The sequence below is a fragment of the Anser cygnoides genome, chromosome 23 (genome assembly GCF_040182565.1).
Source record: "Anser cygnoides isolate HZ-2024a breed goose chromosome 23, Taihu_goose_T2T_genome, whole genome shotgun sequence".
NCBI lineage: Eukaryota > Metazoa > Chordata > Aves > Anseriformes > Anatidae > Anser > Anser cygnoides.
This window is the reverse complement of record NC_089895.1, coordinates 5,986,161-6,114,389: the sequence shown is the minus strand read 5'-3', so window position 1 is coordinate 6,114,389 and position 128,229 is coordinate 5,986,161. Positions and strand designations below refer to the sequence as shown.

The 128,229-nt window shown below is 48.4% G+C and overlaps 5 protein-coding genes across 12 annotated transcripts; 4 read left to right on the top strand and 1 right to left on the bottom strand.

The window, feature by feature from the left end:
• Window positions 1–7,613: 7,613 nt before the first annotated feature.
• LOC106044648 (Golgi integral membrane protein 4-like) lies at window positions 7,614–39,937 on the top strand. Of its 3 annotated transcripts, none has more exons than XM_013194804.3 (14): window positions 7,614–8,158; window positions 14,704–14,778; window positions 15,292–15,341; window positions 15,985–16,038; window positions 20,489–20,639; window positions 24,068–24,150; window positions 27,254–27,418; window positions 27,544–27,822; window positions 28,519–28,676; window positions 31,004–31,212; window positions 32,102–32,166; window positions 32,717–32,881; window positions 34,720–34,804; window positions 36,355–39,937. In XM_013194804.3, exons 1-14 carry the CDS (start codon window positions 7,972–7,974, stop codon window positions 36,369–36,371), a joined length of 1,743 nt encoding a protein of 580 aa, XP_013050258.3. In that variant the 5' UTR covers window positions 7,614–7,971; the 3' UTR covers window positions 36,372–39,937. The 3 variants fall into 3 exon arrangements, with proteins under 3 accessions (XP_013050258.3, XP_013050257.3, XP_013050259.3); XM_013194803.3 differs by having other exon boundaries at window positions 7,617–8,158; window positions 34,720–34,791; XM_013194805.3 differs by lacking the exon at window positions 7,614–8,158 and adding an exon at window positions 8,951–9,210 and having other exon boundaries at window positions 34,720–34,791.
• A 3,068-nt stretch (window positions 39,938–43,005) lies between these two features.
• FNDC10 (fibronectin type III domain containing 10) lies at window positions 43,006–45,271 on the top strand. The gene has a single exon (XM_048067552.2). It carries the CDS (start codon window positions 43,165–43,167, stop codon window positions 44,245–44,247), a length of 1,083 nt encoding a protein of 360 aa, XP_047923509.2. The 5' UTR covers window positions 43,006–43,164; the 3' UTR covers window positions 44,248–45,271.
• A 5,050-nt stretch (window positions 45,272–50,321) lies between these two features.
• SSU72 (SSU72 homolog, RNA polymerase II CTD phosphatase) lies at window positions 50,322–77,346 on the top strand. Its single transcript, XM_048067551.2, has 5 exons — window positions 50,322–50,482; window positions 57,054–57,197; window positions 73,178–73,317; window positions 75,082–75,200; window positions 76,244–77,346. The coding sequence occupies exons 1-5, from the start codon at window positions 50,403–50,405 to the stop codon at window positions 76,343–76,345; spliced, it is 585 nt and encodes a 194-aa protein (XP_047923508.1). The 5' UTR covers window positions 50,322–50,402; the 3' UTR covers window positions 76,346–77,346.
• A 5,426-nt stretch (window positions 77,347–82,772) lies between these two features.
• On the top strand, window positions 82,773–91,961 carry TMEM240 (transmembrane protein 240). 3 transcript variants are annotated; one of them, XM_066982242.1, is made up of 4 exons: window positions 82,773–83,005; window positions 83,207–83,348; window positions 89,538–89,746; window positions 90,885–91,961. In XM_066982242.1, exons 2-4 carry the CDS (start codon window positions 83,257–83,259, stop codon window positions 91,031–91,033), a joined length of 450 nt encoding a protein of 149 aa, XP_066838343.1. In that variant the 5' UTR covers window positions 82,773–83,005; window positions 83,207–83,256; the 3' UTR covers window positions 91,034–91,961. The 3 variants fall into 3 exon arrangements, with proteins under 3 accessions (XP_066838343.1, XP_066838342.1, XP_066838341.1); XM_066982241.1 differs by having other exon boundaries at window positions 82,782–83,005; window positions 83,242–83,348; XM_066982240.1 differs by lacking the exon at window positions 82,773–83,005 and having other exon boundaries at window positions 83,149–83,348.
• Window positions 91,962–100,914: 8,953 nt separating this feature from the next.
• ATAD3A (ATPase family AAA domain containing 3A) lies at window positions 100,915–127,988 on the bottom strand. Of its 4 annotated transcripts, XR_007164687.2 has the most exons (17): window positions 127,693–127,987; window positions 127,518–127,594; window positions 126,773–126,874; window positions 125,184–125,243; window positions 124,751–124,820; window positions 123,524–123,689; window positions 122,732–122,801; window positions 118,482–118,637; window positions 118,217–118,273; window positions 117,184–117,309; window positions 114,704–114,828; window positions 112,480–112,531; window positions 111,636–111,706; window positions 109,452–109,619; window positions 108,649–108,757; window positions 101,651–101,784; window positions 101,214–101,349 (listed from the first exon to the last, which is right to left on the bottom strand). XR_007164687.2 is itself a non-coding variant. In XM_048067525.2 (16 exons), the coding sequence occupies exons 1-16, from the start codon at window positions 127,907–127,909 to the stop codon at window positions 101,170–101,172; spliced, it is 1,806 nt and encodes a 601-aa protein (XP_047923482.2). In that variant the 5' UTR covers window positions 127,910–127,984; the 3' UTR covers window positions 100,915–101,169. The 4 variants fall into 4 exon arrangements, 3 of the variants coding, with proteins under 3 accessions (XP_047923482.2, XP_047923484.2, XP_047923483.2); XM_048067525.2 differs by lacking the exon at window positions 101,651–101,784 and having other exon boundaries at window positions 100,915–101,349; window positions 127,693–127,984; XM_048067527.2 differs by lacking the exons at window positions 101,214–101,349; window positions 101,651–101,784 and adding an exon at window positions 102,712–102,989 and having other exon boundaries at window positions 127,693–127,986.
• Window positions 127,989–128,229: the final 241 nt, after the last annotated feature.

The window sequence follows — 128,229 nt, the reverse complement described above, 5'->3', positions numbered from 1 at the left end:
GAATTCTGCAGAGAATAAAAAGAGGGGAAGAACATGAAAACAGAGCGGCAGTGACTCTGCCAGAGCTGCTGGGTCAGCCACCCAGAACAATCCCATCTCAGCAAAGCACGTCCTCACTGCTCCCCGTGTCCAAGCAGCAATGTGGTCTTGGCAACTTGCGAGTTAACAGAGGGGGCATTGCTTGGCCGGTTAAAGGAGCAGCCAAATGGGCTTGCTGGTACCTGGGGACCAGTTTCACACTTCCCTAAAAGAGGTGTTATATACAGAGAAGAACTAAGAGTAGTTCTGCTGCTCAGGTGACAAACTGGGGACTTCTCCCTGTGTGAGGGGTCGGTATCAGCCCCTGTGGTGCCCTCAGTGCAAAATTCCTCTGACTACACTCTTCTGGGGAGGGCACAGGCTGGGTGGCCTCCCTCTTTTCGTGGAAACAGCCGTAGTTTGTCCCAACAGTGCTCCAGCCTCTGGCTAGCAAGCAACCACCTGCCTGCCAGCTGTGCTGCAGTGATGCCATCTGGAGAAGGATGCTCTGAAGCTGGTCCTACAGAAGTTGTGTGCACCAGTGCTGCCTTCTTGGCAGCTTCTAGACGGAGGCAGTCCAGAGCCCCTGGCAGCTGTGGACGCTGTGGTGCTGCAAGTTCCTGTGGCTGGGTGCTGGATGCTCACTCTGAGCAGCGGCTGGTTCCTCACTCGTCAGGACTGATGCTTTATCTGCAAGTGCTACCTGCGTGTGCCAGCAGTTCAGTTCTGCTGCTTAAAGCCCATCTGAGGTTCCCTCTCCCTACAGTGGCTGCTGTAGACATATCTAAGTCAAACTCCCTCCAGTGCTGAGCACCACTGAAAAATAAGGAATACTGGACCTATCTGTTTCATCCGGTCTTCTGGCCTTTGCTGTGTCCCAGGAGCACCAGGTGGAAGACTGGCGGAGGTCTGCGATGGCTCTGTGCCCGCAGCCCAAGGTGGAGTGGAAGGGTCCAACAAGGAAACTCTTAATGAATTGCCAAACGGTGAGTTCTTCCCCTGCCTTCCATCCCACCCACGTCAGCAGATGCACACCTACAGACGAGAGGGAGGGCTGGGTGATAAAAACAGGCAAATGGTCATTCAGTTGCTTCCTCTACTTCTACCCTTAGCATTAGAGGATTTCAAAATCAGCAACGTTTTCTCAGCCTTTCCTCTTTAACACAGTTAATTTGTCATGCTGGCTGAATATGGCATATGGAATTCTGTAAGGGAAGTCTGTCCGTGCTGCTATAATTAGCTAGCAGTGGTAACAGCAGGCAGCTTTGCCTCTTTATTATCTTAAGATTCTCAGTGCTCTATTATGGCATGAATTTCTACCACATCAGAATGCTAATGCTTGGGAAAGCCTGGGAGTGAAGCTTCTTGCAGCATTAATGTAGCCTTCGATATCCCAAAGTGATCCCGAGTGTGACTGCAGTGAAGTCAGTGGGATTACACCAGTGATGTATCCAGTCCTTGCTTTGTTTTCCCAGCCACAGAGCAGAGGAGGAAACTAAACCTCCTTTTCTTTTCTTTTTTTTTTCCTGCTGCTGCAATTACTTAAGCAACTTATTCATGTACCTGAGGTCAAGTTCCGTGTGGCTGTAAATGAACGTTTGGCATTGAACCTCCCTGCTCCAAGGGGAACGAGGTCCTTCTGCCTCTCTGGCTGTACTTAGTATGCTGTGTACACAATCTCTGTATGAAATAATTCTCTTGCTGCAAATGTTGCCAAATCCTTTCTTAAAACTGTGTCCATTTTTAAAAGTAAACACAGGCAAAGCAACAACGCCTTTCCAGTCTTTAACGAAGGCTTGGAGCCCATTGCAAGTCCAGGTTTAGAGATCTTTGCAAGCGCTGGCTTTGCTCATGCAGCAGCTGGAAACCCAGGCCATGAAATCCTCGTGCTGCTGCAGACACTGGGAGACTTGTCAGAGGGGTCACTACTGCTTGAGCAGGTAAATAAGCAAGGAGCAAGGAAATAGGGGAGTAACTGGAAGGGTTTCAAAGAGAAAAAAGCCTGAGTATCAGGATCATTGTCCAGTGCTGTGTTCCTCAGGGTGCTGGACAGTGCACTGTCAAAGTAACCATTAACAGTCCCGCCTTGTCTGGACAAGAGGGGCTTGAATTCGTTTGCCCCAAAGGGGCTTTTCCATTTTGTAAATCACATAAACAGAGCCTGCAGAGTCACTTTCCATGAGGTTTGTTACTTAGTGTTACATAAGAAAAGGAGTTTATGTGACTGTAATTGCTCCTTGAGGTTGAGTTTGCAGGCAGTGCTGGCTAGAACATGCATTTTCGTGCAAGAGCTGAGTGCCTGCATGCCAAATTGGCTGTTTGTGTGTACAGCCACAGGATCTATGAGAGTAACAGGCACTTCTGCAGATTTTATCTCCAAATATGGCCTCTGGTATTAGTGCAGGGAGGCAAATGGGCAATAATGCTTTGAGACTTGTGGGCTGGTCAGACAAGTAGAGCTGGAAATACAGGCAGGTAACAATTTCTCATGTTTAGAGGTCTTTCCGTAACTAGTTTAGTGTCAACTTGATTGTTGGCCATGGAGAGACTTTTTGACAGCTTAATACAGAACAGGAGCTGATTTCCATTTCTATCGCTCCATGTCTTGGTTGTTCTCCCTGTTGAATTCTTGCTATCAAACATCCATCCCGTGCCAGCTGGGGGCGCACACCTGGAAGGAGGCTGCTGAAGACACCTTAGAAGGATTCCCAGCTAGCCACAGTGGAGCAGTTGATGAGATCCTCTTCTCACTGCTCTGCGACGTGGACTTCAGACTCAACAAGGTATTTTCCTGCCAAAAACACTTGGACCAAGTTCCCATTATCTATCTGCAGGACAAGTGGGGCACAATAACGTTTGCAAAAGCAAATACCCGTGTTACACCACCAGCTGGGCCCCAAAGGCATGAAGCTGCAGAGCTTTGGGCCAGCCCCGGCAGCCCTGGAGGGTTTAGCAGTACAATGTGTCTTTGTCCCGTGGGGAAAGGAGGGCTGATTGATGGTAGAGCCCGGTGAGGGAGGCGGAGGCGAGGTGAGCACCACCTACAGAAACAAACAAAACCCCCTTTGCCAGCTTGCTATTGTTTTCTGGCAAACAGCATTTCTATTACCTTTGGGCGTCGGAATGTTCCCTGGCTCTAATAACGATGCTGTCAGCACCTTGGTAAGGCAAGAAAGACTTGGTGCAAAAGCACTTCTTGTGCACTGCAGACACTGAAAACAAAGCAGCGACAGTCACAGGGCTCTAACTGTACTATGATGCACTTTCTAGAGAGGATATGCTCTTTGCCCCTTCTTGTTTCATCCCTGTGAAACCAATCCTCATGGGTTTTGCTTAAAAAGGAACCCAAATGCCAGGTTCAGCGAAGCTTCCTCTCACTCAAGGCAAGGTGCCCTCTTTGCAGGAACCAGTCCGAACTGTGAAAGAGGATGTCGAGTTAAGGGGTGCTTTCTTTTTCCAAAGGAATTAAGATGCAACAGTTCATGTTGTGGATCTTTATTTTCACTGTAAGCACTTGGAATATAGATTTTTTGAAAGAATAATGACTTCCTCCAATAATCCTTTGATGCTGGGAGCTGATGTTTTAAAGAAAGTAGCAAGCAACATGCCAAAATATGCAGACACCAACCATTTCCTGCTAGGGTTTCGATGGGTGCTTCTTGGTAGAAAAAAATGAAGACAACAGCTGGAGAGCCGTGGTCTTACTGGAGGACCAGGAACGCTGCTGTACACTAAACCGGGGTTGAGGTGTGATTGTTCAGGGCCTCAAGGAGCTTATCTGCCCTGTGCTTTGATTGCCCTCTGCTTAAAATACGTGCTGTGGTCTAGAGGTTGCCAGCAGTCTTTACAGGTGGGTGGTAGCTTTCTGCTTGTGTCGCCTGCTGCCTGCATTGATGCTGCTTCTGGTAGTTCATGGATGTGAGCCTGGAGTTCCTGGAGCTCCACTTTCTGTGCAGTACTCTTCTAGACGATGAATTTGACCTCAAATCTCAAAAAGTCAGGTTTATGTTCCCCTCGTTCACTTTCCCTGTATTATGGCCGTGCCCACACCTGGCTCAGCTCTTGTACCAGGGTCTGGCAGGGCTGTGAGAGCTTCGGGGTTTCCTCAGATCTCATACTCTTACTTTTAAGCTGGGATGTGGCTCGAGGTACACACGTAGATTGGGGGAGATAACCGAGATGGCAGGGCCAGCGTGCTTTTGAAGGCAAAAAATAATGCAAACAATGCATTCGGAGAAATGGCCCCATGGGTTCCCCAGGCACCTTCTGAGGGATCCTCATTAGAAGCTGTCACTGCTCGTTACAGGAAGGAAGGAGAGCTTCAGCTTTCCCACCCCCTAACGCTGGAGAGGCTGAGCTGAGAGCTGCCCCTGGGAGCGGTTTGATTTAGGGCACTTTTCTCTCTTGCAGGAAATGAATTGGGAATGTGTGTGTGTGTGCTCGGACAGGCACCTCGGAGAATCATGGGGTGGCTCGGGTTGGAAGGGACCTTAAAGATCCTCTAGTTCCAACCCCCTGCCACGGCAGGGCTGCACCTCCAGGAAATGCATGGCACGCAGACACTTCTAATGCTAGAAATTCATGCACGTACATACGCAGATGCACACGATTTGTTAAACCTTTGTGCCCATCATTTCTCATACACTGCTCAGCCCGTGCCTCCAACATTTGGGCACCGGATCCCTGCAGTGGGTCTCCCTGGATGTCACTGCAAGACCAGTAAAGGCTGCAGGTTGTGGTGTCCTGCTTAGTCATCTTCAAAGGACTGTGGCCGTTGCCAATTTGATCGGTGGGTTTGTAAATACCGTTGTGAAGCTGCAGCCCCTGAGCAATAAAGCCTCCCCCCCGTCTCCTCCTAGCACTAAGGTACATTTCTTCCAGGCGTCCTTTTTAGACACTTGGTTTCTTGACAGCATTTATATAACCTGGTTGAAAACACTCCCACAGCCGATTAAATGCCTGCTACTGCCTCCAAAGCTCTGATTAAAATGATGGAGCTTTCCAGGACTGTAATATTTGTGCAGATGGTTAATACTCATGGCTAGCTCTACACAGGAAAAAGTGGCGTTTTTTTAAAGTACCTACAGTCCCGATGGAAACCGCTTGTTTTGCTCCGATTATTATTTTAAAGCTATCATCAGATGCGATCACCCGTCAGATTAAAGAAGGCAAAAGGAGATGATCAGATAATCCCAGAGAAACAAGGGGGTTGGAGACGGATTTGAAGAGAGCTGTCACCTCCGGTCGGTTTGTTTACCAAAGCGCAGGGTGCTTCTCCTCTGTATCCCCGTGAAAACACCCATGTCTCGTGGCTGTGCACCTTTCGAGATGTGGGAAGTTGTAGCGATGTGCTCAAGGAAGGCAAAGGAAAAGGGCACGTTTCAGTAAAAGGGCACATTTAACAGAAAAACTGCAAAAGCGAATGGCAGGTAACTACCCAAACTAGGTTTGTAATCTCATCCCGATGTCGCCTTGTTCTCTGGGCTGTTTCTGGTGAGTGCCCTTACCTCCTTGGGCTCCTGCAGTTGTTTAGCTTCTCCTAAAAACGAGAGAACATCTCAGAAGAGCAGCTGAAGCCGAGGGCCCTGGTGCTGTTTGGATGCGGAAGAGCAGGACCGAAAGGGAGGAGGATTTTGTCCCTGCCTGCTGGGCCGTGGGGTCAGCTCGCAGCCTGTGGGGATTCCACTAGCAGGCCACGCAGCACAAACACTGGCAGAGCAGCAAACCCTTTTGCTCTCTGCTGGGGCTGCTCTGTTCCTCTGGCCCTGGATCTGGTACAGAAATGTGGAGCTAAATCCGTAAGTGAGTTTGTTACAGTGGTAGAGAAGTGCTGGATTGCAGCAACTTCGTCAACCGAAGCCCTCTCGGATCGCCGTTCCCTAAATCAGGATTTTAACCTTTTCCAGAGTCCTCTCTGTCAAAACCTCAGGAATCCCCAGTGTTTCTCAGGCAGGAACCAGCACATGAGGAAGTAATTAATGAGAGCAGGCAAAAAAAAAAAAAAAAAAAAAAGAATGTGCTGAATAGAAGCAAAACTGAGACTCAAATCCCTCTTTCCCCAGGCTGCCTCCCCAGTCCTCAAGACGCAGACAAAAGACATTCCAGCTCCTGACAAACAGCCTGGGGAGATGCTGAAGCATCCGACAACCCCCCCAGGACATTTGTGCCGAGAAGCAGTTGGCCGGCAAGGCTGTGGGGTGCACGGGGGCTGTGCGGCGTGGGAGGATGCCTCAAATCAGCAACGGGATCACCCCGGTCCCACCTCAAAGGGTCTGTGGCAGACACAGGCAGCATCATGGTAGGGGGATTCTGGGTCTCAGAAAGACCTGAGCGTTAAACCTCAGCAGTTTCACGTTCCACTGTTTCAGTGTGGAATAATCAGTTAATTCATTAAAAAAAAGGTGTGCTTTTTTCCTTCGGAAGCCGTGCCCGGAGCCAGGCCTGTTAGCCAGATCACCTGACTTCCCGTCGGCTGTCTCGCCCTTCTGCTGGCATACAACTCAAGAGACATACCAGATCTGATTAAAATGCTTAAAAATTAACTTTAAAAACTTAGTTACTTCGGATAAACCGTAACCTTAGAGGGTGCCGTGCCTCCATGTCCCCATCCGCGCGTCTCGGAGGCAGAGGGATGCCATCCTGCTCTTTCCCAGCAGCGCTGTAGAGCTCCTTTGATTAACGTTTGTAAAGCTGCGCCTGACTCTTGGAGGGGGAATTGCTGCTGAAGCATTAATTGTTATGAATTTTGCTTATTCTCCAGATGCCTGAAACACGGAGCTTGGCAGAACTCCAGAGGAAGCGTCCCTGCGAGCTCCGATAAGGGATGAGCCAACCTGGCAGCGGGGCTGCTGGCGTGGGCAAGGCTCACCCCACACCGGGGGCCTTCAGCGCTCGGACTGAGCTCAGCGCGGTGCCAAAAGCAAGCAGTGCGTGCGCGTCCCGGGTGCCGGGGCTGCTCCCTCCTGCTCCTGCCCAGCTGCGCACCTTCCCCTGCCCGGCTGGAGCAGGCTGGGCTCTGCCAGGAAAGAACAGCCCGTGTCAAGGCACGTCTTTAGGAAAGGCGACAGCTGCTCGGAGCACCTTGAAAACGCATCTTACACCCTTCTGCCGTCCTCAGGCCTTTGCAGGCTTGTGTTTTCCTGGGAAGAAAGCACTGCTCTTAAACCCCTTAGGGTTTGGAGGATGTCCTCCCTGATAGCCAAGGCAAACGTCCCTCAGCTGCCTCCTGGTAGCAACAGGTGCCCGCGGTGCAGAAAGGGGAGCGGAGAGCAACGGGGGGCAGCGGGTGGCTCAAGCTGCTTTGGGGTGGAGGTGCCGTGCTGGCTCCCCGTGCCCCTGGGGTGCTGAGGGAGACCCCCAGGACATTGGGGGGCTCCCCGGGCAGCCCCCCAGCCCCTCTGGCGGCCCCGGGGCTGCGGCTTCCCCTCGGCATCCGCCGGCAGGCGGGGAGGGAAGCGGAGGGAGGGAGCAGGAGCACTCCTCAGCCCACGGCTTATTTTTTCCGGTCGGTGCCGGAGAGGGGGAGGTGGGACGAGCCCAGCGCCACGGCTGCCCCCCCTCTCGTCCTCCTCCTCCTCCTCCTCCTGCAGCACATGGGAAGCAAAAACTTTCTCTCCTCCTCCGCAGGGTCCCCCCGGCAGCCCCCCGCCGCCTCCCGGGCCGGACCCCGCGGCGGTTCGCAGCTGAAGGATGCGGCTCTGCTCGGCCAGCGGCGGTCGCCTGCGCTCCTCTCCCCCGGGCGATGAGGAATAACCCGCTTCTGGAGCATCCTCTGCTGCTTTGAGGGCTGGGGAGGAGCGGACTGAGACTTGGATCGAACCTGGCAGAGGGTAACCGAAGGGATTTGCGGAGGAAAGGAGCTGTCTGCGGGGAAAAAAAATTAAAAAAAAAAAAAATCAGATGCTGTAGCAACACCAGGGAGGCAGCGCTGCATTGCTTTGCTTCAGCCCCATCATGGGCACGGGCATGTGCTCGAGGAGGCAGAAGGGGCTCCTGCAGACCGGGTTTTGCCTGCTGGCAGTGGTGTGCTTAGGCTCGGGAGTTTTCCTGTACCATCACTTGCAGCAGAAGGTGAGGAGTGCTGAAGCCCTGGCCCAGAAATACAAGCAGCAGCAGGAAGCGCTGTCTGCCCAGCTCCAAGGTGAGTGACTGGCTGCGTGCGCGCCTTCTGAGCTTCCTTTGCTTCCCCGCAGCCCAGTGACAGGCGGGGAGCGTTTGTGGAGTGAGGGTTGACTTCTAAAGGGCTCTAGGAAGATGTCCCCTGTTTCTTTCCCCCCCCCCTTGCTTTCTGGAGTTCCTCAGCCTGGAGTCTGAATTGCTGCACACAGCAGCAAGGGGACGGCGTGTGCTGGGGTGGGGAGTTGAGCTGTGTCCTGCCTAGCTCAGATCTCCCCGCAGCTCCCTTTGGCTAGTCCTGCATGGATCTAAATGTGAAGCAGTAAAAATACAAACAGGGCTTGCACAGGCTCGTGGGGCAGGCTCCGAGACCTGGCTGTGCTCCCTGGCCAGGACCAGAAAGTGAATAAATAGGCAGGGGGCCCTCTAGTAAAGTTTGTCGTCGTACTGTCTGTTACCTTTGTGAGAAAATAAACCCATCTTCTCAAGAGATCGGTCTGTGACTCCTGCCAGCTTGTTTGGGGCTGATTGGAAGCTCGGTGCTTAGAGCACCTTAAAAAATAAATAAAAATCAGGGGAGGCAATGAGTTGTCTTTTTGAGCCCCCTTACCCGCGCTGGGCTGTTGTGGTGGCAGGAGCGCTGGTTCCTCTGGCGAGAGCCGCTGGAAGGCACGCGTGGTGTGTGTGTGTGCCTCCCTCCCCTTTCTCCCCCCCTCGTTTGTCCTGCTTGCAGAGATGCCTGCCTGTGGGAGAATGACGTTTTAGCCCGTGGAGACATTCCAGCAGGGAAGGCTGAAGTCACGTTACGTTGTCCCACTGCTGAACTCTCTCTCCTTTGGCTGGTCTGGACGTCTGAGGCTTCCCTGTCTGCCCGAGCCGCAGTGCCAGCCCCTCTCGCTAGACTTGGGCTCCGTGGAGGGGTTTGCTGAGCTTCCTGCAGGGCAGCCGGGGGGAATTCGCTCTTTGGTAGCCCGTGGCTCCGTGTAGTGCTGGAGGATGGGTTATTCTGAGTGCCCACAGAACGAGTCTTACGTGGACAAGATGCTGTTTGCACGTGGCTGGTGCTGATGCCTCAAGGTCAGGAGGCCGATTTAATGCTTTTTCACAGAGCGAGCGGGATTAGATTATGGTGTTGAAATCCAGAGCTCTTCCTCGGGCTGAAATCAAGCGTGGGGTGTCTGTTATGGCCTCTGCTCACACGGACGGTGACGTTGGTTCTGTAGGCTGTATTGCTGGGGAGTTCTGCAGGTTTGTGGCTCAGGATGCGTCTTCTGGGTTAAACCTTTCCAGGTGGCTTTGTGTGCAGTGTTGTGATGCGAATTTAACTTGAGCTTCTTGTGCTCAGGGCTCTGCATTTCCAGCAGAATTGGGGAAGCAAAGCGATGTGCATGCTTGTCTCTCAAGGAAACATGCTTTAAAAAAGCAATGTTTTGAATTGATCCATCAAGTGCATGGGTTTACTGCTATTACCTTACGTTTTGTTTCCTTTTCTTCTCACTCTGTCATGAGGCATTTAAACACCCACAGCTCCTGACGTGCTGCACAGTCCCAGCCACTGCAGTCCCCACCTGCATCCTGTGTTTGAGACGCCGAGGTCAGCAGGGCAGAAGCTTGTCCCCGTCCCCTCCCGGCATCGCTTGGAGAGGGGCTGCTTCAAGGAACGAGCCGACAGCAACAGCCTCAGGGAACCCTGGTTCTGGGAGCAGCAGGCTCCTGCCAGCAGCTGAGACAGGCTCATAATATTTTTTTTTTCCACCCAAATATGTTTGAACAGCAGTGCTGTGGCCTGTTGCTGGGGTTTCTAACCCTCTGCCAGCCCTCCCATTCCTAAATACAGTCGTTGCCATGGATACCCTTTTTATTTTGAGAAGACACTTGTCCAACAGTTTTAAGAGGCGATGCTTCTTTTAGGATTTGGGAGAGGCAGGCCCTAAATAGGGGCCACCTCCGTGCAGCCGCAGCCTGCGCACCCGGCCTTGGCCCTGCACAGCTGGCGGTGCTGGGTGCTGAGCAGGGAGCTGGGTGCCAGCACCCCGGGGCTCTCCCTGGGGCTGGCTTGGAGTGAGACTTGAATTGCTGTTTGTCTGCGGCGTCCGATTCGTGATTCGTCTTTCCAGCCCTACAAAAGGAGGATGTGTTATGGGGTGGAATTCAGTGCTGTTTGTTTCCTACTCCTCTTAGGCTCGAGCACAAGATGAGGTTAATGCTGCTGGCTGCCTCCAAATAAAGCTGGAAAGGGCAGGGGTTGGGCCGGGAGCGAGTGAAAGGGAAATCGAGCGGAGGAGGGAGTGGAGAGGGATGTCCAGAGCTGCTGTGAAACAGCAATGCCTGTCCCACACACAGCCAGGGAGTGGACCTCGTCTTCTCTCTCAAAAAAAAGAGCAAAGCAGCTGCTGACCTTGCCGCAGGGTAAAACACGCGGCGTGATGAGAAGGGAGGTGCTGTCGGCGTGTGACCCGCTCAGCCTTCTGGAGCCTGCTGCTGGCAGGCACCCGCCGCACCGGGCAGCTTGCGGCCCCTCTTGTTGCGCTCCAGGCGGCACCGAGGAGGAACCTGCTGGGCTTCTCCGTCCCTGTGTCCCTCGTGCTCCTGCGGGGAGGGTCGGAGGTGTCTGAGACTGCGTGGAGCCTCCTTGCCAGATACTGGGCTCTGCTTTAAGGGCTGGGCTTTGGGGTCTCTGCTCTGCAGCAGGGCTGCTGCCCAAGTGCCTGGTGCTGCGGGTTGTTAGCTGTGATGTGGCTGGATGGGGGCTGGCAGGAGGGTTTCTCTGTAACAAGGAGAGCGGCTGAGAAGAAAGCTCTTTGTAGGTGATAGCTGAGCCTGTCTGCAAGGCTGGGATTGCTCTCTTCCCGTCATGGATCTCCTAAACTCTCCCTGGCAGATGTTTATCTCCGTATACAGCTGAGATAACAGTCCCTTCACGCAGTCACCCTGCTTTCTGAGGTCCTGTAAAATGAGAACATGTCTGTGGAAGGCCTGGCCTGCTCTCCCTTCCCAAAGGCAAGGCGCTGCAAGGGATTTCATTGTTCCAGCTCTGCATTTTTAGCTCATTTGGCAGCAGGTGACAGTGCTTTAGCGCTGAGTTCTGGCTGGATTCCAGCCTGGATTTAGACACTGACCACCCTTCACTCCCTCTTGTAGCTGCGAATTGTTAAAGACTTCCTGGCTTCCTGTCTGCTCGAGCTGGAAGTGCCATTTTGGCCTGCTGGGCTGGAGCTGGATCCCACCGCAGAGGTGAGCGGGGAGACTGCTCTGCTGCTGAGCTGTGCAAAGCTGAACCCAGCTTCTGCAGGCTCTGCAGACCCGGAGAAATGGCAGAGGAGAGAATTTCTTTTTTTTTTTTTTACTTGCTGGAGGTTACTTCAGCTTATCCTATTTATGTATTTTAAAAAATACGTATTAAAAAAGTCATCTGCTTTGTGGAGCTTGCATTGTGACTTCTGGCTACGGGTGTTATTGCAAGCCTGTCGCTGGAGGAGCTTTCCTGTGCTTTAGTCTTGCGTGTGCTGAGTGAGCTCAGTAGTGCCTGGCAGCTCGGGGTTACCTGAGCAGCTTTCTGCACAAAATAGCTGTTTACTGCCTGGTCCTGTGCGAGTGAGGCTCCCAGCGCGTCAGATATTTGTGCTGAGGTGCTCTGCTAGGTCAGACTGCAAGAAAGCGAGATGCTCTCCGCAAAAACACGAGCGCCCAGAGCTCACAAGGCTTTGGGGGTAGTGGCTGAGGTGTTTCAGCTGACTGTTTCGTTGAACAAGGCTTCTCGGCGTGTGTTGAGGAAGCACTCACAGTCTCTTATGTGCTTACCTGCTCGCGTAGCGAGCCGGGCAGGGAAAGCCCTGGGAAAAGCGTGCCTTAAAATAAAGCTGTCACTGAAGTAGATGCTTGGACAGCCGCAGCGAGGGGCTTGCTGCTTACCGCTGCGCTCAGCAAGGGAAGCGTCCTTCCAGACGAGGCACAAGTAAGTATTTCTGCAGCGATGGTTTGGAGAAGGCCTCGCTTCAGAGGAAAGCATCGAGGAAGCGGCCCGGCCCAGGGGAAGGATCCTCGCCGCTGGCATGTCTGTCTGTGCTAGGGAGGGAAGCTAGAAGGAAGGAGATAACGTGGCTGGAGGCTGGGAATTCCTGAGCAAGAGCACCACACTTCCTGCCCTGTGAGGGAGGCCAGAGGTGGAAGAGGGAATTGGGTGGCTCAGGGGAGATGATTCGGGTGTGAAAGCGTCCGGGGAACAGCTCCTCGCTCTGGGGCTGGACTGAGCTTGTCATGCCACGAGCCCAGGCTGGTAAAGCCTAAAAAATTGTCCTCGTACCTGCAGTGGCTAAAAGCGGCGTGCTCCAGGAGGAGCCAACTGTCGTGTACTGCCGAGCCTTGGTTTCAGGCCAGGACGAGTCACCGCCTGGAAGCTCTGAAGCTGCTCCACGGGGGACGATGGCATGCCGGGATATTTGGATTCAGTTCCCGTCTTGGAGCAGGACCCTCAGTGTGTAAACTGCCAGCCTACCTGGCAGGCTGGGGTAATGCTGCAGCGGGCTTGGGAAGCAGCTGAGCTGCCATCAGCAAGACCCCTAGGACTCAGCAGTTTATGTCTGGCTTGAAATACCGCCCCTTGTTCCCCTGATTTGCTCAGGCACTCAGTTGTTGCTGGAGATGACTGTAAATATGAGCAGACCTGCCGCTGGTAAACCGAAGCATTACAAAAATCCCAGGCTTGGGCCCAGCCAGTGTCACGAGTTTGGCTTGAAAATCGCAGAGGTAAATGAGCTGGAGGTTATTTTTCTGGGCAGAACAGGCCCTTCCAGCAGGGAACAAACCCCCAGCCACCGAGAGTCTCCTGTAAAGCCACCAGCACAGCGCAGACCACGCACAGCCCTCGCCGGGGCACTGAGGATGAGCGGGGGTCTCCTTGTACAGGTGCTGGGTAGGTGGTGGAGATGAGAACTGCGTGACCTCGTGTGGATTGCGGTGGTGAAACCACTCAGTGGTGGAATGAGAACTGCATCCTGGTGAAACCTGCCTGCGGGCTCCTCAAAGGTTTTGAAGGAAGTGGCGGCGGAGCACAGGCTGGGAGAGGTGTGTCCGCAGGGGGGATGTTGTGGAGTATTAGTTTCCAGCATGCTTTATTCGATGCCGTGTTGGATTTGTGCGCCCAGCTCTCCTGTCACTGCACCGGGCTCAGCCTCTGCTCGCTCCTTGCTCTGCCTGCAGGATTGCTCAAGGCTTGGCAGTTATTTAAAGTGCAGAAACACCAACTCGCTCTGACATCTGGGCTTCACTTCGCTTGCAGGGAGTCTGAAGGCTCAAAACCCACACGCGGTTATGAGACGTGACTGGCGCTGGGTTGTTTATCAGCGAAAGCCGTGAACTTCACCCCGTTGTTGCTCACCCGCCGAGGAGGCAGCTGAGGAGATGGGTGGCTGGAATCCCCTGCCTGGGGAGAAATGGGTGGGGTGGCAAAAAGGTGCTGCTCTTGGGCGGTTTGTGCTTTTCCTTCAGGGGCTACGAAGGTGCCAGGCGTGCCCGTGGTAAGGCAAGGCAGGACTGTCCCCATCAAAGTGAGGTTCTTGTACGGCCCGTCCTCAGCCTCGCAGTGCCTGGGTGGTGAGCAGTGTGATTTAGGCAAATGTCCTAGGCTGCCTCCTAGGGTGCCAGGATTACCTCTGAGCACTTCCTTGTGCTTCTTTGAGAGCAACATCTGTGCCACTGGTGGTCAACTCTAAAATATTAGACATACGGGTGCTTTGTGTCTCGTGTCTGCTCGCTCTGGGATGTCTGCTCTCAGGCAGCAGCCACCTGCTAGGGCAGGGCATGCGTGGCCTTCGCTGCTCCCACATGCCACGACAGGATCTTATTTTATACGTGATGATATCACCCCCTTGCTTCGTTTGTTCTGGGCACTGTTCAGCACCTGTGGTGTCACTTGCCCCCCAAAACCTTGCCCGCAGCGTGGTGCTGCGGTGGCACCGTGGGAGCCTCCGTGCGGAGGGGCTGGAGGAGCTGCCTGCTCGCAGCTGAGTGCCGGGACTCAGGGACAGCTCTTGGTTAGCGCTCGGGCGTCAGGGCGGATTAAAATCATCATCCATCAGGAGGTTTCTCTGGCGCTTCCATTTGTCATGTGGCTGCTGCACAAAGCAGCCTCGTCCCTCTCCCTTCTCGGCACCCCTGTGCAGAGCACAGATGCTCTTTTGTGTGTGGTAGGAGAGGGAGGTGCTGGCTCGCTCTTCCTTAGTGGCCTTGAGGGCCAGTTAATGGTTGGGATGGAGACGGGGGTGGAAGGGGGGAAAACATCTCTCCCACACGCTGCTGATGCAGAGCAGAAAGCCTGGAAGGCTCCAGCTGTCTTGAGCCTGGAGGTGGGCTTGGCCTGTAAATGTTCAGTTCAGCCACTGGCCGCCAAATGCAGCTCACAGCCCAGGCTCCAAAGCAAAACCTGAGTGCAGAGACTCGCAGGATGTCAGGATCTCAGATACGTGCGCGAGCTTCAGCACTGGTGGTTTGCTTGGCCTGGAATTTAGGTGAGAATGTCTGGGAGGAAATGTCAGGGTTTATCTCACGCTCTGCCTCTCTCTGCTTCCCCAGTTGTGTACGAGCACAGATCCCGGCTGGAGCGATCCTTGCAGAAGGAGCGAGGGGAGCACAAGAAGACCAAGGAAGGTAAGTCTCTCGCAGAGCAGTGGCCAAACAACGCTCCAGCAGCCCTGTGGGGAGATGCACACGTGGCACCCGGAGCGTTTTCTGCCTTCAGTGCAACATGTGGCTGTTTGTGAATGCTCCCCAGGTGAGGCTCGCAGCTGGTTTGTGTGGGGAGAATAGTTAGCTGGCTTCTCCGTTGCTCGTGGGCTGGGAGGTGGGTTCTGTTCTCTTATATTCCTGCAGATGTCTTCAGTCTAATCTGCAAGTGATAGCACCCATCCTGACGTGTTGGAGCACTTCAGAAGTGATAGCTATACCTGGCATTAGATCACTTTTCTTTAGAAATAGTAACTTTTAAGTGATCTGAAGATGCTGAGCTCCATAAGGAGTCTATAATATTGGCATCCCTACACTCCCCAGCACACAGACACTCCAGACTGCCCCATCCTTTAAAGCTGATGTACAAGAGTAAATACACACATGCAGGTCCTTGTAAATCCCAGGTCATTTAATTGTCTTCTCTTCTGTTTCTAGATTTTTTAGTGTATAAATTAGAAGCTCAGGAAGCTCTCAACAAGGAGAAGGTACGTACAGTTTATTCCTCAGAGTGTCTGTATTTTCCTGCATGTGTGTAAGGATGGTGAAGACCTTTGTGGTACCACCACAGCCATGAGGCCAGGGCTGCTGTCTGGGCCATGTGAAAGACAGTGAGAATGTATGGTCCAAAAGCAACTTTGGCTGACTCCATCTTGCAAGGCTGATCATGTGTGAAGATCTGCTTTATCTTAGGGATAGATCGTGTGTGAAGATCTGCTTTATCTTAAGGCTGTGTTGTGCCAGAGCTGTTCTTCTTACTCCCTCCTGTGCGATAGCACAGTGGAAGGGTTACAGCCCATCCCATTTGCTGGAGTCACAAGGCTAGTTTTATTCCTTTCTCAGAGCATCTGTTGGTGAGATGCTGGGGGAGAGGAACAGCTTTTTAGCTTGCTCATCTGTGGGTGAATGTCATCTTGTTACACGAAGAAACTCATGGATGAATATCTGAATATTCTTACGGCTGGGCAGCTTGCTTGCAATTTGTAACTTGCTGGTAATACTGCATACCTTACTGAGTATTTATCTTGCTGCTGATGCAGTGCCTGGGCGGGTGTTGATGTGTGTTTCACATGCCTTAGGCTTTTCTGGGACCTAATGGCACCATTAAATTTTTATTATTTTTTTTTCCAGCAAGACTCTATGAACAGATATGGGGCCCTCAGTTCCCAGCACAAGATCCTGAAGGTAAGGTTTTGGTCTGATTTCAGTACTCACCATTTGCTACACGTTAAGAGTGCTCCCTGGAAGGTAGCTCAGAGCTTTCACTTACCACAGGTGCCAGGGAGAGACCAAGGCCTTCCTGCAGCTAGTGCCAGCCCAGAGGGCTGTGGATCCATGGTTCTGTGGCACTGATCTGTGTTTCTTCCTGGCTATTCAGGTTTATGGGACTTTTCCTATTTATTCTGTTGGGCTTTGTATCAGATTACGGCCTCAGTGTATACCTCATTTCAATGGTAGTCTTTGTGCAGCTTATCACACAGGAGTTCTGTTGTTCAGCACGTTCTTTTGTGTTCCTTAGCATGAAAATGGGCTTCTTCACTGTGTCCTGCCCTGCTGGGCTAAGAGAATGTACTTTAAGGCCAGGTGGGGTGGCTGACAGTGGTTTTAAAGCTTATCACATGCTCTACCTGAACCACATCACAATGTGAAAGTTGGGTTTTGTTAGCACAATGCAGCTGTGGTCTGTTGGCGGTGATGATTTTCTTAATGTTGTCTTAAGCTGGAGCGTTTTCAGCCAAGCAGTGATTTAGTTCTGGGACGCAGGGAGTGGGCTGGGATCCAGCAGCCCCAGAGCTGGACGTCCAGCTGCCTGCCTTTGGAGTCAAGCTCTGGGAGGACGGAAGCGTGGCTCTCTTGGGCATTATCCAGCTCTGGGAACACTTTGCAGCATCGACTTTTCCTCCTCGTAGCAACTGCAGCCTGAGCAGCGTGCTCCGGTTTGCTTCTCTCTCAGGGACAGTGAGAGCACTTCATCCTGGCTCTCTTTCTCTCACTGCCTTTTATTGGGAGGAATTTTTCATCTATTTTGTAACTGCATTTACGGCTGCTGAAAGACAGCCAAGCCCTTGGGACTGAAGTGTGGTGGATTACAGCTTCCCCCTCCTGAAAATGCAGCATTCAGCTCTACTTGTAGCTAGCTATGGGGCTTAGAATAACGTTTGTTTCTGGAGCACAGGCAGAAAATGCTTCCCACTCGTACTAGCTTCTTGACAAGGAAGACTGCTGCCAGCAATATCATTACCGAGGAGGCAGAAGTGGGTGATTGCCGTGTAATGCTGAACAGAAACAACGAGCCCTGTTAAGCTGAAGGTCCCAAATGTGACCAAAGACTTCTGTGAATCCACACCAGCATTATCTGGCTTTGGTGTTTGCGGCCACTGGTGCTGTACCTGACAGCCTGGGTCGTGGCTTGACCCCACAGGACAGCTCTGTAGCCCACAGTTGTCTTTCTTTAGGTCTGTTTTCTTCTGCTCACTGCCCTCCTCTGTCAGCGTTTTGTTTCGCTGTGTGCAGTTGGAGACGAGGGGCTCTGCAGGGAACCGCTCCGCAGAGAAGGCATCGTTTGGTGCTGGTTGGGGTTCAGGCTGCTGGGGTGTGTGTGTCAGCGGGAAACTCAGCTCCCCGGCATGGGATCTGGGCTCTCCTCAGAGCTGTGAGGGTACTGGGACTGACCCTTGGTCACAGCCCCCGTGACGGTCTCTGCTGAGACTGCTGGTTTGCTGCCACTGCTGCTGTTCACCACGTGGGCTCTCCTGATGCAGCAGGTACCAAAGGAGAGCTTCCAGTTTTGCACTGCGTTTTTCTAGCTGCTTACAGAAGAAAGGGATCACGCTTGCTTGACTCCTGAGCCGTTCCGATCTGTAGCAAAGCTCTCTGTGTCTGATTAACATCTGCAACAGGCAGCCCAGTCTCAAGGGCTTGGCTTTGTCCAAAAATAGTGGCTGCAGCAGTTGCCTGTGTCTGGATTCCTGCTGGGGCCAGACTTCATCTCCTTATAACTCCTTTCATCTTCTTGAGTGAAGATTGAGTTTTTTTTTTTTAGCATCTTTCTGTAGAACGCCTCCTGGCACTCGCGGAACACGCAGGCAAGGAGGCCGGCAGCTTTAAACAAAAGCCTCGTTCACATGGGCTTCCTGAAACTGCGGGGACCTGGAAGCCTGCAGCGAGGTGTGCCCTTCCTTTGCTTGTGGGCGAAGCACCCAGCCACCGATCCCGGTTCGTACAATGCTGTCTACAGAGCTGCTTTCTGAATCGCAGCAGAAACGTGCGGTTTTACAGGACTCCTGCTTTGTTCTTTCCCCTCGTCCCTGCCTGTTTCCCCAGACGCACCGGTGAGATACGGCTGCGATGCGCCTTGGGCGCCGCGTGTTGCCTGAACAGCAGGGGAAGGTGGGACAGGAGGTTTTGCTGGCCTGAGCTCACGTGGCTGGGACGCGGGGTTCCTGATTTCTCCCACATTAGCTGACTTCTCCCAGTGCCGCAGCACTGGCGTGGTGGGCAGGGTCACAGCGGAACGTGACAGCAGTGTGCTCTCTGTATTCCCTCTGTTCGCGCATGATTTCCACACCACTCATGTGCAGTGTCCTGCAGTTTCTGCTTGGTTAAGCACAGCAGCATCTCTGAGGCAGGAGGGGAATGATGTGAGCCAGATGGGCAGCTCTGGCCGTGAGAGGTTCCTGGCTTCCTCGGGCTTTGCTGGCTCGGAGAATGCTCTGCTTCCAGTTCTCTTAAATAATAATTAAAAAAAAAAATGCATGTAGAATATTCTGGGTCTCCTGTCCTGCAACCACCACACAGCTCAGCGTCTTTAGGTCCCTCCTGAAGTTTTCATTCACCAGTCCCAGCCTCAGTAACGGGCTAGGGGTGAGGCTGCTCTGCGTGCTTCCTGAGCTGGGCTCAGGTGCTCCGGGTGACCTTGGCCAAGGCACTTCTCTGTTCAGCTTCCTGCTGCTGTCAGAGGATGAGAATTCCGCCCCCCCTTCTTCCTGACCGTGAGCAGTCTGGGGACACACAGCACCTGCCAGGCAGAATGTGGGCTGGAAATTAATTGACCTGAGCTGATGAGGACTGCAGATTCCTTGAATTGCTCAGGGTTTCTCGTTAAAAACCAATTCTCACGTGCTGATGATGTTGGTGGTTTCTCTGAGGTGTTGAGTATCCAAATGATTTGAGGGGTCTGGTTTCCCTGCGCTGCTTTTTGCCGGTGGCTCTGAGGGAGCTGTAAGTACCCGAGGTCTCTGAAAGCCAGAGCAGGAATCTTTTTTTATTCTCTTTATTTTCCTTTCTGCTTCTGTGATCTGATTAACCCAACATCCTTGTCTCGTCTTTGTTCTCTCTCTGGGACCTCTTCATACTGAAAGCTTTTTCTTCCGTTGCGTGTATTTTTGGAGCATAGTTATTCCTCTTCTTTTAGCTCGGGATAATTGCTCCGGGGGAGAATGCCTGGGACACAGATACTTTGTTTTACTGGGGATAAATGCCAGCATCGACAACATTTAGAAGTTTTTTTTTTTTTTTTTAAAAAAAAAAGGGAAAAGAAGACATTTGTTTTACAGGAAGGTTAATTGAAACTGCTGCCTGAGTCCTGAGGAGCTGCTGTGTGGAGGGGCCAGGGTTCACCTGGGAGCCAGTCCATCTGCATACCTAATTGGTGTTGACAAACTGAATGTGGAAGGGTCCCTGCGTTACCATGGGGACCAGAAAGGAGGTGAATTCTGGTTCAGTGGGTCTGAGCAAAGGGATGTCTCGGCGTGTTTTCTTCTCGGGCTCTGCGAGAAGGGAGGGGAGGAGATGGTGTGTTGCAGAGCTGCTACCTGATGAGTTCTGGCCTGCCTCAAATACGGTCTGGGGTCTTGTGGGTGTCCTGCTGGACACCTGGTGGTTGAGTCCCGTGGTGATATGGGGAGCGTGGGCCTCTGTGTCAGAGGACGTGGTGTCCGTGCAAAAGGTCTCCTGCTCTAGCAGCTTGGAGCAGTGGCTGGGAGAACTGCCAGGCTACTGAGGAGCAAACCAGGCAGGGATAACTGGAGTCTCCAGGCATCTGTGTGCTAAGTGAGCAGTAATACCTGGGCGCAGACAGGCTGTGGGGGGTTAGACCATAGCCCTGCTTCCAGGTGAGCTACTCCTGTAACGCAGCGTATGTGCTGATGCTACCTGCACCGTGGGAACACTTATCCTTGCAGGTAATGCCGTCCTTCAGCATCTCTGGGACTCGGGGAAGGACCCGGGATTTGTGCTGTGTATCACAGGCGTTTGGGTTGATAGCAGCTGAGATTATAGCCTGAGTTGCTCTCACTGAGCTGAGTGCTGGGGAGGAGTAGGAGTGTCCTTGGCTGTGTCCCAGAGCCTCCATCTCTCTTTCAGGCAGGCATGGACTTGCTCACACACTTCTCTTACACTTGAGTAGCTTCTAGGGAGATCTCCCATACTGCTTCACAATGCTTTGGCATTTTACATCACTCTCAAACCAAAGAATGTTTTTTTTAATCTGGAATTTTTAGTTGCCGTATTGGAGGAACCAAAGTCTCATCTGCTTCCCCAAGCAACTCATTAAACAGAGACACTTGAGTGGCACTTGACAGCAGTTAAATTACTCCTCCCCTCCTTAATTGTACTGACTTCTTTTTGTGTTCAGAACCAACATGAAGATGTCAAGAAGCAGCTGCTTGACCTGCAGCTGCAGCACAACAGCTTGAAACTGGAACATCGTAAGACACTGGAGACCCACAACCAGAAGTACGCCCAGCTGCAGCAGGAGAAGGATAATGAAGTCACAAACTTGCAGGGTAAGTGTGATGGAGAGCCAAGAAAACACCAGGTAGAGAAAGGGCCGTGAAGATCTGAGCTCAGGAGAAGACAGTGGCTGTTCTCCAGGCCTTCCAAAAGGTCTGGAGAACCATAGAAACACCTGTGTGTGACTTTTTTTTTTTTTATAACCCCATGGGAGACTGTGTTACCTTGGCTTTAACCAGTCTTCGAGTTCACTGGGGTTCAGAGACCCTGCACTGTTGTACTGCGTGGGCATCCCTGGCTTCTGTCAGCAGCAGCAGCACTTCTTGTGGTATTTTCCAAGCCTAATTTAATTTTGCTGACTGCTTTTTCTGCAGCTGCTGCTTAGCATGTTTGTGTGGATTTGCAGAGCCAGGTGAGATGAAAACTTTGTGCCAAGTGCTGACCGCATTCAGACTGTGAAACAGCCTGTGTCCCTGGAGGGGACACTCAAAATGGATGAGACACCCCAAAAGTAGGAGGTGTGAGGCTCCTGAAGGCAGAGGTACGTGCCTGTAGTTCCACTGTAGGCTGGGCAGAAACGAGAGGTTTATCCACCAGGTAATCCTGCCTTCCCCTGTCCTTTCTCTAGTGGGAAGGCGTAGCCAAGTTAGCAGAGAGATTTTTTGTGCAGAGAAATAGCATCGTGACATTTAGAGATCCCGTTTATTTCAGCATATATTTTTCACTTCTCTGTACGCTTCTTTTTTTTAAAAAAAAAGAAACCAATTTCTGTTCCTGAAACACTAGAATTCTGTAAATTCCAACACTTAAGCTTAGGAGAGAATTAAACATTTTGTAATTAATGGTGTAGGTCTATAAAATGCATTTAATATGCAAGTATTGCAGAGAACACCCAATCCATTTAATTCCTAAGGAGTTGTTTCTATTTAGTCTACTGCTTAATTAGATCATGTGTGTTTTTTTTTTAAGATTCACATCTGCTCATACTTAAATCAGGTCTGGGAGAGTGACAGATGCTGTCACTTTCTGTGGATGACCAGCAGAGCCCCAGTACCTGAAGGGCGCTCATGGGTTAAAAAGAGGAACTTGAGCACAAGCAAGCAAAACCTAAACATCTGATTCAATCTCACTTCTTGAAATATGCGGCCACCAATGGAGTAAGAAAATTAATTCTGCCACGGGAAAGAATAATGGTCAGAAAAGCAATCTGAAGAAGGAGGCTAGTCAGGAAGGTCAGCATAAGGCTGAGATGCATTAATATTCTCTGTACACCTTCCCAGGCTACCGCTCGCTCGGTCCCATCTCCTTTCTGTGCTTTAAGCTCAAAGCTGGCTACTAAATCTTCCTCTAAGAGAAAGTACTGGTAACCATGGCATACAAAAGAGCACGACAGTCTTCTGAGAAGTGGCAGAGAGCTAGCAGCATTGCTAATGCCTCATTTTCTTTCCTTATGTTCCATTAGTGCTTTCTATATATAATGTGTCCTCAGGAGAGGCGCTGGAAGATGTGCCTCCACCAGCAGGTACAGTGAAGGGGAGGCTTCTGAACAGTAGGCACCGCTCCGAGCTGTTGGAGCGGAACTGAGGGATTAGCGCTGGGTTCAGCTGTGAAAAGGAAATCCTTGTCCCAGGGGTGCTGGAGGAAAGCAGAAGCCCCCAGAAGTGTGAAGGAGCTGGGTTTGGTGGCTCCTTGTTGCTTTACAGTTTTGGGGCAGCTCTCAGGTTGGGGACGAAGCTGTCTGGATGTGTGTGGTGTGGGGACTGATGCCGCTGTCCCACACAACCCAACGGTTGTGGCGCTGCTGGGGTGGTCGCACCCTGTTCCTCAAAATCTCTCCTTCTGGAAGTGGTTTTGAATGCCAATTAACAGGCTATGAGTATATGTTCTAGCTGAGCCAGCTGAAGCTTCCTGATCTTGTTAACATGGGCCTTTTTAATCCTGTTTGCCTCTTTTCCCCCTCCTGCTGCGTTATGATCTATTTTCTCTTCTGCTTTGTAAGAATTGCAGTCTATTTATGCTGCGTTTCACACCCCAGCACAGTCTGTCCTCTGCTGTTCCCCCACTCTAATTCCGCGCTTTCCATTTTTCCCTCCTTGCACACTGGCACAGCCTGCTCTGAAGGCAGAAGGCTGGGTTTGATCACTGCTGAACTCATGTTACAGATAAAAGGGCCCAGTAGCTATAACTGAAACTTTTCTCCTGTTGATGCCATTGATTAAAACCCCCTGGTGATGTCACTTGGAGCAGAACTTCACACCTCTGCCATGCCGGTGGCAGAGGAGGGACCTGCCTTGGCACGAAGGTTTTGATTTCCAGGTTCTGAATGCGCTTTGAAGACCTAGATGTGACTGAGGTATTGGCTCAGAGAAACTCTGCTTCTTCTGGACATCTGCCCCCCACTTGAGATACCTCTGGTTCTCTTGAAGGGCTGCGGGGATGTCTTTGCTGTGCTCAGAGGTCTGAGCAGTAGCGGTCCTGGAGCCTTCTTTGCTCCTTCTGATGTTAAATCTTTTAACACAAGGGAAAAACACAGTATGCAACCTCAGTAGCACTGTCCTGTCCCAGGGGTGGATGTTACAGGAAGATATACCCCTGGAATTAGAAATATCTACCATCTTGAGCTGAAATCGTGCATGCGATTCAGCCTACAGCAGTGACTGTCCTGTTAGGGGAAAAAATCCCCTCCCTGTCACAGCAGATGCAGCAATTTCTGCTTGCAGAGAAATCCTGGTGCACGCAGTTAGTGATATTTTAAGAGAGCCTCAGGCTCCAAAATAAGGCTGGCATTTTTTGTGTCAGTCTTTCTTTTTATTTGGAGAACACATAGTTATCTACAAGGCACTGAAACGTAAGTTCGTGTCTTGTTGTTGAAGCACTAAGTGTGCAGAGAGCTTGAAAGGAGCCCGATCTGGGAGCTGCGAGGCACAAGCTTGCTACTTAATAGCATGGGAATAAACATCCCTGAGGACCAAGTTGTTCTATGCTTGCTTTTTGTTTGCTGTGTGTTTTTATTTGTACCGTCCTTTCAAGAAGCTGCTTCTCCGTGCAGCTGGGGGGAAGCTGTGTTGAATCTGTGGTGCGTTCAGGAGCCCTGCAGAGCTCTCCTTGTGTCTCTCAGCCCCCAGGTTCCAGAGGTGGGGGCACTGACTGCTGCTTCCCCTGCTCTCCAGCTGCAGTGAATAAGGGAAAATGAAGAAATAAATCAAATTATTTTGAAAGCGAGCACAGCAAGAGCCTGACCCTGCTAGCAATAGTTAGCAGAGTCCCTCTGCAGAGGAGCAAGTTCCTTGGGTGGGCAGGAGTGCTGGAAGGAACAGGAATTTGGGCCTGGTAGGTCTGTTTGGCTAGCTCCTGGCTAGTGCTTCACTATAGTTCCTGAACTTGGAGAGAGACGTGTGAGGTTTCAGAAGAATTAACGGTAAGGACAGACACTGCACTTGCAGAAATAGCTCTCTTAAGCGAATTTGTTCTTCTCTTGCAGATACAGTCTTTAAACTCAGAGAAGAGAGTAAGCTTCTTCGCAAGGCCCACCAGGAAGTTCACTCCCAGCTCCTTAATGCCCAGGTAATCCACAAGGGGATGGTTGGGGCCACGTGGGACAACCTTTCATTGGGGCCTGGGTGCACTATGAAACTCTCCCCTCCCTAAATAATAAGTCTGGCTAGTAACTGCATTCCTGCATGGTGAGTGGCCTAAAATAGCGCTGGTAGGAGCAATGTAGAGGCTTTCTGGACAAATTTTCCAGCCTGGAATCTGTCCCAATAGCTGGAAACACAGATGAACCACCGGGACTCGTGTAGCTTGAGTGAGTTTGAACCAGCTTATTCCGGCCTCTGGAACACCTCCTGTCAGTTACCTGCACCTCAAATGCTTCTGCCAGAAACGATGATGAATTGCCTCTGCATATACCTATAAAATTAATTGCAGAGTGAAACAGCGATGCAGAGGTGCCTTGCCTAGCTTGCTGGGAATACAGATAAGCGCTCAGCAACCTTGGAAGAAAGGTCCCCTTCTGTCTCCTTTTGAAGCATTACTGGGGGTAGACCTTGGAAAGATTCAGAAGGATCTTTGTAAACAAGATGTCACCGTTCAGTAATGAAGGTGTTGGAGGGAGGCTTTAAATCTGGAGGCCAGGTCAGAGATGCAAGCAGTGTTGGCTCAAGGCTAGAGAGACAGCAAAGCCTGAAGTCTTGTTGGTATGGCGTTGTGCTCGTGCTCTGCAGGTGGTGTAAGCCTCTCCAGCACACTGCAGTCCTGCCGTCACTGAGTGCTGCTCACCCAGCTCGAAGGGGGAGCTTCCAGGTGACCTGGAAGAGGGGAGAAAGTGTGCTGGGAGCAGGAGAAGGCAGGGATTTAAGGTCTCTACGGCTTCTTTGTGACTCTTGTACTGAGTCAACACGCAAGCAGCTTTGTGAGCGTGCTTTGTTAGAAGTCGCACTGCAGTCGGGATTAGCCTTGCTTGTTGATTAACGGCCTGCTGGTAAGTGCTCCCTTGGATTATAGGACAAGCTTGAAGCAAGGAGCTGGTTGGGGTTGGGTGCTGCTGACAGCTGATTCTTCTCCTGAACTGGAGGCTGCATTTCTACTAGAAGCACAGGGGTGGTGCCTCTTGATTTCTACAAGGTCGCTCTTGAGTCCTGGCCTGAGCTGCCCTGCAGAAACGCAGGGAGTAAGCGGCTCCAGAGCACTGCAGACTCTGCAGGTGGCTGCTTGTTCCAGTCAGGAAGCCCAGGTCACTGGCACCACAGGCAGCTGCCATTTGACAGCTTTTTGGCTTGCCTCAGTGTGGTTTGAGGGGGTCTCAAGTGGACTCTTGGTGTTTCTGACTTCCCTGCCTTCCAAACTGGGACCTGCCACTGAGCTGTTCTAATACATTCCTCCTCCGCGAGGCTACAGCAGGCTGGTGGGGTTCTCCGCATGGACGCCTGCAGTGTGCTTCCTGGAAAGCCGAGACCTTGGGTCTCCCACGGGGTCAGTCCAGCAAGCCCTTACCAGCAGCTGAAGCATCAGGTAATCACAAGCTTCTCTAGTGCTACTGGCAGGCCTCTATGGCAGTGCAGCTCTGTGCGGCTCTGCCCCAACTTCCAAAGTAGCTGCGAGCGTTACTGCTTGGCAGCTCGTTCCCAAGAAACGCTGAGAGCTGGTCAGCGTCCGGCAAGCAGGGCTCTGCCGCCGACAGCTCGGGCTGATGCCAGGGGATCAGAAGGTCCCGGGTCTGCCACGGTGTCAGCTCTGCTTTTGTCCTGCTGGGTCAATGCACGCTGGGCACAGCAGGTAGGGCCAACCCGAGTTGCTGTGCCACATTAAAGAAAGCGGTCAGTGGGTCAGCTGTACAAACTTGCACGTACTTTGAGCAGCATTTAGAGAAAGCTGGCCGGAGGTGGTTAACGCTGCTGAGCTGAGCACTTGCTCAGGAGTAACTTGCGTTCTAGATGCCGTGTTCGTTTTTCAGAGATGCCGATGTGTTCCCCAAGCCTTAGCCAGATGACTGAGCCCACAGTAGCTGTCACATCAGCTGCTCTGCAAGGTAAAACGAGGCACGGAAGAACAGAGCACTGTGTGCACAGCTTGCTGTGACAGGGTACCAGCAGCCTGCGGGCACCTGTGTGTGTGCTGGTCTCATGCTGCCTCCCCTCTGGGCAGCCCACCTGCACAGCCTCTCCACGGGCACAAGGTTTGCTTCCATCTGTCTCGTTCTGGCTGGAAGCAAATCCCTGCTAGGGCTACATCCCATGAACAGCTCTTGGCTTCCTTTTCCTTTCCTCATTCTTTTTTTATTTTAGCTTTGCTGAGTTGTTTTGTTGGCTTTTTTGTTTTGTTTTAATGTTTGTTTTAAGGTCAAATTTCAGGGGGAAGAACTGAAATCAACAAAGCCTGCTCAGGAATTAATTTCCTGCTAAACTTTCCTTGCTGCTTGGAAGCTTTCCTGCTCTGCCCAGTCCCCACTCTGGTCCATTTCCAGGTACCTTGGCAAGCACATGAAAAGCTCTCTCCCCTCACTTCCCTATAAATAATGGGGGTAGGAGTGGGGAGCTTTTCCTGGATAGCTTTTTCAAGCTCTCCTTTTCAGGGTTGGATCTGGAAGAAATAAGCTGCAGTAGAAAGAAAAGAGTTACATTTGTTTAACAGTCCGGGAGAATCGATTTTTCATTTGTCTTGCAAAGTAAATTGAATTGTCAGGTGGAATTATGCCAATTATTGTCAGCCCCTCTGAGATGAACACATCCATAGAGAAATGCCTCCACAGGAGAAAAAAGCTGAGCTGAATGTACTTGAGAGGCACAGGAGGAGAAGGAGCCACACCTACGAGAGCCAGGATTTTTGTGCACAAGCAGGGGTTATGTTAACAGCTCATGCAGTAAATAGCATTGCTCAGAGTATTGGTGTCGTGGGTCAGCGTTTCCAAGGTTAAAGCATGCAGTGAAATAAGATGCAAGACTGGCAAAGAGACAGTACAAAATATCTGTGAAATCTAGAGGGAAAGCCCAAGACTAGCTTGGCCTTGTGATTAATGGTTGTGGATTATCTCCAGCTGTATATATATGGCTTCTTTTTTGGGGGGTGTATCTGTGCTGTGCAACTGGCCACGGGAACGGCTGTTCTCAGCAAGGAGTTGTTCAACCCTGTTATCATGTGAGGTTTTTCTGTACCTCTCTTGTTCCCTCAGACCCAGATGGAAGAGTTCAGGCAGCTCAAAGAAGCTCTGCAGAAGATGCCAAGCTTCAAAGGAGGAGGAGGAGGAGGAGGAGGGAAGGGGCAGCAGCAGCTCCAGGTGCTGAAGGAGCAGCCCCTGGGGCCAGGCAGCAGCCAGCTGCAGCTCATGAGGCAGAAGGTGTGGTGCTCCTGAGTAGCTGGGAGGTTTTCCAGGGCTTCTGGGGGTTTTCAGTACTGGACTTTGAACTTGAGGGAATTAAGTCTGTTCCTCTGATGCTCACTCTTTTCCTTTCTTCCCTGCAGGCTTTTCCAGTCAATCTAGAGAATCGCCCAGCTGGGAGCCTGCTGGCATCGCAGGTCTCTGGGATGCGGAAGCAGGCAGATGGTCCTCTGCTGCCGGGCCAGAACCCCTACAGCAACAGTGGCCCCAGGTCTCAGGGGAACATGCTCGGTACCCACCCGGCCCCGCTGCAAGATGCCAATTTGCCACCGGAGGCTCTGCCAGCCTGGCCAGCAGGACACGGGGACAGCCATGTCATCCGATTCACCCGGACTGTGAACAGCCTGCCAAACGGGAACCCAGTAAGTTCTGCAGACCTGGTGCTTGTTGCGTCCCTGAGAGCATGCGCCATGCGCTCTGGGCACTAGGAGGAACTGCTGAATCTGTCTCACTCCAGAAGCCTGTATTTAAAAAAAATAAAAATTTTCTCATTTCTCTTGGAAAAGGAAGCCAGTTCACTAGGGACTGGCTTTGCCTTTTGCATTAACCTTGTTAATTTCCTGCAGTCTGCACTAAAATAAGAGATTCATGTCTTATTTCAGGATTGTGAACAGCAGTGAGAATACTTGGGAGCTGCTGTGCATATTGTGAGCTTGTTCTAGTGAGCACAGTGAGGAATAATAATTGCCAATATGACAATCATCAAAGTATAGTTAGATTACAAATGCAATTGCTATTATTATTGCAATATGTTTCTTTGTTTAAGAGTTCATGGTGTTCCTTTTTCTCTTGGCGATAAAGCTACCTGAGATGAGACACGCCTGGATCTCATAGGATCCAAATCACCTCCTCCTGGCTGCACGGAAGGAGAGTGAGCTCTCTTACTGCAGGCTGGCTGGACAGGACTGGAGACTTGTTCTGGAGCATTCTGAGTCTGTTGTTCCTTGACAAGAGATTTCTGGCCCATGAATATGCAAAATGCAAGGGAGGTCTGCAAGAATATGATAAGATTAGGAGCTTGTGGATATCCTGAGCACATCTGTGTGTCCTCTCTGCAGGATGTGAAGATGGTGATGCGCATTCACGTGAACAGCCACGAGGAAGGCCAGGCTCCTGCATTGTCACTGTCTGATCTGAAACAACCCTCTGCGGCAGAGAAGCCCAAGATGCCAGACAACCACCACTCAACAGGGAGCAAACAAGTGCAAATGCAAAGGTTGGTGATGCAAAGCTCCCCTCTACTCTCTGCCCTCAGGGTCAGAGGAACCAAATAGCCTAATCTCTAGTCTGGCTTCTTTTGTGTTTCTTGTGGTTTCTGCTTGGAAAAACAATTGAAGAAAGCATTATTTATTTATCCCTTTGTGATCTACTCCTTGTAACTGCATGCTGCTGCAGGCATCCATCTCAGCCCCAAAGCAGAAGATTGGTCATGCTGCAGGCACTGCTGCGTGAACGCAGTCTGTGTGGGTGGGTGCTGGGCTGGCAAAAGAGGAGCAAGGGTTGCAAGGATTCTGTGCTATTGGAGCACTCTCTGTAGGGTGCCTCTGTACTTGACCTGCTTTTTGAAGGGGTTGCACGGGAAGGAGGGAAAGGAGTTACTGCTGAGTGAGCTTGGGTCAGCGTGTGTTTCCCACTAGCTGGAGTGGAGGGTGGAAGCCATTCACCTTCAGCACCAGGGGTGGCTAAGGAATTCCTTCGCTTCCTCTAAATAAGAGTCATTAACTTGTGTTTTAGAGCCACAGTTTGCTCGTTTTGAGCTTGGAAAGAGCATTCACAGGAGGGTGTGATGGGTTCCTGCAGGTACCAGGGTGGGTGACTACTGCTGTGTGGTATTTGTATTGCTGTGGTACCTGGGAGTCTAGGCAAGGACCAGGGTCCAGTTGGGATCCTGTTGTACTGAATGCTGCACAAGAGGAACTGTTTTGTGTCTTAGCAGCGCTCACGGAAGACAAGTCTGCTTTGCAAAAGGAAGAAAATGTCTTTCTGAGGCTGTAATTCATCAAATTCTGGCCAGAATCCAAAAACTGACTCAGAAAATAGTGCTTCCTTATTTAACTTATTTATCATCTGTGTGTGTCCAGGTCATATCTGTGCAGTTTACTGGAGAGGAAAAAAAAATTAATTCCTGCTTTATTTGTGAAAGAGACTTTGGGATCTCATTCCAAACTATCCATCAGCTAGATTCCACTAATGCATTTTCTTTGCCCTGTTTGTTGTTCACTTAACCTGCAATCTTTTCAGGTCAGAGATTGTGCTCTGTGTGTTTCTTCAAAGGGTAGTGTTCTCCCCACGCTGCTTCAGTAGGCAACATCCTCTCCGAAACTCAAAATGCAAATATTGGCCTTGTTTTGGCAAATGACTTCCCAAGGACAGAAACCATGCTTTTCCTGTCCTGGATCTATCATCAAGAAATTATTGAGCAGCTGGAGGCTGTCGTTTACATTGGGTGGTGTTTGTGATACGAGTGCAAAACCCAGCTTTCTCTGGAGGTGCCAGTGCTAAGAACAACACTGAACCGCAGAAGAGGCCGTGCATCCCGTGCCAAGAACTGTTGCACAAGGTGGCTGAGACCGGCAGATTCCAGATGGGAATTGTTGGTCTTGATGGCCTGTCTGCATGGTGATGGCTTTGTAATGGGAAATCTGAGCTAAAGGCTGGGCTGTGGTTTTTCTTACTTGCAAGTTTGTGTGGTAGTAATATGCTGGCTTCAAAAAGCTGCTAAAGCTGGGGCCACTTAAGAGCCTGAGGCAGGGAGGAGCACTGCGTTGTGGTGGAATTGCAGCTAACCTCACCAAATAAAGAAGGAAAATACTTTTCCCATGTTCACCTTAAAAACAAACAAACAAAACAACAACAAAAAAAACCAACCCCACCAGCACCCAAACAATATGCCAACACTTCATTTCAATTATTTGTCACTGTTCTGTTTGTACAAGGGAGAGACACAAGCTGTTCGAGAGTTTTTGTAAAGAGACATTGATTAAAGCATCTATCCTAGCTACAAATCTTCATAAAGAGCTTGTAACTTTAAAAATTACCAGACAATGGAAATTAGCAACTCTGTATTGCAGCTATTCTGTTTATTTTGAAATATATATATTTTTTCCCTCATAGGTCAAAACTCTGCAGTTTTACTTTAGCAGCATTTTTCATTTTAAAGGAAGTTGGGACACAGAGGATTTCTGGTTTTGGTAGTTTTGAAGAAACTTAGATTTATGTATTTGGGTGTGTGTGAGGCATGAGGAAGCATCAGTTTAGAGTTGGAGTTTATTGCTATGTGGATATGTTACATTATCAGATAAACAAGATTAAGGCAGTTCTACAAATTGTGTTTGTAAAGCATAACTTAGGTGGCACGAGTTCTGTTTCATGTAGCTGCTGGTAACTAATGCAATTGCTTTTTTGGGGAAAAAAAAAAGTGGACAAACTTGTGCATGCATTGTAGGTTGGTTTTCTGCTTGGCATTATGAAATGGCATTTTGAAATGTCTCTTGCATGTGCTGAGTCAGGAGGTGTCTGTTTTGTTTCGTGCTGTTGCTGCAGCTGGAAGGACATAGTCAACAAAGTGAACGCCCAGATGGACGGTGCCCAAGTGCACGGTTACCCCGAGAGCCTTCACCTCGACCCCAGGCCTGGGCAAGAGACTCAGAAGGGCAGCTCACAGCCACCGGGTCAGAAGAGAGCAGCAGAGTATCAAACAGCTGACCGGGGAGGCGAGAAGGAGAAGACAGATAATGAAGAGCTAGAAATGGGTATGCTTTCCCTAATTCCATGCTGTACAACGTTATTTTGTAGCGGGGTCCCTCCAGACCACTGTTCTGACAGGACAATCTCAGACTCGTATAGGAGTTGGTTTAATCCTGTTAGTGGGTTTTCTAGTTTAGGGCAGAAAGGCCTCATTTCTCAGGTGAGATTTATCAGCAGGCATGAAACAGCAGAAAATGGCTGTTAACTGATGAGATCTTTGGGAAAATTGCAGTGGGTGGGCATGGGCCCACAGCACCTCCATGGGTCCAGTAAGAAAAAGAAAGTTGATGTGACTGCAGCTTACGTGTGTAAGAAGGAAGCTACAAATTCTTTATGGAAGCAAATAAAGAAGAAATCAAAAATGTATTACAGCTACCCAGTCAGGCAGTGGGGAGCTAAAACAGGCTTTTGGGTAGAAGTGTCCAGACTGAGAACGTTTGTGTGGAGATGCTCTGCTGTGCTCAAGGAATCGGGGTGAACGCTTGGTGAACAGATCGCATTCCTCCACACAGACCCTGCTGTCAGTTCTTGCATGTGTGGAAATAACCTTTGAGTTGGAAGTTAGTTAATTGCCTCTGTCAAAAAGACACTGATGAAGTGCAGATGTGACTGATGCCAGTCCCGCGTGTTGCCAGGCTGAGGCAGTGACCATCAGGTGGCTTTCCGTGCAACTGACTGACAGCAGGGAATGATGCCCTCTTGATGCAGGAGGGCAGGGAAGGTGGGAACTGGGGCTGCTCTAAGGATCCCCTTTGAAATGCTGGCTTGCATCCTATAGGCGTTATAAAGATGACCAGATCAGAGCTTTTGTGTTTTGTGAGCTCCCTTTTTGTGAGTAGGTTTGTTTGGTTTTAATCCAGAGGCTGCCCTAATAACTGTCTCCCTTCCTTGCAGATGCAGGAATGATTGAGAGGGAGAACTTGCATTCTCAGAAAGAGACTGTTGTCCAGGAGCCCATGGTAAGAAATGCGGCCGTGCTGTCATCAGGACACAGCCCTTCCTCTAAATAAGAATCCAGTAGCCTCATTTAAGTAGATGCTTTCCCAGAAGTCTATATAATGTATAACTCCAATTTCCTTTCTGGTTCTGGAGGGATTCAGATGGACAGTGAAAATTGAGGTTTTTTTGGTTTTAAAACCATCAGTGTGCTCGGTGAGATGTACCACTGGTGGGGTGCTATGAAGCCAGTGCTGCCTGTCAAGACAATCCTTCATCTCAGTTTTCCCGTTTTAAAAAACCAAACAAACAAAGATGAAAGATTAAGATAGAACTAGAGGTTGGGAAAAGGCAGGGGAATGCGGCTAAGAGTAATCAGTGGTCTGTTCTGGGGGGACGATACGCCTGTGCTCTTAATGGTGTAGTGCCAGTCCTTCTTCCTGAGATCTGGGTCCCTTCAGGGCAACGGTTTTGCTGAGCTTCTTGGCTTGCTGCTGATGGTGGGCTCGTGTTGGCCTCTGCCTCCCGAGTGGATATCTTCTCTGGTGCTCACACGAGGCTTTTCTTGTCCAGATGCCAGATGATGCTGCAGATCCTGCCCAGGATCCCAATAACCAAGGTGAGGATGAGTTTGAGGAGGCTGAACTGGAGAGACCTGACTTTGAAGAGAAGGTGGGAGGTTTGGAGAAGTTCAAGGAACCCAGCGTGAAAGAAGAGTCTAAGGAGAAGCCACTGAAGGTGACTGACACGAGGGCAGGCAGTAGGGGCGCAGGGAGAGGTTCCTGGCTGTGAGTGGGGTGAGTGGGGGGAGTCAGAGAGCTTAAGGGCTCAAAGGAAAACAGCACGTTCCTGCACAGATCCATAATGCTGCTGCAAGGATGTGGCAGGCAGGAGAAACCTTTCTGAGAAGCAGTGGGTCAGTACCAGAACTCATTCTGGCTCTGTCCCCTCGGCTTGTTGAAGTTAGCACAAGTATTTGCAGCACATACATGGCTGGAGAGACACGGAACAGGAGATGGCTCACTCCATGGCTATTACTGTAGCTGTATGCTCTTGTCTAGCACCTCAGGTATTAAAACTAGAGACAACAGCAGGGGCCTATGCTTGGGGTCTGGTCAGAGCAGCCCTTGCTGTTTAGGGGCATGCAGCAGACTCTTGACAGCAGTGACAAGGTGCAGAAGCTCTTTCTTGTTTGCCTGCTCGCGGGTGACAGCCATTTATTTCGCAAAGTGTTGCTTGCTGTCTGAAGCCAGGCTCTGCATCAGGGAAATATCAGTTTGTTTTGACATGCACCCGAGCGTTGCTTGTTTTTAAAAGGAGTGTTTTATCTGTCAGGTTCTAAAGTCATGATCAATGGTGAGGTTAAAAAAAATAAATCCAGGCCAATTTAATCAAGCAAGGAGGATATCTTTCAGATGGGGCCATGCTGCATTCCCTAAAGCTCAACCTTAAATAATTTGTAGACACTTGATGCGTTGTATAAGGAGAAGCGTTGGTGAGAACCTGTGTTAACAAGTACCACTTCCCTGAAAACGTTTGTTTTACCAGGTCGGGCAATTTTCCTCTGCTATCTGGGTTAGACCATGCAGGGGGCATGCTGCCTTCTAGGCACTGGAACTGTTCGTCTGCGTATTGCGAGTCCTGTAATGGTTATGAGGGGTAGAAATCTAAGTCTGGCTTTGGAGAAAGGTGTCAGCTGGATGCAGAGACCTGACTAGTCTTCCCCAGTTGTAGTATGCCTTACAGTAACGTCTGAAGCCCACTTCAGGAAGAGGTGGAACAAACATTCCTGTCCTTCCCTTTTCCTCACTTCCCTTTTCTCTGGGTCTGGTTTACACCAAGCTCCTCCTCACTTTTTAACGTGTCCGGATTCAGTGCAGCGCAAGTCTGCTTGTCCCGTGGTGGCTGGGCACAGACCACGTTTGTATCAGCAGTGCTGACTCAGGTTGAGCTTCTCCCAGATGCAAAGACAAACACTGCCAGTTCATCTTATTCCTCTCCAAGGCTCGTGGTTGTGGTTCTAAGAGCAGAACGGGTCAGGATAGAACAGCTGGCTTCTTGGGAAGGAGTTGTCTAAGAAAGCAGATGTCTGGCTTAACTGTATTTGCTGGAAGATGAAAGCCCAGCAGCACTGTTGGAGTGTCTGTAAATCAGCCTTGTCTGAGTACCCAGATCCTCCTGTGAGCTGTAAATTATTTAAAGCGTTAATATTTCAATCCTCACCAGTGAGAGTGGCTCTAAAAATATCCCTGCTAGTTTGTTGTTTTGTCTTCAAATCTGGTGGCGGGATGTAGCAAGGGGAGCACAAAGACCTCCGGAGCTGGGCTGATGCAGAAGCAGTGCAGGACGTGCGTGGTTCCCTGCAGCCTGGGACCTGACGCGCCTGCTGCACGTGTGAGGGTGGGGAAGGTACAAATGGAGCTGGGGTTGTTTCGCTGCCTCTCTGCTGCCCTGATTCCTGAGCTGTAGCCCAACGTCTTCCAGACCCGGGGCTGCCATGCCAGAGGGCTGTCTCCCCGCAGGGGCTGGACATGGGTCGGGGCAGCGCTCAGTGTCCCATGTTCTGTATCTTTCAGGATGCTGGCAGACCTGCCAAGCCCAGGGAGGACCCAATGGATGACTATCAAGAAGATCAGGAGCAAGAAATTGTACGACACCAAGGTTCCTCTTCTTTCCCTCTTTGGTGCAATCGTTACCTGGGTCTGTTGGGATTCAGGAGCTGAGCACGGCTTGGCTTTTAGGAAACCAGATGTGGGCACTGCCTTCAGTTTTGTTTCTGCTCAGTGAGGGATTTTTCCTGTGGTAAGAAGTTCACCAGGAGCCCTGTAGTCTGCTGCTGCGTGGGTCCCCAACCTTTCTCTCTGGGGAAGAGCTGGGGAGAACTGCCCTGTGCTCCCAGAAGGGTCACGGGGTTACAGCCAGCAGGCTGAAGGAGAGCTTGGGTGGCAGAAGGATGAGAGGGGACTCCCGGGGAACTGTTGTTTGGGTAGGATGGGAGATGCTTCCAGTGGAGAGGTTTGGTTCTGGCTAAAAGATGGAGAAAGCTTTTAAAATCTGAATTGGGAGATAGGTACGTAAAGAACTGAACTTTTTTTTGGAAGGGTGGAAGCAGGAGAGAGGTTTTTTTTTTTTCTTTCTTCACGTGTAAATCTGTAGCTGAGATGAACTCAGAGTTTCGTGGCAGCTGCTCAGGGATGTGTTCTCCATTGGAGGCGGTCTCCGTGACAGGGAGCTGAGTGAATGGAGACACGACAGCCTTCCTTGCAGCCCCCAGAGCCAGCTGAATGTTGCCAGCTACCTTACGGTAACATTTAAGTGGGACATTTGGTTCACGAGCCTTGAAAGTACACGATTTTTTGTGATTAGCATGCAAAGGAGACGGGGGAAAAAGTACTCATCTACTGGTGCTGGTGAGCAGCACCGTTTCTAGATGAAATGCACAGGGAGAAAGGGGACGCATTTGTTCCATGCTTTATTTGAGAGCCAGGCATCCATGAAAGGGGCATCGCATGTGCCCCAGGAGGGGACACTGCTGCCTCCTGGCTCACCTGGATGGAAATAAAGGATTCTCTGCAGTCTTGTTAAGAACACCGAGTCGTGTTCATCCTCTCCTTGCCCTTTGCGAGTGGCTGCTGCTGGCGTTTCCTGCAGTTTCAGCATGCTTGCTGATGAATTAAGGGTTTGGGCTGCCTGCTGGAAATGAGGATAAAGAAAAAAGGTAGTGGGTGGGGAGGAGAAGAGCAAAGCTGATGTCAGGAGCTCTCCTTGCCCTGTGTAAGAACCTGGCTTGTGCACTCTCTAGTTGGACACCAAGGTGCCAGCAGATGCTGTTCTGGCTGCTGCACGTCAGGGCTGGGACTGTTACAGCGGTTCTAAATGTGGTGGAGGTCGGGTATCCTCTCATGGAACAGTGGCAACGGGCTGAGATGTGAAAACCGCGCTGCAATGCCAGGCTATTCAATGTTCCTTAAACGAACAGCTGGTCGTGGCAACATGGGCTTCTCAACTCTGCTTCTTGGCAAAGCGAACTGCCGATGTCAGCGAAAGGTCCCTGGCAGAGCTGCATTCCTCCCTGCTCCTGGGTTTCCCAAGCTGGGCTGGTTTGGTAGGACTGCTCTGTGCAGAACCAGCGTGGCGCTGAGCATTAGGGTCTCCTTTTCCAGCTGGGCCCTGCTGATTTTTTCCTTCCTGGCTGTTCCCTCTGCACCCAGGAGGATCATGGCGGTGAGGTGGATGACAACGATGACCTGGAACTCGTCCAAGAGCGGAAGGAGCATGCGGGCATCCGGGGAGCTGACGGCAAGAAGGATGACTACTACTGAGAGATGCCGAAGGAAGATGGATGTGCTAGGAGTGAGGGGACAAGAACTCCTCCCAGGAACTGGCTCCTGTACTACGCAGAGCCCAGAACAAAGGCAGGAGGAGACGGCTGCCTTGGCAGGCACCGAGCAAGGTGCCTGCAGGTGTGCGGTGCATCTGCGTGCGTGGGGCCACTCCTGCTTCTCTGGTCGATAGCATGGAAGTGCTCTCAGACTGTAGGAATGATTTTATCCTGCTGCTTCTTTTAGAAGCATGTGTTGGTTTATCAAGTTCTTCACCCTCTTGTCTTCCCCATCCCCTCTCTAGCTGGAGAATGTTTTTTTGTTTTGTTTTTTTACTGCCTGGGCAGGGGGAGGGATGCAGGACTACAAAAGGGTGCCTGAGCTGGTCCCTGGACTTACTTGACTGGTTGCTAATACAAAGGAATCTGTCTTCATAAAATATTTTGCTCAGTAGTGTTTCTTTAAAACATCCTTTGCTCCCGTCAGAGGAGGGTGAAGAGGGAGGCAGCCTGCTTGTTGTTTGGAGCAATGCAGGGGTGATGGCTAACAGTGAGTACCAGCAGAAATGACCACATGCCAGCACGTGTGTGTGTATACAAATGACCAGATCCTCTTCCCGGTGCAGAGCCCCTTCCCTGTGACCCAGCTCTGCAGAGTTCTTTCTCCTTGCCAAGGGGTGGTCGGTCAAACCTCGCTGTTAGGACGCAGCTGCAGCACCCCAGCAGCACTGCCCATCCTCAGGCCCTCAGCAGAAGGTATCGGGCCACGTCCCAGCCTGCATCTGCCTCTCGGACCCCAGCATCCCATCTCCTTCCCGTCCTGTCCATCTTCTTTTGATTCCCCCAATATCCGCGTGGATTTCACAGAACTGGGATAAATTACGCTGCTTCTGGACAGGTCTGGTTTTTAATCAGGTTGGGTATTCCTAGTGCTTTAGTGATTCAGTAGATAAAGTCTGTGGTGCTCTGCTTTACTCAGCCTCCAAAACATGTCTGGCTGCCTCAGCCAGACAGAAGGGATGAGTCAGCTGGAGTCCCTGGAACTTAAAATGGTGGCAGCTGAAAGACTGGGCTTCAGCATGCCATCTCCAGGCCTGGGACGTGGCTTCATGTGAGCAGGGCAGAGCTGTCACATCCCCACATCGTGTAAGCGCCATGCACCTGAGCCGTCTCCTAGTCCCTCACCACCACGTGCTCTGGGGGCTCACTCATCCAACAGCTTGTTGGTGAAGGTCCTGATAAAGATTGCAGGAGGGATCTTTGCTCCCTGTTTGCGTTAAGACTTTTTAATGCCTTGTTTTGGGGAGTGTTCTGTGGCACTTCTAGACACTTGGAAAAACAACATTTATCTCCCAATAAGTTTGGCCTTTTTCATTTCAGGCAATATTGATTTTTCTTCCAGTGCTTCTAATGGAGCTTGAAATTAACACGTCAGGGTTTTCTGGTTGTTCTGTTTTTATTCTGCTTGTGTTTCTTACCAGGACAATCATCAGTCTAAGTCAAACTCCGGGGTTGCCTGGAGTAGTTAATGTTGGCTCTGCTTGCAATGTGTGGAAGCAACAAGAACTGTTTTTCCAGCTGCTTCCCTTTCTAGAGCTGCATCGTCAGGGCAGCTGGGTGGTGCTGCTGGCTGTTATGGAGGCCGGGGAATCATCTCATTAGGACCTCACAGACCTGATCTGCTGCTTGCTGGAACTTGGAGAATACGGACGTTCACTGAGACCAGGAGAACCTCGCTGTGACAGCTTGGAGCAATGTTCCAAAACCCCTGAGAGCACTGACCTGCTCCTGGGAGGACATTTGTTCTGGCTTTTGGGAGCACTCACAACCCACTGAGCTCACTGCAAAGCTGAAACGTGGCATGAGACTGCCAAAGTGACTTGAAATGATTAACGCCGCGTTAGCGCTTTATATTGCCAGCCTTGCTGCATGATGCAGTACTGCTCAGCCACCACTGTCGGCTATAAATAGCACGTTCAGGATGCATTAGCTGGAGCTGCCGCTATCTGTTCGGACGCATCCGCATCAAAAATGCCCCCAGTGCTCAGGTAGGTAGCTACGGTGGTGTTGGTTCACAGGCCAGCGGAGGATCAATGACCAACACCGTCTGTGGCACGAATTTCAAGTCTGTTTGCCCAAGCTGCCCCAGTGAGAAATGTAGTGCTGCTGTCTGCTGAGCTTCATTCACTCCTGCTCTGCCATGCTCCTAGCCTGTGGCTGTCAGAGTGCAGAGTTTTGGACGGCGAGTGAATCAAGAGCTGGAAATAGAACCCCGGGAGGGTGAGACCACGTGCTGAGTCAGACTGCAGGAGCTAGCTACATAAGGAGGCAAATTCGTTGCTTTTGCGTGTCTGGGATGAGTAATCCTCGGAGCTGACTCGGAGGGGACTGTAGCAACTCAGCCCTAAATGTAAAGCTCCCTGCTGGGGGAATGCTTTAGCAGCCATATGTTGCGTGCTGCCCTTAGCAGAGCGCTGAGCATCCCGGCTCTGGGGCTTGTCTGCTATGGCTGTGTGCAAGACTAAAATTGGCGCAGTGCTGCATAAACGGTTAGCTGTGGGTGGTGAGTGCTTCCTTGCCTGGCCTCCAGCAAGTTGCCCCCATTTTGGTACAAGTTCAGTGCTTCTTCTAACGGGAGACAATAAACCCTGTGGGGGGGGAAGCAGGAAAGCAGAAAACGTGTGGTGTTGGGTCTGTCTGAAGGCCGGTAAAGCAATACGTGCTGGTACTGCTTTCAATATGCCGCCTGGGGCTTGCTGCTTAAAGCAAATGGCAGTGCTTGCCCAAGTGGCAAAAGGTTGGGGCGGCACGTCTGAGATGTCCCGGCTGAGTGGCACTGCAGACCGGGGCACAGATGAAGGTCTGAGGAACAGCCGGGTTGCTGAGAGAGCAAACAGAGAGGCAGTGTTCACATGGAGCCAGTGCTGGCAGACCGACCGAGCCAAAACATGTATGGTTTTTTTTGCCTTTCTTACATAAATAATTATCTTTTGCCTAGAGACACAGTGCAAAGCCAAAGGATGCAGTGCAGGGTAAGGTGCGGCTAACCTGGACGGCTGCTACAACTTCCTGATGGGTTGCTCTTTCCTTTCCTTTGGACTCCCACAACTTGATGTAAAGGAGATTTCTGTAAACAAATGCATTTCCAGGGTTCACGCGGTGACAGCGGTTTGGCCACATCTTTAGTCAGATGATGGGAATTAATAGTACATTCTGTGCCTTTACAAATGAAGGCAGAGATTAGGAAAATATGCCTATCAATTAGTTAAATTGTTAGGCTCGTTACTCATTTACATGGCATTTTATAGGGCTTAAAATGTGACAGGAATGAGATGTTTTCTTGGAGATATCTGAAACAGTTGGAGGAGAAAATGCCCTAAATGGCTGCATATTGTAGGAGGAACCGTCTGCACCTCCACAAACCAAGAATGTCCGCTCATTTATATATGTGTGTGTGTGTATATATATATATATATATATAAAAATGACTTAAGAGATTACCACTTGTTTCTCACAATGACTGGTGATCATATCCTATGTAGTTTGAGTGCGGCTGTTGGAAAATTTCGGGATTAAATACAAGTCTAACATGGGCTGATGGAGCCTAGGCCTGCTGGGGATGCACGTCCTTCAGCTCTCGTTCCTTCTCTGCACCCTGCAGCAGCACACAACTCAGCTCAACCACCGTCTTCGTGCTGTTTTGTATTTGACTGGCTCTGGAGCGAGGCCTGCCGCTTTTGCTGAACTTGGTGGCACTTTAGTGGTAGTGAAAGTCGATAGACATGAAAAGGGTGAGGCAGGTGTTAGATCCCTGGCAGTGACTGGGCTGTTCTGTAACTTGGGGTTCATGTGCATGAAGAAAATGTGGAGATCGAAGGAATGTGTGTCTAGGTCCCTTTTTATTCAACACAGCTGTCTTGTTAATGAAGAATGAGAAGACAGGTGTACCCTCGCACTGCAGGCCCCTTGAGCCCAAAGGTCCTAGGATGACTGTGGTGGCCCAAGGATGGTTTTAACACCTTTCACGAACACTTCAGTCCCTTCACTGTTCTGCTCATTTGTGGTTATTTCACTCACAACAAACCTGTTCCAACCCACGCTCACAGGACCAGTTAATCTGATCAGAGCCTGGTGCCAGATCTCCTTGGCCACTGAAACAAGGGTAGCTTTGGAGTGCCATCTGCTAGTAACAGTAGCTGGGAGAGCTGCACAGGTCTTAAGGAGGCAAAACTGGCTTGGTTTGGCTCCACACCTCTCCTGAACACCCCGCGCTTCTCAGAAAGGGCCGTCAGATCGCCATTCCTGCATCCTCGCTGGAACTCCCCCAGGTAAGTTTGCCTCAGCCACCAAGAAGTGCCTTCAGCAGCACAGCACCTCCTCGTGTTCTGCAATCACCGTGTTCTGAGAAGAGCAGCTGGTACTACGACGTTAGCATCCTTTTCTATGCTGATCTCATTTTCAATAACATCAGTAGGTACCGCTCAGTAGCATGAGATTTCTAACAACTTTCGGTAGGGTGCCAGAAATAATAAAAAAAAAAAAAAAATCTCTGCATGTGTCTTTTAAACCAAATTTAAACAATTGCACACTACTAAATATTTTATAAGTAAAGATTTTTAAGAAACTCGATACTTTGAAAAGGCAAGTCTTTCGGACCGGAAAAGGTGTCTCAGTATGAGGCCATTTGGTCATGTCAATGCTCTGTGCATCTAAAACAAAAACTATTTTAACAAGTTCCACATTGCTGCAAATTACACTGAATGTTCTAAATAACAGCTTCATTGAAGTCCAAAGTGTATATTTTGTGGTTTGGGTTTTCTGGGGGGACGTGGCTGTGAAATAGAAATAGGCTTCAGAACCTTACTTTTTTATTTTAAGTTCATATAAAACAATAAACACTTTTAATGAAAACTTCCACGGTTTACGGATTGCTGTGCATCTCCAAGTAGGTAAATCTCCAAGTAGGTAACACTGTAGAGAAAAACTACACCAATGCATTTAGGTACATTGCTGGGGTTTTTAACAATATAATGTGATAATGTTTCTACTTCACAAGGTTAAATGTGGACAAATGTGTATGTTCTGCTATAAGGAGGAATGTTCCATCTGGTTTTACTGCCCTAATGAAATACCTGGCCTTTCTTCTCCTTTGTGTGTAGACGCCCGTTTATATTTACCTTTCACCCTTCTTCTTATTGGTTTCTTGCTTGCATTTTGGTTTTATTAATCTGTGAACGTTCCTGCCCTGCATTTAACAAACACCAGTTTCTCTCCTAGTCTCCTTAGCTGGTCAGAAATCAGCACCTTAAAGATCTGGGCCGGGGCTGCAGTTACATTGCTTTCGTTTAGCCATGATACTGAAACCATGCTGTTGAACTTGCTCTTTGTTCCGCAAGCAGCAGTTAAAACTGTGTTATGTACCCGTGTGTCCACCTCACTAAAACTGTGGGGAAGGAGGATGGCTGAGAGAGGCTCAGGAGATGGTGGTGGAGATCCTGTGCTCTCTACTCGCACTGCGTGTCTTGTACACTAAAACCCGAGGGATGCTTCCAGTCTTCAGAAGAGTGGTTCTCAGCTGCGGTCCGGGGAGACCTTCACAGGTGATTTGCAGATGTTTTTTGGGATGGCACGGCATGGTCCTTTCCTTTCCAAAGGGTTCTGCAAGAATGTTGAAAGGTGGCTGCCTGTGTGACTACCTGTTCCAAAAAGCTGGCAACTTTGGGAGAAAAAAGGGGGGGGCTAAATTAGCTGTCACCTGTTTCCTTTTTTAATTAAAGCAATTTTTATTAGAGAATGTTGTCGACGCTGTTAATTGTAGAGACTTTTAGATCCTTTAAGTCGGTCATTTTGTGAGCACTAAAGCTTAGTTTTAAACGACATTCTGTGTTTAAAGCAAAGGGAGAGAAGCATCCCAGCTTCCAGCAGGATTTATGGTTGTCCACAGCCCTTTTGTGTGGATGGAAAGTAAGCAGCTCAGAAGCCAGGAATTAAAAGCTTTCAGGACACTATGTGAAACCTCATCAAAACATGAATGCTCATCCCCACCGTTATGGGTGCGGAATGAAATCTTCAAACTGGAAAAGACAGGACTCAGTGCAACTTTTACCAATTTAACTGTTTGGAGAATTGTTAGGGGCTGCTTGGGTGAAGTCCCTACTTCTGCTTCTATTAGCTGGGGCTCTGCCGCTTCCACGCGTGGAGATCTTCCCTAAGGGGCTGCGTGGGGTGGTCCGGCTGCGGCCAGGAGCTGCCTTTCGGCCGCCCCTTACACAGAGCCTCTTCCCCTTGTCCGGGGGTGGCCAAGACCCCCAGTTTTACCCCTGCCAGCAGCTGGGCTGCGGGGGATGCTGGTGGTGGTGGCGCTGCGGTGGTGCTGGGGGTCCTTCTCACCGAGTTTCTCTCACAACCTGAACCCCCCCGGCCCTAAAGCGGCCAGGAACCAACAAAAACAGAAGGCAGAATCCCCACAGCCCCCGTTTCCCTGCCAGCCCCGGGCCCCTCACGTTCCCCCCGCGGAGCCGGGCGGCCGGAGCCAGCCGCAGGCCGGCGGCTGGAGCCCCGCAGCCCGGCGAGAGTTAACGGCGGAGCCGCCTCTCCATTGGCGGCCGGCGCGGCGGCTGCGGAGCCCGGGGGCTTATAAAAGGGGCCCCGGCGCCGGCGGAGCGCTGCCGAGCCCCGGCTCCATGCCGCGGCGGCCGGCATGCCCAGCCCGCTGCCGGCCCTGCTCGCCCTGCTCTGCCTCTGCGGGCCGCCCCCCGCCGCCGCCCCCCCGGACGAGCAGCAACAGCAGCAGCAGCAGCAGCAGCAGCAGCAGCAGTGGTGCCCCTACAAGGTGCGGGCCGAGGGGGCGGCGGCGGCCGGGCGGCTGTGCTTCCGACCCCCGGCCCGCGGCTTCCAGTGCTCGGCCCGGGCCTGCCTGGCTCACCGCTCCCCCGGCGGAGCCCTGGTGGCCAACGCGCTGCGCAACGGCAGCGTCCTGCTGCAGTGGGCCCCGCCGCGGCCCGCCGCCGGCCTCCGCGGCTTCGCCCTCAACTGCTCGTGGGACGGCACCTACACGCGCTTCCCCTGCGATAGCGTGGAGCTGGGGGCCTCCTGTCGCGACTACCTGCTGCCCGAGGCGCACGGCGGGGTCCGCTATCGCCTGTGCCTGCAGCCCCGCTACGCCCCGCCGAGGCCCGCGCCGCCCGCGCAGTGCGTGGAGTTCCGCGTGGAGCCCGCCGCCATGAGGGACATCGTCGTCGCCATGACGGCTGTCGGCGGCTCCATCTGCGTCATGCTCGTCTTCATCTGCCTGCTGGTGGCCTACATCACCGAGAACCTCATGAGCCCGGCCGGCGGCGGCGGCGGCGCTCCGCCGCCTCGCGTCGGGCGTGAAGCGTGGCGACGGTCCCCACAACCCCGACGTGGCCCCGGGCTGCTGCTGGGCTGTTCTTGGTTTTTCTTCTCCGACAGGGAGAGAGATGGGGTCTCTGAGCTCTGTTCCTACCGGTTCTGCCCACGGCGTCGTTTGAAGCTTTGGTCGGCTTGGGTTTGGCTTTTCCAGGCTCCCGGGATTTGGGGTTTTCTTGTGTCTTTCTTCTTTCTTTTGGAGATCCTCATTTGTGTAAAGAGGGGTTTGCAGCCCGAGCCATGCTCAAGGTCTGAACTTGTAGGATCGCAGTGGATTAAAAGCGAGTGGTGGCAAACATCCACAAGTGCCAGAAAAAGTTCTGCTGCTAGAAGCAAGCGACAGATCCCACAGAGGGCCCGTCCGAGAAGACTCTCAAGAACATGCTCGTTTTAAACCTGCGCTTAAATCTCCTTGCTCCAGACATGCACTTTTTATTTATTTATTTATTTTCCCGAGGGGGAGCGTCATTTAAATCCACGAGAGAACAAGCCCCGTGCAACCCCACAGCCCACAGCTAGCCGTGTGTTTGATCCAAAGCCCACCTAAATCCCCCCGATTTACGTGGGCTTTGTATCGTGCCTTATGCTGCTCCCAGGTGCTTGGGGCCGGTGGGGTTGCGTGATGGGGTGGGAGCCCTTTGAGCGACCAAGGTGGTGGTCCCCACAAAAAGAGATGAAATTAGTAGAGGATGGAGCTCAGTTTCATTGCGGAAGTATGAACTGATGCTTAGGTATGAAATAAGTGCAATGTAAGCGAACACCCATCACTGCCCTCTTAAATGCATCCCCCCTTCTTTTTTTTTTAGGAGTGCCACGTGCAGCTGCACTGAGGTAAAATCATCTGGAACACAAAACCCACTAATGTTGTAGCCGAGTGTTTTGAGCATAGGAACACTCATCGTTAACTGCTCACTCAATGCTGTAGTCAACAAGGTTTTAGCCATATTCGAGTATTAATTCTCTTGTGCCTTAGTGTTGAAAGTTTGTCCCATTTCTATTGGTATATCTGTTCTTGTAGTCTTCATAGACAACTGTATCTCCCCTCGTGGTTTTGTCTCTGAAACTGGTGTGTTCTTTTGTTTTTGAAAACAAACTTAGGCTGGTCAGTACTTGAACTTCAATATATACATAAACTAGAGTCAGTTACCATCTGAGAGCTATTGTGTTTAGTTTTTATTTAGTGCTGTTTGTATATAGGTGACTGCTGTAACAGACAATGACTTTGTATCACTTAAACGTACCTAAAGCAAAAGTAGGGGAAGGGCTCTTCTGTAACGGGGTATTGCTATTAAAATACTTCAGTTTCCTATGTGATCTGTGTAAATGTTTATCATTGGTGAATAACCCATGTGCTTTTCTTTTGTGGAATAGTTTGTGAAGTATAAACTTGCTATTAGAGGGTAAATACAGAAAGTATATGCAATCCTTAAAAAAAATGCAGTATTTGTACTAATCATAATCCCTTCAATAACTTCAATAAGCGGTTAAGGAGCTGAAGGACTCTGTTTCACCAGGCAGAAATACCTGTTTGTTATTCTCACTTTGTTTGCTTTCTCACATGCAGCTGACTCTAAATTTAACAGCGTTCTCTTTTTATTTATTTGCCTGTGTGCTTGATATAAGCAGCCTGACAATATCTAGAATTGCAGTAATGGAAGGACAGTGTCATTCATTGTCACTGAAGGACAATGTCATATTTTTTTATCCCTAAGGAGATCGGCTGCTCAAAGAAAAGGCAATCACTTTTTATTGTATCTAGTGGTTTAGTTCAGTGAATTTAAACACCGAGTGAATTTGGACCAAAGGTCTTTCAAAGGTTTCAAGTCAGTCTTTCCTGTAGCCAGTTCTGTACAGGACTGCTGGAATGCCACTGATTTTGTGTATCTCTGTCAGCCTCTGTCAACCAGTGTTACTGTTTTGTTCCTCATTTGTCGTGAACTGCCAGATGTGAAAATTAAATGTGTAACTGATGAGTCTTGTACCACTTCGGCATTGACCTTAATAAATTAAGAAAATAATGAAAAGAAATGAAGAAAATCACAAATATTGAATGGTTCAAGATTTGTTTGACTCACAAAGTGAACAAATATGGTCATAATGATACTGCATTGCCTACTATAAAATTACGATAACATTATCGGGAATATGAAAATAGGTATTCTCTGAATACTTGATTTTTTGTTTACTGGAGGTTTAGGATCACGGGATAATTAGGTTGGAAGGGACCTTTGGAGGCCATCAAGTTCAGCCTCCTGTTCAAAGCCATGTATGAAAACTCACTGAGCCAAGCCCATTAATTATGGTAGCCAGGTGTCTGGTTTTGAGTCTACACAATCCCTGTTTGACCTCTGAATGAGCTTTGCCTTAGTTCCCAAATCCCTCTTTCTTTGCCAATTCAAGCTACTTCATTTCTTGTGCAGCCAGCACTGTTCATTGCGGTAATGCTGATGTCAGGGAACTGAGCACCACATCAAATTTAATTCATGGATTTGTATGTGACTATTTTCAATAAGACACCTCTGCACTTAGTGATAGGATATGGTTGTCTGCTAAAACAGCACCTTTTGTATCTACTACAGAAGTTATTTGTAGTCATCTCACATCTTGATGCATCTGCCTCTGTGGATTGCCTTGCAACTGCGTGCTGGGCAGAGGATAGACAAGCAAGAGCAAAAGATGTAGAACAAGAACATAAATCCTGCTGGAGGAAATTCTGTAACTCTCTAAAGGATTATTTTTATCAGTGTTTTGCTCTCCATGCATTATAGATGGGATGTGGGAAACAATATCTCGTAGCTTCCCGTTTATTTTCAGAGGATTAAGTTTTAATTGGACACAGCTTGGTGTCTGGAAAAGAAAAGTGTGTTCCCTTTTTGTGTGTGTGACATTAAGCAGAACATCTTCCAAAGAACTGATAACTGGTAGTTTTGTTGATTTTTTTTTCACTCTATCATGAGTATAGAATTTTCTTACTGGTAGCAATGGGAAAAATTCCATGTCAATAGACTCGATATTCATTTGACTCCAACAAGCCTTTGTGTGCAACTGCAAGTTAAAGTAAGCTTTATCCAGTATTTGCAGCAATTCCCAAAGCATGCAGAGTATCTTGCAGAGATATAAGCAATCCTGGCCTGCCCAGGCAGCAGTAAAGTGGCAGTATGCTGATTTATAACTGCCAAGAAACTGGCCATTATGTACCTAATGCTTTAGGAAACAGTGGAGATAGCTTCTAAGGCAACTGCACAGTCTCCCTATTACTATACAAGTACCTGGGTGTTAAAAATCTGTAGGGTGCACTCTTAGGTGATATATAGTCTTGCATTTGTCTGGTAATTTCCAGTACAAATATCAGGCCATGTCCATTTCTGCAGGAGTTAAAGTGGAGGATGATATGCTTGTTTTTACTTTTTTCTTTTTTTTCCTGTCTCTCTCTTGTCCTGTGTTAAATGTGAGGAAAACAGCAGCTTAGATGGAAGCAGCTCAAGCTCAGCCTGACCCCTGCTTTGAATCTTCTGGAGGAAGCAGTCTGAGCCTTAGGCGAAGAATCTCTCTTCTAATTCCATTAGGGTACGTTCTGTGGTACATAAAAGGAAGGGCTGCTTGGCTTTGGAGGTGCAAGTTAAAGCTGGTACTTTGCTTCCATGGAGACCTGGAGTTGAAGTCTTCGAGACTGCTGCTCTATTTCACCAGCATGTTCCAAAAGAAAGGCTAGGAAGAGTGGGCTGAAAGGAGGAGAAGTGACAGATAACAGTTAACCGTGTCACATTCCTGTTAAAGGCTGAGTAATTATAGCAGCGATGCTTGGATGGGTTTTCTTGCAGCCTTAGCCTGAGCAAATACACCCTGTCTGGTATTGCTTTCAGCAGTATCTGAGGGTCCTGCAAAGAGGTAAAATGCTCCGAGCATTGAGGGAAGGATGTAGAAAATAACACAGCCTGGTTTAACTTCCTTCCACAAATTTCTGCATGTCAATCAATACACAAGGCTGGAGTCTTCACACAAACCTGCCCCCTCGAAGTGCTTATGTTGCCTCTATTCTATTGTTGGCATTGCTCTCAACTATCTGATTTAGGCCGCTCGTCTCTCTCATGCGAGAATTGGCCTGGTCCTTCCCTATCCTTTGCTCTTTCTGGTGAATTCTCCCCCACTGGAGTAATGGAGCTGCCAAAATCACCCTTCAGATGCCTTCTGCAAACCAAGAAAATGTGATTTCCTTCAGCAAGAGAAACAGCCCGGGACACTGTCTTTATGTGAGTTTCAAGGACTGAGGTGTACTGAGTAAAATACCCTGATATATTTCCAGTGTTAAACTGAGGGAAGACAGAAAAGCTTGTGTGTAGCTCCTGTTTCCAAAGAGAGAGCTCCTATTTCCACAGAGAAAAGGGGGAAAAGGCTTTTGTGCAAAGTGCGCAGAGTGTTTGGGATTGATCCAGGGTGTCAGACCCATTTACTTCTTGTTAGGGGTGATTCAGCTCTCCATTCAAACCCATCTTGGGAGCTTTCTCCCATAGCCCAGCTCAGTGGAGCCACTGCAACATTTGGCTGCCACCTAGTGCTGAGAAAGAAAACAAGCCCAAATTCTCTGCTTTTCAGGGAAAAAGTGATTGCTTGGATCACTTGAGTCACGTTCTTCTGAATAATGGAGTATGTGGCTTACATTGCCAGGCAAATGGAACTTAAATGTGTGTGAAATCTGTGAATAGGACACATTTGGGAAAAAGATGCAAAGACTGCCAGGAAAGATATTTGGTATTTATGAAACAGCTTTTTGCAGAGATGTAATTAAAGTGTTGCATTACAAACACAGAGTGAAAGAAGTTCCCAAGGCCTTACATTATAAAATTGGAGTAATTACTTTCTGGGTGTTTGAAAATTGCCTGTATATCAAATGAGACAGGATTGTGTAGTAGCTGAATTGGGGGACTTGGATCTGGGGATGATTAGAATGTATCACCTGCTGTGGTCACAGCAAATTATAAAATTTCTGTCTGGGCATATGTAGATGAAACATAAGAGGACGTGTATATATATGTGTGCCTGAGACTCCTCAGAACTGTAGAAGAACTAAATATAAATCATTAAGAGCCCCTGGCTGTGTAATGGAATTCATGGCGGTTGTGGGTAATATATCAGCACACTGAAGTTGAAGAATGTCTTGTAGATTCTGCTTTTAGAAGATGAAAATGCAGCATGAAATGCAGATTTGCACCAGTGAAATTCCTTCTAAACTAGAACAGATTTCCAGAGAGGAAGACAGATGCACAAATGGAAATGAATTTCCTGGTAAGAGTTGTGTGATGTGTCAAAAACCAGTAGGTGCTGAGTGCTGAGCCTATTCCCTGCCTGCCTTCCAAGTGGTCCTGCTGGGGTCAAAGCTACCACAGCCATCCTCCTGCTGCTTCTACATTCAAGGGCTCGTCACAAAAGGGTGAGCGGCTCACAGCTTTGCTGTTGGGATGAGTGTCCTAATGAGTTGGTTGTTGTACGTAAACAAAATTTTGTTGTATAGGCATTTTTGATCAAAAGTATGATCCCTCTTAACAGAGGCGGGAGAGGCTGGTAAATGACAGGGCTCAAGCGCTGACACATGAATTTCCCCTTGGTGTCCTCATCACATGAAGGGTGCCTTGGCTCACGAAGGTGACACTTTTCCCTGATCTTTTTAGTTTGGAAAGGCTGAACCGCGGTCTGGGAGTTTTGGGAAGACCAGAGTTTTCATTGTGGTGTGGTGCAGGCCTTGGGCAGTGATGGAGTCAGTCAGTATAGGAGCAGCTGTTACTATTTTTCCAAATTCTCTTGCATTCTTTTAAGAGAAAGATTTGAAGCTAAAGCTTGTATCGAGACCTTCCAAAAGCAATTTAGTCAGTGGATAAACTGTAGAGCTTTCTGGGCCTTTTGAGTAGGCTCCGGACATTTCATGTGCGGAATTTCACTTTTGTATGGAGGGCTGGAGGAGCAGGAAGCGAAGATGAGACACCTGATGAATTACAAACGAGGTCAGTTGATGTTATATGGCCACAACCTTATCCTAACCTTATTCCCTACCCTTATCTTAAAAAGTTCTTGAGAGCTTTTATCTTGGAGTCCGGTGTCAAGGAAATAAAGGCTCAGGCTCGGAACTTATCGGAAGCCGCGGCTCCTGATGTGAGCTACCTGCAGGAAGCGTAGCTCCCCACATTTGTGTACCACATAAAACTGGAATTAAAGAGAAGGAAAAAGGAGGGGCAGCAACCGAGGCGTTCCGTGTGGAACAGCGCCGGGAATCACGTCATTAACCCAAACGGAGCGCTGGGGGATCCCTCCCCGTCGCTCCCTACTCCCAGTCCCCGCGGTTTGAGTGGAAATTGCGTGCGTTAAACAAGGGGCCGAGTCCTCCACATCGCGCTTTCCCCTCCTCCGTGCCCGGCGCTGCCCTGCCCTCCTCGCCGTGGCAGGCGCCGGCCCCACCCGGCGACACGCACGGGCCCCGCCCCCCGCCGCGCCGCGGCCGCCATTTTGTGCGAGGAGCCGCCGCCGGGGCCGGGCCGGGCCGGGCCGCGCATCGCCGCCATGCCGTCCTCGCCGCTCCGCGTGGCCGTCGTGTGCTCCAGCAACCAGAACCGCAGCATGGAGGCGCACAACATCCTCAGGTAACCGGGGCCTGCCCGCCCGCCCGCCTCCTTCCCCGCGGGCCCGGGGCCGAGGGGCCTGCACCGGTCGGCGCACAACGGAGCTCCGCGTCCAGCGCTGCGAAACGCGGCCGACAGCCCCCGGGGCTCGGCGTTTTAACGCCCAGCTGCCTCTTTTTAACGTCGTTTTATTTTTTAAATAACGAGCGTGAAGATTGGAGCCGCTGTAGGCACTGACAGGGAGCGCTTTCCCTTTGCAGGAACACCGGGTGAAGTATTTGGCTAAATGGTGCTTGGTTCAGAGCGTGAAGCGATGCTGAGGCTGTGAGGGTCCCTTTCTTCAGCCCTGCAAGTGCTTCCAGTTTGGCTAAAGGCAGAAGGGGAGATGGGAGAGGGAGGCGGTGACACGGGTGGACAGGCAGGAGGGACCTGATCTGCCGGGAACCGTGGGCCTGAACCCTCCCTGAGCACCGTGATAAAGTCTTCTTTTTCGGTTAAAACTAGGCAAAGTCAGCATCTACACGAGATGAGGCACATCACTAGCACAGCGAGTCAAACAACGAAGTGTAAATTGCGCTTTACATTTTAACTAAAACAGGGAAAAAAGACGTGAAAGGGCTAAATAATAGGAACATCTGGTCTGGCAGCCATCTTACTGTAAGCATCTGATGCAGCAAATGCTTAAACTTGGCGTCAGATGTTACCTGAGGCGCGCCTCCAAACACGATGGGACCAGTACGTGCTTTGAGCTGGGGTGGGGAAGGGCTGCTGCTTTTCTGTGGGTTTTCTGCTAGTTATAACGCTGGAACTGAGCGGTAACCAAAACCGGAGCGCTTGGGGTGGGGATTAAATTTACTTCTAATATCCAGCCTTTTTCTTCCCCTCTGTTTTTGCAGAAGAAATAAATCACTTCCGTTGTGACTGATGTTCTTTTTGAAAGTTTCTTCTCCCTTAGGATTTTATTATAAAAAAAAAAAAGTAGTTATTTTGTAAAGGTTTGTAAGCAGCAGCATCTTATGTAATTTGGAATAGCATAGCTGGCAAAATAGAGCTGAACTGCTGATGCTGTTCCAAAGATATAACTAGTCTCTGCAAGGAGAATGATTGCTTGCCTGTAAGCTTCAGAAACAGTTTGCGTTGGATCAAAGCTAGTCCATTTTGCCAGGCTGTCCTGCTGTATGTGGCACTGCACTTTGGAAAAAAACAACATGTGACCAAAAGAGGAAAAACAGTCCGGAAGAAATGTTTAAAGCATAGAAAGTGAGGTATTATAACTTCAAAGTATTTTGTTAAGGGATTATGAAACTTGAACGGGCACAAACACTACGGAACCACAGGTGACTGTTTGAAAACAAAAATCTGGAGTCCAGCCATCGGTGTTGGAACATCTACATCAACATTCATAAACAAAGTTTTGCAATGTGTGGCTCAAGATAGCAGTAGGCTTTTTTCTTGAAAATATTTATGCTAGGAAACATATCAAAATAAAAATATTTTTGACATGGTTATCACAGATTTTTTTTAATGTTTATAATGTTGTAGGTCAGGTTTCAGAATTAACTTTGCTAGTCCACTCAGTGTTCTCATGAACTACGGGCTTTATTTAAGCCAAGTCTTTCATGTAAAAGTGTTCTCAGTAATTGTGCTTATTTCAGTCTTCAACTTATAGAGAAAAATATCTGTAAGGCAAGCTTATTTCACTTTCCAAATGTTAGGCCTACCGAATGCCTACTAAAACTTGAACTTAACTGTATTCTACTTCCTTCTACAACAAAAAAGATTCTTACAGATATATCTGAATTTAAAACCCTGATGCATTTGTGTATTTACATACATATTTAGTTCTCTATATAGCACATCCAAATGAAATGATTAACATAGTAGGCTCTCAGACACACTGCAGTCTATCACTTCTTGCTTTTATGTTCCCTTTTAGTTGTTTATCCTGTCTAATGCATGAAATTATGAAGTGGTTTAAACAGAGTTTAACGTCTTAATGTACTTATGTTTTATATTATCCTGCTGTTCTCTTCTTGAACATGAGGAAAAAAAATTGTAGTACATACTTTGTACACTTCAGTGTTTTGTTTTTTTTTTTTTTTACTTAACCAGATAATAAGAATTACTTTTTTTCCTTTTAAATTGCAGTAGTTCATTCCAAAGGGCTTGCACGATTCTGACTTGGCAACCTAAATTTCTTACTCATCCTTCCTGTGCCTGGTGTCTCTGTGCTGCCACTTGTGTCTCTGGAAGGCAAATGTTTGATTGTTCGCAATACAACAAAGATATAATGACATCTAACCAGTGTTATCTTGCTTCAGCACTACTTTGTTTGCTTTATAGTATTTTTCTGTATTTTCTTTTTAATGACCAGTTCCTACATATTTTTGTTATTGTTCCAATCTCCCAACAGAAGCCCTTGAATCTTGTTGATAGAATAGCTACCATCGCCAATGGTTTACACTGAGACATTAAAGCAAAGGGAAAAGAGGCAAGGCAGAGGACTATGCAGAGAGATGCAATCCTTCCTTAAAAGTTATCAAACTGGGTTTCTGTAGGTCAAATCTTACTCATCCTACACTTCTTGCTTTTACAAATATGACTTGCATCTTTTTTGCCATAGGATGCGTAGATTTAGGCCATGGCTCTCCTTGAAACACCAAAGAGGAAGGTAGAAGGGTTACACTTACTGACAAGCCGTGTTACACAGCAACTTCCACGTATCCATTTGTGTAGTTTTATTTGGCATTTAAAAGAAAATTATCCTTTCAAATTCTTCCAGTGCATAGCAGGTGCTCTAGCAACTTTGTATTTTCAGGCGCTTATGGTACAAGCATCCTATCTCAGCCCCCTCAGTTCTTTCTCTCTGCCGTCCTGTTCTGGTAACACAGACTTCTCGGATATTTGTGTTCCTCTTTGTTTTTAGGAAATGGAGTGTGCTAAGAACTTGAGAATGTGAACATGAGGTATCTTAGTGGCAGTAAAAGCTTAAAAATCGAAACCCCAGTAGCCAAAGCCTAAGTTACATGTTAACATTATGATTTGTATTTCAACGTTGACTAAGTAAAAGAACTTAAGTTACACCCTTGCAGTTTACTTAAGTAGCTCAGTCATAGCTTCTCTGCTGACATCTGTCAGCAGCTAACTGCTGCCAAATGGGTATTGAAACCTGCGCTGCTTAATTTAAGATATCTGGAATTGTCTTATTAAATCCTTAAGAAAGGAGGAAGTGTTTTTTAACATAGCACTTTCATCTGACAGCTTATTGCTGATAAGTAAATTACATGTTGCAGTGCAACAAGTTAATATTTTGAAGATTTTTGTAATCAAAATCAGTTAACAGTGCTTTCATGCCCGCTGTTCAAGTGTGTGATTTTTTTTTTCTTTTTAATTGGTTGAATGGCATAAGATATTTTTGAAGTGATGTAGGAGGAGGACACTGCTAATTATTCTCTTGCTACATGTTGTGGAAGGTTTGTATTAAAGTTAGTTTGTATTAAAACTAATTTGTCCCCTGAGAAACTTTAATGCTGCTGCCTGCAGTGGTGCTGCAGTTTTTTGCATTCACTTTCAATATTTAGTATTCAAGATCACCGAGTTAGTATATTAGTATATGTTTACCCTCTACTATTAATGGTAAAGATGAAGTTCATTTTTTCCATTTTCTCTGTAGTTTTTCTAGGCAAAGGATCTTAGATATAAATGGTCTCATAGAAAATACTCCTTGTTAAAAGGCCGTGCCACATAATAGCAGATACTTGACTCACTAAACTGGATCTGCCCAGCTGCTTAACAAAAGCAGTCCTGTCCCCCACTGCTGCAAGAAGTATGGTGAAACATCTTCCAGATATTTCCTAACAGTACACCTAATGCATAACTAATGTAAAACTGTACCTTGGCAACTGCTGATGTCAAAGCATGAAACTGCCCCGGGTGAGGTGTGCGTTCCAGCTACTCGAGGAAGTATTTTGCAGTGGGTCCTGGGTGTCGAACCACAAATTTTTGATTTGTGAAACTGCAGTGAACGCTTCTGTTTTGATCTATATGAAATTACACAAACTTCAAGGATGTTTCTCACAGCTGGAGGTGGGCTTTCTAATGTGTGTGACCTAACCAGACCTATTTCAGAGAAAAAAACTAAAGTAAAAAATTAAAATTCAGGAGGAAAACATAGAAGAAAATACTTTTCCATTGTAGCATTACTGCTTTGTGTGGGAGAAGAAGAAAGAAGGCAGGAAGTGCAAGGTGCTGAAGTTCACTATTTTTCATTAGGTGTTCCCAAGCTACTTTGCCAAAATAGCTTCAAGTGATAGACGTTAGGCAGGGAAGAAGAAGGATATATCTGGAAGAAGAGCAATTCGAAAAAATTATTACTTCAGCCGCTGCAGTTTTGTCCATAAATGCGATGACTCTTCATGTCCAGTAGAGGCAGTAGAATAAAAACTCAGGGCTGGAAGGATGGCAGGGAAAATAACCACAAGTGCAGTTGTGAGTCACTTTTGTGGAAGGAATTGTACTTTTAAGACAAACAAGCAATTTGAATGGGTGTCTCCTACTGAATTCTCCTGCTATCTTGTGTGCGAAGACCGAGGAGTTAAAGTGTGAGTCGTCGTTTGCTCAAAATGGGCAACTGGGACCCTTGCAGTGGCTCACAGCCTTCTGGTCGCTCTTCTCAGAAGGCTGCAGATGTCTTGGTTTTCTTTAATTCAGACTCTGATAAATCACTGAAGCTGCAAGTGTGGGTCCTTTTTTAAAACAAAACAGCAAAAAAACTGAGATTAATCCGTGATCATGACATGTTTCAGAAGCTGTACTATAATTCTAAGGTCAAGTGTTTCAGCCTTCTGGCTAATAGTGACTGTTTTACCACGTAGCTTTGACCATTAGACCACCAGAAAGCAATCTCGTCTGGGTTATCTGGCAAAATGTATTGCAATCCCTATTATTACTCAAGGGTTTATTGAAATCCAGTGTATTTAGGTTAACTGGAAAAAACATAATGGTGTTGCCCCTAAAAACAAACAGGTTTCTGCCTCCTTTTTTAAAAATTTAAATAATCAAACAAGTAATTCTTCCTAAGAACGGAATGAAGCTATTCTAGGCTTACTCGCAAGTTTTAGATGCAAGCCAGCAGGGTATGTGTTCCGCTTCTGTAAAAGTAATTGCACAGCAAGATTTTTTCAGCCCACTTGAGGGAAAGGCCAAGCACCCAAATGCTTGTACTGCGCTACTTACATCACGGTAGAGGTTTGGCGACGAAATGTGGGAAATAAAATAGTTAACCCAGCAGCTTGAGCAGAATACATAAGTATTGGCCAGGTGGTATTGTTACTTCCTTATATCAAGACAAAAACATCTCTGCCTGTATTGTATTGCCTAAGAGTGAACAGAGCGTGTTACAGATCCAAAATGTGTGAAAGCACAACAGAAACACGATGTCTGGAACACTGCATATAGTAATTCTAAGAAAAATTAGTATAAAATGAGGGCAGCCTTTCAGAAACGGTTTATGAGTCTTAATTGTAACCGCAAGGAAATGTGTGCTTTGGGTCTCTGCCCTGAGGTTTTCCAGTAACAAGTGAGGATTTTCTCAAACAAGACTTGCACGGTGAATGTCACGGTACAGATAACGTCGTTGTCTGCATCGTGTTTTCTCTAGTAAAGCAAAAGTAGAAAAATACTTCTGGAAGAAAATTTCCCGTCAGATGAAACAGAACTGAAGTGAAGTTGTCTTGGAAGTCCGGTCTAACTCTTTTTTCTTTTATTGGTTATTTATTTCTCCTTGCGTTTTGCACTGATTCTGTGCTATGCTAGTGGAATACTCTTGGGTCCCTTTTCTTTCCTGTGCTACAAAACAATTAGCGGGTTTAGAGAAGTGGGCAGTGAGTTGGAGTTCGCTTTGTTATGCGCTACAGCAGTACACCTCAAGTCCATGTGAATCACCTTTCTCCATGTTCAGATGACCAAGTTCTGAAAAAGAATGAAGGGGATGGTTGTCAGTATAGATATGTCTGGGATGTCTTTTCTCTCGGTATTAGGTAAATCACAGATCTTTCAAAGCATGTTTGGTGACCCGCTCACAGCGAAGTTTTAGCTGTATTTAATTGACTTTGTTAAAAACCTTCAGTATATATGAGGGCTCTGTTCCTTTTGGCTATAGTCCAAAATGAGTATTTCTTTTTTGTGATGGTCCGAGGCCCAGTGGCTTTGCCTCTCTGTTTTAATGTGCATCTTTGGGGAGGGGGAAAGGAGAAAATAAAACTCTGAAATCATTGCATCATTTCTGTTAGCTTTTTGGCAATGCCAGGTACCAGCAGCAGTTTGTGTGATACTAGTTACCTGATGTCAGATGGAGGTTTTTTTTTTTTTGTGTGTGTGACATTTATGTAGGTTAAAAGATGTGTGCTGCTGCTCTTCAAACTTCCATCTGAAACTCTTTTGCGCTGTAAATCTAAGAACGTTGTGACCTTAGTTTAACTGTTAGTTGAAATATGTTTGGACTGTTTGTTTGTGATTTGGCTGATTGCACTTCATTGTTTAAAATCCACCCAGTCTAATTGCCTCTTCTCTCCCCTTCCCCACTGTCTTTCAGCAAACGAGGATTCAGTGTCCGATCCTTTGGAACAGGGACTCACGTGAAACTGCCAGGACCAGCACCGGACAAGCCAAATGTTTATGATTTCAAAACAACATATGATCAGATGTACAATGATCTGCTTAGGAAAGACAAAGAACTGTATCCCTGTGGCATGGCCTTTTTAAAAAAATCCAATATGGTTCTCCTTGAAAGGTGTAATTCATTATTTGGCATTATGCATTAGGAATACATAGTTGCTTGACTGGCAAACTTAAAATGTTTTAAGTTCACAGCAGGTTTTTTACAAAGGGCCTCTAATGCTCCCTTGTAAATCGCTATTGAGTTACAATGCACGCATTCAGAATGCTCTTTTGAAGTATGTTAACACATTTACCTCTTGATTGAAAGCACATTAATCCTATCACAGATTGTCCGTTAACCTCCACTGCACTGTGGATCGTACTTCCCAGTGCAAAGACTGTTCCTGATAACGGATATGACAACAGCTGCCACCTCAAGATTAAAATTGTATTTAGCTCAGACAAACTGACAGGTAAGGCTTACAGTATACTTTCTCTGGGAGAGAGGATACCTTTCATTAAAGAACTCACTCTTCTCACTGAGAGCTTCTTGATACGTGATTTGAGCAGTGCACCCCAAAAAATGTGCGTAGTATATTTTAAAGAAAGGACATAGGAAAGCACAATAACAGAATTAATCCTGGAGAGCAGAGGTGATCACAGTTATGCACACTACTTAGCTTGACATAATTCATGATTCTGCATGATTTTAGAACATCTGTATTTGAAGTTGATTTTTCATTCTTTAAGAAAACCCACTTTTTTTTTTTGCAAAATCAGGGTACTCATTCTAGGTACTTCTTTCTCAGCAAGGGATCTGATTTTTTTTCTTTTTAAATGTTAAGTGCGAAAGAGAGAATTTACCCTAAAAAAGATATTCAGTATAGAATTCAGTAAGAATTTCTTCTTAAAAATAGAGAATCCTTTAAAATGAAGTATTCCAGAAATGAGTCTTATAATTTGTAACAGAGCAGTTTTTGCGCTCTTTAGTGGCAGAAGATTTTTCATGATAGAGGTGATGGGCATGCAAACATTGCCTGCTGTAGGGGGTGGGGGCCTGCTCTTCTGAGGGGCTTTGGGTGTAATTGATGGGGGAAACAAGACGACGTGTTGTTCATATGATTCAGCTTGTCCTGTTCCCCAGCCTTGCATTCATCAGCTCAGTGGAGATGACTGTCACCTAGAGCCGTTCCAGGTGTTTGGAAAGTATCTTGGTGAGAACTGTCAGCTTGTTCCCATATTCCAGTGATGGGACACAAGAAATGCGAGCGCTCAGCATCCAGTGCTGCCTCAGCTGGGAATGATTTCCTTCCTCCAGTTCTGTAGGCCAGCAGGGATCCGGTGCATTATGGACACCAGATACTCAGTGAAATTGTGGCTGCAAGTGACTTGGCATGTTCTCGCTTGACCAGCCAAGGAAATGACATCTTGTTTCAGAAGGCTTTAATCTCAACCAGAAATGTGCTTCTGCAGTGATGGACGTCGGTCAGAGTGAGGTAAAAAATGAGTGAAAAGTAGTCACTTGAGAAAAGGAGGGAGAGCAGAACTATCAAAAACACTCTGCAGAGCCTAAAAGCACCTTCATTGCTGTTAATTAGTGAAATACAGAGCACAAGCTCACGTACCTTGAAGGCGTATGCTGAATTTCAGAAGCAAAGGGGTAAGGGACTGATGGAGCCAGGCAGACATCCGTGCTCAGTTGAATACCTACAGTGGTGGTTACAGTATGTACAAAATGAAAGCAGTCCAGAGCAGTTTAAAGGTTAGTAGTTAAAACAAATATCCACTTCTACCCTTGCGTTTTTAGAACATTGTATTTAAGTTCCCTGAGCCCTAATAGAGGGCTGCAACAAAACTACTTAAGGCTGTTCTGAGTGTAGTTCTTGGGTGCTTCTTAAAAATACCACTTTTTGTTCTAGGAGAACAGTAGAGGGTTCTGCTACTAATCTGTAGGAGACAGGGCCAGTGTCTGGGGTACCTCTGCAGGATTATGTGTGGGTAGTATTGTTACAGTTCCTTGAATTTGCATGTGCAAATGGGCATCTCAAAAATAGGCCAGTATAATTACTTGCCACGTACAGCTGTGTGAAGGGACTTAAGGACTTGGTTCTAATTATATGATTGTGACTTGAGAGACAAAAAAAAAAAAAAAGGAAAATTGGTGAGTTTGCAATCAAGTGAAATCAATAAGATGAAATTAAAAAAATAAAATAAAATTACAACAGCAATTGCTGTTGCACATTTGCCCAGGGATAGGGACTGTTCAAATAGAAACTTGACCAAAATTTGACAGCAGCCATTCCCAAATTCTTTATCAATATTAATTAACTCCATGATCGACTGTTTTTTCCTTTTCTCAACACTGATATATCTGTGGCCCTTAGACGGAAGAAACCTAGTTATTTCCAAAGATACGTATTTATTTTAATTAGGATTTCTAGGCAGCATACCTCTACTTAAAAGTGTGGCCTGCTACTCTGTTTCCTGCTATTTTTGTTCTTGACTTTTAATTTAACCTGCTTGCTAAATACGTAGATAGGATTCCAGTTTTAGCTCCCTAGTTATGTGATATCAAATTAGGAGGGGAAAAAAAAAAAAAAGAGAATCAAGACATTCCTAAAGGTTTGCTTGAGGCAGAAAGGAAGATGTTTCAGAAATGAACAGAAGCTGGGTTGGTGCATCTTAGTTAAAGGTATAGGCATTCTCTTCTGAGAAAAATAATTGTGATAATGTAATTGACTGAGATTTAGTTCTTTTTGAACTCTCTAAGCTGGATGGCCATCCCTTTTTTGTGTGCTATTGCTGATGTATTTTCTGTTTTGTTTATAGTACCCTTCCCATTCAGAACAAGTGGAAATAATTCTTACTGTCATACAGACCGCTTTGCCAGCAAATATTATGGCATTGTGGTCTCCCTGTGGCTGACCCTTACTCCTGGTTTATCCCACAGTTCTTCATCTGTCTTGCTCTCTGCTGTCTTAACGGGTAAGATGCATTGTGCTAGAATGTCAGTAGAGGAAAATGCGGAGGCTTTGGGGCAAACATGGGCAGTCCTGAATAGGGGAAAAATCAGAAAAAAGCTGAAGCAGATTCTAGCATGCACGAGATCTTCACAGGGTCCAGATGTACAAAGCTGAAGTACCAATTTCCTGACAGAAGAGAAGGAAGACCAACAGAAGTGTATTACTGAACTAAATCGGTGTCACTGTAGGACTGTGCAGGAGCAGGGTTCTGTGCCTTGCCCAAAATGTTTCAGTCCCACTTGAGACGCTATCGCCTGTGCCTGCGAAGAGGACAGAAAGAGGACCGTGACTAGCTGACAAGAGGGGCATCTGGGAGTGGTGAGGATATACTGAGGAATAATTTTTTTCTCTGGAGGGTGGCAATGAAGTAAGATCCTGACTAAAGTCTTAGTCAGACATTACTAGGCTTTTCCTGCAGATAAACTGAATCTTCTCTCTTGGAGTGAAATACAGCGGGACAGTATTGTAGTACTGAACGTCATCTTGTCTGGGAGGCTTCTTCTGCTCTCCCTTAATGCCAGTACTGGAAGGGAAGCAGTTCCTTGTGCAGTCTTTAACAGCTGTATCGGAAAGTTATTTGGCATCAACCACAGAACTGATAACCTAACTGCTGTAATATTGCGTGTCCAGTGTAGTGTTGGGGTCTGTTCAAAGCAAGAAACAGAACTGCTTGTTGGAGCAAGGCCTTCCAGTCATTCTCTAGTCAGTCTGAAGGATGGACTCTCTTTTTAAATTGGGGACTAAAGTTGAAAAGGTAGTTCATTAGCTTCTTAAGACAATAATCTCTAAGTATGCAGCCAGTCCAGGCTGCCTTTTCCAGTTAGGTGTGGCATATCATGCTCAGGAAGATAACAGAGTCCATTTGTTACAGCCTTGGACTTAGTCCTTTAGAATTCCTGCATTTGCCTAGTCAGGTTCTGAGAATTCTTGTTCTTGAACAGCTTTTTTTTTTTTTTTTTAACTACTTGGAGAAGTCTTATTTTGTCTGGTAGTAGTCTGTTTTTTCGTGATTCTGTGGTTGAATGCTGTCCATGCATTATTACTTGGGTATTCACTTCAGCCACTCACAAGTGATAAGTTTGTAGCTTGAAAAATAGCTAGTATGGAAACTAACGTTCAACTTACCTGAACTGTAAAGACAAGAATACTTAAATATTGGGAAATGGTGATCCTTTCCATTAAATAGTCTTTCTCTTAAGAGGACATACTTAGGCCAATATTCAGCGTGAAGAACTAGTTTTGTGCAAGCTGATCTGCAAGTGGCTGAGAGCTCATGTGCGTGTGCTCCCTGCCTGTGGGATGCACGTGTGCTATAGCTCAGACGTCTCATAGTAGTGCTAAAGTGTCGCTGCATCTGAGCTAATAAGCCCTGGCCTGGAGATAACAGGAAAGAGGACCTGTGCATCAGCATTGGTAGGGTTAACAAGCTCTTGCTGGCCTGTGTGGGAAGGTAGAACTCAGGGAGGGCTTAGTCTGGGATTGGAGTTGGTCTTCAACTGCCTCCTGTGTGCTTGATGAGGGGCTTGTTGCAAAACATCCTTCCTGTGAGCTGTAGCAAGAACTTTACAGTAAATCATAAAAAGTCCCTTAGCTTTCAGTAGTCTGTAAAGTATTTTTAATGGTGTTTGTGCATTAATTGTATATGAGTTGGGATGCACAATTTACACCTTCAGATTTACGTGCCTTAAGGAGAACAGCAGTAATCAGCGAAATGTAGAAGCTGCCTAGAGGAATTAAAGGCATCAGCTGTAACTATGCTGCAAGATATCCAGTGCATAGGTTTGGGATTGTAAAGCTTAAAAGTCTTGGGCACTTGCTGCATGGAAACAGCTACTTAAGAAATTAAGAGCAAACTTCTGATTATTGTACAGAAGAAATACACTACTGAGTTGTAAATGCGGAACAGCACTAAAACAAACCTTTAGAAGCAAAGAGCAAATTACCATGAGTTTAAGGGGTAAGTTTAAGAGTTCGAGTGCTTTTGCAAAGCACTAGCTTCGTGTTCTTGGACAGTGATGGATGGCTGATGCACTTAAAGTTGCTGCTCTTCCTTATCTAAGATAGTTTGATTTCCCTCTTGCACCCTGAAAGGCAAAAATAGTTCATGTTTTTAAACATGTAAATAATCTTACAATTTAAATGGTACATGGTTATCAAATAGTTGATGTCCCAGGAAGTTCTGAATTTATCCACGTCTTAATTTCTTTCATTTTTAGAGCTCAAATTAATGTCTGCTTTTTCAGGGAAAAAAGCATAAGCCGGGAATAGATGATTATAGTGCAGCGGTACCAGGAATAAGATCCTTTTTGTATGAAATGAGGTCATAGCACTTTGCCTGTTAGTTTTCTCATTAACAAAGCAAGTAGAACCAGATTATAGCTGCCGTAAGAAATTTGCAATGAAAATGAAAGGTGCAGCACAGAATGGCAAAGGAGGCAGTAATTTTCCAATATGTCATCAAAATCTGTTTCAGGTCTTACTGCTTGGGTTGTCATTTGCTGAAAAGATTTGAGACTTCATAAATTCTGTTCCTCTTGATTTCTGGTTTGTAGCCAAGTTGTATTTTCCAGCCTTGCTGTTAATGATCTGGTGTTGTGTGGTGAAGAGCCATGATTCTGAGGCCCAGAGCATTCATGGCCTGAAGAAGTGGAGAAAAGTTGCTAGAAGAAAAGCTGCCGGTGACAGGAATAGCTTGCTCTAAAGCACTTGTCCGTTCTCTTTTGAATATTGTTCGTTTGTTGCAGAGACTTCTGCCACTTACAGCAAAGCTCTAGAATCCGTAACAATTGAGCAGTAATTCCTGATATTTCTGGATCAATGAACTGTCCTAATTTATGGAGAATTTATATGGCACCGCTTTTCTGGAGGCTGTACAAAGCAACCTTGAGTTGCTTAACGGGGGAAGTTACCATGGGCACGCAGGAGGACTCTTGAGCTTCGTGCTTGTTGAGGCCACGTATAGCTCACCCGTGCCGATTCCTTTTTTCAAGAGTAACTTAAATTCCACTTCAGGTAAGCTCTTCACGCATATATTTATTTCATGTTTTCATTTGGTTTTCTTCCTGGATTTGGAGCTGATTAACAGCTGTCAGCTGCTGTTCTGAGCTGGGTTCCCGTGGTCAGTGGGCTAGTTGCTGTATGGCCGAAATCACAGCCTGTTGCATGGCAAACTTCTCCTCAACACAGCGTAAGTCTCATTTTCTTTCTTAACATCCTTCAAAGTACTTTAAGTACAGAATACTTAGTGAAATGGAAAGGATGAGGATGGAAAGCAGTGCTTAAACTGGATTTGAACAGTCTTCTATGAGGTGTGTTTCTGCAGCTCTGTACACTTTTGACCATAAGCTGAGCTCCAATACCTTTTTCTCCGCGAAGGATCTTAAGACAAAAACACTTTTCACAAAATCCCTAGCCTTTGAAAGGCAGCAGTTTTCAGTATTTCTTAGTTTGGCTTCTGAAGAAACTGCTGTTAATTCTGGTTTCATCCACATCAAAAAGGAAATATTATTTGAAACTATTATACATGCAAAAAATATAAATACTTATTTAGATATACTTCCCTCTGTATTTGAAGTTCTAGGACATGGGAGGAACGACGGACACCAGCCTAATAGGAAATGTTTCTCAGCACATAAAACTTCCTCTGCCATCCTACCTGTCTTCTAGCTAGAATCTTCAGAAGGTTTGTTTCCTTAACCAGTGTTGGTTCTGAACAGGTCATCCAAAGAATCCTGTCTGAGGCTGACGAGTATTTTAAAATCCATATAGCATTTGAGTAATTTTCCTTGACTGTGTTTCAGTCATAATGTATGAGCTCTGCTAATGAACGTAAGCATTTTAAGTCTGTTGGGCGTTCTTGGAAGGAAAGGTGGGATTTGAATCTGAGAAACCACCTTTGGATGGACATGAAAAACAGGGCTACTTGAAGGTCTCGGTCCCTACCACCTGCTGGCCTCCTGAGTGCACCATGCATGACTAGCATTACTTAGAGATGATTTGCCTCATAAGCAGATGGAATTTTTCTCCCAGTGTGTTGGCTGCTGCTTTTGATATCACACAGGAGTGCAGCGAAGCGTTCATATTGTTTGCTCTTCCTATAACTAGTGTCTTAGCACAGGCTTTCTTTGTTCTTAACTCCCTACGAAGATGGTAGTCTTACTGTTATTTAAACTTACATATAAAAAATTGCTGCTTCTACTCTTAGGCACTGGCTTAAATCCCACTCGGTCCTTCTGTCATCTGTAGTTGATGAACCTTGCCAGCTGTCTGCCCAGAAAAACTAGCATAGCTTTGTTTGGTCCTAGCTCGGCTGTTTCGTCTGGGACAGAAGTGACAGCAGGCTGCTGTTTCCTGCCTAGAAGAGTTTATTTCAGATGAACGCAAAGCTTTCTCTGTCAATGTAGGGAATGCTTATACAGTCTTTGTTCTTTATATTGCTTCCAGAACAATCTCCATCTTCAGGGGAGTGCCTGTAACTTCTTCAACCAGTGTTAATTGCAAGACAGTAGAATTACTGTGCCTGGCTTCTGGGATGTTTATGGCATTTTTTTTGGATGTGCAGACAGATGGTTAGAATATTCAACAGAAGAACTGAAGGCATATTTCCATTGCTCTGTCTTCAGAACAAAATTTGCAAACAAGTTAATACCCGTTCTTGCTCTTTATTCTTACCTTTTGTAACTAAAGGTGTGGATGACTTTGCCAGAGCATTTTATCTTGCAGGATTTTCTGCTTAATCTTAGTGTCTGCCACCTCTTCAGATGGTTGAGCCTCTAGATGTGCATCACATCTATTTCCATTTAGGCAAAGTTAGCATTCTCTTGCTTCCAGCATGGGTTATTACTCTAGCCCCAAGTTCAGCAGCTCTGTCTAATTGAATCACAGCTTCTACCTTTGCTGAAACACCTAGAAACTTGGAGCCAAACCAACAGTTGAAGTTACAGAAGAGGGGGGAAGAAAAGCTCAGTCAGCGTTGTTGCTGCCCAGTGACAGAATTGGCGGTGTGAATACCTTGGGAATCTGATGTGAGAACAGACTTCGGGACCAGCGTGAGGAGGACTTACTGTGAGAAGTGTTTCCCCAAGGAACACAAGTTGTGTGTGTGTATGTGTGAGCTTTGCAAAACCAGTTGTTAATCAGGCTGTGGATTAACCACATCCCCCTGTACTTCAGTGTCCTGTTTGCAGTGTTGTGCCAAGGAACACACTGTGGATCTCATCCGGCATGTTTCTTGCTCTGCAGGCTGCTCTTTAAAAGTGGCCCTGCTGTCTTTATGAATGCGTTCTCAGCTTTCCCAAATAAGTGAAGCAAAATAGCTTAATTTACATAAGATTTGCAATACTTGTTTTGCTTTGTCTGAGTTCCAACTATAACTCTAGTTGAAAATTAACTTTGAGTTCTACAGTACAGAGTAGTACAACAATGGAAAGTAATTTGAGAACAGTTGTTGCAGACCCTGTTTCTCTGAGACATTTACTGGAATGACTAATATTTTTCTGACAAACCTTTTTGCCTGTACAGCTACTTCAGAATACTTCCTGCTTCCCCCCATCTCCTGACATTCGTCTTTTGAAATCTGGCGCAAGTTTCTATGCCTGAGAGGAGCATCCAAAGGAATGTGCAATACCTGAGTACCCTCTGGTGTTTTTCTTTAGCTTGCCTGCTGGTCCTGCTGTTGATTTCTACAATCCTTTGTTACCTGTCCCTGTCACCTGGTGGACCTGCTAGCAGTTTGAGGTATCTTGCTGAGATGACAGACACTCTTTTAGATTATTGCAATTGAAATTAATCTCCATGTGGAATACTCACTGAATGCAGTACGTGGCCAAGTGTTTGGCATAGTCAGAAATACCACATCTTTGAAGTCATCTTGCATTCTGTCTTTGATATTCTCACCTTTCTGATAGTCCCTCCAGTATGTCCATCATACCCCCTTCTCCAGCTCTTTGGACTTTACCATTGCTTCCTTTCTTTTCCCTTTTGACAGCTTATTTCTGTCCAGTTTCATCCTCAAATGAAGTTTCAGCTTTTCAGCACTGACAAGTCACTGTCTGGCACTTCAGCTGTAGGCTAAACTAAAGATCTTGGCTTCTCTCAGAGAAGTGTGGGCATGCAGCCCTCAGCTTTAGGGCTCAACCAGACTTAGGGAATGAGCATGCCTGTTGTTGTTGGACCAGCTACTGTTGGTTATGGACCAACCGCTGTGAGCTTGCTCAGCTGGATTTTATTTGTAGCTTACAGTTTAGAAATGCTACATTGTTGGCCTTAGCAATAAAAAGCAAGTGACATTTCATATTTGGTCCTTTGCAAGTCATTCATGCAGGCACAAACATTACAAGAAATGTTACTTAACCCAACTTGGTAGCTTTGTGATATTTTAGGATGTCATATTTTCAGCGTTAGGACTATAAGTTGCACAGTACCACAAAAGGCTTGTGAACGATCTCCAATTTGTACTAAAAAGGCACAGTTTTCATTCCAAATGAAAGGCAAATCACGCTCCAGATACAGAACATAGACAGTTCTTGCAGCGATAACCACAGCTGCCTGGAAAGCAGAATTCATAGCGCTGGTGCCCTTTTTAGTGTTGTGTTCCCTGCAAAAGGAAGTGATAACAGCAGGTGGAAGAAGGGTGGGCAGTTGTTCCCCGTCAGCATTTTGCCAAGCAGGATGAAGCACAAGGTATGTTCTGTTTACAATACAGTTACTAGTAATTAAATTGAGATTACATAGAAAAGAGACTTGCAAATGCCATTTGTGCTGGTGTTAGAGACTTACTCTGCTCCACTGCTATTTTTCACAGAGAAGAATTGCAGTGTTTGAGTATAGTGACAGCTGCATGAAAATGAATAATTGGCATGTCAGATTTGTTTGAAGATGTAGAAGCTTTGGACGTCAGCCATTACTTTAAAGACTTTTTTTTCCTGAAGAGCGTGTATGCATTTTAGCAAATTGAATTTACCTAATTATGTTTAATAGATTGGTCTCTATTTTAGATGACTATATAATTAATTTATATACTCCAGAATATTCAGGTTATACTACTTGCCGACTTCATTTTCATTTTCATCTAGAAGTTAAGATGAAACTTAGTGAATTCTTTTCTAGTTCTTTTCATCCATACAAGATTTTAACTTAAACAAGTCAGTGTATTGGGTATCTCATCTCAGATTAGTCATCTGCAGACGAGGTGTCTTGATGCGACCTGCTTGGCTGCCCTTATACCGAGGGGAGGATAGGGATATTTCAAAGGATGTTTTTTCATGGAGAGTGGAAGAATTAAAACAGAATAACCAGGCAGCAGATGCAACCGATTCCTTTTCACTGATCATTAGGGAAGACTTTCTGCCTTGATGACCTGAGATGTAGATGTTTACTTACAACCTTGTAGACCTGCATGATTAAGTTCATCCAAGCTTCCTCTTACGGTATGAGAAATATTTCTTGAAAGTCTGTTGTCCGCATGCAGTGATTACCACCACAAGAACTAAGCCCTATTCAGCAACAGTGGTAAGAAATGAAATGAGCCTTTGGTTTAAAACACAGCATAATATGCTGAAACATCTTAGTGTAAAGAACTAGGCGTGGCAGTTAATTTTGCTGCTCATGCTTCTTACATGGTGCTTGGTATCCAGGTGATATTTTACAATTCTGAAGTGCACATTTCTTATAAACACGCAACTTAGGTGGCCTGAGATGATCATTCCTGTCTGTCCTTCTCTGAATATCAAGCTCTGAGGTTGAACTGCTGCTGAAGTTTCCCTGCTGAATTAATAGATCCTTCTGACTCCAGCTGGACACTGAGCTCTGCAAAACAGTTTAATGGAAGACACAACTCATCTGGCTGTGTCCGTCTCCCATTCAGCCCATTCTGTTCTCCTGAATTTCTCATTCACAATATTGCAGTCTTGTTTTGTCACAAAACTGAGATGTTAAGTGGAGGCCCCATCATCATAGATAGGTACTGGAGGGGGGAAAAGCAAAACTAAACCGATTTGCCAGTAATTAGATCTATTCTAATTGAAGTTGATAGCTGTTCTTGATTCTTACTGCTCTGAGAAAATAAGCAGTGATCTTGTGCTCTGGCAGACACTGAATGTGTCTGCTGTTTTGCGGTGTACTTCTTCTAACCTTTAACTGTCCGATCTTGGGATTTATCAAAACTTCCTGTTTTTTCCTTTGCTAATCTGTTGCTTTTTTTGTCAGCCTCAAGTGCAGGTTCTCTAAACATAATCCACAGTAATTTCTGTGCAGTCTAGTTGCTTTCTGTGCCCTGTATCTTGCTATATGCTTTGTTCTCTAACAAGAGTATCTGTTTTTATTTAATGCAAATAAAACTTTTTTTTACATAATTTTCCTTAAGCTTGTTTGGTGGTTTAAAAAAAAAAAAAGCTCAAGCTGTAGCCAGTACTTTATTGTAATCTTGTCTTATTTCTGAGGTTTCTTTCCTCTTGCTGTCCTCTTGTGGTTCTACCTGGGAAGTGTATTCACCATAAAAAAATGATGTCTGGAAGCGATAGCAGGTCCGAGCTGGGTTAGGTGTGACATGTAGATGGCTCTTCATATTTAATGGGGGGAGAAAATTACTGTTAACGAAAAGTCCAATTTGATGCATTAAGTTATTTTAATTTAGATGATTCATTACTCTTTCAGGTGCTGGCAGTCCACTTAAACATTGATGTATCAGGGGAATTAATCCCAATATCTAGTTCTTCAGGTAATACGCCATATTTTATTCAGGAACTACTTTGGAAAAAAATACTGTCCTGTCTACCCTGCAGAGAAGGTCCATGATGTTTCATTGTAAAGAAGAGAATGCCTAGACTTCCTTTAATTCTTTGTGGACAGACATACGTGTTTTTCTAAAGACCATCTTTAGGTTCCTAACAAGTTAGCTTCCTAAATAGAACTTGGAATAACTGCGTTTCTCAAAGATGGCTGTGCAGAGGAATAACTACATTATTCACATGCATAGATGGTGAGATAGCACTAGCATCTGAATCACTTCACGACACCCTGAGTGATATTTGCCTGACTTCATGAGCATATTCAGTGCAGCTTTAACACTTAACAAACATACAGACCAACCCTGGGAAACCTAGTTAGGGGATAGTGCAGTTATGCAAAAGGATTGCCTAAAGTTTTTCCCCCCGCCCCTCACTTTTCCCTTAAGCTTCATAGTACCTGAATAACATCTAGCATCCATGGGAGAATTTTTTGCCACTGCTGTTCAACTTAAAGATGTTTTGCCCAGCTGACCTCCAGCATAGGCAGTCATCATACAATCTTAAGGAGAAGATCTTGAAGCTACATGTGTGTTTTTTTCCCCTATTTTTTAAAATGGATTTCTAACAATAGTACTTGTGAAATTATAGAGAAGAATATCTTTCAGGCTTGTAAAGATCCAATTTCCTAACAAAAACAGCAGTCTACATTATATTGAATTCTGCAGTCAGGTAACCATCAAAAACATTGCCGTGCTATTCAATTACACAAGAAACACTATCAGCAAAACTGGAAGCTGGACATGTGTGAAGGCAGTGCAGTCACGGGTATCTTGCAGTGTGGGAGTGGTGTATGTAACAGTGGAAAAAAGTATTGTCATATGGGAATCTTCTCTTAATTTTAACCTCAGTATAGCTTTTATGAAATAGTGTAAACATTGTAGTTCGGGAAGGTGAGAGCTAGGAACTAAACTAGTCATAGTCAATGTGTGAAAATAATTGTGAGAGTTTATTAAACAAGAAAACACTTCTGCTCTCCAGGATTATCTGCTTTATTCTGTGGATGTTCTTCTGTATCCCAGTTCCACTTAACAAAAGCTCCTGTTCACAGCTTTTAGCAAGACTTACTCAAATTTGCCAAGTGGACCTCAAGCAATTACTTGAGAAGGACAGTGCAACAGTGGAAGGTGGGAAAATAGAATCATATCATAGAATGGCCTGGGTTGAAAGGGACCTTAAAGATCATCTAGTTTCAGCCCCCCCGCAAATGCAGAACTAAAAGTCTACTTGCTGGAAATGTTCTTTTGAATATTACTAGTAGTTAAGGAAAATAGCTAGTTTCTCTTCTATATCAATATATATATGATAGTATTACACAGCTAAAAGTACAGTTTGGGTCCTGAGTGAGAAGCTGACTGATGAACTGAGTGGGAAAGGATGGGCAGCGACCTACACGGGGGGTGGGAGGAGGCATTTCTGCTGTCTGTGGTGGGGGGATTTTAAATTTGGGTGGCAGGAGCTGTTGAAAGACTTAGGAGGTTGTTCTAAACACGTTTATATTTTGTATATATATATATATCAATACGTTATTATGGGACATCCTGAAGTAAATGGAGGGAACGCAGAGTTGGTAACCGTAGAGATGGCAGTTTCTAGCTATCTCTTCAAGAATGAGCAGCAGTGCTCCGTATGGCTAGGCACACCTTGTGTTGCAACGTCTCTTCATATCAAGTTTTTCTAGGAGTGATTTGTTATGCACAAATTTCAATACTTTGTGGATCCACTTAGCATAGTTACTCCAATAAAGGTAGTATCTGAATTAGACTCATTGCAAAAACGTGATATTTACTGATGGTTTGCAGTGGGTGATGACCCCTTAGGTAAATATATAAATGCTTTAACTTTCTGAGCATGGTAGTGGTAAGGTTGCTGTGGCCAGAGAACAGCACTGAAAGCCAGGAGAGAGTTTTGTGAGTACCTTCTGAAGAAGGGAGTGCTGAAAGGGGACAGCAGAGGTGCAGAGAATAGGAAGCATGGAGCTGAAATCTGCTGGAATGAGCCAAGTCTGACTTAATGGCTGAACATCTGGCAGTAGAGACCTTTAACGAGGTGTAATATCTCTTGAGTTCACCTGAGCTCATGATGAGAACAAATCTGGGCTAAGATTATGCATTGAAAACAGTCCTGCAGCTCGGGGCAGCTTGCTGACAGGATGATGGCACGCTGGCTTTATCCAGGTGAAAAAGATTTCAGACGACCAAGTATGAAAGCGTCCTGAATCTTAACAGTTTATTTCAATCTCCTTTTATAGGCACATAGACCCTCAAAAAATGTAGCTGCAAGTTGGCAGTGGAAAGCTTGTGTGAAGCAGAAAGCTTGACTGTGTGGGTTTTTTGAATATGCGTAATTCTGTCTCCATGCTCAGGAAAGCTAGGGGACAGATGCCAGCAACGTTTCATCCTAGAAATGGAGGGGGAAAAAAAAAAGAACCAGGAGAAGAGTGTAAGGTGTTGTGAATTCTTCCTTCAACTGCATGATGTAGAAATAGAGATTAGAGAGCCCAGAAGGGGCTCGCTGTCGAACTCCAAACCAAGCAGTGCAGCGGGATGTTTACAAGTGTTCTGAAAATGGCTGTTACAGTCGTTTTTGTGCTTTGCACATCACCAGAGGTCTGGCGTAGTGGATTTTCTCCAAGCATGACAGACCCAAGGAGATTTTACAGGGATGCTGTGAAGATGTGGGCTCTGGTGTACAAGAGCTGCTTCAGATAGCTTTGGGCTATAAAGCGCAGTTACACAGGGAGAAGTCTTTTGGGAAGGAATGATGGTAAAAGGTTTGGGAGAGCCCTGAAAAAAAGACACAGCAGAAGTCAGCCGACTGACTGATAGAGTTGCTTATATATATATATTTGTGATGAAGTATCGTTCAATTTGTAATTCAAAATGGAAATTTTCTTCAGTCAAGCAGCTAGTGGGATGCTGCAGCTACATAAGAACTGAATATTTTTCCCATATAAGGTCTCTTACTTGGGTAGAAAGAAGAATTTAGATTTTAATATAGCTTAAAAACTTGGGAGAGTTAAAAGCTCTGGAGGCTGTTGGCTTGAACGCTCTTCAAGAACACCTTGAAGCACGTAGATTAGCGGCATAGACCTGGCTGCCTGAGCAAGAGAACCGGGGGTACTGGGGGCAACTGGAAAAAGGTAGACAGAAAGCTGCCAGTCTCTTGTTACAAGATCAGGATTGTATTGCAAAAAGAATGAAGACAACCTGCCAAGTATGTGACCTTTTCAAAATGGAAATAAGCCAAGATGGTACCTTACATACTATTAATGATGGATTTTTTTTTTTCTGCTCAGAATCCTTCTGTTATCTCAAGAAATTATAGACTGTTACCCTTACTGCTATTTTAATTTAAAAACATGTACTCGGATGGCTAAAAATAGCCGGTGCTTCAAAGCAAGGAAGAGATGCATCAATTTCCATGCTCTTTTAATTCAAACCTTCCCCAGTATTCCTAATCTGCCCATAAAACTGTCTTCAGGAGGAGTTTGCTATTAATGAACCGAGCAGATGTATGCGAGCGTGCTCCTGATGAAACCGTGTATCCCAGACAGCTGAGAGGACAGGGTTAGTGTGGGCAGGGGATTAGTGTATCCTGTCTGAAAGGGGGATGTGGGCTGTAAATTTGGGTCTCAAAGCTACTGTACCCGCGTAAATTGAGCTACCAAGCAGCGTAACGAATCTGTTTCACCCGGTGACTGAAGTGCTGGCAGCAGTAACGTCGGTGGTTTTCTTCATTCCTGTTTCTGTCTGGGGATGTTCTGAAAGGGATGATGCTCCACTGGTTTATTTAATTGCCTTCGGAAGCTCATCTGTATAAACCTGCGGGGCTGAGTTCAGGTTGCAGCTTCATGCAGGCGTGCAGCTGGCACCAGGAGCCCTGTGTAACTTACGGGACAGAGGCCGAAAGGGGCAGTGACTCAGGTGGATGTAGGGCACTTAGCAAACGGCCACGTCCATGTGCTCTAAGCATTACGGGTATAAAAGCAGTTACCCAAGGGAAGTTGTCCTTCTGAGGAACCCAGACCTAATGAGGGCCTCGTGAAGCTGTCTCTGCCATTGTACTGAGTTGTCTGAAACCCAGTAGCTGCCTGAATTGTCCTTCTTGGGGTCAAACAGGGATCTGTTTAGTGGTCACCGATCTTTGTATTTGCAAACAGATTTTAAAGATACTGTAATAGTTTACCTTGTACTGGTCATTTGCTCAAAAATGTGACTTTTCTTAAAGATACTTAACTCAAACAACTTCAGATACACACAGAATGGGATTTTACATATGTTGGACAGAAATAAGAGAATCAAGCCACGACCAGAGAGATTCCAGAACTGCAAAGACGTTTTTGATTTGATTCTTACGTGTGAAGAAAGAGTCTATGATCAAGTAGTAGAAGGTAAGGACCTTGAGCTGATAACTTAACTTTGAGTTCTTCTCTACCCCACACACCCACACCCCCAAAGACCTTCACAGATCTGGAAACATCTGTCTGCTCTGACTGCTCTTGCTGGAGCACCAGCAGGGAGAGGAGCTCCCAGTGCATTGCCATGGGCTGTACGTAGCAGAGAAGTGACAGCTGAGTACATATTTCTCAAAGATGCTAGTTCTGGCAGCTACGCAGGATGTGTACGTATAGCAATTTGAAATTGCTATAACAAGCGTTTTGAAATAACTAGCGTTTGGAGAAACTCAAGTACATGTTCGGTTTGAAAATGCTCATGGATCTAGAAGATGACCAAGTTGTATGTGATGAGCCTTTTTTTTTTTTTTTTTTTTTACCACTATGGGTTGATGGAGAAACAGTCTAAGCTATCTTCGCTGTGCAGCTTCCCTTCTTCCCTGAGGAATACTTCCTGTGACCTACCAAGCAGTTTGCCCATAATAAATACTTCCTATGAAGCTGGAGAAGCTATTCTTGAACACGATTAGTTCTCTGCTAACGTGCTACAGCTTTGTCCTTAAATGAGTCAGCGAGATATGCCAGAATCTCATGTTGTGCATTGGCTGTTCTGCATGGTCACAAATAATGCACAGCAAGCTGATGGGAGCTCAGAGTCGTGGGGTTTCAGCTCCTGGGCTGGCACCCTGCTGCTGGAAATGCTGGATACGGGCTTATGTAAGGTTTGGGGTGTTTCCTTTACATTCAAAGACCAGCAAACAGTATTATACATAACGTAAAAGGCCGTTGCGTACCTTTTCAGTCGTCAGTGGGCATGTCACGCACACAAACATTTGAGCTTCTGCAAGCTGAGCAATTAAGGGCTCTGAATATCTAAGTGAAGTGTTTGAAACGTATCGGTAAGTTTTGAGAGCAGCTGCCCTGCGAGTTGAATGGATGGTTCTTCAGTCAGTTCAGCATGTCTCACGTGGAAAACAGCTTTCACCCTGTTTTATGAGAGTGTTTTGAGTTACAAGGATATGAGGCGAAGGGCAGCCACTTGCTAGCTTTCTGCTTGTGCCTCCGTCACGTTATGATAATTGGTCAATTACAAGCAGCGTTAAAGGAAGAAAGCTTGAGTGCTACCAAATGGCTCTTGGTTAGAAAGGTGAAACTTCAAAATGGAGTCCTCAGCAGGCTTTGCCAAGCTAAACTTGCAGAGCAGGGTTAGGAAAGAGCAACTTGTAGCTTAAAAAAGTGTGTGTAATGGGAAGGTTTTGTTAGAGAGGCATAACAATAACACATGGGTGTATTAATAGGAAAAGGATGCTTTATTTTTTCCTTTTCCACCCATAAGTGGAGCATGTTAAAGCTAGAATTTTCTAAAACAACTGGCAGTGCTTAACTTCGAGGAGTTCACTTTGCAGTTTAATTTTCAGTGTTTGGATGCACAGTGCTTTCTGAAAAACAGGCAATTAAAACTCTTCAGGTGAGGAAGCCTAAAATCATTCTCGACTTTTGAAAATCTTCGGTTTTAAAGACTGCCAGCCGAAGGTGAGCGGTAATTTCTCTTGACCAAGGCTAATAAACCATCACAGCCCTTCCACAAAATTGAATTCTTTTGTTCCCCAAATCCACCTTCCCCTTCTGAAAAGAGGGACTATACTATTCACTGGTTCTATGTATACAGAAAATAATAAAACTGTTTTCTTATGAATGCTGTGTAAAACGTGAAATCATTCCACCCGAAATTTTGCTGTTGTGTGTTTTGTTTCCAACTAGATTTAAATTCCAGAGAGCAGGAGACGTGTCAGCCAGTACACGTGATCAATGTGGACATTCAGGATAACCATGAGGAGGCAACCCTGGGTGCTTTCCTTATCTGTGAGCTCTGCCAGTGTGTAAGTAGAGAGGGCTCGTTTGGGACCCAGCTGACTGCACGGGGCTTGGGGGTTGTTTAGCTCTCCTTAAAGGCGCTGCATATTGCAGAAATCGTTTCAAGTAAAACCCATGTCAACAGAATTAAGTTTCCAAATTCTCATGGTTATTTACGGAGCTGTTGTGCAACTGGAATGGAGTTCATGATTTCCAAAGTAGACAGTGTGTGTCCAAAACTAATGAATTGTTAGCTGCCATGAAAAGCAGCATCACAGAGCACTTCACATAACCATTACACTTGTTGAGCCCATCCTCAAAACATTTGCTTATAGCACAAATGTCTATTTCAAAGGCAGTTGTAATATGTAGGATTTAAACATCAGAGTTGCATTGTGAATCACGGTATACTTGAAAAGCATCCTGTGTAGGTGTATTTCATAGTACCACCCTGTTGTGTGTATGATGTGGAAAAAATCTGGTGCCTTCTGTCTTCCACCTTCAATGTTCTTGGCCCTAACCCTTGAAATAATGCTGAAATAAGCTGAGCTTAAAACAGTTGACGTAACTGTCAAGAGAACAGAAAGGCTCTGTGTCCTTTCACAACGTGCAAGCTGATTAGCTCACCTATTCCAGTGTGGCAACAGACTTTTTTTTTACTCCAGACTGTGTGATCTATTCTGGTCCCGAATACTTGCATCCTTTCCAGATCCAAAAATCCTCTGAGGGTTCAAGGGACTTGAATTTTAGCCATCTGTTCAGTGTGCTTGCAGCTATTCTGAAGCTTCCATTTGTTATCTAGTGAGGATGGATGTTGCCTACTCAACAAAGTACTAGTTCAGTGCCAGTTCAGTGGGTTGGAGAAGGAAGGATGTGCAGATGAACACGATGCAGAATATATGTCCGTTTGGGAATGCTGGGAATCTCAATAAAGCACCCAGTGCTGCACGGCTTGGTACAGCCTGCTGATTTAGGCTTCACAGTAAGCCAAAAACACTGAATCGTTACTGTTCTCTAAACTGCATCGTATCCTTGGAGTCCAGTTACTTAGCATTTTTTTCTCTTTTAGATACAGCACACAGAAGACATGGAAAATGAAATAGATGAGCTGTTACAGGAATTCGAAGAGAAAAGTGGAAGGACTTTTCTTCATACTGTCTGCTTTTATTAAAGCACATCTGTCTCTTAGGCCTTAATACAAATGAGAGAAGCATGTGTTTAAAGTTCTGATTATACTGTATTTTCCTGGAAAAAGAATATTGATTTTTTTTTTGTTAAAGACTCCTTTTCATTTTTTTTTTCGTTTTGTTTGTTTCATTTCAGGTATTCTGTCACAGGTAGGCAGAGATACTGGTTGAATTGTACATATGAAATGATTAAAAGTATACACAAAGGCCACCTATTTAAAAATGAAAATCAAGATTTTCTTTAAATCCTACTTAAATTGTTACAAGTAGGCTTTTAATTATAAAGAGAATGTTTCTTGAATATAAGTTTATAATGTATTTTTCCAGCTTACAAATTTATTTTATTTCAGTTGTGCTTTTTTTTATTTTAATGTGACAGAATGGCTGAACTATGTGAAGATATGAATGGAACAATGAAAAATGAGTATCTGTATATTATTAGATATAAAATTGGAAGCATCCAATAAAAATAAAAACCTGCAAGTTTGTCTGTTTTCAAAATAGAAGCTAATTGTGACTGCTCTCGTGAGGTAAGACGCAAAGTATCTGAAGTAGCACAAGAATGCTCATTCATCCAACTTGTCTTGGAGAGGGTGTTGACAGCAAGAAGATCCCGATGGGAATCGAAGACCTGGACTCTGTCCCTTGTTCAGAGAAGCTGCGTATGTGGGCAACTCATAGTGATTTTTGATCCTGTGTTGAACCAAAGTGAACTGCTTTCTCTACATGAATTAGGGCAATGCCAGTAGATCTTTTCGCATCTCAATTGCTTTGGAATTATCGTACGTGAGATTGAAATAAGACTGTGAGGCTGTAACTACAGCAGTCGGGGCCCAATTGTATATATGTCTTCTATAAGGAAGAGGGGGAGAAATGGCAAAGTTAATAGAAATGGTTGAAAGCTTTCTGTTAACTGAAATATCTTTTGAATGGAAATATTCTCTGCACATACAGCAATAATAAACGTGTTTGTCACAGCTCACAATCCAGAAAATGAGTATGTATATACAAACAGAGCCAAAGCTCAGCCTTCTTTGTTCAGACTGATAGAAATTAAGAGCATCGAGTTAAAAGTGAAAACAAACTGAATTATTAGGCATTCTGAAGGTGAATGGTAAAGTGCCGCTGTTTAAAGGCAGGAGAAGATCTTAAAACCTGTTAAAGGAACCTGTGAAGGTGTTGGAGCGAATGAGGGCTGTGTGTTCTTTAGTACTTTGATAACTGGAGGCAACTTTTTAAACGTGCTAGAAGTGAAGTGGCACGAAATGGAGTTTGAATTGGCTTCTCTCGTTCTCCCACTGTCCTCTGGCATCTCACAAGAATTTTTCTTAAATGTACTGATTTCCCTATGCCCAAAGATAATGCCCGGTGCTTTTTCTGAATTTAGGGTGATGTTACCCAGCTAGCAGGCAGCTTTGTGTGCGTGTGTGGTTAGGCCTACAGCAATCCCACCTAACCTCTTTCAGTGAACACACTCGCATGTATTAAAAGGCATCGGTTCCACACCTCAGGGCTGCAAGTCCCTATCTGGAAGTCTTTGCAGTTGCGAATCCAAAGTCTGTTGAACCAGGCCCCCAGAGGCATCCTACACCTCGCTGCTCAGGCGGGGTGGGGTTGGAGGAGGTTTCAGCTCCCTTGTGGGGAAACCAAGACTTCTGCCAGCTCAGTCTGGGTCCTGGCCAGTGTCCAAATGGGTCATTGCATCATCTGTGGGGTCCAGGAGTGTTTCATGTCCCCAAAATACCTGCACTCTTCTTCTTGGGTTAAAAATAGAGCAAAACTCCTGTGGAGAATGAATGAAGAGATCAGAGCGATCAGGGGCTGGGGAGTTGGAGCTGCGGTGAGGTGCGCAGAGTGTAGGGTTTGTGATTGGCCTGTCCTGTCCCATTTTGTTTCTGGAGACTCTATCTGAAGGATTTCATTCAGCGTCCTCTGCCTCTGTTCATTTGTCTGTCTGCTACCAGAGCTTGTTACCATGGGGATTCTTACAGCCCCAGGAAGAGGAGGATTCGGTAAGGATAGAGCTGCTTCACTTGATCCCTTTAAAAAGGTATTTCAAGCAAGGACGGTACTGAGTGTTTTGAGGAGAGTCCTTCCCTGCGCAGCATCAGGACTGAAGTCTTCACTTCATGGCAAGGTGAAACCGAGAGCACGTTTGGAGATGGTTTTGATCTGTGACTTAATTCATCCTAAACAGAGCTCTGTTATTTTACAAAAAGGCAATAAAACACCGAACAGGATGATTTTAAACTGTTTCGTGTGTAAGCAGGTTTACAGAGGTGTCCTTTTTGTTAGGTAAAGATTATGCTTTTCGCATGTTGTTGTCTGGCACAGAATTCGGGTTGCTGTGGTGCTGAGGATGGTTCAGTGCAACCTCGTCGGCTCGCTGCGTCTTCACCAAACTGAAATGAGAAGCCTTCATCTGAAAACACGATGCAGCATGCAAGATGTGACGGAATTGTGCTTTCCATCCCAAATATCCTGTTCATAGGCAAAATCTCCCCTGGGAGCTGGCCGTTTGTCTCAGGCATTGGAATGCTTTCCAGCACCTCGACTTCGTTCATTTACTGGTGCGTGGAAGGATGCGTGACCAGGAGCCACCATCGTGGGCGAGTGTCCTGAGTGATCTGCAGGCCATGTCAAAGCTTTCCAGATTTGGGTGTGCAAAACTTGTTCCTCAGCCAAAGCTGTTCTTATTCTAATTTAAAACTTCTCATTTAACTTACAGATTAAGAGAAATATATGCATTTAGGTAGTTATTTTGTCTCCACGTGCTTCGTTTGCATTGAATTCCACAATGAAGCTGTCTATCTAGAAATTTGGGTCCTAATCTTGAGATATGGGGTCCTAATCTTGAGATATGTGTATTTATATATACATAAATATATGTGGGTATAAACAAAGCCTGGATAAACATGAGGCCAAAGTTATTTTCTGCGCTAAAAAGGAATTTTAAGACAATTTTTTGTTTAAGAGCAATGGGGAAAATAATGTATTTCTCGTTCACGAGCAGGGTGCCATTCCACAAGCCTGACAAACGGCTGCAGGTTACGGGGTGAACCCAGAACAACAAGTTTTAAAACCGTGGGATTTCATTAGCTGAGACGCCTCCTCTCAGCGCTGCTGCTCCTGGATTACTCGCTGAGGCACGGCAGGGGAGGCTCAGCTGGTGGCTTCGCCGCGCGTGGTGCTGGTGCTGGTGGTGCTGGTGGGCTCCTCCCTGCCTTGCAGGTGCGGTGTTGCTCCTCACAATGCGCATCCATGCCGTATGATAGTCCGTTTGCAGAGGTGGCTCTAAAATGCAAATTCCTCCCAGTTCCTCCCCCGTTCCTAAATGCAGCGATTATGCTTTGTCAGCATCTCTCTCGCTTTCTTGACTTCTTGCGGCAGGCCATATTGATTGAAGAGCTGTTCCTACTGAAGCGTGGTCACAAGATTTTGCTCTCCTGCTGCCGTGAAGCTGCTGCTGCTTCCCGCGTGGGCAGGTCCTCGCCAAGAGCTCCCTGAGCTTCCACCTCTCGCCTCTCAGCCCCTTGCAGGTCCCACCTGCAGGGCACGGAGCGGTGGGGCCCTGGTTGCCAAGTTTCTAGTCTGTTTTTCCTTTTCACAAGTTACTTTTGGGTTCGTGTCTGTCTTTTTCAAAGAACTTCATAATATTCGTGGACGTTCTTTCCATCAGAGCCATCGGCATGTCTTTCAAGCAGGTTCATGTAAGTAAAAAATGATAAAAGAGCCTTCAGACCGCGTTGGGTGGAGGAGAGCGCTCTTCCCTCGGTTCCGGCACTGCTGGATCTGCCTGCGCAGACATCGATGAGCCTCACAAGGTAGCCCCAGTGCGGCAGCCCAATGAATTTGTTGCTGGGCAGATTATCCAGCTTCAACGTTTATTTCTCGTGCATGTCGGAGCTTAGGAGAGGGTATCAAGGAAACAAGCAGGGGTGCTTGTACCAGCATGGGGGCACTGGCGAGAGCAGGGGAACAGAATAGCCTGGAGTGCGGGGAAAGGAGGACAGTGAGCATGTTCTTACACAGGAGAAGAAATTAAAAAGGAAAAAAAGCAATGCTGGCTCTGATTGTGCATGTTCTGACCCGTGTGAGCTCCACGGCAGCAGCCTGAGGTCTGTGCTGCTCCCAGAAGGAAAGTCGGGGATCCCCCAGCACGGCTGGTGGAAGCACGCCCGGGCTGTGCTCACAGGGCGACAAACGGGAGGAGGTTCCCAGGCAGGTCTCTGCTCTTATCCATCCCCAGCCAGCACTGCTGGGGGTCTAAGGATGTTTAATAAGCAAAAAGGGCCAGGTCTGCTGTACGTCCCCCAGCACTGAGAGGTAAGGAGGCCGGGTGGAAGATACAGCAGGTTGGCTTCACGCAAGGGGAGAGGTGGCCAAACCTTGGGCTTTGTTTTCGAAAACAAGCAGCTTACTTCTAGCTATATTAAAGCGATCGGGAAGAAGTTTAACAACCCCCCCCCCGTAAACCGTTCTGGTGGCTGTCCAAGCATCTCAGTCCTCGTGTGAAAACAGAACGTCTTCACTCGGGAGGTACAAGGCCGCGTGGCTGGAGGAGGCGGCAGCAGCGCAGCGTGTCGCGCCAGCTGCCGGAGAACGAAGCGGGGAGAGGAGAAGGAACGTCTGACCCTCCCCGGTGCCATAGCTCATCGCCTCGAGCGTGATGACTGGAGGTCACAAAGACCAGGAGCGTTTCGCAACGTTGAGATCTGTTCCCAAATTCTGCGATTGCGTCCGGCTGCTACTGTAAAGCCGCGCGTCGTCTCTACGCCTCTGCTCGCGGCCAGCTGCCTTCCCTCTGCATTGCCTCCACGGCGTGCTGGTGGCCAAAGCCAGCGCCCAGCTCAGCGCCCGGTGAAGGCAGCTCGGGGCAGGGGACTGCAGGGCACCCCGAGGGGCCGCGCGTGCCGGTGGCCGAGGTGCCCCCAGCCTCGCTGCTCCTTCGCGCGAGGAGCCCGGCTCGTCAAACGCTTCCCGCGGGTGGGTTCGTTAAAAAAAAAAAAAAAAAAAAACCTGCAATGCAATCTGTGCTCTAATTTGAGGACACCATTTAGTGATTTTAATTGTGTGACAGTATTTTGGTATTTTCAATACCCGGTAGTAGGTTAATGACTGTTCCTTGAAGAATGGAGTTTATGTAACACAAGTCATTACATAAGGAGGCTGATTGTGGCCTGAGGAGCAGAAGGAAAACAAATGGGCAAGAATGCGCAGCCCGGCAGAAGCAAACTCTAGGTTTTTGGCCCTGGGAAGCCCACAGGAGCGGTACTGGGGCCCCAGCAAGGTGAAGCCAACCTTGGGGGAGGCCGAGGAGGTGAGGGCAGCGCGCGCCACGACGTGACAGCCACCGAGCGGTGTTAGCGGTGGCCGTAAGCTCTTCCGTTCGTCCAGCCCGCACTGTCCCCGTACAAAACCAACCAAGCAACCCCAAAGTTATTGCCTGGCCACCCCGTTTTTTGCCTGGAAGAACCTACCCGCGGCCTGCGTCGCGCTGCCCAAAACACGGCCGGGCGAGATAACGCCATGGGAGACCGCGGAGCGCGACCTCCTGCCCGCACCTCGGATGCCAGGTTTGATGGAGGGGACGAGTCCCTCACGCTCCTTCTCCTCCTGCCAGGGCAGCGAGCGGGGCTCTCGCCCCCGCAGCCCCCTTGGGGACGAGCACGGGGGGGGTTCCCTGCGGAGCCCCCGGCCCCGGGAGCCCCCGAGGAAGACCCAGGGGGGCTCGGAGCGGGGCTGCTCCTCCGGGGGGAACCGGAGGGGGGACACCCGGCGAGGGTAGGGCCGCAGCAGCCGCCGCTCGCCGCCGATGAGCGGCTCGGGGAGCAGAAGCCTCCCCGCCGAGGTAAAGGCCGGGGCTGGGCGCGTCCCCCCCCTGCAGCATCCCCTCCCTGGGGGCTTCCAGCGGGGGCTTGGGGAGGGAAGGGAAGGGGAAGACGCGTTGCTTAGCGGTGCTGTTTTCCTTTTATTTTTTTCCCCTTTTTTTTTTCCCCCCCATTTATTATTATCATTTTTTTTTTTTTTTTTTTTTTTTTTTTTGCGCCGATCGGGAGGGGTTGCTTTTGGGGAGGGTCGGGGGAGAGGATGCAATGAGGCTCCCCCGGACTGGGTGATTTTTGCAGCTTGCCTCCTCCTCCCCCAGCCTCCCCCCGGCTCCGGCTGGCTGGCTCTCCAGTTGCTGCATGAAGGGCTGTGCTTGTGCCCGCTCCCGGAGCCGTGGCGCACCTCCCTCGGCTGCGCGGGGGAAGCGGATTTGGGATTCTTATTATCCTCAGCCTTATTATTATCATTTATTTTTGCCTGTCCCGTTCGTCCTAGGAAAAAAAAAATAATAATAATCAAGATAATAATAAAAAAATATATATAATAATAATAATAAAAAAGGAAAAAGCAATCGGGCAGGGCGAGGGAGCCCCGGGGGAGTGGGGGGTGTGCGGGGGGCTCCCCGCAGCCCCGCCGCCCCCCGCCGCACCGCAGCGAGCGCGATGCACCCCGGGCTGCGCGCTGCGGAATAGCGCGGCCGCCGCTCGCCCTCCGCGGGCTGGGGGCGGACGGACCCGACCGCCGGCAATTCCCCCTTGATGTCCATGAATGCAAACACCATGATTTTCATGATCCTGGGCGCCTCTATCGTTATGGTAAGAGATTTCGTTTCTTTCCCTCCCCTCCATTCCGCCCCCCCCCCCCCCCCCCCCGAGCCCCGCGCTGTCCCTCAGCCTGTGCACCTCCGCGCGTGTGTGCATGTGTGCGTGCCCCGTTACACACCCCGGCTCTTTTCTTTATGACTGCTTCAGTCTCTGGCAATCAAACTGGAGTCAATGTTTTATTCCATCATCCAGAGTTGACCAGATGCCTTGGTTATGGGCTCTTACAGGCAATAGCTTGCTTGATGGACATGAATGCGTTGCTGGACAGATTTCACAATTACATCCTCCCGCATCTCAGAGGGGAAGACCGAGTTTGTCACTGCAACTGTGGAAGGTAAGTGGCCCGCGGCCGCTCTCCCACCTGGCCCCATCCCCTTCCCAGCCCGACACCCCGGGCAGGCGCGGGGAGGTGGTGGCGAGTGGCAGGGCGCCGGCTGCCTGGGCTCCCGTGTTTGCATTCCGGCCGTGTCTCACCTTCCCCGGCAGCTCCTGCATGCTCACGGGGTGTGTGTGTGTGTGTGTGGGGGGGCTTGTTTGTTTTTCTGGAAGAAGAGTTTCCTGCGGGCCTGGAAGCCCGTTTTCCTTTGTGTGCCTGTGTGTGTACAGGCGTCTGCCAGCCCTTGGAAAGTGAGTAACTTTGATTTAACGCTTGGCGTTTTGCCTTGGCTGCCGCTGGGCCGCGTCGCTTCTCGGGGGGGGGTTGTGGGGCCTGGGGGGATCGGGGTGCGGAGAACCCCCAGGCTCTGTGTCCCGGAGGGAGTGCTGCTGCTGCCCAGGTGTCACTTGGAGGCTCCGTGATCTTCCTCCGGCTTTGACTCCTCTATGGCTTCTCCCCCGAGAGAGCTGTGATGGTGCTGGACACAGCGAGGTCCGGTGGCCGGGCTCATCCTGGGAGCACTGGGGCGGCTTCTTGGCTGTGCCCAAGTTTAGGGCTGGATGGATGCCTGACGTGGCTGCTGGGCAACGCTGGAGTCCCCTAAAGTGGCACTGCTTTGTGCCATGGGCGATGCTGAGGTGCTCAGTGGGCTTCGGCTGCTCTGTGTTGGAGCCTGAGCGCTGGATTTTGGGGAGGCAAATTTTGGTCTTCTCCATAATCCTCATCCTACACACCTGGAGGCCTCATCCCGGTGCCTGGCTGCCCGCTGCTGGGTGCAGAACCGCCCGTCTGTGGGGCCCGCAGCTGGGCCAGCCCATGGAGAGCCTGGGGGAGCTCCCGGCCACGTCCTGCGCCTGCGCTGGGCTCTGGTCCTCTTGGAGCCGCTCTGGAGCCAGCAGCCTCCAGCCCCCCAGGCACCACGTCCCGCCGGCCTCCGCGCTGTGGGAGCCAGAGGCTGGGATGTGCAAAGCTTAACGGAGGGCCGCAGGGTGCTCGCCAAAGGTGGCCATCACCTGCGGTTCCTCCGCAGATTCCCGTGGCAGAAGAGCAAGGAAGGGGCGAGCAGCACCTCCAGGGCCACGTGCGGCCGGACCAGAGCGATGTGGGGAGCCCCTAAATCCTGGCTCCTTGGGCACCTGTGTGCTAAAGCCAGTAGGGAAGGCTGTAGACCAAGTCCTCTTCTTTTCGGTAGGGATTGCCTTTTTCTTGGGTAGTTTTTTTTGGAGTCTTCTTGGTGTTTTTCACTTGTTTAAGAGTTTTCCTCTGCCTCTTCAGCCCATTTTTCTTTTGGCTTGCCACAGCTGTGCTCAGTGGTGGTGAAAATTGGATGTTGGTAACATACTTCAACATCGCTGGGAGCAGCTGGGCCGTGCCAGGTCTCACTGGTGTGGCTGAGTGTCCCCTGTGCCCACGGCCAAGGAGGTGGCAGGGCCACGGCACTCCTCGAGCTGCGTGGCTGCAGAGCTGCTGTTGAGGCAGATAAATTAGCCATGGCACTGTCCCCGGGCGTACTCAGGTCATTTCTCAGAAAGTGCACAAAACAGCTTCCAAACTGTCAAACACGGAGGCGAAAGGTGGAAGTTTACCAGTTACCTTAGGCGTGCAAGCGATGGCGCAGCCGTCACCACGCTCTTGAGCTCGGCGCTTCCTCTGGTTTGCAGGCGGCTGATGCCCCACGCGCCTCGGCCTCTTCGTAGCTGCCCCCGTGCTCTGAGCACAGCGCCCTGTTTATGCAGCCCCAGCCATCAGCTCTGGCCCAGGCGGGGACACATCCCAGAGCACAGCAGCACCAGGGCTTGGCAAAGGGCTCTTACCATGCCGATAATCAAAGGGAGACCTTGGAGGAGGGAGCAGGCACTGCTCGGCCTGCTGCGGGCTCTCTGGCCCACCTCACCCCTGCGAGACCCCAGGGAAAAAGCCCAGGCTTCAGCCCTGGGCCTCCTGTTGATGCTGGGGTGCCCTGGGCTGCCCGAAGCTTGGCGCAGCGGGCAGGGAGGAACGTTTTGGTGGCTCTGGGCTCGCTGGGGTCACCCGACATGCTGGAGCCTCCTCAGAGGGCTCTCCGGGCTGTGCGAGGGCTGGGGTCCCTGCTGGCAGGCGGGGATCTGCCTTCCCCTGGGTTCCACCTGGCTGTGATGACAACATCACATTTGACTCCAAGTGAAGGGAGTGCACCCTGCCCGCTTCTTCCCCCAAATCCCTCTGCCAGCCCTGCCCCATGGGGCGCTCGTCTCCTGCAGCTGGGGGCCGTGCCTTGGCTGCCCGTGTTCCTGAGCACTGGGCGTGCTGGTACAGGGGAGAATTCCTGGTGATGAGACTTTCGGGGAAGAAAACCCAGCCCGTCTGAGGGGCTGATCGCGGCAGGGCTGGCCTGTGCCACGCACGTCCCCCTGGGGTCAGGTCAGCAGGGCCGCTTCAGGCTGAAGCTGTTTCTCGGCACCTTCTGGCAGCAGCAAGGCGGAACGGTGTTCAGGCGAGGGTGACCCAGCCGTGCTGGGTGCTTTGTAGGGCCAGAGGGGAGCTGTGGCCTCTCGCTGGCTGCAGGAGGTCAGGGGGAGCTCGGGAAGGCTGTGAGGTGCCAAGCGTTTGGTGTCTGCCCATGGCTATGGGGCTCGGACACTGCCAGGAGGACCACGAGCTCACGGCCTGCTCTGCTGCCCGGTGCCAGGGACGGGTGGCCAAGGTTGGTGTGGCTGCCGGTCTGTGGTCTGTGGCGTGGTGACGTCCAAAGGGCGCCGAAGCAGAGGGCAGAGCCCTGCCGGCTGCTTGCCAAGGGAAGCTGGCGTGATGATGGTGCACGGAGCGAGAGCATCAGCACAGTGTCAGGGCACCTGGTGCTGATGCTGAGCCAGTGCTGAGCACCCGCTGCAGGAAGAAGGGGCGAGGGCCGCATCTGAGAGCTGGTCCCGGTGCAGGGAAGTCCCCTCTGTCCCCACAGATCCTCAGGGTGGCCACATCCCCGTGCTGGGGGTCCCACCTCCTCGGGCTGCACCGGCTCCAGGGCCGCAGAAGCGTGGCGCTGCCCCGCTCCGAACGTCTCTGTCCCAGCCAGGAAAGAAAGGGTCCTCTCTGGAAGCAGGAGGCTGGCAGCGGATCAGGAGCTGGGTGATGTCATGCAAAGGAAAATCACCAAAGGGCGTCCGTGGCGGCTGGGTGAGTTGGGGAGAGCAGATGACACCTGCGTGGAGCTCAGACCCATCGCAGCAGCATGGGGCCTTGGGAGTTCCCTGCCTGGGACAGGGCAGGGACCTCAGGAGCTCGGCCTTGCAGCCTTCTCCTTGCCACCGACCTTCTGGGTGACCTTGGGCAAGTCTGTCCTTCCCAGGCAAAGTCTCCCAAGCAAAACCCGAGCACCAAGACGTGATGTTTTTGCTCTGTTTCTTCCTTTCCCAGCCACTCGAAACAAGTCCTTAAACCTCTCTGTCCCCAGATCCTCTGCGCTGGGAGGCTGGGGGTGCTCCTTGCCTGGCGCTGGAGACCACCAGGCCTCCCCTGGGCTCCCGGGAGCTGCTGCAGGGTGAAGGGTCCCAGGAAGCTGCTTTCACCATTGCGGTGGTGCCACCCGTGCCACTGCAGACCGGCTGTGCTGGCCGTGCTCTGCGAGGAGCTGGGCTGCTTGGCATGTTTGGGGAGAGGCTGCAAGGTCAGGCAGGGAAGCAGAACGGAGGCTCTGCGCCTCCTGCAGCCCCTGTCACAGCGTGCCTTGGTGGCTGTGCCTCGGGGATGGCCAGAGGGGCAGGTTAAGCCTCGTTCCCCCCCAAAATCCTGAGCAGCAGTGCTTTTTGAAGGGCTCCAGTGCTGTGCCTGGGCTGCAGCAGGCAGCACGCTCGCAAGGTCACTGGAAGGGACATTAGCGCTTTGGGCAGCTCCGTAGGGAGACGTCCCAGGCAGGCTGGCCACGGCTCTGCTCCGGCACGGCCGCACTCAGGGCTTCGTGCACGGCTTGCCCAGGGGTGGAGGAGCTCTCCCCCATCACGAGGGCTGGGAAGGGGCAGGGAGGCTGCAGCCAGAGCGGATGTGCACAGCCACAGCCACTGCTCCCTGGGTCCAGCAGCTCCAGCTTCTCCCCGGGTGCTGCCTACCTGGGGACGGAGCAGCAAACCCAGTCCCCTTGCTTCAGGAGAGCTGATGCTGGTGACCACCAGCCCCTCCTGCTTCAGAGGGCGATCCCACACAGCTCCTTCCCTGCTCAGTGCCGTCAGTGGCCACACACGGCCGCGTTTCTGAGCACAAGGCTTGGCCAGAGGCACCAGCTCCCAGGGCTGCCTCCCTCCCTCCAGCCTCCCTGTCACAGCCTCTGCTGGCGTGGACCCCTCCTGCCCGCACCCACGCCGTGCTCAGCTCAGGGTGATGCCTTCCCTGCCTGGAGCCGGCCTCCAGAGCCATCCAGGCCACGTTCCAGTTTCCATTTCCCTCGGTGTGCGGTGGGGACCCTGGACCTCCGTGCTCTATTAATAACTCGCTGTGCCAATGCTCTGGTGCCTCCGTATTGCTCCTGCAATGTCCCCGGGGACTGAGCTGCAACAGAGAACTTCTGTAGGGCTGTCCCTCTTCTCCACCCCTCTGAAGTCACTTGGCTTTGGGGACAGAGCCCCCTGCACGGAGAAGGGGACACAAAGGAGTGCCAGGCCCCTGCTGCTGCCTGGTGCCCGGGACAGGGCTCCCTGGAAGCCACCTCAGGCACAGAGAGGGGTCAGCGGCAGGAGAGGGCCCGTGCTTGGTGTGTGAGGGAAGTTTTCTCCTCTCCACCCCAAAGCTGGCTGCGGTAGCGAAGCTCTGCATGGGCGGGCTTGTGGCAGCTCTGGGTTGTGACATGGCGTCACAGAGGGGATGCACGGCAGCTCCCCTTGAGACACTCGAGTTCCCGGGCATTTCAAGGAGGCCACACTTGTGGAGGTGCTCATGGACTTGGTCCCCAGGCTGTTTCCGTGCTGCAAGAAGCAAAAGGGAGCAAGCTGAGGACCTGCCAGGTGTCCCTGGTGGTGTGTGAGGCTTGTCTTCCCCTCCTGCACAGCTGCTGGGCCGTGTCCCTGAAGTCAGCGGGAGCCCTCCCGTCCATGAACGAGCTCCCTTTTGGGAGCCCTCCCTCACACAGCCTCTGCTCCCTGCCTGGTGAGGGAACATCTAGCTGGGCATCGCGGCCTTCCCCCTGCCTCCTGGCACCAGGAATGGCCCCGGCCCCACAGGCCCTGCTCGGCAGGGAGCCGGTGCCTCTGGCGCAGCCGCTGCGGAGCCGAGGGCTGTTTTCGGTAGGTTCCTCTGAGCAGAGGTTTGTTTGTGTAAATATTTGGACGTTTCTCAGGCGTGATTATCGAGCAACCTGCACCTCATGCATATTCAGAGGCCTCGGGGGATCGCCTCCTCTCCCGCGTGCGGTGCCTGCGGGTGCGGCGCTGGGGGTGGCAGGGGGCAGCGCCGGGGGGGGCTGAGCTGCTGAGCACCCGTCCCTGCGGCAGCGCTGGTGGCACACCCTGTGCAGCACCGGGACGGCTGTGGGGACCCTACATGTGCTGGGGGACCTGAACGGCTGAGGGAAACCTGCGTCCCCCCAGTCACGCAGTGAGGGACCGTGAGGCCATCTTGGACCTCACGGGTCTCTCTGTCAGGATGAGTTTAAGGCTGGCTTTTTGGTGCCTCCTCCATGGCTCTGGTGTTCTCTGCGCTGGTAGGTGGGAGATGTGCTTCTCCTTGTTCTCTGGGCCTGCTGGGACCCCTGCGAGGCCGCGTGTGGTGGCCACACGCTCGGAGCCTGTGTGCTGTCAGGAGCGAGGCCTTGCTGACCTCTGCCACTGCGCGGACGCTGCGCTGCCCTCCGTGCCCCTGGGGAGCGACCGCTGCAGCCTCGGGCTGTCCCCGGCACGGTCTGCGGTGTTACAGATGATGAGCTTGGGCACAGGCAGCCTGTGTCAGGAATGCAACACGAGCTCCAGGCTCGGGGATCTGGGCTTTGCTGCTTCGTTTTCTGCCAGTTCTTCTGCTAACGTGAGCACAGAGTGCCAGACAGCGCTGCTCGTCCCAGGGATGTTGGTGGGACAGCAAAGGAGCAGTGTTCAGCCAGCCCCCGGCCACAAAAGGCAGGTTCTGGATGGAAAACGTACTCTGCTCTTCTCCTCTGATGCTTTTCCCTGTTTCTGTTCCCTGCAACAGGCATCACGTCCATTATGTTATTCCGTATGATGGGGATCAGTCAGTGGTGGACTCCTCGGAGAATTACTTTGTGACTGACAATGTAACGAAGCAAGAGATTGATCTGATGCTGGGACTTTTGCTGGGCTTTTGTATAAGCTGGTTTCTGGTCTGGATGGATGGGGTTCTCCACTACGCGGTGCGAGCCTGGAGAACCAGCCGGCGGTATGGTAAGTGCAGCCCCGCGGGCCTTGTAAGGCTGAGATGCTGGGCGCCAGCCTCCCGGTGTCTGGTTCTGGTTGATCCTTGCGGGTTTGGCACAGCCGTATCCCATCCCAGCCCTCTCCTGTGGGCAGGAGTGTTTAGGTGGGAGCGGGCACCTGAGGAGCCTGGAGGGCTCCGCGCTGGAAAGCGTGAAGCAAAGGGGTGCGTGATGGGGAGCTGCAGGCTGGCAGCCTGTGGTTGTATGTCTGCACAGGTGGGCAGGGTATGTCCAACTTGCACAAAATCTGGATTTTCTTGTGCACACAGTTTGCAGCCAGGCATGTGTGTATGCAGTGGAGCCTCGTGGAACCTGAGACAAAAAGTGATGGCAAGGGCAGATGCTTGTGTTGCATCAGGGCCACATCAGCAGAGGTTTCCCCATCTCCATCACTGTTCCAGATGCGCCAGGTGTTTTCAGCCTTGGATGAGTTAGCTCAGCATCCTGAGCCAGCACCCTGAGGATGACCAGCACGTGCAAGCCTTGCTCCCTCAGCCTCCCATCCTGTGGGCTTTTGCTGCTGGAGGGGGAAAAGGCAGAAATGCTATTAAAAATAGTGAATGGCTTGGCATCCTGTTCCGTAATCGGTGTCCCTTTAAATCACACTCTAACTCTGAGCGAGGGTGTCTGTTAAACTACAACGTAGAGGAGAAGGAAAGTGAGTATCGGGAAGATTTATCTGTAAAGCTATAAGAAATTCTAATTAGGGAAGCGGACTGACTCTTTCTAAAAACTCAAATCAAAACGATATTAATTTCTCATTAGCCTTCCCTAATCCCTGCAGCCTGCTCAAGCAGTTCCTGAAGCGGGGCTGTCTGTGCCACTGGCATTTCCCCAGCCGAAGGCACAGTCCCTGTGTGCCCCGCCTGCCCAGCGCCAGGTCTGGGAGCTGAGTCTCCATCCTTGGAGAGCCTCAAAAGCCACCTGGACGTGGTGCTGAGCAGCCTGCTCCGGGTGGACCTGCTTGAGCAGAGGGTTGGACAGGATGGACTCAAAGGTCCCTGCCAACCTCAGCCGTGCCGTGGTTCTGTGAGAGGTCAGGCAGGAGAACGTTCGTCTCAGCGTTCCTGTAATATCTCATCTTCCTTCTCCTTTCTGCCTTCCAGACAATTCCTGGTCTTGGATTCCAAAATTTTGTAACTTAAAGGAGTTCAGAAAACGTCACCACAGGCAGTACGAGGAGGCGACTGGGAACATGGTGCACATCAAACAGAAGCTGTACCATAACGGGCACCCCAGCCCGCGGCACCTCTGAGGAATGCCTTCTCCTCCAGGGACTGCAGTGAGGTTTTAAAGAGGACTTTGCTCTTCTTCCAGGGGAACAGCTCCTAGTTTGCTCCTCTATGGAAGCCAGCCGAGGACATAATTTTATTTATCCATCCTGTGTGTCCCTGCGGCACGCCACGATGCACAACTAAGCCAGTCCTGGATGCTACGCAGCCAAGACATTGCACTGTGTTCCACATTTTATTGTCAGACTTGTGTATATATGTAAAAAGCAGACAAACAAAAACAAACAAACAAAAAACAAGAAAAGAGATTTGCATTATACTTTCAACCCCCTTTTCCCGGCATTCACGGCTGTCCTGCACATCCAGCTACCCTACGGGGAATGTTGGCCGAGGGTATGGAGGTGGGACAACACGAAGAAGATGCAGTTTCTCATCCGAGAGCTAGAAGTCCCCTGTTTCTTTGGGCCTTTGGTTTGGTTTTGCTCTGCTCTGTTCCTTCGTTTGCTAGAATGGTACCAGGTGTGGATGGGGCCTCCTGCCAGCTAGCTGGGAAGGCAGGGTCCCTTCGCGTTGGGTCGTGCCTCTGGGCATTGCTGTGGGGGAACGAAGTCCTGGGAATATATAATGGAGTTGTTCTTTGCATTGCTGTGCGCTGAAACCTGCCTTAAGCAAGCCAAGAAATCTTCCTACCAGGGGAGCAGCACCATGGGGGGTCAGCCCATTCAACCGGGCTGCTTCACACCACTTTTGTGTTGGTGGCACCTTGCTGGTGTTCCTCTCCGGGGTTAGAGAGGAGCTGATCAGGAGTTGCTCCTGATGGAGAAGTATCCGGAGCTGAGTGGCGTTAGACCTGGCCTGCACCCCGAGCCCCCCCTCAGCTGCATAAAGCACGTAGCAGCGAGCTGGGCTTGGCTGGAGGAACACGGCGATGCGGGCCCGGAGCCAAACTCACCCGCCACGTCAAATGCCTCGGTAACAGCTTAAGTCAAATTATGAGGATGTTCCAACATGTTTTATGCCTTTGCTTCCCCTGGTCGCAGCTTAGGTGCGGGTTTCAGTGTAGTTATCAAGTGTCCGAAACCACTCTCTGCATCCAGAGACCTCCTGAAGAGCTGCCCGAAGGAGGGCTGCTGGAGAAAGGCCTCAGGCACCATTGTGGTGATGTCTGCATCCCAGAGCAGCTGAAATCTGTTGGGGGAGAGGCAAAAATGTACCAGGCAGTGTTGGTGTGGTCCTGCTGCTTGCAGGGGCAGAGGGAGCGAGGAGGGCAGGAGGGAGGGTCTGGACCCAAGAAGTTCAGGTGGTGGCCCTGCATCCCACTCGTTTCTCCTTTGTTCCTCATTTTGCATTGAGCGGGCTTGTGTTGAAATGGGGAAAACATCCAGAATGAAAGGATGATGAGCGTTGTCAGAAGCTGCTGGTTTGTTCTCTGAATCCCTTGGCTCTGCCAATGGCCTCCTGTTGTTGGTTGCAATGTCTGTGGGGGGAAAAGGGCACAGTGACCCCCGGCTCTCTCCTCCGTTCCCCAGCTTCTCTGCCTTTTTTTTTTTTTTTTTTCCTATGCCCAGGATCAGTTTTATTATTTACAAGCCCCAAAGCTGGCCAAGAGCCACCCACAGCTGCTCTCTGCCATTCCCACCTTGGCTGTTCCAGGTGCCTCTTGTCTCGGCGTCCCAGTTTCTGTCTGGGCCTAACTAGTTGCCCAGTCTGTACTCGTGTCTGTCTGCTTGACCGTCTGTCATTCAGGACTTCCACAACGTCTGCAGCCACCTGTTAGCCTCCAAGGAATGACTTTTTTTCCTTATGCAGCTCCTTTCCAAAAGACACAAGGCTTCACGGTACGAGCTTTGTGCGTTTAACCCTAGGGGCGCATCCTGCAGCGGCAGAAGATGCTCACCTCCGTGGGGTGCTGGTGCCAGAGAGCTGGCCAAGCAGCTGCTGCGTTTGCCCTTGTGTGCTGGCACACGTTCAGCCGACAGCAAAATCTGGGCACTGCGTTATCCAACAGGTTCATGTCACGGACACGTCTTCAGCTCTGAGCTGAAGATGGGGCAAGGTTTTGCAGGGGAGAGAGTTCCATCGTGATAAGGAAAAATGCTGAGTCTTTGGAACAAGTTACGGGGGAAAAAATAAAACCAAAACAATACAAAAAAAAAAACCTTTAAATAATCTTTCTATCTGGTGCATCCCACAAGAGAGGCTTAAGGCAGTGATCTAAACTCAGACTGCATTGAATGTCTGGCTTTGCGCTGCTGTAGCAACAGACCGTGGTTGAAATATCATTAAATAGGAAACTTGCAGCTGGAGAGAGTGAAGTGACAGCTCACATGGGTCAAGTCTGATCCACACCAGAATTTCAGAGAAAAAAGATGAGGCCCTGGAAGAGAAAAAAAAAAAATAAGTTGTACATGGTGCATCTTCCCATGGTTTAAGAACAGATTTTTCTAATCTGCTGTGGCTGCAGCTATCACTGTGTGAGCCTCTCTTTTGTTTACATTTAGTCAAAAAACAAAACCAAAAAAATACTCTCAGTGCAATCAGATTTACTGGGAGCAATTCACTGCTCTTCAATCCATTGAAACCAGCCCCCTCATAGATCAGGGTTCAGGACACGCAAAACCAGCGGGGTCACCCTGGGGAGGCCATTGATGCTCCCCTTTAGTAAAAAAGGGGCGAAAATGCCTTCCCGTGCAGTAAGGCCAGGCCCTGCTCCTGACCCAAGAGATCTGGTGCATCTTTTGTGCAAGGGCGATCTCGAGCAGCCAGCACGAGGGGGCACGAGGAGCTTTGATCCCAGGAAGCTCCTGCAGATGTGATCCTACGGGGCAGGCACCAGCCCGTGCCCGGCACTGGGACGATCCCCCGAGCAGCTCCTGCTCACTCCGTGCTCGAGACGAGCGCTCCTGTCTCCGTGTCCCCCCGTGTCCTCGTGAGGTGTGAGCCTCGCCAGCGATGTCGACGCCGTGGTCTCTCGTCCCTCTGCCCCCCTGAGGTCGCTACCGTGAAGTCTGCTGTTGCTCCGTCTCCTTTCCCCGTGCATGTGCTCGTTTTGCTTTCGTCTGGGTGTGGGGGTGTTTTCCCCTCGTTTAATTGTCTGAGGTGTACTAGTGTTGACTTGTTTGTCGTTCTCTTGCCTCTGATCCAGTTCTTCAAGAAACAAAAACCAGACCGAAACAACAACAACAACAAACCAAAACCCAGCAACAGCCCCAAACGAAAAGGGTTCAGCTAGGGAGAAAAGCGACTTCGGCATCAGGGAGCTGGCACAACAAGGTCAGGACGTGCGCGCCACGTCCCAGCGCTCGTCCACCAGATGCTTTGAGGGAGGCTTCTGCAGCACCGGGCGGCGGGGGGAATTCTGCGCCGCCTCAGGAGGGGATATTTTTAGAGCAGAGGCAGCACTTGAGTCTGTACGTGACGATCCTCCAGAGCTGGGATTGGCGCTGGAAATGTTCTCCTGCGGTTTTGGTGCCATGAGCCCGGGCCTGGCCGCCGGCACGCAGACGGGGTGCGTGGTGCCGGCCGGGCTCTGCTGGGAAGGGGAGGTGTGGAGAGGCAGGTGGGGGGCACGCAGGGGCTGGTGCCAGCCGTCGTGTCACCCAGCAGCTGCTTCCCAAATTCGAGCAGCCGCTGTCCAGCACTGTTGGATAATCCCTTGTTGGACCTGTTGGAGGTCCCTGGGGGCAGCGAAATGTCAAACCCAGCCTGTGGGCCTACGGGAAGCGGGGAGGGGGCAGCCAGCAGAGTTTCACGTTGCCACAAGAGAGGGAAAGGGAGAGCCCAGGGCCACCACCGGAGGGATTTCAGGTGGGGCCAGAGCAGGCCCAGAGCCTGCAGCTGTGGCACAAGGCGAAGGGCCCTTCCCTCTGAGGAACTTTTTGGGAAGGAGGCTCCTGTGGTACCTGGTGCTAAATGCCGTGTCCCCTTCCCTCTCTGCTAGCCCTCGAACCAGCCAGGGACGGTGCAGGACGCATCTCCTGGCCCATCAAGTGTCTGGCAGCATCGACCTGTGAGCTGTAGGAGGGCAGAAGAGAGCCCAGAATCACGTCCCAGGCCTCACAGGACGATGGGGTGGTTTTAGTCACGCTCACTGCTGGGCTCTACCTCGTTTTCCAGCTGCACTCAGCTGGGAGAGGAGAATGCCCGATAAAAAAGGATACTAAAAAGAGCCACTAAGATGATGAAGGGAGAGGAGAATCTCTCCTGCGAGGCCAGGCTGAGAGTTTCTTCATCCTGGAGAAGAGACGGCTGAGGGGTGATACTCACACACACAAATACCTGAAGGGGGGCGCGGAGGGGACAGAGCCAGGCTCTTTCCAGCGGTGCCCAGGGCCAGGACAAGAGGTGACAGGCACAAACTGGACCATGGGGGGTTCCCTCTCAACGTCAGGAAGCCCTTTGGTCCTGTGCGGGTGCCGGAGCGCTGGCACGGGCTGCCTAGAGAGGCTGCGGGGTCTCCTCGGACACCCTCAAAAGCCATCTGTATGTGGTACAGACCAGCTGGGCGGTCCTGATCCAACCTCATCCCCCCGCTGGGCAGCATCATTTCCCAGGGAGAAGGGAGGACCGTGCTCAGCCTTCACTGCCCCAAACAGAGGCTGGAGGCTTCCAGGTGCTGAGTGACCCGGGGAGACCCCCCCGAATCTCACCTCAAACTTCGCTTCCAGCCAGCTTCCCCGCAGCAGTTTCACACCCAGCAGGGCACCGATGATGTGGGGGTTGAGCACGGAGGAACCGCGGGGTTCTTCTGTGTCAGGAGGGCTTTGAAGGTAGAAGCAGGCAACAGAAGCTCCCAGAGCATCTCTAGAGGTAAAAGGCAGAAGTACTTCTATTATTAGTGCATGCGGTTGAAGCAGAAAGACATTTGGGCAACAAGTGTTTACCCTGAGCATGCAGGTGAAACAGATGTGTCTTCCAGTGACAGGGGATGGGCTGTAGAGTAGGGGACAGGCACGGTGGAAACGTTGCTCTTACAGCCAGGGCACTGTGGGATGGGAAGGGACAGGGGACTGGTGGTCCTACCGTGGGATGGAGCAAAGGCGAGGTGTCCGCTCAGGCCAGCCCAGCTCACTGCGGTGCCAGGAGGGCATAAAGAAGCAAGTGAACGTAAAAAAAAAAAATAGAATAAAATGCCAGGCCTGTGACCTCTATGCACATGGGCTGCTGGAGCCAAGGAGAAAGAAGCAGAGGAGTGGGAAAAGGTGGGCAGGGAAGGAGCTGCTCCGCAGCGTGTCCGGGCTGCCAGCTCGCCGCGAACCGGCCGTGTGTTCATCTGTGTGCGCTGTGCTGTGCTCGCTGCACGGAGCCGGTTCCTCTAACCAAGCACCTCCTGCTCACCTGCACGCATCCCTTTCCCGTGGGGGTGCTGGTTTTCATCCCTGGGGCTTCCACGGGGAGGTGATGCTGGGACCGTGGGGTTGCGCCCTGGGCTCCCTCAGCTCGCACGGACCAGGGCAGGGCAGATTAGGAAGACTTTTTTGGGAGTGCTCTGCAGCGAGAACACAAGAGCAGAACCCAGAGTGCTGTTTTCCCTGATTGTTAATCCTTCTTTCCTTTTTTTTTTCAAACCCCTTTTTGCATGCATCAAACAGGGAGAGGTACACCGTGAGTCGATGACAACAGAGAGATTGCACTCTGCTCTGAGTCCAATCCTAGAATAATCTCTACTGTGGGTGAAAAGCAATAATGGCTAATTTTTTATGAAACACACCTGCACGGGTAGATGTCACCCGTAGTTCGTTCTCTCCAGCGGCGGCAGCGCTGTGCCCGAGCTAAGGGAGGTCCCGGAGCAGCTGGAGGTGCCGAGAGCTTGGGGTAGGGGAGGCAGCAGAAAAAGCACACTGTGATTTAATTTGGGTCAACGAGTGAGCGTAAATCAGCCATTCCTTCCCTTCCAGTAATATGTTTGTACAGTAGGTGACCAGTTCCGCTCCGGAAACTAAGCCCGTCCTTTGCTGTTTGTCAGTAAAATATTCTTTTTGCATGTTTTGCATCCGAGTGGTTTTTTTTTTTTCCAACCCTTTGAATGGAGTGGGATGGGAAGGGCAGGGGGCTGAGCGAGGAGACGGGGTGCAAGCGTGGCTGCAATGGGGTGGGAGAAAGCTGGTCCGTGGAGAAGGGCTGCGCGATTCCCTGGATTATGTGGCACAAGAGAGGAAAATGCAGGCAGGGAAATGGGTGTTGTCATGGGCCTGACAGCAGCATAGGCTAAAAAATGGCCTGGAACGGGGAAAAACGGTCTGACTTGTGCTGGGGTGAGAATAATTGGAGATGGAAGAGCTGGAGGACTGCCTGGGGACTCCTCTGGGCCGCCCAGGTGCTGCTCCCCTCTGCACATCTTGTAACGTGACCGTGGCGTGGAGCCTGGTAGAGCTGCTAGGGCTTTGTGCCAGGGAATGCCGTGTCCTGGAAGACATCACCAAGATTTGGGAAGGCTGTGCACCCCCAGGGAATCGGGGGAAAGAGGAATTGAGGCAGCAAGGATTTGCCATCCCAGGCCATTCACAGCAGGAGCTGAGCCGTACCTGCCCTTCACCAGGCACCCAGCCCCTGCCGGTGCTCGCTGGAAGAGGTGCTGAGCAAAGCAGCCTGGTGGCAGAAGTAAATACTCGGCTGGATGGCATCTGAGACTAGATAGATGACCACATTATAAATCTGTCTCCCAGCTGTAATGCCGAAGCACAGAGAAGGCGTTTCAGCTGGCAGTGGCAAAGATGGGGAGTGATGGATTGCTTGCTAATCCATCTGCTCTTAGATTTGCTCTCCAATACGAAATACTATTTTAATAAAGTGCCATTAGCTCATAACTCACCCCGTGTCACGGATAGGAGATAACCTCAGCCTGGGGTTGCCAGCCTCTCTCTTTCCCCGTGCGGAGTGCTAACAAATAGCTCGCTGGGTGCCACCTCCGCGGGGCCATCGCTCATCCCGCGGGCTGGCAGCACACCAGGCTTCCTGATTTTGTAAAATGCCCGGCGTTTACACCTGTGACGAGGCAGGAGCCGGACAGCGCCCGGTGGCCTTTGTGCTCCCGCCCCGTTGCACTCCCTGTGAGCAGCCGGTGACAGCCGGTGCTGGGACATGCCGAGGAAGCTGGCTTGGTCCAGGGGCCCCCGGCACGCGATGAGAAGGAAGGAAGAGCAATGTGTGAGTGTGAGAGAGCACGGCTGGAGCTTTAATTCCCGCGGAGATGCAGAACGAAGCGCCAGCCCTGACAAAAGCAGCACCTCCAGGCCTGGCACCTCCGGCTGCTGCAGGCTGGTGAGGACACAGCCAGGCGGCCGGGGACCTGCACGGTGAGCCACGAAGCCTCTCGGACACAGGTCTACCAGGGGACTATGGCAGGGGAATACACGCAGAGAATAAAAGAGAGCCCCAAAGTGGTCAGCTCCTGGGATTTCCACTCGCTCCAGGGCTGCACAAAGGCCTGTGACCCGTTCCTGATGAAGCCTGGAGAGCACATCAAGGAGGTGGAGACACACAGGACCAGGTTTTCATCGAAGCGTAGACCCGAGTTCCCCAAAGCACCCAGCTGTTCCTCACGCCAGACCCTCTCCATCCATTTAAAGACCACGCAGCGAAGCTCAGGTAAGGACTGGTGGCAGCCGAGGCCATTAAAAGCCCTTAAAAACCTCACTGGGATGTTTTCGTGTACCCGTGCAAAGTGAGAACCCGTGGGTCAGCCCCGGCCTTGCTACCAGAGCCTGCTCCCAGCCCGTGCTCTCCCAAGCCTGCGACACACCAGGACAGCACAGCACAGCGGCACGGATCAGCGCTGCGTGAGGAGCTCTGCCGTCCCCCCGCGCCGCGCAGGAACCCGGTGCAGGCTGAAGGAGGAACCGCGCGAAACAGCTGAGGCAGCAGCTGCTCTCACACACCTCTTCAGCAGGATTCTCCTCCCAGAAATTTGTATCAGCAAAAGCGCAATCAGCGTAAGGACGAGGCAGAGTAGCTTTTTTTTTTTTTTTCCTCCCCTCTCAGCTCCCTCCGTGCTTCGTGGAGGTGGTTATTGAAGGGAGGAAAAGTATCGAAGGTGGAAGCCACAGTTCAAGGTTTAGTTGCACGTGAGCAGGCCGCTCCGCCACCTAATTCATTAGCAAGGCTTTTTTAGCTGACAGCGGCTCTGCTTACCTCCCTTCCATCTCCCGGGGCTTAGCAGAAAGATAATTCTAGTGAAAACTTATTAGGCTGAGGAGAGCCTAGAATAGCTAATTCCCCAGTAAATCAGTGGTCTGAAGTACTGCTACAGCTAGGCTGAAGGAGGGAAAAAAATGACGTTCAAGTCTATTTCAGACATTCAGTACATAAAATAAATGGTTTCCATTTAGGTGGTGATTCCTCCCGCCCCATAGCCTGGGCCCACGCTGGTGCTGTAGGACACCTGGCCTTACCAGCTCCTGAAATGCAGCTTCCAGTTCTCCCTTGGCATCCGGGGAAGGTACCAGAGAACCATTTTGAGAGCTGGCAGCCCAGGGCAGCGAAGGGTGGCAGCCTCAAGCACTGTTTGCTTCCCGGTGCCCCACGAGGCCGCCTGCCTCGGGGCCCTGGTGAGCAGCTCCCGGGCCGTGTCAGTCCGCATCTCTGCGAGCTCAGAAACAAGCACCAGCGAAATGGGCACAGCTGAGGCTGCTGTCAGTTCCTGTCGGAGGAGAACATCTCAGCAAGGTACTCAAGGGCACAGAATTAGGTCAGACAAATGTGCTTGCACAGCGGAGTTACAGAAGGGGACTGGGAGCGGAGCAGAGTTCAAATCCAGTTCAACCTCGGAAAAAACATCACAAGATTTTCTGACCTGCCCGTTATAGGTGCGCAGACAGACCAAATGTCATCTGATCAGGACAGGCTTGTCTGCATGATTTGCCAATGGCGCGTTTCTCCGTTGTTCCAGAAATGAAGCAAGACTCACACGGCAACAGCAGCTTGGTGGCAGCAGCCAGTAGGGAAAAAAAAAAGCCCCGCTCCCATCTCCCTCCCTTCACACCCCACTGGAGATGTTTGCACACCAGATATCCTCACTAAGCCTTGCCTACTCACCCTGAAGAGAGAACTGAGAGACCTGGGGGGAAAAAATACCCAGGGCTGCTCCCAGACTAGCTCTAGCAGCAAGTGCCTGGCTGGAGAAAGCAAACAAAGCCCTGCGGGCTGTACGGCCTGAACAGACACAGAAGCTGGGGAGCAGCAGCTCCTGCTGAAGCTCAGTAACGCCTCAAGGGCTGTCTAGCATCTTGAGTGGTGCTTTCAAGTCCCGGTTGCTCCAGTGCAGGCCCGCTAACCCTCAGTGATCCAGGGAGCGTGTGTGGTTATTAAACAAAGCCACACTGGAAGAGGATAAAAGCTCTTGGGCTGGGGACGCTCAGTGCTTCGGCACAGAGGAGTCAAGCTCCGGAGCTTTTAGTCCCTGGGGATGCAGCAGTGCAGGCTGGCTCTGCTGCCACCCTGCAGGAGGCCGAACACGGACCACAGAGAGCAGCCAGGCCGTGCAGCTGCATCACAAGGAGAGTCCCAGTGCTTATCAACCAACCCACGGCACAGCAGCAGCTTTTCCCGAGTGCTGACCCCGAGCTAACCAGGTGCAGCTGCACATCCTGTTAATGTGCCTCTGTAACACAGAGCATGAAGGGGTGACAGCAGGAGAGGAAGGAGAGATGCCAGGCAGAGATATGAGCAAGGAAGAGGCACGTCCTGGGCAAGATGCAGGAAAAAGAGGAGAAATACCTCTATGTTGGAGCATAAGCCCAGTTTAAATACACAGGAGCAGAAGGGCTGGATGGTCCCTGTGTGCCCATAGGCCTGGGTCACCAGGACAGCCCAAACCAGTGTCAAATGACCAGGAAGGATGGGGAGGTTGTGGAGTTTGGGGGCTCTTTAGCAAGACAGGCCACACAGACTAACACAGTCACCAGTGTTTGAGCAACGGTGTCCTTTAATACAGTTGTTTCTGCCTTATTAAAACCTTTTTTTTTTCCTCCCCCTCTGGTGCGTCCTTAAAACACAAACTCCCAAGTCAGACTGAGGCAGCGCTCCCTCCCCCTTCCTTGCACCCAGGGACACATTTCTCACTTAACACATGATTCCACCCAACATTTGCCCAGGAGACCCTCCCGCTTTTCTCCCGCGCCACTTCCCCAAACATGCTGGTCAGAAGCCTGCAGGAAGCTTCTCACACCGCTGTTCCTTTGGGGAAAGGCAGGAGGGGGTTTCTGCCGGCCCCTTTGCTTGCTTCAGCACCCTCTGCCTTCAGCCACTCCATCTTCTGTCGGTGTTGCTGCACAGCATCAGCGACCCGGGCATCGATCATGGCCTCTGTAAGAACGCCGTCCTCTGACGCATAAGCTGCAGCCTGGAGAGGCAAAGGCAGGAGAGAGGTGAGCCAGGGATCACAAACCCTACAGGCAGTGAAAAGCTGAACTGCTCCCTCTCTTCCTCATGCACATTTGCCCCCACGCTACCTAGCACAACATCCAGCCTTGTTCTGAGTCGCTGGTGGTAGCCACAGCGATCTGGCTTATCACCATCAGAAAGGATTCCCTTGCTGCAGCTCTACCAGGGACTGAAACAAAAAAACCTGCCCAAGCACAGAGAAAGATTCACGTGCTACGCTACAGACTGTCTCTGGAGTACTAACAAGCACCTTTGCCTACCTGCCTCTGGATCTCCTGGGAGGCAAGATCTTTGAAGAAACAAGGCCACAGGTTCATAGTGCTGAACGTAGCCGGTATGGTTAGGCTGCAGTCACACTCGGCTTGTTTAAATTTCCTCTCCTGCTTTAAAAGTGCTGCACATACGAAGTCGATAAAGTAAAGAGTAAAAGGTGCACATGGTGATTGAACGATTCCATCCAAGACAACAGAAGAGGTTTTAAATACTTACATGGCAGGACTACAATCAGTGCCAGGGTGAACATGGGCAATGCGGCATCTCTAAAGTGACATCTAATACGCGCTAATCCTGCTTTCCACTAGGAAACTCCCCTGCATCACTTCTGTGCCGTGCCAATTCCCATCCCACACTCACCTGACTGTGGGACCTTCCCTCTTCTAACCCCCTCCGGTCACCCCCCAACTCGTCTCTCTCCAGTTCTGCTTGGCAAACGAACACCTGGTCCTGTTGCTGCTTTGACAGGCAGCGCAAGTTTGAGCGGAGCTCCTTGCAGGAAAGGCCGAGAACTACTGACACCCTTGCCAACCTGCCCACGTTTCCAGTGGCACGTTAGGGTAAACAGGACTGTACGCCGCCTCGCTTTAGCTGCGGCAAAAGGGCTGTCGCTGGTGCCCAAACATGCAGAACAGCCAGGGCTCCGCTGATGGGCGTTACACAGACGATAGCACAAGCACCCGCACCCTAGAAGGAAGGGGAGGATGCCTCGAGTGTGAGCTGAACAACTCATCTCCAAGGTAACAAAGCAACTCCGAGCTGCAGATTTCTATATCTGGTTAATCCCCGTGCGAGTGCTCCTGCAAGCGACTCTGTGCTGTGGTTCCCTGTACAGCTCTCCTAGAGGGGAGCGCGACACAAATAGGGTGGGAGCCCCTCCAGCTTCTCACATCCAGGATGCCTGCCCCAAACCAACAGCCCCGAGGTGTCCGCATCCCTCCTTCCACAGAGCCCTCGTGTCATGGATAGTCACGCACCAACCCTTCTGTCTGCAGGGCATTCCCCGAGATCCCGGTTAGGAACAGGAATTTTGGCTTTCAAGACAGGCAGAAGTGTTTCTAAGGTGTTACACGCGGGCCGCACGAATCATTAGCAGTGAGAAACACCGATTCTGAGGTTTGAGCAACAAGCTTTACTCTATCCAAGTTTAACAAGTCTGCAAAAGCATCGCTGCGAGAAATCAGTGCGGCCATTTCATCTCCTTGTCCAGCGATGTGGACGGGAGGGAAGACAAACCCCGGAGCCAGCTGTTGGCCTGCGCAGCACCCACACGGTACTGGGCTACTACGCGTGGTTGCACCTGCCTGTCGGATTACTGCAAGCTCACTGCAGGAGGAACAATCGGAGTCATTATTTCAACAAACGGACAAAAGGTTGCAGCGTTGGTTTCAAGCTCCCCTAGCTTACGTGCCAGCCCCTACCCCACAGCCCTTTTTGGAGAATGGGGAACGTCACCAGGCAGAAATGGCCTTACTGCACAAACCACGTGTAACCGTGGAGTTGGCAGGCGCTGGTTTTTACTGCAAGCAGCATCAGAAGCAGACTCTTCCCTGTGCAAATCCTACGTAATCCTTCCTTAAGACAGAAGCGACGACTTAGGCTAATGCTCACGCCTTGAGTTAGCGGGTAAACACCGGCCGCAAGCAGGGAGTGCAGAGGAATAGAAAGGAGCCTGCAAATAGCCTTTGCACAAAGGCACTCGTCCTGCGTCCAACATGAGAGCAGAGACATCCTGCGCCCCACAAGGCAGATCCTTCCCATAAATATTCACCCACTGGGCATCAAACCACGAGCTGCCTTCTCTCACCGCTGGGAAAGGGGCATGGCGGGGAGGTTCGGCTCGGTTAAAACCACCTGACTCACCCCGTCACCCTCCTGCACTTTGTTTTGTGTTTATTTCTTGCCTTTTTTTTTTTTTAAATGAGGAGTTGAGGCTAACAGGAGCCAGCACCCCTTTGCCAACGCAGCCCTCCAGCCAGAAGGACCTGGGGGGTTTAAAATGGAGTGAGCGTTCCTGGGCCGTGCGCTGTATGCCTCCACAGAACAGAGAGGATGTCTTCCCTTCCTCCCTGCCTCTGCATAGACCATAAATTTAACTGTGGAAACTCCTGCAAAGCTGTGCAGTTCACGCTCTGTTGATTTTCTCAATGACTTTCTATTTTTAGAAAGCCTCAGGCCCTCACTGTCAAGAAAGCAAATGGGGGAAGCAGCTGTCCCTTCTGGGAGTAGCTTGCACACACACACAAAAATGGTTCTGCGCCTCATTTATATTCATACCTCTGCCTCCTGCATGGACAAATTTTAACCCATTTTTTCCCAGTGCAACCATTCGCGTTTTGTAACTCGAGCCCAGTGAAAAAATAATCTGAAAACAAAACATTTTGGTGGAAGCGGAGGAATGGATCACAGATGACAAGCCCAGCTTTAAACGACCCAGTGCTTCATTTCAGCCAAGAAACAAGGTTTATTTTTACATGGCCAACAAGCTCATCTGTACCCTTTGAATCACATTTATGATGACAATAGTCTGGTCAAAAATATAAGAAAAAAGATACCCCCTAGACTTATAATGTCCTTCAGCTCAAACACTTCTGAAACATTAATTCTTCCCATAACCTAGTGCGGCAGAATACCTTTTTTTTTTTTTTAAACACAAACAAGACTCAGGGAGCAAGAAGGTATTTATATCCGTGGCACAAAAGGCGAAGAAATGACAGGAAGCTCACCTCTGTCGTTACCACTGGGACATAAGACTCCTGAGAATTCTTTTGAAGTGATGCCAAAGCAATTTTCCAGAGGGTAGGGCTGGGAATAATGAAAAGTTGCTTCTCTGACATTTTATCTAAAGCCTATCAATGGGTTCAAGCTCAGGGTGCAGAACTTGAAAGTCTGCACAGCACTGTAATAGATCTGACGGGAATTTTGAAGTGTGTAAATGCATCTAATCCGTGCTATATTCCTGAAGGATTAGATATGGAGAATGGAAAAGAACAAGGACAAAAGGGAAGGCACGGTCTTCTGCAGGAGAGATTAAAATGGATTTCTAGCATGCAGACTATTAGCTGTGCCACAGACAACAATATTTCTCCCAGCACTAGAGGTTACACTCTCTGCTTTTCTGCACTTATTTTTTTCTGTTTCAGGACAACCTGAGCCAGAGTGAAACAACAGCGAACCAGAGCTTCATTTAAGTGGCACCCAATCAATTTCAAACCCAGCTTAGAGTGAAATTAGATGTACGAAAGCTGCAACTAGTGCTTGGGCTTCTAGCTTAACCGAGATGTTTATGTTAATAGCAGTATTGGCAGAGCAATCCAAAAGCATCTTCGTGGGAAATGACTGCAAGGCCACGGGACAGCGAAGTGGCCACGTGCTGTCACTCCAGTTTGCTCTTTGGTTAAGAGCTGATGGCTACGATGGTTTCTCTCCAGCTGGTTCCACGCGTTACCTTTCCCCAAACCACCTCTGAGGTTCAGTTCTGGCCATGAGATGAGATCAGACAGGCTATGTAGAGCCGATGTAGGTCCCAGCATCTCAAAACTCTATCAAGAATATGATAAACACCTTCCTGTCAGCTTTTTACAAGAGGTTCTCCCTGCCCGTTTCCTCCAACAGCTCTGCAGACCTGGAATAGCAGCGGGAGCAGCACCACAGATGCCCCACTACCTTTCCTAGAGCTACCTGGCGGGCGATTTGGCTAGGTTTCATCGCATGGAGGTTAAGACTGGAATTGCAGGCAGCAAGGTCTCAGTCAGCTTGAGGTAACGGTAGGACAGCCCCTGTGGAACAGAACGACACTTCACCGCAGATTAAGCCTGACATTCTGCACCCTGAGCATTCGTCTCTGCTGTCCAGGCACTGGTTGAGGTTTTATTCTCAGACAGCTCCACAGAGGTGGAACGTTTGCAGACAGCAACACTGAAAACGACTGTTGGAGGAAAAAACTAATTAAGAAAACACACACACAAATCTGAGGTGAATTAAGTAACAGGCATGTTGCAATTAAGCCTACACTTTGAGGATTAGCGCCAAGTCGCATCAGGGCACAATGCAAAATAACTGAAAACAAAAGGCAAACAAAACGCTCCCATCCAGCTTTGTGCTCCAGCATTCACAATAAGCAGTTTTCACTAGGGCTTTGTGCTGTAATCTTTCCCAGAATGGGTCAATTGAATCCATTTATTAAACAGAGACCGCAGGCATATTGTATTGCAGCAGCTGTTGTGATGAGCCCATCTAAAAAAGCACTGGAAGCTTAAATGTCTCAAGACATAATTGTTTCAAGGCAGCTGTGAGGACTTCTAAAGAGCACGAGGCTCAAGACATCTGCTGTTTAACAGCTCTGGAAGGTGTTACTAAGATCAAAACCAGAACTGTAAGAGATACCTCGTTTTCCCCTTTTCTTGGCTCTTCCTGCCTTCTACCTTCTCAACTTGTACAACATCTCGAATGCTTCCTGCCTGTGCTTTTAGCTTGCCATAATGCTTTGGGGGAGGGCAGGAATAGCAACTGCAAGTAGGGAAGAGAGGGAAGTCCAGATCTTCCTCTTAACTAGAAAATCCTCAGGTTAGTTTCCTTAAAGCTCCCCACATCCAAGAGAGACAAAATTTTGTCCAAGTGGAACAAAACCGTGGCTTGAAAACGGATTAAGTGCGTGCTACTCACATCGTGTTATTTCCTGCATCAGCCATCTCTGGCATGAAGCATCTTGAAAATCAACAGTTCAATCCTACAAGAGTTTCAAAGACCAACTATTCCAAAATTAGCAGTCCTATCGGTAGCATACTACCACTTGACAGCTGCTGCATCCAGCTGAGGACAGTCTGGTAAGCACTGCTTGAGCTAGACGTGCTGGCTCATACAGCCCCTGCATACCCTGACCTCGCGTGTGCCAAGACAAAAGTGTCACTATGCGGTGAAGTCGTCTTGCCAAGCTATTTTTAATTCTGTTCAGCTCCCTGACCCAGTTCATAGTACGGCCGTACAAAGAGGTGTGCTAGCACAATGGGAAGGATAGCAGAAAGGCAGGAATAAGAGGCAGGACTACCACTGCCAAAAAGACTCAAATGGCAGCATTAATCCTTCCCTGGTAGGAGAGAGCATTGTAACAGCTCATGTAACAGGCTACCTGGTAAACCTGACCCAGGCCTCAAAACACTGACGCCACTCAGAAGATCAGGCTGGGTTAAGGGTGCTCAGAACATCTGCACAGCTGCGATGAGCTCTGCTCACGCAGAGGCTTTTAACTGCAGCTCCTGCAGTGCCATACCCTCAGTACTTTGCGTAGCAGGAAAACACAGGTAGGTGTTCAAGTCTGGCCAGAGCCAGAAGTCAGGGGGCCAAACGTGGCAAAAACAAAGCTTCTGTACGGCTCTGTGCAAGCTCCTTGACCCAACGACTGAAGAAGAGCCTTATGGTAGCATTTAGGATCAGCCTAGGGCAGCATTCGGTGCAGAAACCTTACTCTTTTTTGGATGCTCTCACAAACCTGCTAGTGAACTGTATCCACCCAGCCCGCTCCTGAGGAAAGAAGTCCATGTCTAGCCAGCAGCTGCAAAAAGGCTGTGCTATTTTAACACTTACCCATGACACTTTTCTTGATCAACAAAAGGACAAGATATAAAGTCCCTTGATCCAGAACACCAATAACTTTGATTGATACAGACAAAGCTTTTTGCAGATTCTGCTTCAAAACTGTTCTTATCTTTTTGCCAACTCTCTCCTGCTTTTTGCTTCCTCCCCTTTTCTCTCTTTTTTTTTTCTCCTTAAAACGCTCTTTGACTGTCGTATGACAGCATAATCTTATGCAATTTTATGGAGCCCCCCCCTTGCTGATAATCCCGGTGCTATGAGGTACATTTTAACAAGTAATCAGGGCAACAACACTAAGGAACGTCACCTCCACCTTCCCCTTCCTTCAAGATCACTTAAAGGATAAATTTTAGAAGCCAAGGTCAATTCTGGGGAGGAATGACAAACCAAGAGAGTTGAAAAGGTTATAAAATGCAAAGGATCATTTTCCACAACTATTAATTACGGGAAATGTGTGGCAGCAAGACCTTTCACATACATGGATAGTGGGGTTCTCTTCTAAATAAAGAGACAAAGAATTTCTACAAGAATTAGGAGGTCTGCTTTCTCCCCCACAGCACTGTCACAGTTTAAAACAAATACATTTAGTCTTTACTCTGGGTTTCAAAATCAGAAGCCAAGAAAAAGCATAGCTATACTTGGAAAAAGTGAAGCCACAACCTACTTGTTCTGGGAAAGGCAAATATGCCAAAGATTCTGGTCCTTCTTCCATACCGTCAGCTCTCCAGAGCCGTTTTTGAACAGATGCTAACTGGACACTACGGCAGTCCATCTAAAACCCATCGACATGCACCAGCTCCTTCTGAATCTCAAATACCAGTCAAGCATCTTGCTGAGTTTCTTGACTGAGCTGGTAACAGTACTAACCTGGCACATCTTCAGGCAGCTAGAGAACAGATTTATTTTTTTTAGTAAAGCTTTATGTACATTTTCAGATGACAGCACACACTTCAAAGTGTGTTTCAATAATACAGAATCCACATGGGAAAATTAAGCAGCTGTGTGGTAACGTACAAACAAAGAATAAAATAAGGGCTATCAGCACTTGAATGACTACTTTGGATCTCAGCTCATGACTTCCACAGGTAAAGACTAGAAAGGAGATTTGCTTTCTGTAGCTTAAAAGGTGAAAAAAATGGTAGTGAGAGGAATACATTCACTGAATTCAGTGGGATTTCCCCACTAGTGATTATAAAAACTCTTCCTGTATGTGAGATAAATTATGCGGACATTCTGACACCCACCTCAGAGCTGGCAACGTTTCTAGTATTACTGCAAGGACATAAGGAAACTTTGAGAGTGATTCAAATTCTGAGACTCCAAAACTCAAACATTCAAGCCTTCCAGAAAGTGAACATGACCCAGGAAGCCCAGTGATCAAAGCCCTACTCACCTGCCACGCCACAGCGAGCTGAGAGATCTCTCGACCAGACATGCCCTCTGTCAGCCTGGCAATCTCTGAGCACTTTTTGCCATAGTCAAACTGGGCCAGCTTCAAACGTCTGAAAGCACAAGCACAAGGATTACTTTACATGTAGCCACGTGACGGGAGGAGGGGTAAGCCAGAGGTAAGTTTTGTAAAGAGCAACATGAAACTGAAATCAAAGATCAGGCCAGACCAACCTCTATACAAAGATCCATCCCGAATAAAGGAGTTGATAGAAAGCCTGATTTTATGGCACAAAGAAATGTGTGCACCTGGATTAAAACTAGCAAAGGCAAGTGCTTGGATACGAGGATTTCCAACAGTGCCCATACCTACATTATTGCCTCCAACGCAGTAACAGGTCTCCTAAGTTTTGAGTATATGACAAAGCATGGCATAAAATTCTAGGATGGTACCTCACCCCATAACAGGATGGCAAGAGGCATCTTTCCAGCTCTGATCTGGATGAGTGGTTTAAACTGGGTTTACGCATAACGTGACAGACAGTAAGACCAGCCAGATTGCCTTTCGGTTTTATTTGTAAGATAATATAACTGTAACCCCAACGCTTCCAAGATCAGATCCTGGAAACTTGCTATCGACCATTCAACTTCCTGGAAAAGTTGGAAAGATGTTCTATAGCCTGCCACATACAACCAGAGACATTTCCTCGAAAAATGCTACTTAGAAATACTGAAAAAATACACAGAAGAGGAGACAAACAACAACGAGAATTCTGCATGGGCGAAGAGTGCTGCAAGGATACTCACTGTTTACCCTCTGTAGCTGGCTTCAAGACATGCCTGTCAAAATACATCCTCACAAGCCGCTCCCGTTCTTCTAGCTGGGGCAGATCAAAGTTCACCATTTCATCTATTCGGTCGTTGATAGCCCAGTCAAATTGCTCAGGCTGGTTGCTTGCTAAAACAAGCATAAACCTGGAAGTATGAAACACGAGAAGGAAGATTGAGAAACATGCAAAAACACATTAGAGGACCTGTCTGAACATCAGGAACCAGCATGGCCAGTATCAAAGACCTGACGCATCTAAAGATTTCTTAGAAACAGCTTTGTAACAGCATTTCAAGCCACATACTAAAATGCAGCACAGTTTTAAGCTATTTACAACTGAAATGCATTTAACTCAGTACTTCGCCTTTCAGTATCAGCCTTCCCCAGACTGTCCCTGCTACAGAACCCTAAATAATCATTTTACCCACAATCAACCTCAAGTTAAGGGCATGAAACATTTCGGAAGAGTACAACCTCCCACAGACCTCCAAGTCTGAAACCTTGAAACAAGAGTCAACACAGAGAGAAGTGTTCTCTGGCATGTACGTATCTCCAACTTAAATCCCACTTCAGGGATCTAGCTTCAAGCTGCTAGCTGCACAGCACCCTTGAATCACAGCAGGACTAAAATCCTTATTATGAGGGACTGCCAAACTGACAGCCTACAGCACAACTGGAACCCCAGCCAGCTCAAAGCATGGAATGGGTTCATCCTGGCCTAAGGACAAGGGGAGTTAGCCACTGCTGGGCATGCCACTGCATGGGGAGGTTGTTCTTCTGCAGCAGCTGGCAAAAGTTCACTTATTTCTTTCAAGGAAGCCTGAGAACACCTTCCTGCTACAAGTCTAACATGTGCAGAAGCAGAGGCATTCACAAAAGGTACTGTAATATAGTGGTGGCTTGTTTGACCGAGCGTTGCTCCACGGTACAGATGTGCCAGCTTCCAGGTCATGCTCTCTCCTGGAGCATTTTGAAGACAGGAGCCCTTTCTTTTGCTTCGTAATGCTGCTTTTTCCCCATGTCAATTCTACTTTAATGCCTTAATTGATGTTACCAGCTTAATAGTGCATTATAATTTGAAATGGGCTTTTAACCACAGCTATTGGAATATTGACGTTCTTGCAGTCTATTTAAATCCAAGTCTACAGGGGGCTGTGTTCTTTGCTGTCATTTCTGAAGATACTTAGCTGGCCCATGAGCCACACCGGCACGAAATCATTCCTTTTCTACTGACAAGAAATGCCTCCAAACTCCTGCAGAAACACAGCTTAGAAAAAGCATTGACACCCACCCCGATATTCAAACCTTTCCCTTGGACATCTGGGTGAGAAGGATAAAAGCAAACACGCACAGTCAGATACCCAGCAAGAAGACGCAGAAAGTTCTTTGGGAAATGTAAGCCAGCAATTCACAATTCCTAGTGCTCAGTTACAGTGGTAACAATTCACTGGTACAGCCAAATAACAGTACTCCTCAGGGTTTCTCCAACTCAGCTAGATTTACACACAGTTAGGCTTGTGCCAGTAAATTCCCATTTATGAATGCAGGATGCCTTACTGCCCAAAGCAGCAATAAGGCTCTTTAGAAGCAAAATGCAGTGCATGAATCATGAGGACGTGTTCATTCTACTAGAATGGTTCACGATCTAAGTTAGGGGCAAATTAAACATCCGTGAAAATGACAGCCTTGCTGTTTAGAGCGGAGGCATGGCACCCAGGAGCACCAAAACAAGCATGCCCAGAGCAGTGCTAAGGTACCCTAATACCAGGGGAAAGGACTGCCTCCTTACCACTCCCTCTCACTGGCTTGCAGAAGAACTATAAATCTGGTCAAAAACATAAAACTTTGCCAGATCCACAGTTACGAAATATTACAAGTCTAAAAGGAACCATTTCCTAGAAAAAGAGGGAAAACTATCTGAAGCTAAAAACTTGTACATCTTGTAAAAATCTGTACCTTATGTACAACTCTGAGTTCCATGTTCCGGGAAAAGATAAAGGAGGCATAAGCTGCATTCGGTATATAAACTAAGAAGGGAATATTCTGTGCAAATTTTTCAAGCCCTTAGTGGTATGGATCAGAGGCTTCCAACTTTCATTTGCACACCATAGGCACTTCCTGGCTTTCCTCAGCTCAGGAAAATTGAAGGGTTGGATACTTACTTGTTGCTGTGCTGCCCTGTTCTGTGCAGGAATGCATTTAAAGTTGCTCTGAGATCTTCACTGATTTTCTCCTGCAAAGAAGAAATTCAAAGACAGATCAACTGCTTGGGACTCGAGACGTCACAGCTTAAAGCAGCATTATTGACAAAGTAAGTTTCGTTATTGTCAAGCATTTGCATTAGACTCCAAAGCACTGTAATAACTTGAAGGGAAAAAACGATCAATTTGTATACCCAGGAGAAAAGTTAGGAAGCAAAGCTTCAGCCGAGAGGTTAAACATTTGCCCAGTCAGTGATTCCCTTGATTTCAAACCCAATGCTCTAACAATGGCCCAGGTGGCTTTCCCTAATCTAGTAAGATACCTACAGGATAATTAAAGTAATCTTTTAGGGTTGACTCTTCAAATAGACCACTGGGGTTCAAGTAGCAAGGCCAGATTCAGTGCACAATACGGTAACTTACTTTGGAAAAAATACATCTCTTTTGTGTGCGCTGATATAGCTTTGTTAACACGGTGAAAAACAGCTTGGTTACAAATACATCTCAAGATACATAGTTATTTGTACAAAGCACCTCCTTCCTACTGCCCGGTCACCTGCAAACCCCCCAAAAGATATCATCCATGTCTTTTGCAGGAAATTCCCACGTCAGTCTTGAGGTGCTCATCCCATTCAGCTGTAAGAGGCTCGTTTCTTGTTTCTGCATCACTTAACTGAGTACTGTGGCACCTTCCAGTTTTAATGTTCTGCCTGTGTAAGCTGGCTGATCGGGTTAAACAAGAAGGCTGTGGGCTGGCTGGCTAACTGCAGCATGCACAGATAACAACCGCAGAGAAAGTACTTACTGTTGCCCTCTTCCGCAGAAATGCGTCTGCTTCATCCACAAATAGCAAGAGGCTGTAAAAAGAAAGCACTACACAGTAATAGGAGACAGGTAAGTGAGGCTCCAATGGCTCAAGGATTCTCCTGTCCCCCTACTTGACACCCACACCTGTGACCAGCTGTAAACCCAAAGGATTACACAACCGATTTCATTTCTTAAGGCAACATTTCTCATCTGAGCTGCAGCGACTTTCTGGTCGCATGCTCTTGGCCCATGCCAACAGTTAAGAAAGAGGCGTTAGCTTAAGACACCTTAGGCCATAAACGACTCCAGGCCTCTGCAGTTTTGTTTCCTGCTGTTCGGAAGCAGGCTGAGCAGAAGCAATTCTTGGGCACACGACCTCAACCTCCTCCAGATTTTTAAATACAGATGGGAGAAAACAGTTACCAGAGAAAAGGCATTTTCATGGGCACAGTTTGGCAATGGGTTTCTATCTAGCATTGCTGGCATGTTCCTGTCAAGTCTGATCAGATCTCTGAAATCTAGTGCTGCTCCCCAGGTACTTATGAGTGCTTATTTTAGCATTACTCCTATCTAGAGGAGTGTATGCAAGGCTACAAGGCCGAAACAGAAGCACAGAAGTCTTGTTGACAGTGACTTCTTCCTGCCATGCTTCCTTATGCCATTCTGAAAACCTGCAGAGTCCTCCCTTGCACACTGTTTTGCTATTTTCTTGAGTTTTTCCTTTCCAAACCACACTGCCAATAATATAATGGTTTTACTACCTGTGGAGAAGTGAATTAATAAAGTCAATGAATAATTCACGAAAATAAATTCACTTATAACCCAGGGGTAGTGCTCTTCCCAAGAGACCAAGCGTATAAAGATGTTTATCAATAACAGAACCAAGTTGCTCATAAAGCTGCCACAGCTTGTATTACTTTCTTGTCCAGCTTCAAATACAGCTTTCTTTCAAGGGATTTCAGGGCCTCTTAACATCTTTTATTCAATTCCAGTCCTTCTGAAAATATTCTCAGCTACAATCTCTGCAGAGAAGCATCCTCTACCCCTATTACTTTAGCTAATAAAGCTAACACAGCACTCACCAACAGCTAAGATTGTTGGATATCCAGAGTAAAGGCTGCTTAAATACTGCATGTTACCAAAGGTTAGAATACTGACATATATGGACACAAGTAAACCATCTTACAAAGGTGATGATCAAAGGTATCTGGAGTGTTTAAAGTTCTTATAACGCAAGTTTTTGATGAGGACAGAATAAACTCAGCCAGCATCCGTAATCTCCTATATCTTCCAACTTCTTTTTCTAAGCTTACTTAGATTCTTACACCTTTCCTTCTACAGCTCATCAGGTTAAGAGGAGATTATGGAGTACAAATCCTCAGGACATTTACTCTCCCCTTTAAAAAGCAAACTTGCAGAGTAGCAGACGGAAATATCTAGGTGACAAATGCAGCAATCTATTGGATTTTAACAACCTGGCTGGACAAACAGCTCCTCAACTGCCTTTGGACTACAGAAATCAATTTACACCCATACACACCCTTAAAAAAAAAAAAATCAAGGAGTCAAGTTTTAGCCTTAGTATGAATACTTGTGGTTGTTTTTTAAAGTTGACCAAAAAAATCACAAGTGGCTTGTGACTTTTACCTCCACCTAATGTCGATGCCTTTAGCATCCATCTCCACCTTATCCTTTTTTCTTATATTTCTCTGCTTCTGCTTGAGGCTCAAAAACTAAACAGAAGTCAAATCCAAACACTACCAGTCTAAAACCTGCACAATTGCAGCAGGGAACCTAACATCCAGGGAGTTTAAGCACCTGTTTGCACCTCCACTTGTGCTAATGCTGAATGCTGTCAGAACAGAAATCCCTCTGAAAGACATGCAGCCCAGCCTTCAAGCGTGCAACTTCTCTCCACCAGCGCGGGGAGAGCAGCAGAGAGTCAAGCTATGGCTGATCTGGAAACTCTGAAGTAAACAAAAAAGGTTTGGTGGAGCAGAAGAGCAAAAGCTTTCAGCCTTTTAAATACTACCAAGCAAATACTACCAAGCAGCAAAAATTCACCCATCCTAGGCAAACTTTGGATGGCGTTATTCCTGGTCAGCGTTGCCTCATCTGTGCACGAGTATCATTCACACGGATCAGGGCTCTGAGCTACATTACTGCAGTGAGCTTCTTTGAGCAAGGAAGCACGTTCAGGGGTCAGGGGAACCTCTACTTACCCTCTCCTACTGGTGTTTGCCCAGTCGAAGAGCTTATGCATGGCAGTAACTCCTTCCCGCCCCATGGGGGCAACATCACCACCTGTCATGATGGCATAATCCATGCCCGAATGCACGGCTAATTTCTGGAAGGAAACAAAACCAAAGGGTTAAGCACTCCCTTTCATTGCAAGACCGTAAAAGATGAGGAGAGAAATAAAAGTTGCTTAGACCTATCAACATGCTTATTTTCAGACGGTGAGTACACTCAAAGAAGAGAATACTTCTTTACCACTTCAGTAGCGTGGGGGCAGCTTTCAGCATTGCTTTGAAGTGGAAGGGAAGACGGAAAATTAGTTTTGTGGCAATGCACGAAATTTTATCAGCAGAAGGCACTGCTGAGAGCGCTTATATCTTCATCTGTAACTCGTGTTGTTTGTTCCTTCCACTCTGTTCTTCATGGTCTATTTTTTAATTTACTTCCCCCGTGCAGCAGAACCGGGTTCTTTTCACCAGATGCTTAACTAATATAACTCAAAGTTGTATTGGTTTATTTATAAAAAAAGTAGAGTGAAACGCTCATTGAACCCACTGAGTATTCAGACAAAACAACAGAACTTTACTACCGTGTTTTTAAAACCTGCCACAACTCCTTAGTCTGGTGGGTACTAAACAAAGGGGTTTGATGAAGCTCCTGAGGCACACTGGAAATATCTCCCTTTAGCTTCAGGTATTTAAAAAAAACAACCAAACAAAGAAGCCTTTCAAATCTGCGCTTTTTCAGCTAAGTCACGAAATGCAAGCCTGCCCATAAAGCAAGTTTGACAGGAGACAGCCAAAATTAACTGAGAACATCATACGAGTCTATGGCTCGCACTGACCGAAGTTTGCTTAGGCTGCCACGCCACTGCAGGGCAGAATTACAGCCTCAGAAAACCTCCCTCTACTTCAGCCCCAACTAGTCTGCCAAGGGCTACGTAACACGGTAATTAAGCTTCCAGCTTAAAATTCTTCTCCATCTCACTGCGACACCTCAGTGGTGAATCAGCCCGCAACTGCCTGTGTCTGAAAGAACAGGCATGGAGAGGATGTGAAGCCAATAAAGGGAAAGATCTCCATCCTCCCTTTCAGAACGGTTCACAAACCAGCCTCCAACTGAGCCCTGCCACGGTGACAGACAGCAGGCTGAGTTACACATCATCAGCTGACCCAGAGCTGGCTATCCAGCTCTGTGAGTCAAAGAAAGTCATCTGAAGGTTAAAATGAACAAGTCAACCCACGTAGACAAGCAACAGCTCCAGCAAAACATGCTTAGCTGAACCCAACCAATTATCTGCTGCACAGCAGGAGGCAGGGAAAAAAAAAAAAGAAAGCTTTGCTCTGCCTATTAAAACCACCCAGCTCCTGCTGCTAATGTTTAGTGTTTTACATCAGTCCAACGAAGCTGGGAGCTTTGACGGTTATATCCAAGTGTTTTCACATCTGTCTCAAGAACCCTGTCATATAGCAGGAATACTTACAGCTGCAGACCCATAAAGCTTTGCACTGCAGCAAAGGCCAGCACACTGTGACACGTCGCCTTTTTGGAAGAGCAGTAACAGCAAACTGTACAGTCACTGCCATTAACCCAAGTGCCAAAGCCACAGCTCAAAAAACAGTCGGCTTCTCAGGGCAGTATTTGCTCCTCTCTAGCGCATAAGTGTCAGATGCACTCAGCCCTTTCCTCACTCTTCCAACCTGTTCCAATCCTTTACAGCTACCACCACCAGCCCCTTGGAGTTTCCATGCTATTGGGTGTTAAATACACTTCTTCCCCTTTCTCCACTGCTAAACACTTTTCTCAGCTCTTCTTCCTTCTTCTCTTTATGTTTCTGTTGCGATTTCCTACCTAGCCCTGCCCCTCTCTACTGGCTTCACAAATCCAAACCAGCTGGCAGACTCTTGGAGACAGCAGCAAGGTATTGGGCTACAGGTTTACATATTGACAGGGACACAAAACTCAACTTGAATCACCAAATCAAACAAGTATAGGGAACCTCAGATCTACCGGGCAAGCACTGATAAGCAAGTCAAAAATCAAATCCCACCTCAAATCCATGCAAACACCATCCTTGTGGAACATGTGCAAAGTAAAGCCATACCTATCTCTTCTTTCACTTGAGGATTAGTAAGCGACAAGCAGGAAAAACCCTGTTTAGACAAGCGTATATAATTAACAGAGGTGGAAACGAGACAGCAGGCTGGTGTTGCAATTTCACAAGTCACAGTTGCCAAGTGCCTTTTCCAGATGGAAGGGCTCTTCTGCCTACGCTTAGCGCTAGAATCCTAGCAGCTGCACTAATTTGGAGCTGGAGCAGGTGGACGTCCTCTTCCCTTCCCAAAAGGGAGGCAAAACCACAAAGGTCAAGTGATGGATTTCAGACCACAGAGGGTGCTTAGGACCTTGTAGTTTTCAGAGCCCTCTGCAACATACACCTTCTCAGAATCTTGGCAGGGTTTACCTTGGCAAAGAGCGTCTTTCCAGTGCCGGGGGGACCATACATAAGAATATTCCGGTACAGGCTTTTGTTCTTTTTTGTATTTCTCGTTGCTATGGCAATATCTCTCACACGTGCTTCTAACTGTGGCTGTAAGAAAAGAGTTAAACTTAAGGAACAGAAAGTACCAAGAGACCAGCATCTACCAGCTTCACAGATCGGTACCAGCAAGAAGTTGGCAGCACTCCTACAGTCTCAAGCTTTTAAGCCTCAATTTCAGCTGCCTATTGCTTTGGATTAGGGTCGTTTCCCTCTGTATATCAGGATTTACTCAATTTCAAGTTCTGTCCACTTGACTGCAGTTCTCTTCTATCAAGCCAGGAAGCAGTGCAGTAACTGCTCTAAGAAGTGCTAACACCTCAACATTCACTTCGTCCTGGATGCTCTGGGAGGGATATGTCAAAACATAAGCGGCTCTCTGCAGCATTAATTCTTTCATTTCAGTGATAAACATCCATGCTCAACCTCATTACTGCCTTTATAGAGGTACTGGGAGAAAGCTACTCCTGCAGGAGCGTTTTCTCTCAGCAGCCTTGAGCACTTGAATTTGCCTGATATCAAGGAATCAAAATTCAGAATCAAATACACAGAGGCAGCCCTAATTAGCAAGTTGAGAACCATTCACAAGATGGGCAAGTGCACATGCTGCTGAGGCTTTTGGCCTACAAGCAGATCTAGGTTCAGTAATATTTCACAGATTAGATGAGACAAGCAGAACTCTGAATATTAACATGCTGACTACAGAGAAAAACTGCAGCCAGGCAAGCACTGAGCTAAGATTTCTAACTGCTTTGCACAGAGGGAAAAGAAGGTTAACAGAATTGTTAATGTACGTCACTGAACGCAGGAACTTATTTATGGTCTCGGTGCCCCAAGGGTGATAAGTCTTCAGAATTACTGGAATTACAGCGTTGGAAGCGTCTGTACGGTAACAGCTTTTCCTATTGAGATTCAGAAGTCATCGTTCCAGACCAAGATAGCAAAAGACAGTACTCACACTGAGAACAACTCCTTCAAGGGCATCCTGAGCCTTGCTGGTAAGACGCTTACCAACCTAGAGAGGACAAAAATCAATCACTCACGTGTAGAAATCAACCAGTGCTTCTGAAACTCAATACCCCCAAATCTTATATAAAATGGCAACGAGATCAGCTCACCTGTGCAGTCTCTAATCGTATGTTTATTCAAAGACCCACAGAGCTGTAAAAGGAGTTTTGCATCCTCGTGGCTAAGAACAAGACAAAAACAAAGCTAAACTTTACCTTGATAGGATGCTTAAGTGCCTCCAGCACAGTAATACGCGAGGTCTCTCTCACCAGGGAAGGTTTGCCCAAGCGTGCTTCTATGTATCGCCCGGCTACTGCAGTGGCATTCTTGGCAGAGTAAACTCCCACTGCCAGCAGGGTTAGGCCTGCCACCTGGAAAGGAAAGGGGTGAGGATTAGAAAAAACTTATAGTAAAGCAACGGCGGACATGTGCAGTACGTCTTGTGGTAGGGAGCTATGGTTCAGTACAGATGCTAGCAAGCAGGATGGTTTTTTTTGTGCTCAGATGTTTTATTGCTGTTTACACAGTCAAGTTCATTTTTCCCCCCCGCCTTTTTTTTTTTTTTAAAAGGTATTCCGTGCAGGCACTTAATAATAATAAGCTGGAATAAACCAGGTGCTGCCTGCCAGACCACCCCCTTCTCATGCATGAAAACTTGTGCTGAACTAAAGATGCTAAGGGAAACATCCAAATTGTGGCTGCCACCAAGGACAAAGGGGCAGATGCTCCCAAGTGAATACATACCAATCACCTGTCATAACACAGGCAGAAAAAGCTGTGAAACGAGCACAGAGACCATCAGGGTATAAAAAACGGATAGTAAGGAGAAAAACAGGAACGGATAAGGTTATGCATCAGTCACACAGACATTCCCACAGCTGAGCCCTAGAACTGTCCCACACAGTAAGCCTACGACCCACGTAAGAACAGGGGTAGCACCATAAATGGGGCAGTAACATCAACACAGCACCGTACACTAGTATTTTTGGTAAATACTGGTACACGAGAACTGCTGCTGTTCAAAAATGCTTCCTAGAACTCATTTTGAATAGGAGACAGAGAAAGTAAGTGCAGTGACAGCAGAGGCCAAAACCACTTGCTGAAGGAGAACAGTCGTGTCAGGTCCAATACAGAAGAAAAACAGGTACTCAAGAAGAGTTTCAGAGCTAAAACCACCATGGGAATTACCACCACTGCATTACAGTGAAAGATGAGGTCTTTCAGAAACCCTAGAATGTGAGACATTCCCATCAATTTGTCAGTGAAGCAGAAAGACTCCAGACTGCTCTGTGGTTTATGGTCGCTGCTCAGCTCAGCGCTAAGTTGGCTCACATTAAACCAAGCAGCCCTGCAGGCAGCATTTTCCACCATAGCGAGTTGTCAGAACAGACAAGGAGCTGTGCTGACAATGCTAAAGACATTCCAGGAGGTTCCTATGACTAACATCTCGGGATAGGCAGGATCTGAAAGCAAGACTTCACAGAAATCTTTAGCACGTATGGGATTTTCTCCTTAAACCTTGTTCCCAGAGACTGAAAGCACTGATACCTTTTATAAACCTTTAATTCAGGTGCACAAACATAAGCCTCCTGCTCCACCTGTTCATACATATCTAATCTAGTCAGTTGCTTTACCAAAAAATCCTATTTAACTGGAAATGCAAGGAACAAGGGGTATTACTTTTAAACTGAGAGGTGTTTGGGAAGAGGCCAACTGTTCCTCACCGTTCCGAGTATAAGGAATCGGCCGTGTTCAGCTCACAGCTAGATGCCAGTGATTCCTACCAGAGCAAGCCCAGGTAGACAAAAGGGCAAGCTGCAATTGCTTTTAGAGTGAGCAGGCTTCTGCTACAAGTACAGAACAAGGTCAAAAAGCTCAAGGACAACAAGGATGGCATCGTTCAATAAACCATGAGACACCATCTGCTCAGACGTGCAACATACCTGTGCTTTGGATGGAAACACGAAGGGTTTAGAGCTGGAGGCTCTAAGATACAAAGAATAAGATGAACTCTGCACCTGATTCATCTCAGCTTACAGGCATTTGGAAGACACAAGAGACTCCACCTTTTTAGCAGCCTCCCTCTGAAAGCAAGGTACCTTGACAAAGACCTCACGTACCCTTGCCTCATCTGCTTAGCAGCAAAGTTAGGGGTTGGTACATCAGATCCATCCAGGCAGAGGGAAGTTTATCAGATTGACACCCACGTTACAAGATGCAGAGAAAAAAAACAGCTTGGAGATTGACAGCTACATATCAAAATGGGAAAATTATTCAACTCACCCTCCCGGAAGAGCCCAATCACTACGCCAGCTCCACAAATCAGTCTGATTACAGTGCCTATCTGCTCATCACGAAGTATCCAGCAAAGGAAGCAATCTATGCCTGACAAAGTGAATTCCACTGAAAACAAAACCAACTCTGAGCAGAACCTTTGGGGTTACACAGATGGGGAGAGGTAGGAAAAGAAGCAACCCTTACAGTAGGCAGAAAGAGATGAAAATCCAGGGCTAATTTAGAGGAACTCTTAAAAAAGAACTGGCTAAATCTTGCATTACAGCATTTTTCAAAGCAACAGAAAATGTAAGAGTTTGGGCTGTGTTATCTCCTTTCCAAAAATATATGCACTCCTGGCATTATTTAAAAAAAAGTCCCAAATTCACAAGACAAGAGCTCGTCAGAAGCAAAAGTGACCATAATGCAGGAAACTGGTATCTGGGTCAAGAGAATATGCAGCTAAAAGCACCAGGCAGTAATCTTCAAAAGGCTCCGGATACTGCAGGCACTCCAGGTAGGGCCTGCTGATTACAAAAGGATCCACTGAAAGCGTGCACTCACTCAGACAAAGCATCTTTTGTGCCAGCCTCCCCGTATAAAACTGGCTGGCGGAGCAGATGGTTGACTGATTTCAAGCAAATTGTCCATTTTAACAAGCCACGCTCCTAAAACTACTTTAGCACCGAAGTTTTGTTGTAAGTAGTGCCGTGAGAGACAGCCTTACGTCAACATGAGGTAACTGCCACGCTCTTTCCTCCCGTGAAAATATGCTTAGATGGCCTTTAATCAAGACACACAACACTTCTACAAGCGATCTCTACATTTTCAGCTTATCCATAAACAACATTTTTCCCCCATGATGAGGAGATGCAGGCGCCCAAGACGACACCAAAAATATGTCAGTCAAGGCAAAGAGAGAGGAAGAAAGCCCATCATTAGCAAGTGATTAACGGCGTTACTCGTTTTTTAAAAGCATTTGCATTTTTGCTGCAGTGAAAAGAAAGGAACGCTCTCCTTTCAATATTTACCCAGGAAATCTTGTGTTATTCTCCACTCCCTGTTGTAATGACAGGACGCTGTCCCTGGTGATCAACATTCAGTATTTATATGCTCATTACTCCCCAGCAATGCTTTCTCATAAATTAATGGGATGAAGATCAAGGAGAAGAGAAATTTTACAATAAATATGGGAATTCTGAATGCAGATGCAGTGAGAACTCCCACCAGGGAAGAGGCAGAAGCCTGCGTGTTCAAGTTAGTGAAGACTGCATGGCAATCGTTGCATAGTAATCATCCAAATTCTCCAGGCAAGACAAAAAAAGAACACAATCTTCCCCTTTCATGTCACTATCTTCTATCCCTCGTCTGGAGCAGTGGTCTCCAAAGCATCATGCATGCATCCCAGGGGGTATGAAAGACCACCCACTGGGGTGCAGGAAGAAGATATATACATTTGTTACTGTAATTCCAATAATTTATAAATAAATATACCTGTGGCGGGAGAACACTGTCAGATTTTTTTATTATTTTTTACTTGTGAGGTGTACACAATGACAAGTTTTGGAGAACAGTGGTCTAGAAGAAACAACCCCCTTTTTTGTCCACCAGAGATCAACTCTTACACATTGTCAATGTTTTCCGTAGTATCCCTAAAGAGCCATTTCCAGATTGCAGTTTAACCAGAAGACATCAGCAGGAAGGAGCTGGGATTAGATCACTGTTCCCACAAAAAATACCGCTTGCAAAGTAGTCCTACAAAGCAACGTTATGCGTTTGATAACGTTCGTTACCTACATACTGCTGCCTTACACACACAAGGGGCAGCAAATGCTAGATCAACTGTGAACAAACGCTAGGAGGAAAAGAAGCATACTTCACAGAACCTCCCCCTGTTACCTGTAGCAGCAGGCAAACCTTCAGGCAACGTGTTCGTTAACGTGGTGGTTCCTCGAAAGGCAAGACAATTCTACGGGGCTGATCAAAGCCAGAACTTTTGTGTGACCAAAGATGAGAATTAATTAGTATAAAAATCTGGAACGTGGTATCTCCTTAAATTAACACTGCAAGACAGCACTAATCAGCACATTCGTGCCATAAAATTTCACGGACATACCACAGCCAGGAGATAAGTTTTGCATACACTTACACAGACTTTTCTGGAAGCTATCAGTACATGACACAATCTTACCGTGGCTGTAACTTTATCCCAGTCTGTTACAAAAGCACGAAATCCTTCCCCAAAGAGCATTCCAGCTGTCCTATGGTAACAAAACATCAAGACAAACAGGAGAGAGAAGAATCTTGATTACTGATTTGAAACAATTTACAACAGTTTTATATTCTATTATGATCTTCTTTAGAACCAGTCAAAACAAACTGAGGGCTCACCTGGGAACTCAAACATGAACGAGCACGTACATACATTTATAGTCATCTGATGTCTATACCTGACCTGAGATTAAATCCAAAAAAGCATTTGGCACTAGGCTGATTTAATATATTAAAGAATCAGCTTAGTGGTAAGTGATGCGCTGTAATCTTTAAATGAAAAGCTCTTTCTATTCAAAGGTCTCAAAGTACCTGAAATTTACAAATTTAAAATTCAAACGCCCACCCTTTGGAGATGCACGGGTTTACTTTTATGGTTTATGTTCAGAAAATGTAAAGAACTCAGTTTTCACAGCAACCAAATCTCAATCTTACTAAACACAGGTTGAAAACATCTGTTTTCAAAACTGTTTGAAAATTGTACAAAATTCATAGCTCTGTACTCTCTTTGGTTCACACTCAGATCACAACGTACCAAGACACGTTAAAAAGAACCTTCTCTTTCAACTAACTCCTATTGCACAGAGCACAAAGCTGTTCAGTTTTAATATTCCTCAGAGCTTAGAGGAATAAACAGCAATGGTTTCCTACATGGTAGGGGAAAACTGCACAGAAGCTAGGCAACCACGTCCTCCTGTCGGCTTGCACATACTTGAGGGACTCTAGCACAGTTTGGCGATGCTCAGCAGCTTTTAAGCGTATCTGCTCCCGAATGATGTCTGCGTTCTCCCGCTCAGCCTTGGCACGGGCTCTTGCTTCTGCCTCAACGCGCAGCATTTCGTTCTTATGCCGTAGCTCCATCTCTCGCTCCACAGTAGCTTTAAAAAAAAAGGAGAGAACAATCTTTTGGGCTGGCTGAATCCCAGGCAGCAGGTTGGGGAAAGATGCATTGACTCATCCTGGCCTCACCACAGCTGTGTGTGGTCCCACAGCCAACCAGTACAGTATCAGAGAAGACAGGCAAGGAATTCTCCCTCGGTGCTCAGAGGGATCACACACCAAATAGGTGTCCCTCTCCAGAGAGGGCACTGCAAGACAATCATAAATCTGTTCCGGAAACCTGTTACCACAAAAATTGCTTAGGACAGACTTCAGCCAGAGAGCTAGACAACATGGGATAAAGCAACAGAGAAGGAAAAAGACAGTGCCTCTGGCAGGAGGTGGGGACCTCAGGAATGAAATCTCCTCCTCCTCCAAGGTTCACCCCTGAGCTTTGTTAAACGGTTGCTACAATACTCCAAGGATACTGATCAAAGCCCAGAGCACACTAGATGGCAGCAAGGAGCAGACAACTTGGCAGAACACGTGCGTGCAGAGCAACTTTCTGTTCCCACTGGGTCACCTACAAACCGCCTTACATTTCTGACACTCGTGGCCTAGTGGAGTCCTGCTGGCTCTCCCAACCCAGTGACTGCAGCAACTCCGTAACAATGAGAAGAAACAAAGCAAGTTTCAGACTAAGGTGTCATTATTCACCTTTTATTTTTTACAACAAAAAGCAAATAGAGGTTAGGTGACATGGTTTTAACCACTACTCCCAGCAGCTATTTTCTCTCTCTTCCCTCCTCAAAATTGGTTCTGTTTTAGATTGCTCCAGTGTAAGAGCAAGATTTCACTGCAATATCAGGAGATGCTGATAGTTTATTGGGAAATCCAAGTACCACAGAGCAGCCATTTAGTACTTCACCCACTTCTTAAACTGATTTTTCAATCAATTGGCGGTTCCAGTACTACTGGGATCTACCTGCTGTTTGCCAATGTCACATTAGCACGTGCCCAGTTGTGACGTGGAGCCAATACAGACAAGGAGTCAAACACCAGAGCGGAGACCAATCTGCCCACCCACTTTGTCAACTGTGAAAGAAAAATTGTAACTTACCACGCCTCATGGCTTCCTGTTTCTGTACAGATTCCTCCTGCTTCCTCAGGTTCTCCTCATTAGCAAGTTGCTGGAGGCAGAGGTGACAGCAGAAGATGCATTAAAGTTGTAAGGACCCAGTCACTAGGTATTGATGTAAGCTTAAGAATATTAATTGCTATCAAGAAGCTGGTACTTAGGCTGAACTGCATTCCTTCTGCTCCCCGTCTCTCAGATTCACATTCATAGTCCCATGTTCTTAGCCACTTGGTTCTAAGTCCTGATCTTTGATTTGTCTGGCCAGAAACACTGATACCAAGTGAATAGTATGGATGAAAGCAACTGTGTCAAGCATTAGCTACCTGGCCAGCATGATAAGGCACATTTCCAGACCTTTGACGTAAGAAAGCTACTATTCAGATCCCAGCTGGGTTAGAGAAGGAAGCTACCATACCTGCTGTCGCATCTGTTCATCATAGCGCTGCCGTGCCAGTTTGTCCTGGTATTGGGCTCGCTGGAAAAAAAATAGTAGTCAGAATAAAAAGATTAGGCACTTGAAAGAACCTAGTACCATGGGCAATGATATCTGGAACATGCAGGGGGAAAAAAAAATAAAAAGCAGACACAAAGGAAAAAAAAATAAAAAAATCCAGGGTTTGAAAAAATCAATGGGCAAAGTTTGGGACAAGTTTCCTCAGCCAGCTCCATAAACTCCTCTATGCTGAGAAGTCTAATAGTCTGACATCATTTTAAGGTATGGCAGATACAAAAACAAAGAACAAGTGTTCTCTGGCCCAGAAAGGGACACCTACTTACTAGGATCAACATGCCTTCATGTTCTAAAACATAGTACCTGGGCTGGCGACTGCAAGCAATAGAAGTGTCCAGATACATACTGCCTATCAGATAAGCTCCCTTCCTGATCCTTTTTCTTGTCCCTCATTAGTTTCTGTCATCAATTTTCCACTACAACTGGCAAATATATCTACATCATCTAAACTCAACAGAAGTGGTCTGAGGGCCCCAGTCCATCAACGAGGACTGCACAGTGGGTGATATTATTCTCCACTTCAAATATAGAGACACCAGAACAGCTTGCAAGTTACCTCCTCAATAACTTTACGTTAAAGCATGGCACTTCAGAAACAGATCACAATCAAGTTGGCTTTGACTTCAAGTAATGCCCTGTGAACTGCAAGAATCCAAGCGCTAATTCGTGAACAGACTGCGAGGCCCGCTTCCTGAGTCGGCCCTGTTCAAAGTCTAAACTCCGACAGGATAAAAAGCAACATGTGCCAATCCAGTGGTTCTAGCTCTATTCCCAAAGTGAATAATCAGTTAGAATCAATCAATCCCCTACTTTTCTGTCTTTTCAAAGTAAAAAGCCACCATATGCGAGCTATTAGAAAAAAAGCTAGCTTAAGTTGCCCCGATTTCAGTACTATTGCCACCTCAGTCACTCATGCTAGAGCATAGCAGAAAACACCTACATCACTCACAACGCAGCCTCCAGCGGCTCACAGATTTGCATCGCTTCTCCTTTGTTACTTTTTCTGTTCAAAATATTAAACTTGGAAGAAATAGAAGCTGACCAGCTACTTAATACCGAAATCCAAATAACTTGAGGCATTTCACTGTCCAGGGTAACAGCGCTCAATAAGCCAATAGTCTACAATGTTATAAAGCCATCAGCTCTTAAATACAAAGTGTCCCTCAGGTTGTTCATCAGCAGTTCCCTAAAAGTTCCTTTAGGGGAATTTCAAAGAGTAAACAACAAGAGCAAGTGCCATTACCCGTCTCTTCGGACGATACCAAGGTTTTGGTACCAAAAGTTCAAGTAGACATAGGTGCACGTAACTACAAATTAAATTCATCATCACAAAGCCGGGGTAAAAGACAGGCTCAGCCAGTGAGTGGCCTCCCATTTACATCTGACTGCCACCACACCACCATCCAAAGGGGCAATTCATGCAGTGTTTCATTTTCCACATGGGAAATACAAACGAGGTCTCTTATCAGTTATCTTCCTCCCCGTTCCCTTACTGCTTGATGCTGTTTTGTCTCCTCACTGAGCGTTTTTCGTCTCTCTTCTGCTTGTACCCGTATCTGCTCATTCTTCAGTTGTTCTATGGCAGCTTCATACTCCTGGTAAGATAAGCAGATAGTTATCACAAACGAGCTCAATACATAACCCTAGGGAGAAAAGATGATGGCAATCATATTCCAAGTCACAGAATTAAAGTGATTCAAAGAATCACAGGATCACAAGCGATGCGTTTGTTATCAGAATGGTACCTTCCAAAACCAACCAGTGACAAAAGAAAGCTAAAGTAGGATTGTAAGAAGACTACAAGAATTGTGTAGTTTGATGTTTAGCGATTAAATACAATTTAAATCATACTTTCCAGAAAAAAAAGTGAGAAAACATGATAAAGCACATGCAAGTCTCACTTTTACCCAACTACTCTACAATTCCCTGCAGAAAACCCTCACGACTCCCTAAAAACAAGCGTGGTATTGCAGGATTTACAAACCCACTCCAGACACGCCAGTTACCCCAAAAAAACGGGGGGGAAACCGTGCCGGAGGAGGCGCCAACCCCGCTGCACTTCGCCTCCCAGTGCTCTCATTCCTCCAAAGCAAGCACCCCCCTTGCCAAAGCTAAACCCGCAACCTAAACGACTTCGGACCCTCGGCAGATCGCCGGATAACGGGGCTCCGGCTGACGCCAGCCCCCCCCAAAACCCGACGCTTCCTCGGAAGGGGCCGGCGAGCCCGCCGCGCGCACCTTGAGCTTGGTCTGCTGCTCCAGCTGCAGCGTCTGCTCCTGCATCTGCGCCAGGCTGAGGGCATCCTTCGCGTGGCCTGCAGGAGAGGGCAGGGGCCGTTAGCACCCGCCGAGCCCTCCCCCGGGGCCGCCCCCCCAACCCTGTCCCCTTCCCCCCCCCCCCCCCGTCACCCACGGGACGCGTCCAGCTCCCGCGCCGCCTTGGCCGCCCGCTCCAGGCCCGTGGGGTCGAAGTTGCTCCATTTGTCCTTGGGCGGGTGCCGGTCCCCGGTTCCTCCTCCCCCACCGGCACCTCCGGTACCCCCCGGGGCCGGAGGCAGGGAGACCCCGGCCGCGTCCCCGCCGCTCCCCCCCGGGGCCGCGCCGCGGTTGAGGCCGAAGAGCCACGACATGGCCGCCTCCTCCTCCTCCTCCTCCTCCTCCGCCCGGCCCCGCCCAACCGGCAGCACCCCGCCGGCCGCCCGCCACGCGCCGCTCCCCGCGCCCGCGCCGCCCCCCGATTGGGCCCGGCGCCGTCGCGCGGGTGACGTCGCCCCGCCGGCAGCCAATCGGAGGCGGGTTCGGGGGGCGGAGGGGAGGGGCGAGGGGAGGGAAGGGGAGGGGAGGGGGGACCCGGGTGAGGACGGGGAGAGGGGAGGGACAAGGTTAGCAGGGAGGCGTTCCGCCCTAGCAACGGGCGCGTGGCGGCGTTGCCATGGCAGCGGCGCGGCCC

Excerpts from the sequence above, each read along its gene's own strand:
- TMEM240 (XM_066982240.1), top strand. The coding sequence starts at position 83,149 with ATGACTGCTTCAGTCTCTGGCAATCAAACTGGAGTCAATGTTTTATTC. Across the intron at positions 83,349-89,537 it reads TGTCACTGCAACTGTGGAAG|GCATCACGTCCATTATGTTA; the intron begins GTAAGTGGCCCG and ends TCCCTGCAACAG. Across the intron at positions 89,747-90,884 it reads GAGAACCAGCCGGCGGTATG|ACAATTCCTGGTCTTGGATT; the intron begins GTAAGTGCAGCC and ends TCTGCCTTCCAG.
- FNDC10 (XM_048067552.2), top strand. The coding sequence starts at position 43,165 with ATGCCCAGCCCGCTGCCGGCCCTGCTCGCCCTGCTCTGCCTCTGCGGG.
- ATAD3A (XM_048067525.2), bottom strand. The coding sequence starts at position 127,909 with ATGTCGTGGCTCTTCGGCCTCAACCGCGGCGCGGCCCCGGGGGGGAGC. Across the intron at positions 123,690-124,750 it reads ACAGGAAGCCATGAGGCGTG|CTACTGTGGAGCGAGAGATG; the intron begins GTAAGTTACAAT and ends TTTTTTTTAAAG. Across the intron at positions 114,829-117,183 it reads GAAAGACGCTCTTTGCCAAG|AAATTAGCCGTGCATTCGGG; the intron begins GTAAACCCTGCC and ends GTTTCCTTCCAG.
- LOC106044648 (XM_013194803.3), top strand. The coding sequence starts at position 7,972 with ATGGGCACGGGCATGTGCTCGAGGAGGCAGAAGGGGCTCCTGCAGACC. Across the intron at positions 16,039-20,488 it reads CCCAGCACAAGATCCTGAAG|AACCAACATGAAGATGTCAA; the intron begins GTAAGGTTTTGG and ends TTTTGTGTTCAG. Across the intron at positions 27,419-27,543 it reads TGCAGCTCATGAGGCAGAAG|GCTTTTCCAGTCAATCTAGA; the intron begins GTGTGGTGCTCC and ends TCTTCCCTGCAG.
- SSU72 (XM_048067551.2), top strand. The coding sequence starts at position 50,403 with ATGCCGTCCTCGCCGCTCCGCGTGGCCGTCGTGTGCTCCAGCAACCAG. Across the intron at positions 50,483-57,053 it reads GAGGCGCACAACATCCTCAG|CAAACGAGGATTCAGTGTCC; the intron begins GTAACCGGGGCC and ends ACTGTCTTTCAG. Across the intron at positions 75,201-76,243 it reads TCTGTGAGCTCTGCCAGTGT|ATACAGCACACAGAAGACAT; the intron begins GTAAGTAGAGAG and ends TTTCTCTTTTAG.